Source organism: Erigeron canadensis, chromosome 5, assembly GCF_010389155.1.
Source record: "Erigeron canadensis isolate Cc75 chromosome 5, C_canadensis_v1, whole genome shotgun sequence".
Taxonomy (NCBI): Eukaryota; Viridiplantae; Streptophyta; class Magnoliopsida; order Asterales; family Asteraceae; genus Erigeron; species Erigeron canadensis.
The window spans coordinates 7,118,128-7,262,306 of record NC_057765.1 but is presented as its reverse complement, the minus strand read 5'-3'; the positions used below and the strand labels follow the sequence as shown (position 1 = coordinate 7,262,306).

The 144,179-nt window shown below is 31.9% G+C and overlaps 11 protein-coding genes and 1 long non-coding RNA gene across 13 annotated transcripts in view; 5 read left to right on the top strand and 7 right to left on the bottom strand.

Annotated features, from left to right (window-relative positions):
• The window catches only part of LOC122601106, a 1,273-nt gene extending 448 nt beyond the window's left edge, over positions 1-825 (bottom strand). Inside the window, exons 1-2 of the mRNA XM_043773877.1 lie at positions 129-825; positions 1-82 (exon numbers count right to left, since the gene is read on the bottom strand). The exon at positions 1-82 is cut by the window's left edge and continues 448 nt beyond it. Of these exons, the coding sequence (XP_043629812.1) occupies positions 1-82; positions 129-825 (779 nt within the window). The remainder of the gene's footprint in view (positions 83-128) is intronic.
• Positions 826-8,977: 8,152 nt separating this feature from the next.
• LOC122602234 lies at positions 8,978-9,912 on the top strand. The gene is made up of 2 exons (XR_006324185.1): positions 8,978-9,496; positions 9,635-9,912. It is a non-coding gene; the product is annotated as an uncharacterized LOC122602234 (long non-coding RNA).
• Positions 9,913-15,636: 5,724 nt separating this feature from the next.
• Positions 15,637-17,651, top strand: LOC122602141 (putative pentatricopeptide repeat-containing protein At3g47840). Its single transcript, XM_043774867.1, has one exon. The coding sequence runs from the start codon at positions 15,637-15,639 to the stop codon at positions 17,401-17,403; it is 1,767 nt and encodes a 588-aa protein (XP_043630802.1). The 3' UTR covers positions 17,404-17,651.
• Positions 17,652-47,758: 30,107 nt separating this feature from the next.
• LOC122599015 (TBC1 domain family member 5-like) lies at positions 47,759-52,994 on the top strand. Its single transcript, XM_043771462.1, has 5 exons — positions 47,759-48,109; positions 48,528-48,631; positions 49,320-49,496; positions 50,105-51,957; positions 52,658-52,994. The coding sequence occupies exons 1-5, from the start codon at positions 47,958-47,960 to the stop codon at positions 52,805-52,807; spliced, it is 2,436 nt and encodes an 811-aa protein (XP_043627397.1). The 5' UTR covers positions 47,759-47,957; the 3' UTR covers positions 52,808-52,994.
• An 83-nt stretch (positions 52,995-53,077) lies between these two features.
• LOC122599016 (ammonium transporter 3 member 1-like) lies at positions 53,078-56,875 on the bottom strand. Its single transcript, XM_043771463.1, has 3 exons — positions 56,480-56,875; positions 55,085-55,372; positions 53,078-54,186 (listed from the first exon to the last, which is right to left on the bottom strand). The coding sequence occupies exons 1-3, from the start codon at positions 56,837-56,839 to the stop codon at positions 53,380-53,382; spliced, it is 1,455 nt and encodes a 484-aa protein (XP_043627398.1). The 5' UTR covers positions 56,840-56,875; the 3' UTR covers positions 53,078-53,379.
• Positions 56,876-62,131: 5,256 nt separating this feature from the next.
• LOC122599820 lies at positions 62,132-68,719 on the bottom strand. Its single transcript, XM_043772405.1, has 3 exons — positions 68,179-68,719; positions 64,091-64,220; positions 62,132-62,472 (listed from the first exon to the last, which is right to left on the bottom strand). Exons 1-2 carry the CDS (start codon positions 68,639-68,641, stop codon positions 64,123-64,125), a joined length of 561 nt encoding a protein of 186 aa, XP_043628340.1. The 5' UTR covers positions 68,642-68,719; the 3' UTR covers positions 62,132-62,472; positions 64,091-64,122.
• A 3,395-nt stretch (positions 68,720-72,114) lies between these two features.
• On the bottom strand, positions 72,115-75,840 carry LOC122601105 (putative clathrin assembly protein At5g57200). The gene is made up of 14 exons (XM_043773876.1): positions 75,751-75,840; positions 75,568-75,637; positions 75,336-75,433; positions 74,477-74,615; positions 74,285-74,392; positions 73,965-74,086; positions 73,735-73,851; positions 73,594-73,659; positions 73,407-73,487; positions 73,222-73,302; positions 72,958-73,143; positions 72,805-72,880; positions 72,606-72,724; positions 72,115-72,423 (listed from the first exon to the last, which is right to left on the bottom strand). Exons 1-14 carry the CDS (start codon positions 75,838-75,840, stop codon positions 72,115-72,117), a joined length of 1,662 nt encoding a protein of 553 aa, XP_043629811.1.
• A 2,469-nt stretch (positions 75,841-78,309) lies between these two features.
• Positions 78,310-93,685, top strand: LOC122599580 (pathogenesis-related homeodomain protein). Its single transcript, XM_043772108.1, has 11 exons — positions 78,310-78,613; positions 79,415-79,917; positions 82,133-82,298; positions 82,691-82,814; positions 82,915-83,027; positions 83,471-83,848; positions 84,564-84,800; positions 84,910-84,999; positions 85,765-85,815; positions 86,757-86,996; positions 93,036-93,685. Exons 2-11 carry the CDS (start codon positions 79,436-79,438, stop codon positions 93,333-93,335), a joined length of 2,181 nt encoding a protein of 726 aa, XP_043628043.1. The 5' UTR covers positions 78,310-78,613; positions 79,415-79,435; the 3' UTR covers positions 93,336-93,685.
• A 1,735-nt stretch (positions 93,686-95,420) lies between these two features.
• On the bottom strand, positions 95,421-98,282 carry LOC122599729 (protein CHLOROPLAST IMPORT APPARATUS 2). Of its 2 annotated transcripts, XM_043772286.1 has the most exons (3): positions 97,128-98,268; positions 96,615-96,770; positions 95,421-95,759 (listed from the first exon to the last, which is right to left on the bottom strand). In XM_043772286.1, the coding sequence occupies exons 1-3, from the start codon at positions 98,157-98,159 to the stop codon at positions 95,712-95,714; spliced, it is 1,236 nt and encodes a 411-aa protein (XP_043628221.1). In that variant the 5' UTR covers positions 98,160-98,268; the 3' UTR covers positions 95,421-95,711. The 2 variants fall into 2 exon arrangements, with proteins under 2 accessions (XP_043628221.1, XP_043628222.1); XM_043772287.1 differs by lacking the exon at positions 95,421-95,759 and having other exon boundaries at positions 96,653-96,765; positions 97,128-98,282.
• A 12,605-nt stretch (positions 98,283-110,887) lies between these two features.
• Positions 110,888-116,325, bottom strand: LOC122600340 (uncharacterized membrane protein At1g16860-like). The gene is made up of 5 exons (XM_043773049.1): positions 116,171-116,325; positions 114,491-115,473; positions 112,045-112,200; positions 111,671-111,882; positions 110,888-111,332 (listed from the first exon to the last, which is right to left on the bottom strand). The coding sequence occupies exons 2-5, from the start codon at positions 115,373-115,375 to the stop codon at positions 111,140-111,142; spliced, it is 1,446 nt and encodes a 481-aa protein (XP_043628984.1). The 5' UTR covers positions 115,376-115,473; positions 116,171-116,325; the 3' UTR covers positions 110,888-111,139.
• Positions 116,326-118,778: 2,453 nt separating this feature from the next.
• On the bottom strand, positions 118,779-125,430 carry LOC122600573 (uncharacterized membrane protein At1g16860-like). Its single transcript, XM_043773312.1, has 5 exons — positions 125,309-125,430; positions 122,969-123,904; positions 120,378-120,533; positions 120,065-120,276; positions 118,779-119,380 (listed from the first exon to the last, which is right to left on the bottom strand). The coding sequence occupies exons 2-5, from the start codon at positions 123,833-123,835 to the stop codon at positions 119,188-119,190; spliced, it is 1,428 nt and encodes a 475-aa protein (XP_043629247.1). The 5' UTR covers positions 123,836-123,904; positions 125,309-125,430; the 3' UTR covers positions 118,779-119,187.
• A 10,956-nt stretch (positions 125,431-136,386) lies between these two features.
• LOC122599818 (RNA-binding KH domain-containing protein PEPPER-like) lies at positions 136,387-143,837 on the top strand. Its single transcript, XM_043772402.1, has 6 exons — positions 136,387-136,806; positions 138,984-139,230; positions 140,313-140,464; positions 140,553-140,798; positions 142,618-142,812; positions 143,438-143,837. Exons 1-6 carry the CDS (start codon positions 136,492-136,494, stop codon positions 143,594-143,596), a joined length of 1,314 nt encoding a protein of 437 aa, XP_043628337.1. The 5' UTR covers positions 136,387-136,491; the 3' UTR covers positions 143,597-143,837.
• Positions 143,838-144,179: the final 342 nt, after the last annotated feature.

Genomic DNA, 144,179 nt, shown 5'->3' with positions numbered 1-144,179 from the left:
GTTGATCCTAAATTAGCTAAAGCGTCAGCTTCAGTATTTTCCTCTCTAGGAGCTTGCTCTATGTCAAACAAATCAAAATTTTCTGCCAGTTTTTTGACAATTTCCAAATATTGTTATTAACTTTTCACCCTTCGCAGCATATGTTCCATTAAAATGATTAGCTAGAAGCAATGAATCTACATATACTTTAAGATTTCTAATGTTCATATCTTTAGCCAATTGCATGCCAGAAATTAAAGCCTCGTATTCTGCTTCATTATTGGTAGCTATAAAATGACAATTAACTGCCTGGGGTATGATATCCCCCTGTGGCGATTTTAGTACGATGCCTAATCCTATTCCTTGAACATTAGATGCACCATCAGTATGTAAAGTCCATTTTTCAGTGGATTCTTCTAGCATTTTGACTTCTAAGTCTACATCAGATTGCAAATCGGTACTGAAATCAGCCACAAAGTCTGCTAAGGCTTGTGATTTTATAGCAGTCCTAGGTTCATAGATTAAATTAAAAGCACTTAATTTAACGGACCACTTAGCCATCCTACCAGATACTTCAGGTTTTCTTAGGACACATTTTATAGGGTAGTTAGTCCTAACATGTATAGCATGCGTTTCAAAGAAATGCCTAAGCTTAGTAGATGCCATTACCAATGCAAGTATAAGCTTTTCGAGATGAGAGTACCTGGTTTCAGCATCAATTAAACTTTTTCTTATGTAGTAAATAGGATTTTGCTGACCTTCTATTTCCTTTACTAGCACTGAACTTACTAAAGTTGAAGATACTACCATGTAAAGATATAAGGGCTCTCCATCTTCAGGCTTCATTAATAGTGGAGGCGTAGAGAGATATTTCTTCAATTCTTGGAAGGCTTCTTCCTTAGAATATTGTAAAATTCTTTACATCTATCTGAAGATCTTGAAATGAATCTATTCAACGCTGTCAATCTTCCCGTCAGTCTTTGAACATCCTTGGCGTTCGAAGGAGATTTAAAATTTAGAATGGCTTTGATCTGCTCTAGACTTGCTTCGATGCCTCTTTTGGTGACCATATATCCTAGAAACTTCCCAGCACCAACTCCAAACTTGCACTTTGCAGGGTTTAGCTTCATATTATATTTGTCTAGGATGTTGAAGGCCACTTCGAGATCTTTCAAGTGATCTTCAGCTCTCTTTGATTTGACCACCATGTCGTCTATATATACTTCCATTGTATCCCCCATTTGGTCTTTGAACATCATATTGACCAACCTTTGATATGTTGCACCTGCATTTTTAAGACCAAAAGGCATTGCAATATAACAATAAATACATGTTGGCGTCATAAAGGCTGTGGCTTCCTGATCTTCAGGTTCCATTTGAATTTGCTAAAATCTTGAAGAAGCATCCATAAATGTAAGCATCTCATGTCCTGAAGTCGCATCGATCATTGTGTCTATGTGAGGCAGAGGAAATGGATCTTTTGGGCAAGCTTTGTTTAGATTGGTGAAATCTACACAAACTCTCCATTTCCCATTCTTTTTCTGTACCACGACCACGTTTGCTAGCCATTCAGGGAATTTTACTTCTCTGATCATCTTTGATTTTAGTAGTCTTTCCACGTCTTCTTGAATAATGGCATTTCTCTCAGGAGCGAATTTTCTTCTTTTTTGTTGGATAGGCATGAAACTCTTATCAATTCCAAGCTTGTGAGTAATTATATCTTTTGATATTCGTATCATATCCTCTTGTCTCCATGCAAAAGTTTTCTTTCTTAGTCAGTAAACTTGACTTCTAATTCTTTTGAGATTTTTGCTCCTAATAATACTTTAATATTAGGATCTTCAGGTGTTAAGATTACTTCCTTTACGTCTTGTTCTTCTGGTTTATCAACATCGAAGATCCTCTTCTGTAATTGCTATTGAGCAATAGGCTTCGACGCTGACTTCATACTTGATGTGTAACATTCTTTGGCTTCTTGTTGATCACCCTTGACAGTAACGACTCCCCAAGGTGTTGGAATTTTAACATACTAATGGTATGTTGATGGTATTGCCCTCATTTCGTGAATCCATGGTCTTCCCAGGATAATGTTGCAACCTGGGAGGACATCCACCACACAAAATTTTTGCATGGAGTTCAATCCTTCCACATATACTGGCAATTTAATCTTTCCCACGGTGTATTTGGTTTCTCCACTGAAGCCAAATAATGGAGATATTTTGCCAATAATGTTGTCTTTAGAGATGTCCATTCTTTTTAGCGTCTCCAATTTGATTATATTCACAAAGCTTCCATTATCTATTAAAATCCTGCGAACAAAGTGGTTAGCAATAAAGAGAGTAACGACCAAACCATCGTGATGAGGCTCTATAATGTCATCAAAGTCGTCATCTTCAAAGGAAATAGTATCTGAATCCGAGATAGAATCTTTCTTCACATTCTTTTTTCTTTTTTCTACCTAATTCTGCTTTGCAAACCTCTTGGTTGCTGAGTAACTTGTTCCACAAACTTCCGATCCACCAGAAATGGTGTTAATTACTTTGGCGTTTGCTGGTGGAGAATCTTCCTTTTGGGTAGGTTTTGGCTTGGTGAAATCCATGCCTTCGACGTCTTTAGCCTTCTTTCTATCCATCAACTCTGTCAAATACCCTTTGGATAAGAGTATACTTATTTCTCTTCTCAGCATTTTGCAATCTTCAGTGATGTGACCAAAGTCTTCATGGTAGGCACACCATTGGCTGGTATCATTCTTTTTAAAGTAACCATCATTATTTTTCTTTTGTGGCCACCTGACCTTGTCTCCAAGATTCCTCAAAGCCATTATCAAGCTAGGTATGCCAACAGTGAAACAATATGTTGACAATGCGGGGTACTCTGGTCCTTCTTCATCTTCAACAGCATTGATTTGATTCTGAACATGTCTTGTATATGGTTTATGCCTTGGTTTAAAGACTGGAGTCTCAGTCCTACGATTTGGTCGATCATAAGACAAAGCTTCCAGTTTTGCTGTTGTCAGTTCATTCTTTTCAAGTCTGATGAACCTCGCTGCTCTAGCTTTTACTTCGTCCAAATTTCTGCATGGCGTCATTATGAGATCTTCTTGGAACTTAGATCCCTGATGGAGACGTCTCTGCAAAGCTTGGATAGCAGTTAACATATCTAATTTAGGAATATTAAGAGACTCTTTAGTAAATCTAGTCATAAAATCTCTAAGTGATTCATGCTGTTTTTGAGTAATTTTATATAAATCATCAGTTAATTTCTCAAAAGTTCTACTGCATGAAAATTGACTATAAAATAAATTAGTTAAATCATCAAAAAAGTTTATGGATCGAGGGGGCAAACTCTGCCGCCATTTTAAGGCTGAGCTTGATAATGTGGAACCAAAGCTTCTGCACAAGCATGCTTCCTTTAGGTTATAGGGAATGGGCACAGTCTCCATTTTCTCCAAATACAATGCAATATGTTCCTGTGGATCCTCTTTGGAATTTCCACATTCGCAATCCTATCTCCATATCTATTGATAAGATAAGAAGCAGGATTGACTTCTGGAATTGGATTGCAGAATCCGGGAACACTTGAGATCATTTCCTTAATTTTCTAGAAATTCTCTTGCAATATATTCATTTGTTCCTTGTTCCTGCAATGGGTTAGTATAACTAAATGATCTAGTAAAATTATTCTCATTAGGTAAACCTGATCCTGCACTAGCAGATGTCCCAGCAGCCTGCGTATTTTGTGGGATATTACTCCCAAAGTTTCGGGATGCAGTTGGGATCGTTGTGCTTAATGGCGTAAATCCAGGAAGTGCAGATGATACTGGAGTTCCAAACAGATTCCTTGGAGTTATTGGTGGCCCATTTTCTGTGATCCTAGACTCCAATATTTTAAATTGTGCTTGAGTAAATTTCTGATTTGCTTCAACCGTTTTAGTAAGTTTTTGCAAAATTTCAAACAAGTTAGGTGTTTGTTCAGCATTAATATCTCTGGCGTTTTCTTCAGATCCAATATTGAAGGCATCTGAATAAGCTCATTCAAAGTCCGATCGTTCCGCTCGCCCTGTTTTAGTGTTCTGAGTTTCTACTGGAGTTTCGTCAATAATACGAAATTCATTTGTTTGACCAGCAGGTGCCTTATCCTTGCTTTGATTAGGACGGGTCGTGTTGTCCTTTCTTTTCCGATGGTAATTGATTCCTGAAGCAATACCAGTCATAGAAGAAGAAATAGCAGGAGTAGTTTGCGAAGAGTTAGTTGGCTGGGTCGACATTATCGGAATTAATTTAAGAAAAATAGTTTTTCTAAATTGTAGATCTGGGAATTTAAATAACTGAAAACACCTTTTGCCCCACGGTGGGCACCAAATTGTTTTGGTCAAAAATCACCTAAGATAATTTACGTTGAAAACTTAGATAAATTAAGTAGCCAAACTTTCGTTCGTGAGGTTGTGTGCTTGTAAAATATGTTGAGTTACAAAGATGCGTTGATAAGAAAGACTTTTGATAATAGATTATGTCGACTAAACAATAAAGAAGGTCTCTATAATTGCAAACTAATGTAAACAATGTAGAATATGTTAAGATAAACAAGATATTAAGCAAGAATCAAAAAAATAATGTGTAAAATAAAGAGTAAAGAGCAAGAACACCGATATTTGATGACGAGGAAAAACCCTTAATCCTTAGAGGATCGCCGGCATAGAAACCCCGGGAGGAAACAATCGTTCCTGCCTTGTTCTTTATTGATGTGTATTGAAATATTTACAAAGGGTGGAAGTCGGTTGATCGATCTTTCTAAGTGTATGAACAATGAATAAGAAAAGTATGTAGTGTGTGTGAATACAAGTAAGTAATAGCAGATGAAAGTAAGTGCCTAGGATCGATCAACCTTCTTCTATTTATAATGCTGGTGTTAAACTAATTCCCCGATATTGTAGGGATCTTCAGCTCTTGAACGTTGGTGAAGATCTTGCCTGGTCAAGTGACCGTTAGCTTATTTCTTCTCGTGTTGAATTCAACTTGAAGTCCGATTTTGTTGGAGGACTGAATCTTCTTTGCTCGTTGAAGAGATTTTTTGTGTGTTTCCTTGATTTCGTACCGTTAGAGGTATTTCTCCATGTGTGATATTGATTATCATTGATCCGGCATGTATTACTCACGAGGAAATAATAATAACATATGTAACAATACGTTAGTATATCTTCCGAATGTACCGCTGTGTCAAGATCCTGAGATGTCAAGATCTTGGGCTTTCAAGATATTGGTACTTGAAATTTCCAGGCATAACAACTGTTGTCATCCCTACTTTTACATTCACCACCATTGTTTTCCCGCCACCCATCATTATCGCCGTCGTCACCCGTCGCTGCCGCCACAGCCACCAACCACCCCGCATCACTATCACCATTGTCGTTGTATTGCACGGACATCTAACTCGTTATAACTATACTAAAAAGTGTGCAACGGGATTTGTGCCAATTTTTTATCCAGCTTTTCACGCCTATTGGGTTGGCTTGGTCTACATGGGGCTTTGGGTTGTTTTAAAGACCAATGTATCTGTATCTATATTCTAATATTCATAGTGGATTAGTGGACATATTTTAATTTAGTAATAGTGTTTGTTTTTTTGCTAATGTTACTTTTTGTTAAACATCAAATGTTAGTAGTATTTTTTTTAAGGCAGTCCTATTTCAAAGTAATTTTTTTATTAGGGTGTATATTTTTCATAATTCTTATTTTATATTTTTGAGTTCATGGCTTGAAATACTGAGTTGAACTTATTTATATATCCAAAGAATATTATTTGAACCGGTTACTTTAAAAGAGAATGTAATGTGAGATTTTAATATTAGAGGTGAAATTATTCCCTACATAAAAGGAGTAATTATTTCCAGGACAATGCCCAGATAACTTACCTCGTTCAAGATATAAAAACCGTTTTTGAATTTGTGTGCCACTTTTTTTATTAGGGGATTGCATTCCGTACAACAATATATATCTAATTCTATTGAAAGTGAGCTAAATGATCGATTAAGATATATACACTTGTTGACATGGATTGTGTAGATAGAAATAATATTTGTATGTTGTAATGATGAGTTAAATGGTATTTGTGTGTGTCAAATGGTAGGTTAAATGGTATTTAGTGATTGCATTCCGTCCAACAATATATATCTAATTCTATTGAAAGTGGGCTAAATGGTCAATTAAGATATATACACTTGTTGACATGCATTGTGTAGATAGAAATGATATTTGTATGTTGTAATGATGAGTTAAATGGTATTTGTGTGTGTCAAATGGTAGGTTAAATGGTATTTATGAGTAAAAATGATTAGTTAAATAGTATTTGTGTGTTTAAAAGTGAATACAATAACATATTTTTTTAATTTATGATAGAGAAATAATATGGGATCTTATTTCTAATATTTACAAACATGATTATTGTTATCGCTTATATCTTTACGTTTTAGAAGGATTTCTTAGGAGGATCCAATATTATTATTAATCCATTTGAGCAAAAATTAGCGTGCTTGATCCGCCTACCCGTATATTAATCATGTCAACCTTGGTCGACCCGTGTAGGGTCCGGATTCAGATTCTAACCAAAAACTTTTAGTGGGTTAGGTCAGGGTCAGAAATTTTCAACCCGTAGACTTGTCATCCCAAACGGGCCAAACCCATTGAAAATTCCTAGTCAAAACCAAAATTATGGTGTTTAATTCAATTAATTCATAGTGGAGGGGGTGAAAGTAGAATGTAAAATTATTTAGTTAGTATAAATATCAACTCCAACTTTTATAATGTAACATTTTTGTAGTTTATTACACATATACACTTTTGAAGAAAACAATTATACATACCCTTTTCATTACGCTCACTACATTTCAAGAATTTTCAAAAATGACCGTTGAATGACCACAAATACGTTCGTAGGTTTACCATTTTGAGCTCTAATTATGATTTCAATCTAATAAGTGTACCAAAATTAGTGTATGGTTGGTTTATGATGAAAAACTCCCCTACAACAATTGAATTTTTTTTTTTACTTTCTAGTCAAAGATTTTTCAAAAATAAACATTACAGTATTTTATTTGTTCTCGTCTACAAAGATGAAGTGGACTGTTATTCTAGATACGAGTCACTTCATCACTGTAGACTAGTGGTTCACCCCTGTGAGTTGCTGCAGGTTCGTTACCAGTGCTATTACTATATACTAAGAATCAACTTATATAATAGAAGTATTTAAAGCATAACGTACAAGTTCTATTAGTATAATCTTTCAAACTTATATACTACTTTTGTCTTTGTTTCATTAATTTTACTCTTAAAGTTTCTACTTTTTCACTTTTTATAACTTTTTATTTTTCTTTTCTTAAAACCGAAGTTTTAGGTTTTTATGTTTCTACTAAATAAGTATCACATGTTTACAGTTTAACCTTTAAGAGTTTTCTTTTGTTTGTTTTCTTTCTTTATTAGCCCAAAACTGCATAACTTTATGATACTCACTGTTGTCTTCTTCTTTTTTCTTTTTTCTTAACATTTGGTTTTGATTATATTATTCCATTTTGTTATATGTAATTTTCATCATTGTTAAGTTTTATATTGTTGAAACAACTTAAACACATTTAGGATTTTACCCCTGAAGATTTTTCCTTTGTTTCTTTGCTTTTCATTTTCATCCTGAAAAATGAATAATTTTATGATTCTCCCAATGGTTTTTTTTTTTTAACATTTCGTTGATTAGTTTCAACCATTTTGTTATACGTAATCTTAATCATTGCTACGTCTTAAGTTTGTACAACAACTTTACACATTCATGCTATCACCCCTGACACTTTTTCTTTTATTTGTTTCCATTTTCTTTCTTGTCCTCGAATTTTATAATTTTATGATTTTCATCCTTTTCAACTTTTTACTAAACTTAATTAGGCTATTCACATCAACATAATGTTATATTAATTACATAAAAGTTCTTTAAATTTATATATTACACCTTTTTTTGTTTTATACTCCTCATTTAAAATTCTAAATTCTAACTTTTTTAATTAATTTTATCATATCTATTTAATAATCTATCCATTTACCTGTCATTAAAAGATAAAACAAGTAAACAAGTGAAAAAACAGTTATTTATGTTTACAAATACCCTTTCAGATATTAAATAATCATATATAACTATATTTTTTTTAAAAAGATAATTTAAATATTGGATCACTAAACTAACTAACTAATTGTCATTATAAATTTTACTTTATTATAAAGTTTAAGCTTTAAACATAACTTAAGTTTAAGTTCAATCAAATAATACAAATAATTTATAGAATTAAAAATTTACAAGAAAAAAAGGGTAAATTGGGTAAAAGAATTCAATAGTATAAACTATAAAACCTCTTTTTATACCAATATTACATGATGCACTTGCAATTACACATTAGTATAATTTTTTTTTATCTATCATCCCTAACGTTCAACCTTAACACAAAATTTACTATTTTTCACCATTTTTAAACCATGAAGTAGAAATTAAATCCTTACAATTTCACATATATAAGATATATTATAAACACCCCTTTATAAAGTGTTGTTATACCATTTCTTCTTCGGATTTTGAATTTCACACAATAAGCATACCAATCATTATTGCTGCATGAATCTTGAATGATGATTCTGAAACCTCAACAAAAAGGTTAAAATTAGGGATATATTCCCATAATGTATGCCTTTGTTGTTGTTGTAGCAGTTTTGATGTGAGGGTATATTGGACAAATCACGAGAGACTCACACAACAATTGACTATATCCCCAAATTACTATTCATCTCATCTATTTATAAAGCTCCCAAAGCAATAAGTTTCTATTCATTCTATCTATAAAGTAAGTGCTTATCACTACTAGAAAAATGGGTATTTGTCTATTTTACACGGTTGTTGAGAAAACTGTGTAAAATGAAGAAAAGCGGAAACTTTGACACGGTTGGAAGTAGTAAGCCGTGTGTGAAAATGGGAATAAAAATATTGACACAGTTGTTTGGAGAAACCGTGTATGAATGCCTGTAGCAAAAAAAAAAGATAAAATTCTTATTTATGAACCGATTTATGCAGATGGAATCTTATGCACTTCAATCTTCAAAACACACAAATACACACTCAGATCTAAAATAGACACATACTCACATCTAAAAAACACACACACACTCACATCTAAAAAACACACACTCAGATCTAAACACACACACAAACACAATCAGATCTATAAAACATACACACTCATATCTACATAATTGTCTCTTTTAACTCTCTCTGATTTCGATCTACCCACCACTCTCTTCCAAGATCGTCTTTTTATATATCACTGTTAGATGATAAAGTTGATTATTCTTTAGATTAGTTAGTTTTTTTTTTCATGTTAGTTGTTCTAATTAACTTTACATTTTATTATTTGTCTTTATTAATTTTTTCGTAATTGCTTTGTGTGTAGTTGTCTATGCAAGTGACATTTCAACTATGGCTTTAGCAAGTGGTAGACTGGAAATTATTTTTTCTTTTGTATATTTGTTATGTTTGACTTCATGTGTTTTATGTTATAATATAAATATATTAACATGGTGTTCCTTTTTTGGAACAAGATTTCTAAATCAGTTTTTTGCTTTGTTTGTAGGAAGTCGAATTTTCGTGTATGACATATGGACATTTGCATGTTGTATGCTGGTGGTATTACATCTTGGATTTGCTTGAATGGAGTTCTTAACTTCCTCTCTCTTACTGCAATTTTAGGAAGTAGTGACAACATTTAAAATTTGTGGTGCATCTTTTTTAATTTTCATTCAAAAAGTAGGTAATGGGCTTTTATGTTTCCATGTTTATATAAATTAATTGTAAGTTGTAATTGATGTTATGCACAAGGTTATAGAAAAAAATTATAGTCGTTTCTCTCTATCAATTGATTTAAAGCTTTTAGTTGATGTTAAATATAACATGTCGGCTGGAATTGAATGCAAATTTTTTTTTATTTTATAAAAACCGTTTTTACACGGTTTATAAACTTAGCCGTGTTAAAGTATTACTTTTTGACACAGTTAAATACCCGTGTCAAAATGGGGTATCATCAGTTACATAACTGTTTTACACGGAAGAAAAACCGTGTAAGAAAACATTTTTTAACCGTGTAAAAAGCCCTTTTTTGTAGTAGTGTATAAAAGTCGTGATCAAAATACAAGACACTCATATCACTTATACGTAAGTACATCATTCGTTAAAAAAAAACTAAAGAATGTAAAAGTTAACACTTTTCATGTCCTTTCCTTTCCTATCTTTTAGAGAAAAATCAAGAATGCAGTACTAATATTGAAGCACATTTAAAGTGTTGTCCAAAAAATTGTATGTTATCAAAGATATGATTTTCAAAACGGGACCTTGGCTGAGAATCCATGTTGATGAATGGCTTAATAATCTTCACAAACCATCTGACCCAGGCAGGATCGATGAGAAAGGTCTTTCGTGATTCTTCCAAGATACTCTCATAACAAAACTACTAAAGCAACAATGAAGCACACAATATAGGGATATATTTCCCTAATTTAAAGTAAGTATGATGGCTTTTGTTATTAGATGCAACCATCAGACTTACTTTTAAATTTGAGAAATATATTCCATTGTTGTGCGCCTTTGTTGTTACTTTGGTAGTTTTGTTATGGGAGTATTATGGTAGAATCACGGAAGACACTTCCGATCTTGCCTGGATCAGGAGGTTTGTAGAGATCATTAAGCCATTCATCAACAGAGTTCTCAGCGAAAGTCTGTTTTTGAAAATCATATCTTTGATTACATATATTTTTTGGACAGCAGTTTGAATGTGTTTCGGTATTAAAATTGCATTCTTGACTTTCTTCAAAGAGTTAGAAAGGAAATAACAGGAAAAGTTTTAACTTTTTAATTCGTTAGGTTTTTTTTAACGAATGATGTACTTATGTATAAGTGAGATGAGTGTCATGTATTTTGAACACAACTTTTAGGCCATAAGCACTTACTTTATTATTGAGATGAATAGAACCTTATTGTTTTGAGAGTTTTATAAATAGATGAGATGGATAGAAATTCGGGGATACAGTCAATCGTTGTGTGAGTCTCCGGTGATTCTTTCAATATACTCTCACATCAAAACTGCGATAGCAACAACAAAGGTAGACATTATGGGGATATATCCGTAATTTCAACCTTTTTGTTGGGGTTTCAGGATCATCGTTCAAGAGCCATGCAACAATAATGATTAGTAGAAACAGTATACAACAACACTTTTACATTTGGTATACGTATTTCGGCCATTATTGAAATGCAACATAAAGGGGAGTTTATAATTTTATTTGTATATGTGCAACCGTAAGGATTTGATTTGTTCTTCAAGGTTTAAAAATGGTGGATTTTGTGTTAAGGTTGGGACGTTAGATATGATAGATAAATGAAAATATACTAGTGTATAATTGAAGGTGTATTGTGTAATTTTCATATAAAAAGAGGTTTTAGACGTATTAAAGTCTTGTACTCAAATTTCTCCTTTCTTTTATTGTATCTAATTTTTAGCTTATGTAAATTCTTTGTATTATTTGTTTGAACTTAAACTTAAGTCATATTTAAAGCTTAAACTTTATAATAAAGTAATTTTATGATGATAATTAGTTAGTTAGTTGGGTGATACATTATTTAAATTAAATTTTTTTAATAATATTTAATAGTGATTATTTATTAATGTGTAAAAATCGAGATAAATTTTTTTAAAAAAAAGGAATGAATTGACTACTATACACTTATGGACAGTGGACCCAACCGTATATAGTATAGCTTTAAAGTAAGTCCAGGTCCAACCACATAGACCAATTAAGAGTGAGGGAGTTTAACGTAGTTTTAAAAAGATTTTTGGATTTTAAAAAGTCCCGTCATATTGGTTTTTTTGAAAAATTAGTTAATTGAAGAGTCCAAAGGTGTGAAAAGTCCAAACCCCAATCGACCAACCTCTCGAATAAAAATCCCCTCCTGCCTCAAAACTCTCCTCACGTACAACCACCTTACGAATAAATTGTGATAGATATTTCATAAGCCTTGGCTCCTCATTGACAAATAATCCTCATTTGGTCTATTTTCGCAATTTTTCATCTTATACACCTATAAACCAATAAAAACAAATAATAAGTATAAAAATCTATAAAATGACAATAACACAAACATAAAATAATTAAAAGAAAATGATATTGCGTAAAATAAATATGTATAAAATAGGCGATATCATTTATTATCTGAAAGGGGTTTTAGTAAACATAAATAATTGATTTTTCATTTGTTTACTTTTTTTATTTCTTAGTAAAAAAATAAATAGGTTGAATATTAATAAAATATGTCAATATCAAATTCAAAGTTAGAATTTTGGAGTTTTAAACGAGTATTATAAAAACAAACAAAATAAGTGTGCAAAATATAAATTTGAAGGACTTTTATGCTATTAATATAAAATTATGTAGATGTGAATAGGCTAATTAAGTTGAGTTATAAAGTTGAAGAGGATGAAAATCGTAAAGTTACAAAGTTCGGGGACAAAAGAAAAAAAAGTAAACAAACGCATCAAAAGGCCTCATGGGTATGATCGTTGTTATACAAACTTAAGACGTAACACTGACGAAAATTACGTATAACAAAATGGTTGAAAATAATCAAAATCAAATGTTAAATAAGACGATAGGGAGATTCATAAAGTTATACATTTTTCAAGATGAAAATGAAAAGCAAACAAACGAAGTAAAAATCCTCGGAGGTAAAATCATAAATGTTTTTAAGTTGTTTCACAAATGTAAAACGTAACAATGATAAAATTACATACAACAAAATGGAGGAATATAATCAAAACCAAGTTTTAAAAAAAAGACAATGGTGTAAATCCTAAAGTTATGTAGTCCTGGGCTAAAAAGGAAACAAAAACAAACGAAGGAAAAATCTTTAGAATTTAAGCTCTAAATGTATAATACTTATTTAATAGTAACATAAAAAACTTAAAACTTTAGTTTTAAAAAAATGAAAATAAAAAGTTATCAATAGTGAAAAAGTAGAAACTTTAAAGTAAAATTAAAGAAACAAATACAAAGTTGTATGTGTGTTTAAAAATTTGTACTATTAGAACTTGTAACTTATGTTAAATACTTTTATTATATTTTTTGAAAAGTAAATACTTTTATTATATAAGTTGCTTTTTAATATATAGTAATAGGATTGATAACAAATGCAACAACTCTAACCCACTTGTAATGCGTAGCTTTCTATATCTTTTTAATTTTATTTTTTTTATAGTGAGTTATTAGTTAATAATTAATTATTAACATTCCAGACATCACTATTACACATCAATCTTCAACTCATTGGAAAGAATATCATTATATACATCACAATGTCTCAAATGAGACTTAATCTAAAATCAGAAAGAGGTTAGACATACATGACACAATGCAACTATCAATTAGACTATTACTCAAATGGATTATAAAGATTTTGGATTTAACTTATACATATTTCATCTTTGATAAATTTAATCAAAATCCAAACCATTTAAAGTTTGGATTATTTGGAATGGATATATTAGATTTCATTTATGATAAACTAGATCATTATCCTGCGTAATACGCGAGATGAACATATCTAACTAATAACATTTTAATATTTTATAATACTATATACATGCATAACCATCAATAAAACATATCAAATATTTTATATGATTATCTATATATGAACATGAACCAATAACTCCTTATATAAGATACTAAAAGTTTAATAATATTAAAGTAATGAAAAGAATGTAACTTTCTCTCTAAGACAATTATCATATATGTCGGCCGTTATCATTCCATTCTTCGTAGTCACGTGTGGTGAAACTTGGAACACTACTCGTGCATGGGCATATTCCTAGTTTAAAAAGTCTAAAATGTAGACAATAATAACTAAATAAATATAATTTTCCAATCAAATTATAACTTATGAACACATTAAAAATTTGACTATAATTGTACAGCAATAATATGTTATGTTTTTTCATATGCATGTCAAAATCTAATATCAGACAAATGAATAAAAAGTCATAAGCTAACTATATCTAGAAATAAATAAATAAAGGTATTCCAATTGTTTAAAAAATATTCTGAAACATACACAAAATTTTACAAACTCAAAACTTTTGGTAACAACGGGAAGCTAATGTTTTATTAAGATAACTATGTGTGGATAATATATATGACAAATCATGAATATAAAAATTATGTATTATTATTTAGATAAATAATTATAATAATTTTATTAAAATATAGTAATAAGAATAATCACAATTAAGCACCCAAACAAATAAATAAATAAATTTATAAGTTTCTTTTAGCTATATCTAATTAATCGAAAGATAACATACCATATTCGTACATAAGAAATAGTTTCAAATGACTTATAAGTTACTCATAAGGTATGTAATTTAGTATTTAGTAAATTAGTGAAGTTAGAGAATAAATCTAAACAAACTAAATGATGTAAGCAAAACAATCTAAAAGTTAATTAATATTCAATTATGATTTTTATTCAATAGCTATAGCTTTTTTAAAAATGAATTAAGGGGGTTGGTTTATATTTATTGGGTGATTAGTAAAAATCCAAACCATTTAAAGTTTGGATAATTTGGATTAAACATGTAAACATCATCAAAAATTTGAATTTTTTGAATAAATACATATAACAAACGTATTAAGATCTTTTAAAATTATAAATACATATAACAAACGGATTAAGATCTTTTAAAATTAATGTCAACTTTGATGATTTTAATTATTCAATTACAATCAAGAGTCAAGAATCATAAATGTTACTCTTTCCGTCTCACTAGAAGTGTCATGTTTTGAATTTTCAAAGTCTAACATTTGTAACTTTAACCACAAATAATTTTATTTGTGTTAGATAATACTTGATAAAAGTTATATAAATTGATTGTGTTTTAGACGTATTTTTTAATGGTATAACTTTTATCAAGTTTTATATAACACAACAAAATATATTTAAAGTCAAAGTTTAAAAATAAAGATTTTGAATATTCAAAATATGACATTTCTAGTGAGACGGAAGGAGTATTAAATCTTGACCATTAATTTTGATGTAAAAAACGAACTTTAGAAAATTCTCATCCCATGACGATAAACCGTCATATATGCCATCATTTTTTTATTTTTTTTAGAACGACATTCTAAACTACTTTAACTCTTAAATTATACGCATGTCTGGGATGAAACTCATGACTCTTATAAAATCTTTGTTAATCCACCCACAAATATGAAAAGTAGGACTCGAACCCAGGTGGATCTCCCAATATAAAAAACTTACCGATAGACCACCAACCCCATTGGCCATATATGCCATCTTGATAGTAAAAAAAATGAAATACACACCATGAGAAATATGATTTACGATCTGAATTCCAACTAATCCAATCCATTTAATCCAAATCACATCGTATCGCATGGATTTTTATGTATTAGCATACAAATAACAACCTATAAAAAGAAGGTGAAAATAGTGAGAAATACATTTGAATGGCATATAACCCATTTATAAAATTTTAGGACTCTCAAAGTGTACAAAAAAACAATACAAATGGGACTTGAAGTACTAGGTTCAATTTTGCACCAATGTTCAAAAACAAAATCATTTAGACATGGGTTTTCCCTCCATGCTGTTGCTATCAAATTGGGTTTTGTATCTAATGTAATTATATCTAATCATATTTTAAACATGTATGCAAAATGTGGCAATATCGAGTTTGCACGCCAAGTGTTTGATAAAATGCCTGAACGAAACCTCGTGACTTGGTCTGCTATGATTTCGGGTTATGATCAGGCTGGAAAGGGTATAAAGGCGGTTGAGCTTTTCGCTAGAATGAAATTAGACCTGGCGAACGAGTTTGTGTTTGCTAGTGCTGTTAGTGCGTGTGCTAGTCTGGCGGCGGTTAAGTTGGGGAAATGTATTCATGCGCAGGCGGTGGTTTGTGGGTTTTCTGATGTTTCTTTTGTTTCTAACTCACTTGTGTCGATGTACATGAAATGTGGACGGTGTAGTGATGCATTGTCGGTTTTTGTGACTTGTTCTGAACCGAATGTGGTTGCGTATAATGCTATAATTACAGGGTTGGTTGAAAATGGTCAATTTGAGAAAGCGTATGAGATGTTTAGACTTATGTGTCGACAAGGGCTTGTTCCAAATCGGTTTAGTTTAGTTGGTATTTTAGGAAATTGTATTACTCCGAATGATTTTTGGATTGGGATGGAACTGCATTGTCTAGCCATCAAGCTCAGTCTTGATTGCTTAGCTTTTGTTGGCAATGTGTTGATTACAATGTATTCAAAGTTTGATTTGATTAAGGAAGCGGATAACATATTTTGGTCCATTGAGGAAAAAGATATGTTTTCATGGAATACATTTATGGCTGCGTGTTCTCATGCCCTTGATCATGGCAAGTGTTTAAAGGTCTTTAGTGAGATGCTGAAAACGTATAGTGTATCACCCGATGACTTCACATACACAAGTGCCCTTGCTGCGTGTTCTGGTCTTGCTTCTTCTCTTTTAGGCAGACAAATTCATGGTAATTTAATTAGAACGAGGTTAAACTATGATACTGGTGTCGCTAATGCACTTGTGAACATGTATGCGAAATGTGGTTCTATAAAACACGCGGTTAATGCTTTTAACCAGATGAATTTCCATGATCTTGTTTCATGGAATACCCTCATGGCTGGATTTGCAAATCATGGATTAGGGAAACAAGCAATTGAGTTATTTGATCAAATGAGGGAATTAGACATCAAACCCGATTCTATCACATTCATTGCACTTCTAGCAGCTTTGAATCATACAGGACTAGTCGACGAGGGTAAATTCTACTTTAAAGCTATGCAGGAAACTTATAGTATTGCTCCCAACGTTGACCATGTCTCTTGCATAGTTGACTTATTAGGCAGATCCCGAAGGGTAAAAGAGGCTGAAGAGTACATGGAAAGATATTCTTTTGAACAAGATCCTGTTGTTCTCGGGTGCTTATTATCTGCCTGTCGTGTACACGGTGATCTTGTCGTAGGAAAGCGTACCTCTGAACGTTTCTTGAAGATTCAGAAAGTTTCTACGTCGCCTTATGTATTATTATCTAATCTATATGCTTCAGAAAGTATGTGGGACAGTGTAGCAGATGCAAGAAAACAGTTAAAGGATAGTTTAATAAAGAAAGAGCCAGGACATAGTTTAATTGAAGTTAAAGGTAGTTTAGAGAAGTTCACTGTTGGCAGAATTTCTCATTCTAGAATAGAAGAGATTGTTGGTATGCTTGAAGTTTTGAGCTTTACAGAAGGCGAACTCTTTTGGTGTTACTAATATTTTCTCAGTACAAAGGTATGTTGTTATGTCTAGTTCTCATTCATCGCTAACATGTTACGAGTATTAGTTAGAACTTATAATCCAGGCATTACATGTTTTATGATAATATAGTAGTAGCATTTTCTAACAGAGACTTTCGACTACAAAAAACTTTCTGGGGAGCATTACGATAGCAAAGCTGTACCCTCTAGTTGTTTTTTACCGATACTTATCTCCGCAACGTGTAATGAAATAAAGGTTTTACACTTTCTGCCTGTCCCTTACAGAAGTTTCATTGATTCATACGCCATTTACATAGAATTAACACAATTAGTAGTTATGAGCTTGAGGATTCGTAGAGGTGACGATTTTGACCCATTTACTTATGAATGGGTCGATATGGGTTTATGTATTTGAATGGGTCAAAAGTTACACATAATGTATTCTTATGCGTATAACCTCTTAGACTGATTTTATTTACAAGTTGATATTATTATTGCAACGATATAGTTTTCGTAATCATAAGTAATGCATCAATCACCTTTAAAAAGTTATTATGAGTTGGCGTGGCAAAGAGGTTTGTAGGTCAGAAACGGGTCAGCTATGGTTCAAGCTTGAAGGTGGCTGTGATGGTTTTTCTTTTATGCGTTTATCTCTTTTACTTAAAAGTACTACTAATAATATGTTTTACTATTGTTGTGCAATTGTGAAAACCCCCGATGTTAGTGACAGATAATTTCAGTTGTGGAAACTACGTTCATATATATTCATATATCATATATGAACTCGGTATTCTTAAGTGTGAACACAAGATGTACATATACATACATGATACATAAATACATAATGTGTTACTTTCTAGCTATTCATCTATGATTAGATATTGTATGTGATTTGATTAGAAAAGGCTTATTATTTATGTATAGTTTGTTTAATAATCTATTAATCTTAATTTTAATTCTAATATTAGATGTTAAAGTCATCTTTCTATTAGCCATGGTTAAATGGTTCTTCAAAGTACTTTGTGGGCGTGTGGCAAATTGAAATCCAGAAATTCTTCAAACAATTAAAATCTAGACTATTGGGCTTTTTCTAATTTAAAGCTCTGGGCCCACTCAAATGAAATTATGAACCCATCACGTTACGAAATGTTGATTAGAATACTATTTGATTTGGGTGGGGATTCTATTAAATTAGAAGTAACTTGAGGGATAAAGTTGAAGGGTTAGTGACCATTAAATTATCAAGATTCATTTATCATTTTTAAATCTTTACCCCTCAAGTTAACCCCTAACTTGAGGGGATCTCAACCCTATTGATATATGTAATGTAAGTATGTAACAGACTGATATGGGGTTCTCTATACAATATAAAGGCTGGATATTTGAAGATAACGTATAGTTTAAGTTCTTTGATCATTTTGTTACATTCATTACCTCTCTAACCTCTATGTCAGATTTTTGGCATTTCATAATGCTATCTTGCGGGGTCGAATAAGAATGTTACATCGAGGATTTGAAGGTATCGCTTCGTGCAATTGTCGTGGTAATTTTATAGGGTCGGTTATTGGTATCGTCGCCTGAATGGGTGTGTTAGTATTGTATAATGTCATAATTTCTAACATCTTGCAAAGTTTTTCAAATATAGGCCTTTCAAAGATAAAAAGAATGTTACATTAGTTTACTTCGATATCTTATCTAGTGATACACTGATACATAAAATAAAATATAATTTAGTCCCAACATATTATTGTTTTTCAATCCTGGAACTTTGAAGAATTCGTTTAGAGATGAGTTCATTTTGCCTTAGCATAGAAAAAAAAAAGTGTTACAAGGTTGGAGTGCTATAAGCTACACATTTAAAATTAAAATTAGGAACAAATCATTGAGGGTAAATAATATTCAAATCTATTTGCAAATTCTATTTAGGGTTATTTACTGAAATGGTACCTGGACTATCCACCATATTACTGGTTTCATACCTATAACTTTAAAATTATTCTCATCATACCCCAACTTATCAATTTTTCACTCGGACGATACCTGACTTGACGGCTTACCGTAAATTTTAAAGTTTTAGGTATGAAACCAGTAATATGGTGGATAGTCCAGATATCATTTATGTAATTATTATTATTATTATTATTATTATTATTATTATTATTATTATTATTATTATTATTATTATTATTATTATTATTATTATTATTATTACCTGTACATAATTTATCATAATTTCTTGTATTGCATTAGTACATGTACAACTACTATGTAAGGTTTGAATCAGCTCAAAACAGATTTAATCAACTCCATGTGATGGTATCCATTCAAGACTTCACATTCATTTATCAATGCTTTACATGAAATTAATATACTGCTTCCGATTTACTTATTTTTTTAAATTAAAAATAAATAAATATGAAATAAATAAAATCATCATGGATCTATAATTTGATTGATTAATAGTTGTTAATAAAAAAACTAATATTTACAATATTTTTTATAAAAATATAGTATTCTTTTATAAAATAAAAGTAAATATTTACAAAAAATATCAATGTACTTTTTAAAATTTTATTTATTCCTAAATAATACTTTGTGTAATTAAAACAACAACAACAACACCATAATAATAATAATAATAATAATAATAATAATAATAATAATAATAATAATAATAATAATAATAATAATAATAGTAAAAACATCACTTCCATTAGAAATTAATAGGATTTACAAGAAATTATAGTAATAATAATAATAATAATAATATAATAATAATAATAATAATAATAATAATGGTTAATTACATAAATAACACCTGGACTATTCACTATATTACTGGTTTCATACCTAAAACTTTAAAAGTTACCGTAGTCATACCCCAACTTAACGGCCAAACCGACGCCCGTCAGGTCAGGTATCGTCCGTGTGGAGAATTGATAAGTTGGGGTATGATGAGAGTAATTCTAAAGTTATAGGTATGAAATCAGTAATATGATGAATAGTCCAGGTACCATTTCAGTAAATAACCTTTCTATTAATTTGCAAACACCTATTCTAAATTTGTTTTCTGTTCTTTTATTTGCAAATTTATTTATTTGTGCTCGTTAATATTTTTATTTTAAAGTTAACATGAAATTCTTTAGCTTTTCTTATATATCTTCTATACGTTTTGATATAAACTTTTATGTTCCCAGATGTTAAATTCATTATATATAAAATTATAAGATAAGATTTTGTTATGAATACTTGGCCAAAAGTAAATAAACAATATTTTTCAGTTAATTGAAAATTGTTAATTACATTCATTAATATATATATTGTGCTCTGTTAATCTTCATACATCAATATTATCATGATTCAATTATCAAAATAATGTAATATAGTTGTTTAATAGGCACCTCTATATTGACCCATAGTTGTTAACCTTACAAAAGTTGACTATAACATATTAAGTCTTTGGGGTGCAAATTGTAGAAATATGATGCAACATGTTTATAGAAAGTCTTAGAATTTTGCTGGATATGAGATAACTTTCAATGATTATTTACCACATTTTATTGTGTTTTAAATATAAACCATGACATTTTTCTCAAACTCCATAATTTTTTAAATATAAAACATATTTTAGGATGACGGCTAGGATTTAGTTTTGCAAGTTTAGAGCCTTAAGTGTTGTGACATAGTTCATATGCTACAAGAAAATAATGAATATGTGTCAATGTGTGTTTGCGATGATGAAATTAGAATGATAAAATCCACTTTTTGTTTTATTGTTTGCAAGGACCACTCATAAACTCGGTCACGCTTTCGATTGATGTCTTGAATGAGACTTTAACAGTTTAACAGTTGACTTTACGATTTGTAATAAACAAAAAGTAAAATCATTAAATTAAGTATCTAAATCTTATCTTATGTAATTTTAAAAGGAAAATGTTAAATGAAGCCTTAAGGCTTTATTTAACCTGCATAAAAAAGTTGTATGTTTCCATATTAAAAGCCCACACCTGAATTTTATGTTAAGTATATAACTATTTAATTCATCTTAACGAAAACCCTAAGGGATTCGTTTAACAAAACCCATTTTAGAAAGATAAAAAGACTTAACATCGGCATTTCATAATTGCCAAACATTTTCAGCGTATTTGCCAATACTTTTAAAGCCGTACTACGTGTTGTATCCTCATCGGTTATTTCCACATCATTATGATTTGTATTGATTGGTTCCTTAACTTATGTTCCATGCGTGATTCTGAAATTAAATCAATGAATTTTCAACCATAACTAAATGGATTATTATTTGAAAAAACTTGAAAATTTAAGGTTTGGGATTAAATCTGTGTGTGAGTAAAATCCTCACAAAGATATAAATAATGATTTTCCTGAAAATAAATATTCTCTAAATTCAAGTTAAATATATGAAAAACTATGTCGTTAAGTCCAAAATTTACTCGTGAAAAAATTATTAGGATATTTTGGCTAGAAACTATTTTCATTCGGTTATGTTCTAATCTGTTTTAGAAGCCAAGTAAATCATATGATCTAAAAGCAATCGTTTTATTCTTGAATGTCTAGTGAAAGTATTAATATCTATCTCATATGTTGATTTTGAAGTATTAGATATTTTTATTGTTGTACTTTTATTTCACTCAAATTGCTAAATATATAAAACTAGATTAAACCCGCACGTTTAATTTATTTTTTGTACATAAAAATCCTATTTGTCATTAAGATAAAAGTGTCACATAGGATTTTTCATATCCTCTGTTAGTTATATAGAAAGATTTGTTTATGATGAAAAAATAAAAACCATACTTTTTTTATGGATAATGATCAATCCTCCTAAATTATTAACCTAAAAATCCTCCTAATTAATAGGATTGTGACATGTGGAAAATCAAGGTGAGATTAAGAAAAAGAATGAGTGGATTCCATGTATTAACAAGTGGATATATTAGGAGAATTTTTTGAAGGATTGGTTATGATGATTTATCATTTTTCTTTTTTATTGCTTGATTAGCTCACGAATCAATAGACTAAAAGTCTAAAACCATTTGGTTTACTTGTTTAACAAATCACCACTTATTCATTTTTTTAATGTTCGTATGTGGCCTTAAATAAATTGTCGGTGAGCTCATAACTAATGTAAAGAAATTATAATCTAGAGCCCAATAAGACTTAAACTCTAAAATGCTAGTGGGACCTTGTGTCTTGTGTGTATTATATGATATCAATCAGATCAATATAAAAAAAGGGTATGAAATGATTTTATGTCATTTCATGAAGAAAAAAAAAAAAAATACTTATGCATTAAGCTCGTCAAAGATGTTTCAATCGCTTTAACATGAGTAATTAAATATTTGTGCATTTAGCACGTCAACGACACCATCGTTTAATCGCAAAAAGGAAAACCTTCACTGCTCGAGAGAAATGAAAAAAAAAATGTTATTGGCTCCAAATATCTCTCTCTTTTTTTTTTTTACCTCTATCTTTACTCCTTTATAAAGTAAAAGGACCCTTTTTTTTTTTTAGTAATTTCTGTCTTTAAATTATCAGAATTACCATTGACATTTATTTTAATAGTTAACACTTTAAGTTTTTATCTTTTTAAATATTTCATTATCACCTTTACATCAATCTACACTATTTGAGGCTTGACACCGCCACCACCAGAAATAATACCGTCACCGACAATATTAGACCGCCGTGTCCACTACCGCCGCTACATTGCGCGGTAACCATGCTCGTAATATTTAAATATATTTTATTACTTTACAAACTATATAATTACTAAAAGATATCTTACAAATTAGTGTAATTATTCAAATCTAATTTCGGGAAGAAAAAGTAAACAATAAACATAGACCTAGCTAATTAATTAAGAGGCTTTATTGTAGCTAAATTACTTCTAAAATATATTGAATTGGTTGAGCACATAATTTTGTTGTATTTAAATTTTAAATCATAGTTTACAGCTACCTAATATAAACATTACAAAGTTAATATCATGTTTGGATGAGGTTGGCACATCATGTAAGTTCAGGTAGAACAAACATATCTATCTCTTTATTTTTTTGTCTTCTTTTCCACGAGTCTACTCACCTTTTCTGTATTTTCAGTAAAACCAAAATTATCATAACACACAAGAATATAAATAAAGATGAATATTATAGGAATCCTATGTCCAAGTTGCCTTCTTTTAAGGAATAAAACTTATAGAGTGATTTTCTCATCAAATAAAAAATTTTATAAGAAGGCTAAAAAGGAGAAGAAAAAAAATCAATAATTAAAAGTGTCACATGACGCAAGTCACACCCCACTTAAAAACCCATTTGTTTCCATTTTTTTTTAGGGACAACTTTTCAATATACTACATGTCGTAAGTCGTTACTCTCTCTCCCAACTCCCGTTCCTCTTAGTCTTAGATGTATATCATATAGTTAATGATCATTTATGGATCAATTGTTGAGACATTCAAATTTTACTCACATGGTTAGCGTTCGATCATTGTTAACTCATGCAAATTAAAGGGGGCGTGTGATGTTTTTTCTTAAAATCTATCGTACGTTAATGTAATGGAGTCCAACTTAGATGATTGGTTTGAGTGGACGACCTTTACTTGATGGATGACATGTATTATTCGATAATTACCTATGAGAAAGTAAATTACGTGTAAGTAATTACTAAAATAGCACAGCGACGATAATCAGTGGAAATGCCAGCAACTTCTAGTAGTGGTTGGCGGATGTTGGTGGTGGTGGCGAGTAAATCGAGTGATATTGATAGTTGATGTAAAATTAATAAGAGTATATTGGTAAATTCCTTTATCTCAAAAATGTAATTTTTCAATAAGAGGTGATATAATCTTTATAAGATAGTATAGATAAAACAAAAAATGTCATAGAATTTAAATATTTATCATACGTCTCTCGTTATTTAAATTTTTTTTTTTTGAACAATTCATTATTTATAATAATATTAATAAATATCAATATAATATATACGATGCCTTTGCTTAATTAATTAATTAGTTATTTATAATAAACTATAATTCAAGGCTTATCAGTTGGGTAACACCCTCATTTCATTATTAGATGGTGGGTACATCCTTAATTTGTCTTTAGTACGTTCTACAAACTTTTTTTAGCACTTTTACTTAAAAGTTCGATAGAATTTTTTTAATTAATCAACACGTAAGGAATATTAATTACTACCTAAACATATCAAGAATTGTATTTTTAATTTGGACGACTTTTAAAATGATATCTTCGACGAGAGATACGTACCCGCGCGTTGCGTGGTGATGGAAGTGATGGTGGGGTGGTGATGGGGTGATCTACCTGACGGACTCCGTCCTTAGCCATACAGGCTCCACTATCGGATTTAAAAATTCATCGAAAGTGTATCGAATAACCTCTCCAATGAAAGAGCATGACATTTTAAGAACACTCATATAAACTTTATAATTTATCGATGTACGGTTTTTGAGATAAAAGATTTTTAATTAATTAGAGGAATAAAATGATTTACGGATGAGAGAAAAAAAATGAGTGGTTAAGATTTGAGGAGGGAGAAAAATTATTATAGTTATTTCAGGTAAATATATAATAAATAGAAGAAACATTTTGGGGAACTAAATGTTGAAACTTAAAATTTAGACATGGGCTATTTGCTTTATAATGTAGTATAGATATATGTTTTAAGAAATGATGAGAGAAAATACATGCGCATTGCGGCGGTGAGATGGTTGGTTGATAGGTGATGTGACTAATTTATACCCATTACCCATATCGTTATTGGCCATTTTACTATATGTTTTAAGTCGTTTTTGTATGCATTTGGCGCGTTTATGGTGTTTGTTAGTGTTTACAGGCTCTAAACAGGATACGCGTTCATTTGGTACATTTTCGGATGATTACTGGCCCGGAAGTGCAATATGATGTTGAGAGTTGAATTGAGTGGAAGAGACGGTAGAGTTTGACGAGTAATCGAGATCGAAAGAAGTGGCTATGTACAAGTGTTCACTGCGTCGCAGTGGGGATGCACTAGCCCACTGCGCCGCAGCCCAGATCCACGGAGTTTAATGGGATTTGCCCCACTGAGAATGACTGCGCCGCAGTCTGGTTAAGAAGAAAAGAAGCCGTGGATTCATACTGCGCCGCAGTGGTGGTCACACGAACCACTGTGCCGCAGTCAGCCGAAGTCAAAGTCAAACAATACCTCACTGCGCCGCAGTGAGGGAAGTCTCAACCCCACTGCGCCGCAGTGGGTGCACGGGAGAATCAGACTTGCCTTGTTTTTGCATCAGATTTTGGAGGAGTATAAATAGGAAACCCTAGGTCAAAAAATAGCTATCAAAAATCTTTCTAGGAGCTGTTCTACAAGGGTTCTTCTTCCTCCAATCAAGATTATTTCTTAGGCAGATTCGTTGAAGATTCACGGCACCCATCTAGATCATATCTACTTATTGTCTTGCATTTTATTTTCTTCAAACGATTGGTGCATCATGTTTCTCTTCTATTTTATTTATTATTGTGAATTGATCATGAGTGGCTAAACGTTCAATCATCCACCTTGATGAAACAAGACGGATAATGTGATTGCAATATTTTTAACTCAAAAGGGTTTATTTAATTATCGTTGTTTTGAGATCTTGATGATGTTAACTCTTTTCATTAATTAATTTTGATATTAGTTGCATATGATTCTTCGTTGGTGGTACTAGTTGAATGTGTATGTGATTTTAAAATGGTTACTTGTCTATAAGTAATTATCACTAGTTCATGTTATGATAGTGAATATCATTTTAAGAAAAGATCAATTTTGTCAACGTGAGTGATATCGGTTGGTGGTACCACGCTATTGTCACATAGGTTCAATTGATAATTTGATAGTCAATAAAACTGATTGTTAGAAGAATTGTCTTAGTTTTGGTGGTACCGGCTTGGGTAATTCGACTAGCAGTTAGGTGATTCGATAATTCATTCACGGTTGGTGGTACCACGTGAGTATCTTAATCTTGTCACGATTATCTTTAAACTCTAGAGAATTTGTTCTTCATTAAATGCAATCACATTTGAAGTTGAGGGAAGTCAAGGTGGATGAATTTTAATTATATTGTTCGAAATCTTTTTTCAGTTTATGCAATTGTTTTGCAAGCCCATTTACTTTATTTGTCAAGAGGATTTTCGAAGCAATACCCGTTTTCCAAACCATTTCATAAGCAACTAATCATTTCCAATCCCTGAGAACGAACTCAGACTTATCTCTTAACTATATTACAAATGATCGGGTCCACTGCCTGTGAGTGCGTAGTAGTGAGTTTTTGGGTAGTTTTAGTTTTATAAATTTAAAGCTTGATTTTGCACATCAATAGGTTATAGAGTGTGATAATCCATAGGAGGTGATAGGTCATACAATATGATAGTCAAATGCCTTAGTTGTACGGGTTCCGCCATCGGTTTTAAAAATTCATCGAAAATATATCGAATGACCTATCTAATGAAAGATCATAAACTTTTAAGAACACCCATATAATTTTTATAACTTTTCAATGTACCTTTTTGAGATAAAATATTTTAAATGAATTAGAGAATTAAAATGATTTACGGAGGAGAGAAAAAATAAAGAATGGTTGAGATTTGATGAGAGTGAGAAAATGAGTGGTTGAAAAGTTAAAAATTGAAAAAATTTAGAAAAAACAAATGTTTCATAATGTAGTAGTGATATAGATATAACAAATATAATATGTTCATACTTCTTTATACTTCTTTATAATAATTATACTAGCCTACCAGGTTAGTGTCCGGTGCTATGTACGGTTCAATAAATTGTGTAGAAAATATTGTTAACAATAAAACATGTATAAAGAAAGAAAGTAAAAGGAAAATCATTAAGCGAAACACGTACAGAATATTAAAATGATTTGTACTGTAAACTTTATTTATGTAACAATTGTGACTTTGACTGTTGACTACATGTGCAATTGAATAATTATTGAGTTGGCCAATATAATTCAAGGCAATTTGGAGTTCATTTAAGTGCAATGCGTTTATATAAATCAATTTATCGTTTAATTTGGGACTTATGTGCTAGTCGATATCATTGTTAGTGCTAATCGAATCTACATCTTGAGATGACATTTAGAGTAATTGGCTTTACGGTGCTAGACGACATTTAATCTAGTTAGAAACATGAAATGGATCCTCCATGGGTCAAACCCATGACCCATCACCCAACTAACTTACCCTATCCCTTCCCTTCCACCCAATCATTTCTCTATCTCTTTCTCTCTCTATCTCTCAAGAACACACACACACATCACACAATCATTTTCTTCAATCAAATTTCGGATTCAAGATTCTTGCAAACATCAAAGTGTTAGGAATTAGTTAAATATCATTTCCTTAACTCTAAACTTCAAGAAATTTGGGTATAAATTTGTGTTCTTCATCTCTAAAGCTCCAAATCCGAATACGAAGATCCGGGTTGTTTTGGTAAGTATTTTTTAGCTCAAAATGTTCCTCTTAACTAGTAGATAACTTCCTTGTGTGGGATCTAAACGAATTTGGGTCGATTTGAGAGTAAAATGGGTATGTTTACTTAAAAACGGGTTTGATGATGAATCTAAGGATTTTGGTAGTGGGTTTGTGAAACAAGATGTTTTTATGGTGTGGTTATACTTGTATTTGATTGTGTTAAAGTTAGGAAACCGGATTTGGCTTCTAAGGTTGTCGATTTTGGGGTCAAAACCCGTATGTGTTCTTCAATTCTGCGAATGATCTGCAGATTGGCGGATGATCCGCATCCGCCATAACATCCGCCATATCGTCTTACCATCCGCCATATCGTCCTCCATTCGCTGTCTTTTCTTTGACGTTTACGTCCGATTACCGGTCGACTTTTAATGATCCAAAACTTGTTTATTAGTCTTATATCATCATTCTAAGGTCAACAAAATTGATTAAACACATTTTTAAACACTTTGATTTTCATGTCAAATTTCGGTGCCAAGTCATTGAACCGTGTCTAACTAAAACTTTTTTATTAGTCTTATATGTTTGCTTTGATTTATGACATGGTTCAATTGTGCATACGCTTGATTTTCTTGATTGATGACATGACTTGATTGTGCATATGTTTGAGCGTCTTGGGTGATGACATTTTGGAGGACAAAAGGACAATTGTGGAACAATGTGTGCATAGGATAATTGTTGATATCATTATTTATTGTTCTTGCTTACTATGTGTATCCTAAATATCTTGATGTAATTCACTATGTGAATACTCGTGTGAGGGTCATTGATGTACACGATTGTTATGGGACATTGATTGATTTATGAATTTACATATTGTGTAACGGTTTTGTAGATGTGCAACTATGTGATTTGTTGTGTGGTTATTGTATATGTATGTTGAGATGTTATAGGTTAGTTGTGTAAATATGGAGGACGGTATTGCCTTTGAAAGGTTGGAGATGTGGTGGGAAGGTTGCGGGTGACCTTATATATAAGCATCAAAGGCCTTTCAAAAGTAGTATCGTACGAAGTATATTCACATGGTGTTTTTGTTATGTGTGGACATGGATGGTCATGGATGAACAACTTATGTACAATTGAGTACAATGAGGTGCAATGATGTGCAATTGAGTACAATGAGGTACATAACGTGCAATTGAGTACAATGAGGTACATTACGTGCAATTGAGTGCAATGAGGTACATTACGTGCAATTGAGTACAATGAGGTACATTACGTGCAATTGAGTACTATGAGGTACATAACGTGCAATTGAGTACATTCGGGTACAAGTGTGCAAATATTAGATCATGTTTGATGTTAATTATGTATTGGTTGACATTTATACGCGTTCTTGTTCATTCTTTCCTACGAACTCACCAACCTAGTGTTGACCTTGTTTAGTACACTTTTTAGGAAATCTCGGGAATCCAAGAAGTGATGGTTGATTGATGATCGCATTAGGACTTAGGCTTGGACTTACATGAATCTCGGATTCATTTGCCTTTATTTTGCATTATGTATTATATACCTGCTTGTTGATGTTGGATTCACCGAATCCCCTTTCTTTTATATAGTTCATGTTCTACGATAATCCCATGCATACGCTATATCTTTTCGGTGCATTTCGAGCCTAGCTCGGGGTGTTACAATTTAAGCTTATGTATTGCTACTTTAAAAAATGTTACAAGTTAAACCTTAAAATTTGATAAACATACATACCCACCTTGAACTTTACATAACCTCCTCCTGAATTTTACATAATCCCCCCCCCTGCTTTACCTAAGATAGGTACTGCATGGTTTAATCCGTACTGCAGACTTTACCTAAGCTTAGGTACTGCTACTTTAAAAAAAGTTACAAATTAAACCTTTGAATTTGATTAACATACATAACCCCCCCTAATTTTACATAATCTCCTCTTGAATTTTACATAATGCCCCTCTACTTACCTAAGATAGATTCTACTTGTTTTACCTAACTTTTCCCTATTTTAAAAATAATAAAAGCCTAGTGGCTTGTACAATAAAGTGGACACAAATACTTGCAAATGACACTACCGACGGATTCTTCCTAAACTTCTAAATTAAGGCTAATCCTCATTCTCTATGGTTCTTTGAAACTACAATAAATAGCCCATGGAATGAGTAAATACTCAAATATCTAGTGAACAATGCACAGATCAATTACGAAATTTGGATTGATAAGAAAGGTTAAAAAGGAAAAACCAAGCAACCAACCATCTAATTAAGCAATAGTATTATAGTAATAATATATATGTTGTCCCATAGTTGATAAACAGATAAACAGTATCGATTTAAGGTTTTAGGAGGCTATAAGCAAAATCGAATTTGGGGCCTAATTTACTAATATACTAATTAAAGTCTTAAAGTAACAAAAAACAAAAACAAAAAAAAGTAGTACAATTTATGCTGTTAAACTAGTTAAAAAAAATGTAAAAGTTGATGCAAAAATCAATTAGGCTATTACTTCAACGATCTGTATAATGACATGTAATCAAAAGTCTAAACATTAAGCCAACAATAGAAAAAGTTGAGGCCTTAAATTTATAAAGGTCTAATTATTTAGTCTCTAGTAATTATAGAGCCGGCTATATATGTTGATAAAAATACAAACTTAAACAAAAAAGATTTACATAGATTTTAAAAGGCTACCCAGGGACCTAAAAACATGTGTAGTTAGAAAAAAGTTGCATGTCGATTAAGAATGTATTAATACTGTTTTATTATATTCGTAGATACTTTTTTCTAATACCATGATGAAATCAAATCAACTATAAATGTTAATAAGTTATTATCAAAATATCAAATCAATACATATATTATTTTCTAAAGATAAAAATATTATAAAATAGGATTTTCAATTTTTTTTTTAAGAAATTTAGAAAGTATAGATTTTTTCGGAAGGTTTTTAATAAATACTAGCACGGTACTCGCACAATACGACGATAGTCGTGGCGTTGACAGTGTGGTGGTGGGGGCGACTGTTGGTAATAAAGGCGGGGTCAAGTGAAATAATTGATGTAAAAGTAATTGATGCAGACAGTTAATGAGAATATTTTAAAAAATAAAGAATGATAATTTTATTTAATCATTAAGGCCAGGTTATTTAATAATTTCTCCATGTAACTTTTACACTGTATTGTTAAGATTTTTTTGATAAAGAAAGGAAATTATGTGAAGAGAAAATATATAAAATGCATTCTTAAGATTTTTTAAAAAGGTGGAAAGTAGAGGAGAGGGGAGGAGAAAGAGGGGAAGTTACAGTGTAAATTGCTTTAACATCTTTCCTCTCAAAATTTGGCTGATTTGTTCCCCTCCCTTTTCTTTTTCTTTCTTCATTAACAAAAACTAAAGAATACAGTCTTAAGGAGAGAGTAGTTTTCTTTATTAGATGATATAAAAGTATAAATTAGATGTAGATGCAAATTAGAATTAAAAAATAAAGGTATTTTGGGTATAAAAAAATGTCGAATTTTTAAGATAGGAAAGATCAATTTGTTTTATAAAAGGTTCAAAAAAGCTCACTTAAATTAATTTGGTTCGGGTGGAAATAAATGTTTGGTGAGGTTCGGGATTAAGTTTGGAATGACCTTACATAAGTTTGATTATTATTTTAGTAAATATATATATAGAACTTTAGAAAAATAGTTTTATATAATCTTCTTAAAAACATATACTTTTTTTTAGATGTTTTACTAACCAGTTGTTAGTCTAAATAGAAATTTTTTACAGAATAATAGTACAATATTACGTTGAAAAGTCGATTAAGTTAAATCTATAAATAAACTATGCATTGAATCATTGATATATAAGCATGAAGAAGAAAAAGATAAAAGAAATGTTATCTCAAAGCAGGATTTCCCATATTTATCATTTGGACGCACATAATAGGGAGATGTAATCATGTATGTAAACATATATGCATGGTTTTGGTAGGGGCAGCCTTATGTGTAGCCAACATCTCCCAACTATTAAATTGTGAACGAAGGTACGTGGGTGCCTCTCTACTTCATTGTAGTTATAGAGTTATAGTCACCATTTATATAGTATTGAAGTAATATTAGTCGGTTAGGCATTTTAGTTGGGTGAAAAACCTTTTTCATACTTTTTTTAAACTATAAAAATCATGGGGGCTAAACATTTATTCAAAATATTAAAATATTGGTATGTGAGAGGTTTTTTCACCCAAGTTGGGTGCATAACAACGCATACTCACTTTTCTCTTAATATAAACATGATGTATATATATATATATGGGGAAGAGAATATGAGGCTGTTAGACATCTAAGTTAGGTGAAAAACCCCTCACATACCTTTTTTTAAACCATAATCATGGGGGGCAAACATTTATTCAAAATATTAATATATTGGTATGTGAGGGGTTTTTTTTACCCAAGTTAGGTGCATAACAGCCCATACTCATTTTTCTCATATATATATGTGAGGCTATTAGTCATCTAAGTTGGGTGAAAAACCTCTCACATACCTTTTTTTAAACCATAAAAATCATGTTGATTGGGAGGGGGGCAAACATTTATTCAAAATATTAAAATATTGGTATGTGGGGGGTTTTCACCCAAGTTTGGTACATAACAGTCTCATACTCACTTTTCTCATATATATATATATATATATATATTGAAAAGTTATTTTGAGAACCCTTTTTTTTGCGAGGACCTTTGAAACTTTTCAAATCTAAGCCCAACCGATGATTATTCTTTACATGAAAATTGTTTTTTGATTGTTTTTTGAATAACTTTTGTATAATTTTGAAATTTATAATTGTGTAGATGCATGGATTATCATCCGTTATACAATTATGTGGAGATTCAGATTCTTGATCACATGTGCACGAATATTGCTATAATTACATGTAATCATATAATTGTGTTGAGGCATGGATTATCATCCGTTATACAATTATGTGGAGATTCGGATTCTTGATCACATGTGCACGAATATTGCTATGATTACATGTAATCAAACATGATTACATGTTTGATTACATGTAATCAAACATGATTACATGTTTGATTACATGTAATCATAGCAATATTCGTGCACATGTGATCAAGAATCCGAATCTCCACATAATTGTATAACGGATGATAATCCATGCCTCTACACAATTATAAACTTCAAAATTATACAAAAGTTATTCAGAAAACAATCAAAAAACAATTTTTATGTAAAGAACAATCATCGGTTGGGCTTGATTTGAAAAGTTCTCAAAGGTTCTCGCAAAGAAAAAGGTTCTCAAAATAACTTTAGCCTATATATATATATGTGTGGGGGGGGGAAGGGATATGAGGCTGTTAGACACTTAAGTTGGGTGAAAACCCTCACATACCTTCTTTTAAACCATAAAAATCATGGGAGAAAAAGTATTTATTCAAAATATTAAAAAAATTGATAAATGAAGGGTTTTTTACCCAAGTTGGGTGCATAACAGCCCCATACTTACTTTTCTCATATAATATATATATATATATATATATATATAGGTCTTTTTATTTTTTGTGAAAGTCAAACTATATATTAGTGTTTCTTTAAGTTTTTTTTATAACAACGAGTTGGTAGTTAGTATTCGAGACATCACAATGACATCCAAATAGGCAGTATGCGAAACTCGAACCAAGCATTTCTGGTATATATGAAACCCAGAACTCTTGAAAATCTCCCCTAATAATCTACTTCTACAAATGTATAAAGTAGGCTTCGAACCTAGTGAATATTTAAAGATAAATAAACTATTCTAAATATTAACTAATTAATATTTATTCGTTCAAAATTAATATGAACTATCATATTTAAATTGAACATGAAAGAATATTATTAATCTTAAACTATATGGCTTAATATCCACCAAATATACGCATAACTATTTTTTAAAAACAATACACACACAATAGATTAGGTGTAACCTTTACTTTGTCATTTTTTGTGATAAACTATTTTAAAGTTTTATACATTTTTTTTTTTGGTTTTTTAAGCTTCTTTGATAATGACAATCAGTCGGATTTATTTGTTGTGTTGTACTCTTATTATTTATATTAAACTAGAATTACTCAATGGATGAAGGAAATGATCATCGTTGTTTAATTTCTTTGCTACTTTTAATCTATCACCTTATTATGGAGATTATGATGACGAATCAGGTAAAATAAGATGTATGTGTGTATATATATATATATGCACATAAAAGGAGCTAGAGAAAATGAAAAGAAGCTTGTGGAAGGATATATTCTATGAAGGACCAAAAGCTTAAATATTACACATGCATGGGCGGCAGGGGAAGGGATAAGTATCTTAAAATGTAGCAAATTTTGAACGAATGTCTATAATAGAAAATAATTAAAGTTGTGTGTATTGTATATAAACAACTCAAAATAATATTTATTGTATGTAAGAAAATGTATTCAACCAATTAAAATCTAACAAGTGACACCTCTATATGGTTGTCACATATTTTTTTTACATACAATAAACATTCTTTTGAGTTGTTTACATACAATACACACAATTTTAGTTATTTCCTACTATAGACATTCGTCCAAAATTTGTTACATTACACTACAGGATACTTATCCCCGGGGGAATCATATACTTTTTCAATCTAAGTTACAAAATTTAGGCTTATTAGTTACTGGTATTTCTCGGTATTACCATTTCGGTATTTCTGATATTTTTGAAAAAAAAATTTAATTTTTTTTAAAATTATTTTTATGATGAATTAATGTTATTATTTTATATTATTATTTGTGAACTTTAAAAACGTATATTTTCTTATGAAATACTTATTTGATATTATTTTTGAATGAATTATAATTGTATTTTTTTCTATTTTCGTTAAATCATAACAAGTTTTGTAGGAAATTTATAACAAAAAATTTTAAAATAGCTATGTCGGCCGGCAGGGATGGAGCCAGAAACTTTTCAACATGGGGGCAAACTAAAAAATTTTAAATGTATCAGGTTTCTAGCTAATAATATAGTTAAACTAAATTTATCTAAAATAGAACTTGATGTGTTATACCGAGATGTTAAAATAAAAATACACATCTATGTATGAGAAGGAAACAAATAAACCATTAAAATGATGAAAACTTGTTATCATATGTTTATTAGAAATACATTTGTGAAAGAAGAATACTTCCATGAAAAAAAATACTTTCTGTTTAAAAGAAAAAAGCAAAACTAGAACTATACATGATGTATTTACTTATATTGTCGTGTAGATTTGGAGGACTAACTCATTGACATCTCATATAAACAAAAATAAATATGAGAAAGGCAAAATTTATATAAAAAAGAAAAAAAGTGTAGTTAGCTAGATTTGAACACACAATCTCGTATTTAATAGGTTAGAGGAATTCCACTAGGCTATGAATGAGAATTCTAAAACTTATCCTTATATTCAATTATATATCTATGTAGGAGAAAAAAAGATATATGAAAAATAATATATTATGCCTTCGAAACTTTATGGAGCTGCTGCCCCTGTTGCCCCCATCGTAGCTCTGCCCCTGCCAGCCGGTAATACCGATAATATCCGAAAATATTTTTACACCGGTATGACTAAAATACTGGTTTTTAAAACATTAGCTAAAAGTAATAATGAGTTTTATTCAAAAAGGGATGATGATGTAGGCAAGTTATCTTCAAGCTTATGTAATAGTAATACTAGCTAATCATAATATCATCAATATTTCTATTGTCCTTAACCTTGAGTCCTTGACGACTTTGATTTCGATGAAGGAGTGTGTCAAAATCCACATGATGACTACTCAAAAGTGTGCCAATGGTCAAGACTAATCGCTTTGATTACGTACAAAAGTGTGGTGTTTTGCAACAATATGGGATTGTTTACGTACGGCTGAATATATGGCATTTTAATCATTAGTGAACCAGAACCACTGCACGCAACTCAAGTTAAATACTAAAATCGTATTTGTGAGATGTGTAATGTGGGTAGTTTATTAACTAAATTTACATGTTATTGATTACATTTTCAAAATAAAATGGAATTGTAAAATATTTAAAGCTAAATGTAAAAAATGTAAGTAAAATTAGATAATAAATATAATTATAAAGCATTAAATGCATATATTGTATTTTATCATTTGTAATAAATTTTTTTAGACGGTATTTGTTCGACATATAATATTGCTTATCATCGCTTTGAGATACTTTTCGATTTAACTCGATATATCGCAACGTACAATTGTTCGTACTTAAAACTAAACATTGTAACTACAAACTAACTTTTGATGAAATAGTTCATAACCATTCACATGAATATTGTACCCTTTTTTTTATTCAAAACAATGTATCAATCTACTGAAAAATAAATGAATTCTTATTCTCAAAATTTAAAAACTAAATATATTGCTTAAAAATAATATTTGACATTCATGATCGAATTAAAAAATAAAGTTTGAAATACAAATAAATACAAATCACTATTAATTGAATTATCATTTAGTAAAATTAAAACAAGAGAATTATTAATTCTAAATTTATAGAAATATGCATGTAAATATTATCGCTAATGTTTGCTATTTATATTAAATATTGATTCTATTGCTATTTATATAATATGATTCTAAGATAAAAATTACTTAATGAAATCAAAATAACTATAAATTAAATATTTAATAAGAATAAAAATTATTAATTAATAAGACTAACAAATACTAAAATTGTTTCAAATAATCAAACTCATATATGATTATGATATAATAAAATTAGTTTTTTTTCTTCTTCCCAAATAACCTCACTTATGATGTCATAAAAGGATGAGAATATGAGGTTGTTAAAAAAAAAAGGGTAGATGGATAGCCACCCTCTGGGACCATGTACCTATTGGTACCCATGTGCGTTTACCGCATATAAGCATGCTCTGTGAAAACCCCTGAAAACTTGGTTGGGGATGAGATTCGAACCCATGCCGTATAGCCCCCATTTTAGGGGTACGGTACTACTGGGGTTTTATCCATTGGTAATATGAGGTTGTTAGACATCTAAGTTGGGTGAAAAACTCCTCACATACCTTTTTTTAAATCATAAAAATCATGGAGGGCCAAACATTTATTCAAAATATTATTATATTGGTATGTAAGAGGTTTTTCACATAAGTTAGATGCATAAAAGCTGCATACTCATTTTTCTTGTATAAAATTGTATAGAAATATAAAGTACTGTATGTATCTACTTATCATCCTGATTGAGACTTTACTAGAGCATATTGTTGTAAACTTCTGATAAGAAAAAGAAGATTGTACTATTCTTTTCTTAGGTCGAAATGTCACTTTTGAATAAGATAGGACCTATTCATCAATCATCATCAATAACTTCATGACCAATACCATTATACCAATACCAATATTTTTCTTTCACCAATCACAAAACATGGTTTTCGTGAGTGCTCTTGTCAAATTCAATTAATGTATTTTAAGATGTTAAAACAATATATAACATTTAAAATATATGTTTACAAACATGAGTTAGATCGAAACAGTGAAACACTATCAATATAAAAGTCGTTAAAGATAGGAGTGTTCGTGGTTTGGTCTTTACCCGGTTAAACCGTAAACTGAACCGTTTAAAAAACCGAAAAAAACCAAACCGATTTTGAATTAGGTTTTGGGTTTGGTTTGTAGCTGAAACCGAATTATATATTTGGTTTTGGTTTGGTGATGGGTTTATGATAATGAATTTGGTTAAACCGAAAAAACCGAATAGCTTATATTCCTTTTATGTATTATCAAAAATATTTAATACATATATACTTTTTTGTATGAATAGTTATTAATGTATTTTTTTACTTTTGTCTTCTATTTGTTTATTATATTGATTTCTTCTAAAATTAGAATAATTCAATTGACAAACAATGTAAGACTTGATAAAAAAAATTTAATAAGGATAACAAATAAGAGTTTAGTTGTTTCAGTTATGTTACTTATTTATTCATATTGTACTTGAAGTCTAAATTTACTACTTCGGTGAAAATGGAAATTATTTTGGTTGAAACATAACCTAGACAAACAAAAATTGTGAATTTGTGTTTTTCAAATTTGGTTTTTCGGTTTTAAACCGAAACCGAACCAAAATCTAATTTGGTTTTTGGTTTGGTTTATTCATTTTGAATTAGGTTTTGGTTTTGAAAAACAAAGATAAAAAAAACCAAAAAACTCGAACCAAATAGACCGAATAACCGAAAACCAAACCGATGAACACCCCTAGTTCAAGATACAAAAATAAAAAAATGTTAATAATTGATATTTTTAAAGAAAAAATGGGTAGTAACCCCTGGTTAGATGTACTATCTTGGTACCCAGAGCATACCCAGCATAAAATTTATGTCCGGTGAAGTCCATCCTCACACATGAAACTAGAGATGAGCAAAAGACTTGAAAACTCGCGCCCGACTCAGTTCGGCCCGAATCGACTCGCCAGAAGTCCTAACGGGCCGAGTCGCGGGTCACGGGGGGTCTGACCAGGCCGGGTGATGCCAAAAACCGAAACCCGTGACCCGTTTGAACCGAACCGACCCGGACCTTCACGGGCCGGGTCACGGTTCATTTTTCATGCTCTGGCGGGTCATCGCGGTTCGGGCGGGATTTCGACCCGTACACATCCCTACATGAAACACAAGATGTATTTATTCACTTGATTTTGACAAGGTTTAACTAAACCTTTGACCTTGCAGTCTTTATTTTGTGAGATCATATGATCACATGATGACCGTATCAGTTGATTTATGATATCAATCGGTTAATAATTGATATGATTAGCTATATTAAAAATAACAAATTTGATTTATATTATCATTAATTTGTTTGCATTGTTGATCTACCATGAAGCTGGCGGTTGTGTAGAGAGCGATAGCTCTTGTAAGTCAACAATTTGTTAAAGTTATGGTTTTAAAGAATGGGAAAAGAATCCCGGAGTGTATGTGACTTGTCATCTTTTACTATTGTATGTATGCATCAAAAATTTTGAACGTCTTATGGAAGTATGTAGCCAAATTGAATAAATCGTGTAAAAGATGACCTGCTTGATGGTTAGCCAGTTAAAATACTGACGTGGCTTGATGACATGGATTAATCATGCCACGTAAGATACATACAATACACATTTATACATAGTTGTATACCTTTGCAAGACCTCTGACTTTTTTACTTCGATCTTCTTCTCCGACTTATTTCCGATACTATTTCCGATAACCTCATTTTTTTCAGCGAAATAAAATAACACTAATATCAAAACCCAATTTAAGTATCGAATTTTTACACACTAATTACCGCATCTTGAAATAAATCAATTATAACACTTGCATTGTTGCATTAATACATGAACACCAATCAACAAATTAGTGAACCTAAAATCACATTAAAAACCACCTATGTACACGCATACGCATATGAATAGCCGGAAAACATGGCCGCCACCTATCTCAAAACTTAAGCGCCGCCACCACCACTGTCTCAAACACAAACCATTGGCCGCCACCACTGTCTCTCTCCCAAATACTCTCGCCGTTTTGAATCGCCGGAAAACCATTAACCTTTATATATCCTGGGATCAATTTTGTTGATGATTCTGAGTATATGGTTGGGGTTGTTGACTGTTAATTTGATGAGATATACTTTTTGGATAACAAGGTGCAGCACCACCGCCAATGTTTTTGAATTTCAATTAACGTATGACTGAAAAGGGAGAAAAGAAATATTAGGGTTTTATAAAGTATAATTAAATGTTCAATTTAACGAGATACTTACATATAATGTCTAAATTTTTTATGCATACACACAATAGAAAAACTTTCAAAGTTACTTACACTCCGGGATACTTAACCCATTAATTAATTTATAACGTGGCTCCAGCGTGGCGGTCTGCATGGCATGTGGCCGGAAAAAGTTTTACCCAACCGGTAACTTACACTATCCGAACATTTTTAGTAGGTTATTTCCATAAAACATTCAAAACTTTTTATGTTTACATACAATAAAAAAAATTATCAAGTTAAATACACACCGGGATTCTTTTCCTTAAAGAATTGAAGAAAGAAAAAATTATGAAATTAGCTGTAGACATCCAGGAATTTTAATAATTCCCCACATGACAAAAAACACACGTTGTCTTATATTATGTGGACCTTTTACTATGAATGCAAACCAAGGACGATTGGCCAATAATTAATTAATTAATTTATTATTATATGTATTCTTAATACTTGTATTATTCAGGTATTTGCTTTAAAGTAGACTAATATTAAAACAATACGTTTTATAAATCCTAAAATCAACAGGTGAACTTATATGACCACTAAAAAGTTATGTCAAATATATAACTTGTGACCTTTACATTGAGAGATACAAACTCTTGTCAATAAAATCATCCTCCTATTGATTAATTGACCAATATAATATTGTTAAAATGGCACCGACCCTAATACAATAAAAATGGGACTTGATAAAGACCATAGATCTAGCTCATTGCTTGAAGACTAATTCCACACTTATACGATTGTGACAAGCATATATATGCACATCAAAGATGATGTGCCATATACACAAGATAATACATAAAGATTGTTTTAACGATCACGAAGTTAATTATACTTTTTCTATGCTAATCATAATCGAGCTACATAAAGATTGATCATAAGTTCAAATAATCAACAATTACTTGCTACTTGCTAGCGTCATGATGATGAGGGATAGTGTTTTGATTAAGCAATTGGTAGTCATCGCAACAACTTGTTATTAAAAATTTAAAAAAATATATAATTGAGCTACCTACTCACGTAACCTTGACAAAAAGTCTTTGTAAATTGTAATACAGAGATTAACATGCATGGTTCACGTTTGAAGGTTGAATTGCGTTTTCAAGAGATAGTTCACAACAAGGTTTGTTTTCCTCATAAACAATAAACAACATATTTTCTTGAGTGAACGGATCATCTAATGTGATGAAGAGAAGACAATCGAGTAATTGACACGATTTAGACTAAACTTTGTAATGAAAATGATAAAAAAAATAAAAAATAAATAAAAATTTTCTTTAGCAATGTTCAATTTATTTTTTCAGACTATTCATTAACGGTCAATCATAATGTCCGGCTACTCCCAATGGCTAAAAGACCATTACACCAACAAAGCTGGGTAGCCCGACTTTCCACTTCTAGTACAGGGGAAAATCCCCTGTTCGAAGAGCCACTGTGACAACCCGGTTGTGCTCAGATTATAAAACATATATATTTTTGTGATATTATTTACAGTATATTAATTATCAATATTTGTAAGAGTGATGATTGAATATTGATCGACTTAGTGACAAGGAAAGATCTTGTTATTACTACACCAAATGATGGTGGTTTCAGTTTTTCTTACTATAGACGCATGCTTTATGTTTAATGCATAACTATTAGTTATGTAGTTCGAAAAGTTGATTATTCGTGAAAGAAATACACAACACGAGGAAGGATGTAGTCCAAACCATGTCTTTTATTTGGGATTAACTCGTTATCTTATCGTTTATCCACAAATGGAATTTGAATGGAGAGGAAGGCAGTCATTTTCACTTACTAATTCCTTAAATCAAAGTAAATAACTTTAAAGAAACTACTCTTTTCGTCCCATATCAAGTTTCTTATTTTGACTTTTTGAGTCTTTTTCTTTCAATTTTGATCGTAAATATTATTACTTGTGCTATATAACACTTGATATAACTTATACGAATTGATTGAGTTTTGGATTTACTTTTCATTGAGATAACTTTCATCAACTAATATATAACACAAACAAAGATATTTACGGTCAAAGTCGGAAGAAAAATACTTGACCAGTCAAAATAGGACAATTAAAATGGGACGGAGAGTACTAAATAAGCCTACATCAATACATCATGTAGCGTAGTTGGTTAAAGGATTTCAAGTGGGAAATGATATTTGTACAATAGAATTTTGTTATCTACAATGAATGTATAGATTTTTATGCACAAAATACAACTGCATGATGCATGTATTGTTATAGATGACAAAAATGTATGATATGAATATCATTTTACATTTCTATATACTGGTAAAATTGGTTATGGCTACCACAATAAAAGTTTTATTAATTCAAATAGAAAAAGTACAATTCAATACATTATCAACACCTATAAACCATACCCACACAAACATATGGACATATAATTATGGTACTACCACTACTACGTCTTTCTATCCTAACAAGACAAAAAAATATATAAAAGTATAAAGCAAACTTAGTTACACGGATGGTCCATGTAGTTTGGCCCTGCTTTCACTGTTCATCCATCGACCAAAAAAACTGCATAGTAAGTCCTATTGATTGGAATAACCTTCAATATATGAAAAACTGACATCCTTCTATTTAAGGCCGTTAAGTAGGTCACATTGCTCTCATGTAAGGGCATTGTAGTCTCTTCACATCTTATAGTTTGTTTTCCTAGTAACTACGTTGTTAGTCCTTGTGTATGTTTTCAATCATCGTACTTATGATGTATATTAATATTACTTTCGAACGAAAATGACACTATCTTCTTCCATTTTGTACGAATCTTTTAGCATTATGACGAAAATGATTGTTTTGGTAAACATCAAAGTGAATTGTAGTGTACTAAATGAAAGCGTATCAAATCTAAGTTAAAGCAATGATCTATAGCTAACTTATTCAAATTAAAAAAGCTTTTCTTAATGTTTAGTTTGCTAGGAACATTACTTTTCTTTTTTTAAAATTAAAGTTGAGATCAAAAAGTTCAATTAATGTTTGAATACATAATTTCATTTTAGGTTTTTTATTTTTTGTTTTTATAAATTGTTTTATATATTCACTTATGCACTACAAGAAAACAACGGGTTCTCCACGAACAAAATTCGTGTGTAAATGACCAAAGTTTGTGGGTAATGAAAAATACCCACCAGATTAACCATAAGCTTATGTATGTGGGCAAAACCTCCGAGGCTAATTTCTACCCACGAATAATTCTATTTGTGGGTAACTTTACACACAACATATTTAGTGGGCGATTTTTACAAATCCGTGGGTAAGTGTTGTTTGAAACTTTCCAAAAGATTACGAAATTTCCCACCGAAGTTGTGGCTAAATCTTGATACATATAGTGGCGTGTAAAAGTTCGTGGGTAAAGTTTTATTAGTTTACCCATTGATATTTGTGGTTAAATTTCCCACCAACATAAATTTTATTTAGTTTGTGGGTAAAGTTCGTGTGTAAACGTTCGTGTGTAAAGTTCATGTGTAACATTTCGTGTGTAAATGTTCGTGTGTAAAGTTTGTGTGTAAATTTACCCACTAATATGAAGGTTCTTAGTTTGTGGCTAACGTACACACGAAGATAAACCATGTGTAAATCCGTGGGCATACATTTTAATCTGCACATTATAATTCGTGGGTAAAAGGGAAAATTTGCCACAAGTACAATCGTGTGTAAAAATGATGGGTAAATATACAAAATTTATCCTTAACAAATTGTGGGTAATTTCGAGGCTAAATTAGACACAATACATTTTCTTTTGGATAAACTGTGTAAATAATATACAATCATATGGGTAAATTCTTGGGCAATTTTTGTTTGTTTTGTATATCCGAATTGTACATCGAATGCACTATATTTACCCCATTATACACTACAATTTCATAATATAATATAAACATAAGATAATTATTCAAGCATAACATTTGAAATAACATAGAAACTTCAACAAGAAAGGTCTAAAACTTCCAAACTAAAATGTATTGCAACAGAGCAAATAAACGGAAAAAAAAAAAACTAAACCTTAGCAAAAACAAACATTAGAACTAAAAAATAGATAAAAACACTTAATCCTCAAGACTTACGCCTGCTTGAGAATTACTTGTATTTTTGGTTGAACATTAGGTGCACTTTCTTCACCATTATCCTCACTATCAGAATCGGGATCAAATTCCAGAGTAGGAATACCAACATGCTTGCACAACAATTCAAGAGTATGCTTTAGTGAACCATTTTCCTTTGTTAGCTTTCCCTTCGCATGGTCGTTCTATCACGAAGTTGGCAGCGGGAGTGGCACGAGATCATAGTTGTTGAATTGTTCTAGGGCATAGTCATAGTTCCATTTTTAGATCCTTACTCCCAGAATGTCCATATTGCATAGAAGAAGGTGCTTTCAAGTTATTGTTTGGGTTCAACATATTGAATGCATTTGATCCCTTACCATAAACTCTTTTCCTTTTACCACCAATAGCTTCATAAAAAAGGGTTGATTCATCGATTACTTGAGCCTCAACCTCACTAGATTCATGATTTTCCCGATGTTCTTTCCTCAAACGCACCACATTGTCCTACAATTATCACATATAATGATATGATAAAACCGAGAGTAGTTTAACAAACACAAAAAAAGTAACAGCAAATTAAAACTTACATTAATTTCTTTTGATCTAGCATTTATAAAAGTGAGTTTGTCATGGCCTTCGGGAATCGGATGCTCTTTCATGTGAGTATACAAGAAAAGTTGAAATTCTGTAGGTGGACGACCCAATTTAGCTTCCTATAAAAACCAGACCTTAATAAAAACTTTGAAGCAACATCAAACAAATATTTAGATTTAAATATCGTGGGTAGACAATCCAGTTTAACTTCATGTACCAATTTTACACATTGTTGTATCCATTTACACTTTAGAATAAGCAACCATCAGCAGAAGAAACAAATTGCTAATACAAAGAAATTTAACAAACTTACAAGCCTCTTTGCATGCTAAGCAAAAGACACCGACCCTCCTGTGTGAGTTGAGGACCCGTCACCCTTTTTGCGATTTGCTTTGTTTATTTCTCTTTTTTTCGTATTCTCCGGCGATTCCCAATAAGCTGTGAATTTTGTCCAAGACTCATCGGCTATGAATCCTGGTTTCACCATCTTGTCCCTCACTTCCCTCAACACATCATTATACCAATTAGCGGCTTTAAAATTTCATGCTATCTTTATACTCTTTTAACTCGCACGTTCCCATACAAAGAGTTTCTGTACCAAAACTAAACATAACCATAGTTACAAACGCAATAGATATCTCATTAAGCAAATTAAAGTTAGAAATGATTATTAGGTCTACCAAGCATCAAGCATCTAATGTATTGTTGACTCCAAGATATACCCACCCACTGACCCGGGGCTAATATTTACCCATAAATTACCCATAAAAGACACTAAAACCAATGTAACCAAAAAAAAAAAAAACCTGGGTAAAGTTATGAGTGTATATTTTGCTAGTAATTACTCACAAAATATTAAAATAAAATATATACTTTTGAAAACATGACGTGTGTAAATTCATGGGTATATATTTACCCACAAATTACCCACGTAAAACTATCAATACCAAATAAACACAAAACTACGATTAGTGGGAAAATTCGTGGTTATATATTTACCCATCAATCACCCACGAAAATTTAACTTTGTCAAAATACGCTTGTAAACTAGACGTGGGTAAAATTGTGGGTATATATTTACCCATAAATTACCCATAATAAACCACTATAGAATGAATTCTCACAAAAAATCAATATGATTAAAACCGTATATATTTAGTTACCCACGCATTACCTACAAAAAGTTACCCACAACACAACTGTTGTGGGTATTTCGTTGCTAACATAAATATACCCACCATAATACCGACATTGGTACACACGAAAGCCAAACTCCTGGGTATTATATAAAAAAAAAGTTTTCATGAATATTTTAGCTTCGAATTACACACAAAATATATATTTGTGGGTAATTATATGGGTAAATACGTGGGAAAGTTACGGGTAAATGTTTTTATCATTTCAATTTAGTAATCATGTGTAATTCGTGGGTAATTAGTGGGTAAGTACCCTCAAATGATCATTTGTGTGTAATTTTTGTGGGTAATCCGCTATTTTCTTGTAGTGATGGTTACAAACACTTATAATGTTTTGTAAATGAATGAAATCATGATTTGAATCTTCGTAATGTTTTTTTACTGAGATAGTTAACAATGAGAATAACGATTTCAAGCATTTCGGTTTATAAGCATTTGGGTTATGTGAATTTTGGGTTTGCCGTTATATGCACTTAGGTTATGGTCTAGTGACAAAATCATTGTAAGATCACAAATTCCCTGTCATTTGTAAATAACATAGGTTACGACATTATCAATTTTAAGCATCATATGTTTTATAATAGTTTTGGGTATAATCATTTGGGTGCATCACAAGCTATATATAAAATTTACATTTAAAATGATTTCGAACATTCAGGTCTGATAATGGCTTTGGGCATAAGCATTTAGGTCATAAACATTTGGATTATAAGATCTATGTTTCATGTCTTTAATGCATAATGTTAAATTTTGTAATTTATAAAACGCAGTCTGTATTCCAACCCTCTTTTTTGGTATTTCGATCACCCACTTTTTGCAGCGAGGGTCGCTGCAAAAAGTCCCACCACATCAAATTTCCACTATCACCACCTTTAACTGTTTGACCACCTTTATTGTAGTTATTGCAGTGCGGGTTGCTGCAAAAACCGTAGTGGGACCCATTTTCAAAATAAAAGCTATCCATCCATCCATTCCATCATTTTCATTATAAAAATAATTAAAAAAAAATTCTCCCCCTAAACCATATAAAAGTTAATTAAGAAAAAAGTGAATATAAAATAAGTATAAGAAATATATATATATATATATATATATATAAATTACGTAGAATTACGTACAATTAGTGTAACAAAAATATAAAATTTAGTAAAAAAAAATACAAAATTTTAAAATAAACTACTTAAAACGTATAAAAAATTAGTGTAACAAAAATATAGATAAAAGTAAATATAAAAATTAAGTTAAAAAGTAATAAATATGACGTTTAAAAAATTTAGTAAAAAAGTTAATATAAAAACGTAGATACAAGTAAACTATATTAGTATAAAAAGAATATTAAAGATTACGTAGAAAAAACATATAAGTAAACTATATTAGGTATAAAACACAAGTAAATAAATAAGTAAAGAGAATAAGAATAAAATTAAAAGTGTAAAAGTTAATATAATTTTTAATTTCTTGTTTGATGTTTGTATAATTTTATTCACTTTTTGCAGCGACCCTCACTGCAAAAAGTGAATAAAACAAATTTACACTAATGCCTGTCAAGTCAACAGTGTACGAATAATGGTGGTAACTTTTTGCAGCAACCCTCGCTGCAAAAAATGTAGTTGAGTTAATAAAATACTGGTAGGGTCACCAGGCAAGAATAAAATATTACGAGTACAATTTAGTAATTAACATATTAATTACTCGTATGATGGAAGTTTATTGAGTAAAGAGACGATGGTCAAAAGACTAATACGCCCTCACGTGAGGGCCACATAACCAACTCAACAGCCTCAAATAAAATATTTTGCAAACAACAGGACTGATCAAGTAATATGTTTAGAAATAGAATAAACAATGAGAATCGAGCCAAATTACATGGACCATATGTGTAATTAACTCTAAAATAAAAAAATAAAAATACAATAGTGGTAAAACAAAAGCAAAACATAATTCTTCTTTCATGTTGTGACAAAGACTTGCCACTACCTCCATCTTTTTCTCATTTCTTTTTGTTTTTATTTTAAAATTTTAATTTAATTAAAATAAAAAAAAAACACAAAATCCAAACAAATATGCGAATATTTCTTCTTCTTCAACTTCAACTTCCATTTCAGCTCACGCTTTCTCCCACATCACAAAATAAAATTCTCTCTCTCTCTCTCTCTCTCTCTCTCTCTCTCTCTCTTTTATTTTCACTAAAATCGAATAAAATCAAATCAATTTTGCCCTAATTTCACTCTGTATTTATACAATTTTCACAAATTCAGCCAGATTTGTTGCTGATTTACTAAATTAAATTTGTGCCTTTTGTTTATTTACACATACAGAACACAATTTTGGTGTTTAATTGTGCTGATTTTACAAATAATTTTTTTTTAAAAAAAATGATTCCGGAAAATTCAGTAGCGACGGAAGAGTTGCCGGAGAGAAGGTTTTGGGATTTAAGAGGAGTACAGTGGCGTACTGATTTAGGAGTTTTGCCGGAAAATTCTGGAGTTGATGAAGTTCGCCGTGTTACTGCTAATTCTCGCCGGAGGTATATATATATATATATATATTATATGGATATGAATTTGTGTTTAATTTGATAAGTAGGCTAGTTAATTAATGCATCTAAATGAGTAATTTAGTTTGATTTTAATTAATTGATAAATGTAACTACTTTATTAATATTTTTAATTGTTAGTAAATTAATATAAGTGATCAAATATGGCGGCTTTTGATTTTTTTTTTTTTTTCTAATTTTTGATTTTTTAGTTAATGATTTATTGATGTTAGTATATATGATTAAATGATAGATAAAATGGAAAAGTCGGAGTTACGAAAGAAGTCGTTGAAATATATATATATATATATATATTTTCCATTGTTGTTTTGCTGATGTTGTTAGTTGTTACTGGAATTAGATTTGAAATAGCACGTAATAGAAATTTGTTTCGTGTACGGTTCTTCAGGTATGCTGCAATAAGGAGGAAGCTTCTCATTGATCCTCCTGTCCCGAAAGATGGAAACAATTTTGCTGATCTTGCTATGGACAATCCGTTATCACAAGACCCGGGTAGATTTCTCATTTTCTCCCCCTAAACTATAACATAACCACTAGGTAATAGCTCAGGGGCCACCAGCCGCCACTTTCCAGGGGATCCCGGGTTCGACTCTTGCCAAAGGCAAACTTGAGATAACCAGGGGATTATTAAGTGGTTGAGATTCACATGGAGTCATGGACACTAGCCTAGGGGATTAGTGGGTACCAACTACCAAATGGTACATGGGATTAGGAGATTCTTATCCAATTACCCTTTTTTTTATTTGACACCACATATTTATGAAAATGTTGGTTTTCTGATTAGAAGAGTTGTGGATCAACTCAATACGTACCAAAATTAGTAAATTACTCCTTGTGTTCATAACTTGTTTTGATATGTAAACTAATCCAACTGGTCCATTGATTCTACATATTTATGAAAAATGTTGGTTTTCTGATTAGAAGAGTTGTGGATCAACTCAATACGTACCAAAATTAGTAAATTGCTCCTTGTGTTCATAACTTGTTTTGATATGTAAACTAATCTAACTGGTCCATTGATTTCGCAACAGTAGAACTAGTGTATGTGCATTGGAAAAGAGCTTAATACATATGCACCTAATTGAATTGAACACTCGTGAAGGAATTTTCTTGCCTCAATTGGATATATATATATTTTAAATCATGCTTTTCATTGATACCCGATGATGCAATAATGCAGATAGCATGTGGGGTCGGTTTTTCCAAAAAGCCGAGTTAGAGAAAATGGTTGACCAAGATTTGTCACGATTGTATCCTGAACATGGTAGCTACTTCCAGACTCCCGGATGCCAAGGCATGTTAAGACGAATTTTGTTGCTTTGGTGTATTAGACATCCAAATTACGGGTACAGACAAGGTAATGTATCATTTCAAGACAGGTTTTATATTTTATGTTGAACAAGAACACATCCAAACACCATCTTCTATTGTTCTACAACCTGTTATATCATATTACCATGCATCCAGACACGGATTGAGATCCTTTAAAGTTCAAATGAACTTTACAGGTAAAGTTAAGGGATTTTGACCATTGGATTAAAATCAATGGTCAAGATTAAAAAATCAACTTTAAATCTTAACCTTTGATTTTAATCCAAGGTCAAGATTCCCCTAACTTTACCTATAAAGTTACTCTAACTTTAGAGGATCTCTATCCGACAGGCACCCCTAAGTTGTACATCATCTCCCAGTTAAATAAAAAGAAGATTTGTGTGTACACAATCTGATAAATGGTGGATAATGAAGCATGTTTATTGCAACTTTCTTTACTTGTGTTAGGTTCATTATGAATTTTAGTAAATAAAAGATGCTTTATTTGTTCTATGTGACTATGTACGCTTAACCGATATGGGAAATCCATTTTGGGTCATTCGGTGTCAGTTCAGTTGCAGCCAACACTTTCTTGTAATGACTATATTTGGATTTCTTCTTCTGAAAGGGCTCATTATATGGTTTTATTTTCAGGAATGCATGAACTCTTGGCTCCATTATTGTACGTTCTTCAGGCAGATGTAGAGCGCCTTTCTGCTGTGCGAAAATTATATGCACATTACTTCACTGATAATTTTGACGGATTCTCATTTTACGAGACTGATTCAGCTTATAAATCTAACTTGAAACAGCTGTCTCAACATATAGAAGATGATAACGAAATCCAAGAGAATCAAGTTAAGTTTTGTAACCCTAATGAACTTGATCCCAAGATACAAACCATCATTTCATTTAGTGATGCTTATGGGGCCGAGGGCGAATTGGGTATTGTTTTATCTGAAAAATTCATGGAACATGATGCTTATTGTATGTTTGATGCATTGATGAATGGTTCTGGTGGCGTGGTCTCAATGGCAAGCTTTTTCTCCCCTAATCCATTAAATGGGCCACAAAACGGTTTGCCACCTGTAATAGAAGCATCTTCCGAGCTATACCACTTGCTTGCAATCGTCGATTCGTCTCTTTACACTCATTTTATTGAGCTTGGAGTTGAACCGCAATATTTTGCTCTTCGATGGTTACGGGTTCTTTTTGGGCGTGAGTTTGCTCTTGAGGACCTTTTGGTAATATGGGATGAAATATTTTCATTTGGCAACATTAAACTAAATACAGTTTCCGAAAATGACTCTGATATCACCTTTGGGGTGCTTAATTCGCCTCGAGGGGCTTTCATTGCATCCCTTGCCGTTTCAATGATTCTTTATATACGATCATCTATTCTTGCCACTGAAACCGCCACTTCATGCCTCCAAAGATTATTAAACTTCCCGCAGGATGTGAATTTGGGCAAACTGTTAAAGAAAGCTAATTCTCTAATGACGGTTGCTATTGATGCTATGAGATCGGCCCCACGTCGAGTAGCTAGTGATGGGGTTCATGAGCGGGCCAAATTGAAGGGCTTCAGAGGTCACAGTCTGTCATCTGATGCAGCTGCTTTGGGAAGCCCTTTAAGCTCAGTGCGTGATAGCTACTGGGAAGAGAAATGGAGGGTGTTGCATAAAGAAGAAAAACAAAAGCAAATGAACCCACAAAAGAAAAGTCAAAGTCAACTCAAAGGTTGGTCGGAAAAAGTTAAGTCACGGTTATTGCGAACGGAATCTGACCCATCTTCTTCAAAAGCGTTTCGTGAAAAAACGAGCACTTCCAGACCACAGGTTAGGAGAAAGTTGCTGGATGATTTATCCCGACAGCTTGGTCTAGAAGAAGAAATCGAGAATGAAAAAGCCGTGAGTGGAAATGGTGGCAGTGAAGAGAGCTCATCTATTTTCTCTGGTCCTTCTAGTCCTATACGTGCTGATGCTGCTACTGATAATGACCATGAAAATGACACTGATCAAAGTAGTGTAGCTTCAAATTTAATAGTTGATGAAAGCGATCTGGACCCTGAGCCCGAACCTGAACCCAAGCCTTGTATTGCAGTGGAGGCGTCTATTGCTTGTACTGCAGTGGAGGCGTCTATTACTTGTACTTCAGTGGATTCATCTAGTGATATTCAGGAAGTGGATGAAAACAAGCACAATCTGGTTTCTGATCCCCCTGAAGATGCACCTTTGAAGGCAGTGGAGAATCAAGACTCTATAGGGAAGTCCGGATCTAATTTGAAAGACAGGATACTTTCCTCGGGAAAGTTTCAGTGGTTTTGGAAGTTTGGAAAAAACGGGGTTGATGGTTCTTTTGAGTCAACAAACTGTTCTATGGTGGGCCGTGATCAGAAAAGTGAAGTGCCGCCTTCTACAAAGGATGTGACAAGCAAAGGAGAATCCGTGAACCAAAATAAGACGTATTCTTTGAAGAATCTTGGCCAATCTATGGTTGAAAATCTTCAGGTATTATATCCATGTATCCAACCATTGATTGCATTAATCATATGCTTGATTAGAGGTGGCAAGTTGCTCAAAATGAGTCCGATTCATAGTTTATTATATTTGATGGTCAAAAGGGTTGGGTCAGGTTTGGTCCATGCACAAGCAACTCTTTTTGCACGTTTCTTTGACTTTTATTTGAAGGATGCTAAATATTATAAATCACCATCTTATTCAATTTTATATTAAAGAATAATTGTAGGACTTTCTTAACAAATTTTTATACATTTAAGATGACTTTTAACCCATTTCTTATTTAATAAAATTCTGATAGCTAAACCTGTTATGTTTTATAATATATAACATAGCCCAATCATTCCAGTTATGGGTTAATAGGTTGAAATTGTTGTCTCTACTGGTGATAGTAACTTTAGTTGTGACCAAAATGACTCCCTAGGTTCACCATTAATTGCTATCCTTTGACTTAAATTGCCAAACTTGTTTTTATGAAAGCTATAATATTATTGACACACACACACACATATATATAACCTCTTAAATTTTTTCAATATTGAACCTAGGAGATATAAGATATAAGACTGATTCTTGCTTGGAAGTAAAGAGACTTACCCCTCATTGTTATTTGAAGTCATTTTTTTTCTTCATTGAAAGACAAAACGTAGTCCAAAGTTTCTTCTCTGATGTCATATATTAAACAATGCAGGTAATTGAATCAGTATTCCAGCAAGAAAAGTATGAAGCAGGGCATGTAGATAGCTCGTCAAAAAAGGCGCTGGTAGACAGAGGTCAAATGACGGCCACCGCAGCTCTAAAAGAGCTTCGTAAGATTAGCAATATTCTATCAGAAATGTGAGCTTATCTTTTGTATATATATACATATACATTCTTAGTACCATCCTTCATCTTGAGAGAGCAATAAGCGTATAATAGTAATAAAAGGCTATTCTCAGCTTCTTATGTCCACTCTCATAGTATAGATTAAGCTTCATTATGTACCGACAGAGTTACAATTAAATTTAAATGTAGATATATTCAAATCATCTTGTTGTAAGTTAGGTAATCTTGATCTTACGTCTTCTTGAAAAGCAAATTGTGTGAACCGACAAACCAAATCCATATGGCAGGTTGAAAGTTTTCGGAAGAATTGAATTGACTTACTAGTTTAGTACATTTGGAACTGGGCTGTTTGGTATGGTGAAAATTATTTTCGCATATGTTACCTGACTGGCTGAACAACCAAATTATGCACGCATAATTTTTGGTTATCTGTATCAAGTTTATATCCTTGAACCACTACGCAATGCAATTTCATAATAAAATGTGGGTTCTCTTACTTACAAACACATACACATGAGAGAGACCATGTCAAGCATATTACATACAACAATGATTGTAATTAACGTCGTCTTGTGTTGATCCATGGCTTTAAAGAACCTGGGTAGCTCCGCTTGCCTGCCGGTGGTGTGTCGTGTCATCAGAATACATTCCGTGTTTTGTCCCATCATACTTCTCCCCATCTCCCCACAATGCATACGCCTCCTCGCCATGAACAGCATCATCTCCAATCAACAACTGCTCATCAGACATCCGTAGAGGTATTACAAGACCAATCACTATACAGATTATCGACGTAGCCACTATGTTCCATCCAATAATAAACGCTCCACCAACCATCTGTTTCAGTACCTGCACGCCACCTGAACCACCATACACACCACCCCGTGAGTTCGTCACTGGTAAAAAGAGTGAGCAAAGAGTGGGCTCAGCAAATACACCCGTAAGAATGCCTCCAAGGTATCCCGCCACTGCATGGGTGTGAACTACGCCAAGGGTGTCATCAACTTTTTGCAGCAACGTCCATTTCTTGTGAACCACCATCATGGTGAACCACGGAACACTCCCAGATAGAACCCCCATAACGATAGCAGCCCATCCTTGAACAAGACCCGCTCCAGGGGTGATACAAACTAGTCCAGTAATCATGCCTTGAACAGCACCAATGACTGATGGTTTACCAAAGAAAATGACATCGAGCCAGGTCCAGACGAGGAGACTAGTGGCAGCACAGATGTTGGTGTTAAGAACGGCCATGGAGGAGTCAATGTTGGCAGTGTATGGATCTCCGCCGTTGAAGCCAGCCCAACCCATCCATAACAGCCCTGCTCCGGCCAATGTCATCAATACATTGTTTGGTGGAAACCTTTCTCTGTCGACTTTCAATCTTGGTCCTACCTGGGAATCAGTTTTATACATATCTGTTAAGTTTAAGATTCTTGAACACACATACTTAGCTTGAGAAATGATTCCTTCAATATTTTCTTACAATCGAGTTAAAATTGTTCATTCTAGCTAGCTTGAGTAATGATTCCTAAATCTGGATAGAAATAACATATATTTTAATTTATCCCGCTTTTTGTTTTTTTATCTGGATAGAAATTTAGCTGTTATTGTATTTTACTATTTTATAACCCAAATTATATGGAGCGGAAATAATGATGTCTTGTCTGTTAACTAAGAAAGAGAATCTGATAAGTTATGTAAAATCCAAGTAACTAATCAATAATTACGTCCTATATAAAGATGTCAATGGTGACACAACAGATTAGAGCACAAATATATTCATAATTTAATTTAATTATGATTCCCTAAACCCTATGGAAGCTCCTCAATTATAGGAACTTATTTGATACTACAGCCTAAAGATAAAAAGTCAATGTAAAAAAAATGTTAATTAAATGTTCAGATTAGCATCTAAACTAATACTATAGCCTATAGGGTTTAGTTTATCAGGTATATGTTTATAACATCATTTAAATACAACTGTAAACTTAAAATATTACTTGTTATAAAAGTATAAAATCAACCACCAACGAAGTGAACTAGTGGAACATAATGTCCTCAATAAGATGACATAGATTTGAATTTCATTACATAATATCTGATTCAAAATATTAGGAATCAATCACACAAGATAACCGGATTAGACTGCATACATCTGATTCAAAATATTCGTATTATAATGTTTCTGAAACATATATATGTAGTGTGTAGTTTGTTTAGTAAATAACGTTGTGGTTGTTCTGGATACAAAAATATACAAACAGAATAAGACATAAAAATGAATACTAACCCAATAAGCAGCAGTAAAACCAGCAACTCCTGAAGACAGATGAATGACATAACCACCCGAATAGTCCATAACACCCCAATGAAACAAGAAACCGCCACCCCACAAGCTAAACGCCCCGACTGTATACGAGAATGTTAGCCACAATGGCACGAAAGCCATCCAAGCCTTGATATTCATCCTTCCAAGCAAAGATCCTGCCAACAAGATTAATGCTATTGCTGCAAACACGCATTGAAACCACACCATCGACGCCATTGGATAGAAAGGCGTGATCATTCCCGTTTCAAGCTACATTATTGTAAATTTGAAAATATAAGTGTATCATCTACACGTTTTTTATTTGTAACTTGTCAAACAAACCCAAACTAAACAACTACTTAATTGAGTAATATGGAGTTATTTGTCTAGAATTCCTATGCACTTTTTGATTTGTTTTTTTCAGACCATTGAATCATTTTTGTTTCTTCAAGATCATCGCATTTTTTCTTTTGTCACTTTCAAGGTATCGTACTTTTCAAATATTTCTTCTCAGTCATTGTAACTCTAATATGTGTTTCCATAATTTTTTTCTTTTTTTTTTTTTTTACCAAAACCACATCGTTTTGATAACAAAATTACAAAGAAGGACAAACATCAAAGTTTTAATAAGTCGAAAGGGAATAAAAAAGTTCGATGGTCTGGAAAAAACATAACAAAAATATCCATAAATAAAATTTTCATTCAATTACCCTTTAGTAATGAGAAGTGATATTCGTACCACAAGTTTTGATAAATCTACCACACACTTGTTTTAGTAACTTGTACAGTATTAGATTTATTAAATCTGTGGTACGAATATCTTTTCTAATTAGTAATATACAATTATCAATTATTGTAATTGGCAATTTTTGGATCCGTATGTAGGCACAATGGCACATAGCCCGCTTCAGATATTAAGTTTTGGCAAAAATACATTATATTTTATTAAACATATTCGAGAAAACAACACACCAATTTTAATTTCATATGACTTTGCAGCAAAGTTATATGAAACATAACTCTAGTTTAAATAAAACATTCGAATTGTAAAACATTGTATAAAAATTCTGATAATAACATGTGACAGATTTTAAGTAGATACATGCACAACTGTCACATATGACCGGCTCAATCTTTTTAATTAATTTACGATAAGTTTAGTTTTACAATGAACGCTCCTCACTAAATATCTAGCCGTGTATATATGATGATCAGTTAAAAATACATTTTAATTAACTACTTGATGGCGATGGTTCATGTTACTTAAACGTAACAATCAAAATATCATTATTGTTATATTATTAATTATTATATATTATATGTCAAACATGAAAAATGTTTTAATTAATTAAGAAGGATATGATCGAAAATACATACGGTTCCATTTTGGTAGTAGTGAGCAGAGGCCGGCAAGGCAGCCTGCTTAATAAGAAACTTCTGACCAAGGGCCGGGCCGGCTCTGCCCCAAAAGGGTAGTAGCTTCTCGCCGAACGACATCTTATAAGCCCACGTAACCCAACAAATGATGACGGCTGAGAAGGCGTAAAGAGCCATGAAAGCCGAGTTAACTGCCCATTTTTTCTTAACTATGCTTCCATAAAGTATAACAAGGCCCGGTACACTCATGAGTCCTACAAGGGTGGCCGAGATCATTTGCCATGCGTTGTCGCCTTTGTTGAGCCAGTCTGGGGCCGACGCCGACGTTTGGTAGGCCGATGGCAAGACGGAAGTAGCCATGTTTAATTGATCGGAGTGGAGGATTGAAAGTTTGGAGAGTAGACTTCTCGTGTATATGGAGATTATATAAGGAGAATTCACTTATTATAGTACGTATCATGTGACTTCGTTTACTTTTTCCAAATGGGAAATATACTATTTTAATTTAATTGGTTGTAGTTTTTCCTTCTTTTTTAGAATATACTATACGATATTCATTGTAATTGCATAAAGAGTAATCGTTTGTACTGCATGTGATTTGTAGATTTTTATAAAGAAAATTGAATAAATTAAGAAAGAAATTAAAGAGTTAAAAAGTGAAAAATGATATATGTACTATACGTGGGTCAATATGAGGATCCGGGTTAGTCCATGCTTTTGTCTTTTATAGTCAAAATCAAGTATCAAATATTGTAATTTGAAGTAGATTAAACTTGTTATTTAGAAAAAAAATATATATAAGATATTATATATCTCATGTAACACTAGGAGTTTGGTGTTGGTCATCCTTAATTATGACCGTATTTGGTTGTAAATCATCAAATATGTTTTCAATAAAATATTGTATTTTATATTATTATGAAATATATTTTGGTAATATACGGCTTAAAAACAGATCATCACCCTTAAATGCTTATTCAAACGTTTAACTGATTCATATGTTCATTTCTTTGCTGATTATTAATTTCAGAATCAATATAATTAAGATTCACATTATGGTTAGAAAAAACATAAGATCATATTTAATCTTGGCATGAGATCATCCTTAAACTTGATGTTCATGTTGTATGTCATACATCATTTGAAAGTGTTATTAGTTTGTTTATATAGATAGTATAGATTATTAAAAAGATAAAAATCTTACTTTACTTGGTTTTTTTTTTTTTTTTTGTATTTTTAAATTTAGAAATCCTCATAGAGAACCTTAAAATGAATTCATTCAGCTTGAAAAAAAAACTCCATATATCCTGGTGTTTTAGATTCATGCCAAACGTCTTTAAAAAGATTTATATGAATTTTTTAAATATACGAATTTATTTTTTTCTCATTTATAGAAAATAAAATTAACACCTCCGCAGCGCTCTACCTCATCTTGACGCATTCAAACTTTCTTTCACGCCCATTAATCATCTTTTAAACTTAAAACTATCGTATAAATGAATTAAGTGATATATTGACTATCAAACGAAAAAATTATAACATTTTAAAAGGTGTTGCGAATTAGGCGAACATTAATTAACGATAGGAAATGTTACTATCATATTTATCCATGCACAACAATTATTTTTGTTATAAAAATTAACAATTATTGTTTAAAATACCTTTACGGTTCGTTATAAAAATTGTTTCTTGTGGTACATGAAATAATTTTTTGTTGTGTAAATCAGCTAGCTAGAGATGTCATGCATATCACCAATTTTATGCAATTACCCCTAATTAATAAAACGTCTTAAAAGAGTCATCATTATTCGTAACAAAAGTTTAAGTTAATAAATGATACGAGTGTATGTATTTCTTCGAGCCAGAGAGATTCTCTGGTAGTAAGATTGTCCTAAACATTAGTAGACAAAAGAGGAACATCACATTTGTCTAAAAAATATATTTCATGTTACCTTGGCGCTACACATAAATATTGCTAGCTACTTAATTTGTATTTTATTTCTCGAGAGGGAGTTAAATGAATTCACGTAATCTCACCCATATTTTTAACCTATTCTTAAATTACAAGAATGCATGTGATGACTCCACTTAGCCTTTACAAATGTGGAGAACACGACTTAACCTAAATATAATCTTTTAAAGTTAAATACCTTATCAATATGCTTCATCAACTTCATTAATCATCTTAGTATAAAATAGTTGAACTAATGACTTACTAACTAATCAAATTATTCGATTTTATCAAATTAACTCTCGCTTATATATGTCATCATATAGATAAATTAAAAATTAAAAATTCTAATAATCATTATCCAAATATATTATTATATTATTATTTATGTTAATTTGTAAAAAAAATCTCATTAATTTATATTTTTTTATTTTCCATCAATAATTTATACTTTTTAACCATGAATACTTAATTTATATTTATTTTTAGAAATCAACTTAAGAGAATTTTTTAAAATTTACAATCATTTAATTAATTATTAATTAATTAAAAAAATTTCAACATAATCTTTCAATAAAAGAAGTACATAATTTTATCCTTTTTTTATATATTAGCTTTGTGTATTAATGTTTAAAGTTACAATTGTTACTCAAATCAAGAGTCCTAATTTTTATCAAAGAATATGAAAACAATCATAATTTTAATCTAATTATCGTAGAACAGATGATTGGAAATAAATCTATTCGTGTTATAGACCTGCATCATGATCAAATACATATACTTAAATGTTAACTACAGGATCACAAGTATGTTTATATTTTAATTTTTAATTATTTTTCATAATAATATCACATTATGAGTAAAACTGGTTTCAAAAAATTCTATGAGAGAGAAATAATTATAGCATGTGCCTTGTGGAATGATTGCGACAAACAATTCCATCAATATGTCTCAGCTAATAATGAAAGTGACGAGCATGTGATTATGGTACTACAACATGCAAAATATAACACTTGAAACCGTATATTTTCAAAATTATAAGCTTTTATGACTTAAATATATGAAAACCTAATATTGATAATATCGTAAATCTCATATCCAGTGTTGGACACGGGTCTAAAATCTTATATTTATCTATATTATTATTATTATTATTATTATTATTATATATCTATTACGGATCATAAATGATGGTTTGGTTTTCGAGTAAGATCTTCACTACAAACATTAATCAAGTTTTTACATAGTATTAATCACAACTCCACTCTTTAAGGCATTGAATTAAGAGTAATGTTAATTTAATCAAAAAATTTAGAGCAATGTTAATTCTAGGTGATTAGTCATAAGACATAAGTTATGAAAACTTATATAATTGTTGATAATATTTTAGGTATTTTTAATTTATTATTGTTGATAATGTTTTAGTTTAATTTTGTCTTTTAAGGCCTTCTTAAAATGAAGTTTCTTTTGTTATGTATGTATGTATATATGTCTATGTATGTATGGATTTTTGTTATTGTTCAGAGAAATCAACGTAAAATGACTTTTTGTTTGATCTTCGTGGACGATATATAATGTTGACAATGACAATATCTCTCCCTAATTAACGTCATCAACACTTAATTTCTATTCTTTTTCGCTTGATATATATTTAACTATTTTAAAAAAAATCTACAGTTTGATTTAATTTAAGATATAACTGATCAAGTATTTTGTTTAATTTTTTTATTTTCTTAAAACGACAACAAGTGAAGCAAGAGATTTAGGTCCCAAGTATTCAAAGGCCTCGCATTTTAAAAATGTTAACTTCTTTATTTTGATTACATAATTGTGTATATATACATTGGACTAAAATCTGATGTATACATCATAGAATTAGCAATTTAGTTGGTGTATAAACGGCCGGCAGTATAACATTCAATCATTTGAAGATATTACATGCGCTTTGAGTCCATTTCACATTAACTTTTAAAAAACTTTGTGAAGACAAGTATCTCAAAAAAAAAAAAAAATTCAATACGATGTATTTATGTAAAATGGAATCTTTGACATTTTTCAAGATCTAATCGACCATGAATCTATCATGCATCGTGCCAGCCAGAATTCTTGAATATTCTAACCAATGGTATCTTTGACATTATTTCCCAACCAATGATATCCCTAAGAATATCCTATACATAATTTTTAAATAACTTGGATCTTAGCATTGTCTATGGTGAGCCATAAACGTTAAGGGCGGAGCCCATTAAACAAATAACCTAATTACCGATCACCCTTATGACCTATCATTTTCTATATGTATCCCGTCACCAACTACATTAATACCCTAAAAGGCAAAATTCGTATTGTACCCTTATATGTATAGCTCAATAACTCGGATTAAAAATTCTTTTCAACTTTTTTTAAATGAGTTAATTTAAAAAGAACGAAAACAAAAAAAATTAAAAAAACAAGCCAAAATAAAAAATCAAAACAAACCTTTTATACCTTTTGTCGTTGAGAATCTTCTTTTAGAATCCATATCCTATATACAACATTATTAAGTTTCTTAACTTCTTGATAACTCTAGAATGTTCTTTCTATTATTTTAAATATCTCCACTTGAAATACGTATAATATATAATTAAAATACCTATATCTTAATAAATTAATTTATAACATCTACCATTAACTTCTAAAATTGCTACACTATTTATTTTACATAAATAAGCTACACTACTCGTCGCCATCATCACTACCAATCGTCGCCACTGCCGTCGATACCAACATACACCACCACCATTCGTCACCGTCACCATCACCACCGCCAGCGTCACTACACCGCCGCATCGAGTGGCTATATAATTTTGGTTGCTTAATGTTTCCAAAGAGCCGGTTGGAAAATACGATCATATAGTTGATGTATATGATGAAGTTGGATTTGTATATAACCACCTCTACAGTGGTATGGATACCGAAACAATAGACATACTATTAAAAACAATCAGGGACACGAGGATAAGGACAGGCTCCGGTGCGTTTATAACTTGAAAAGAGGTCATTTATAATAGGGTTCCTATCCTTGGTCCGGTTGATGTGCATAAAGCAAAAAATGACCTCACTTTATCAAACAGATCGTGATCAAATCTATAGTACCAGCCTACCAGGTTAGCTCAGGTCTCTTGTGTCCTATACATTGATATAGCTATGCAGTGGAAGCAATGTCCTCGGATTGACTGTGCTGGTAACGTGATCAATCTCTACCGAACGATGAAGATTTAATGCTGCTGAGTCAAATTACCAGTGCTTTCAAAAAAAAAAAAAACCTAAAAATACTCTTCATAAATTGCAGAAGTTGAAGGTCTGTGTTCAAAGGCTTTAAGATTTATAATGTCAATCTGTTTTGGTTAATTTCACTTGGTTTTTAAAAGTTTCAAGATTGAGAGGTGTTTTAAGGTGACATCTTTTACAAGAGAAATAATGCATAAAAAGGTGTTCAAGAAAAAAAGAGAAAATAGAAAAATCAAATGATTTACAGAGCGATTGACCTGTCTTCATTCTGCTATATAACTTATGAGGGAGTTCATTCAATCAAATCATACAACTATTCCCATAAAATTGGAAGTATGCATTGATAAAAACCTGGTGTGAAATCATGTAGCTATTCCAACCATTGCATACAACCTAAGCACAAATAGATGTCATCATAAAGGCAGTGAAGGTTTGAACCATGCAACGGTCACAACATATAGTTTAAGAAATGGATACTGCGGGTATCGTACGCATACAAATATGATATATTTTTTTTATTATTAGGAAGGTCATAACAGAAGAAACCAACTAAAGCTTGCAGCTTATGATAATGTTATAAGAACAGAGAAAAAGCAAGAACCGGCTGATCCTTGGGCCTTGAATTAAGTTGAGAAGGAACTAGAGCGATCTACCTCAGCCTCCGTGCAATCCACACCACGTAAGGCTTAACTGTACAAACAAGTTTTGCTTCCCCTTCTTCGACCCACAGCTTGGCATTTTAGGCTATAAATATCTACAACAGGAAGCCAGCCTGTAGTGTCCAATGAAAAGTCAATTAAACACACTAACAATAATACATCATACGTAGAGGTGACAGTGCAACTAAGAGTGATTATGGTCCAAAACCCGCCGATGGACCGGACGAGACCCGCAACCCGCAAATTAAAAAAATGTGACCCGGGAACCTGCCATGTTTTACCGGGTTGGGTTCGGTCAGATTTTGAAGTAAGACTAGCTATCCCGTTCTAGGCCCGATAACCCGAACAAATAATGAAAAATAGTCAAGTTCCTCAGGTCTTGTTCGATAATATATGTGAAAAACAACCCATCGCGTTGTTCTGTTCAACATATATAATAGTCTAATACAAAGTACTGTTGTTATCTCATTATCTTTGTAACAATTTATAAAATTGATGCGATAGCAATGCATGTGAACATCAAGATCGAACATATATAAAAAAGTTACATTTTAGGAAGAAAAAAGACAAGAATTATTCACTGGTTATGTGTATGAATGGTTTGAATCTAAGTAGAATATGGTCCTAGTTGAGCACAAGTTGTATGATCAATCTTCATAATATCTTTAACAAGTATCATAATACTGAAGCTTTGAAGAAATAAAATTTGTTTGATCTTGATATACCATGCATTGCTACCGCTAGATACTCACATGACACACAATTCTTTAAAATGTTACAAGGATAATGAAATAACAACCATACTTAGTTTGTATTAGACTTTATATAAGTTGTTCAACACAAAATAACTTTGACCAATTTACTTGTATTGTTTTCCACATATATTATAGAACAAGACCCGGGCAACTTGATATATTTCATTATTTGTTTGGGTTCTGGGGCCAAAGACGGGTTAACCGACCCTATCTTCAAAACCGGACCGACCCAAGCTGGTATAACATGAGCCGGTCCTCGGGTCATATTTCTTGTAATTTGCGGGTTGTGGTGTGGACCGGTGCATCACGCGTCCGGGCCGGGTTTTGGCCCATGATCACCCCTAGGTGTAACAATTAGCAAAGAAATTACAATATAACAAATTTGTATATAATTTACTTTAGGTAGCATTGGCGTAGATATTAGTCCTAAACCAAATAAGATTGTACAATTCATAGCGGGTTTGCGGATTTTAGGGTTGGACTGGGCCCGGCCCACAACCCGTTTCTCTATAAAACTCAAACCCATAGACTGGACCGTAGTTTAACAGACTACCTCGGGTTTGGGCTTTTTCCAGACCAGTTAAACGGGTTTCACGGGTTGGCCCACATTTTGATCACCCGTACTTTCAACCAAGACTTGCCCATTGATTGATTTAGATGATGTTTTATCTCAAATGGTTGAACTAAATAAACTCAAAAAGGGTCTAGCAAGTTGAAAGTTGCAGAAAATGTATTTTCAATCCTAAATCGATTATTTCAAAGATGCAACCAAGAGCTCGTGTATCTGTGGTAAGATACGTATATATCTTTCTATTAAAAAAAAAACGTCTGACAGCTTTGACTATTACTCGTATTGGACAAAAGTGTATGTTTCAGGTACTAAAACTATTACACGTTTGAACCAGGACATATCACGACCTAATACCCAACCAAACCGATTTGCCACCTCTATTAAGAAGTAAATGGGTGAACATACTTGAAAGATCAGGACTTCTGGTTAATGCATGTTCATCCTTCCTCATTCTTGGTATCAGGGACATTCTCCTCTTTGCTTTGAACCACCTCTGCTTCCATCTCTACATGAGGGGATTGCACTGTTGATGTGCCTGTAAGCACACGGAAAGGTTAGAAATAGCAGATACAAAACTACAAAAGTACAAACAAGACCATGATAGCTTTGTGTTCCACTTCCTCCATCTACACAACTTTAAAATTTTCAATAGCATGACCACCAGACCAATGCAAAGTACGACTTTCACTTTCACATGGCAAGGTTAGAAATAGCAGATACAGAACTACAGAAGTACAACAAGACCATGATAGCTTTGTGTTCCTTACTTCCTCCATCAACACAACTTTAAACTTTAAATAGCATGACCACCAGGCCAATGCAAAGTACGACTTTCACTTCATTGGATAGGATGTTAAGTTTTCAATTGTGGTACCGGGGCTAGGGTTCCCACATTACCCTTATTTTTACATTAACTATGCAATATGCATACAACATTTGACTCTTCGATGGTTAAACCTACCTATTTATTCCCTTTTTCAACTAAATTTGAAAAGCTTTTTTTGTCCCATAAAATTGTTCTCTTTGGTCATTTTAGCTATTAACTCCTTACATAATCCGAATTTGCCACACTCTCACAAATTCCGATTAATAACGACTTTAAACTTATCCTTACTATATTTAGTATCACATAGTGATTTTCTAAAAGCACATCAAGAAAACCAATGTTTCACTTTTGACCATAGCATATGTATCTATTTGACAACTAATATAACCAGGATTCTCTTTTTTCCCTTCTTTTTTTATCTAAATCGTTTTTAGAATATGAAGTGGATAGAAAGAAAGTACAATTAGAGGTATCATTTTCTTGACACCGTCACAACTTACCTAGCGAGTAGCTTCTACGGCTGAACTAGTCGCGTACCACCTAGACCTAACCGTATTTCAGTCTTGTATGTCTAAATAACTTTAAGATGATAAAAGTTTCCCTTTTTTAATAATGAATGAAGCTCGCAAGATTGGTTTAGGAGGTTGTGATTTTAAAAGCCACGCGAACTATCAATATTATAGAATCCAGTCCAAGTGGTGCGTGAGAATTTAATGAATCTGACATATTTGAAGCAACTATAATAGGTAACAGCATTTATAGAATTTGGTAACTGTCACTGAGAGATATCATAGAAAGTAATGGAACCAAGGACCTAGACCATCTCTCAATCTTTGTTTTAAAAGGTGATAGGCGCACAAAAGGGGCGAGCTTTTCGTACACGAGGTACACACTTATACACAAAAATCTGTACATTATTTATATAGTATTTATAAGACATAAAATACCATAACACCATCATTAAGGGCTTCGTTTACGTCTCTTCCATCCCTTTGAAATCCCTAAAAAATTGTTGGTCTCGTGTTTTAGCGCCTGGGCTTAATCCAAATTGCAAAAAAAAGCCCAAAAAGCGCTCGCTTTGTGTACATTATGTGCCTTGGGTACCAAAAAGCTCCAAGGCTTGTGCCTCGGTTCTCCTAGCGGGTAAGCTTTTTACAACCAAACTCTCAATGACGATATATGAACATCACCATTCTTATTATCGGTAAGCTATTTTCCTTAACATAAATTTTGTCCCGTTTGCGCCTCGGTGCTCCTAGTGGGCGCGCTCTTTAAAACCAAGCTCTCAATGACGATATATGACCAACACCATTCTTGTTCTCGGTAAGCTATTTTCCTTGACATTAATGTTGTCCCACATTTACTATCACTTGGTATAAACTCTATGATACAAAGAATAGGAATGAATAGGGAGATTAAGTATTAAACCTCCAGGATGGGAATGAGAAAATGAGACGAAGAAAGAAAAACAGGCAAGAGAAATTGGCAATAGTTACTCAGCCTTCTTTGACATTCATGTATAGAAAACTTTTACCTGTTTCTTATTTATGAGCCTAAATCCGCACTATAGTGCATGGTTTCCTTATCATTTACACATGCTATACAGGTTAAATTAGAAAACTTCAACTTGTTTCGCCATCTGGTTTGATTTATATTCAGGATTCATATAACTAACATCAAGTTTTTGACTTCATTTAGCTTCATTCAACTGATGAATGTGTTGGCATCTAGATATTTCATGTGTTACATTACTTGTATCCCTGTTGTACCCATTATCCCCTGTTACTTTTTAAAGTTTGTGCAATCATTGATACTATATGAATAGAATATCCCTCCACATATACCCAGTTTCTAGCTTTGGTACTATAATCCTCATTATAGGAACAAAGACAAGACATGCTCAAATACTTCTCTCTATCCATTTCAATAAAATCTACTTACTGGTTGTCTATCGGTTCCTTTCTAAATTTTGAACTATGTATCAACCATAGATAATATAAATTTGTATTGGTTAGAAAAAGCATCATAGCCGCAATCTTCTTGAAGTTGTGCTTGAAAAAGATTTTCAGTCAGATACAGTTCATTATCTAATTATTGACACTGCAAAGTTCCTCTAACACCGTCCCCTCACTTGGTAAGCCATTAAAAAACAATCAAGCTATTATATAATATAGTTCAGGTTGTCTGGCTCAAGTAAATGTATATCATCCTTATACCACATTGGTTCAGTCCATTTCGTATTCTAACTAGCACCCGTATCCAAAGGAGTAGATTGTCATAAACAATGCCCACTATGTTCGAGAATCAGTATCTTCTCTTACCAAAAGTAAGAAACTTCTTAGTTGTAGAAAAATGTGACACTTATCCAAATATTTTAGAACACAAATATTTTAATAACAAGTATTGAAATTGGACTTTTAAAAAAGACATTTCAAAGAAAAAGAACATTTTCTGATTTTTTACTTAACTTTGGAAAACTGTGTTTTATAGTTTTCAACAATTATTCTTTCCAGAAATAGATAAGTCCTATTTTCTAAAAAGAAAAAATAATTTTTTTAAAAAACATGTAGTATTATTCAACAAAACACAGAAATATATGATTCTGAAAAAAAATTAGGTAGAAAAATAGAGAAACTTTTTGCAACTAAACACAACCTAAGAACCTAAACCTAAAACTTGTGAAGTGACTGAATACAAAAACTCATGCCTCTTTCATCTTCTACCAACTTTCTTTTTGAAAGGCTCCTCTACCAACTGCCCCTCAGTATTACGAAGTACGTAAACAAAATACTTTTCCAACAATTAACCTAAAAGCTTAGATTTAACTCTGGAGACTTTATAGGGTATTAAACAAATTAAACCTGCACCACATGTTCTGAATTTCAAGCATCATAATCTTGAAATACTAATTTCGTAAATCAAATATATGAAAATTAATATACGAACCTCACCTCAATTTGGGTTATTTTGTATCCAGCAAATTTGACATGTTTATACATTAATCCATAAAACGGTAACTTATTTCCATTTTCTTTTTGTCTTTGAAGCCGTAACTTAGGGCGCGTTTAGGATTGCTAATTTAAGTGAGCATCTGTTTATTGATTATTTCTATTAGCACATAAGCATTAATAAACACTCCCCAGAAAACTCTATCGCCTTATTTGGAAAGAAAGAAGCACTGCTTATCTTTAAAGTAAATAACTTCTTTTATTCTAACATTTTCATATACATATGAACAATTCTATGATAGCCCTAATCAGATTCTCCATTCACTTTCAATACCTCAACATTCTTATATAAAGTTTCAACATTTTGACACAAACCTAATACTTGTAATAAAAAAGCTTAAAACTTTATAATAAATCCCAACATTTTTATACCCAAATTCAACATTTTTCGTACAAAAATGCAACATTTTCCATAAAAAGCTCAAAAGCTTTACATAAATCTCAAACATTTGATACCCAAATTCAGTTTCCCTACACAAAAAACTCAACATTTTCAAGCAAAAAATCTGAAATTTTCATATAAATTTCAAAACTTGAATAAATCCCAAAACCTTAATTACCAAACATTTTCAACTTGAATTATAACCAAAACCAAGATCCATATATACATATACAGCTACACATATACATACACATATATACATTATATATATATATACCTTGAACAAAGTAAGAATAAGAAGGCCAGCCTTTATTCAAGACAAGCCTGAATTCATCATCATTGAGGATCATCTGCTGTTTTTTATTTTCATTAAATCTTGCAAGCAAACCAACAATTCCTGCCGCAGACCCACCAACAAAAACATTATCATCATCATTAAAAACATCATTTATAGCAGAAATCTTCTTGTGTTGGATTCTGGGTGGGACCCAGTAAGATGAGCCAGGAACAAAAGGAATCCAATCTGGTTTTGATTGTTTGACAATTAGACTATGAATTGCATCTTCTAGTTTTCGGATTCCTAAAACCTCGACTTCTGTGTCGGACGATGAAGATGATGATGATGAGTCAAGATCGATTTCTATGAGTTGGGTTTTTGGTGTTTGGCTTGAGAAGAATCGATGGTGGGTTTGATTGATTGATTGTGATCGGATTAGGGTTTGTGTGAGAAGACGTGCCATTGATTGTTGGTTGATCGATTTCGGGTGTGAAATGGGATTTTTGTTAGATATACAGATACAGATATAATAAGATATCAATCACATGGATGTATATATGTAACAAAGTTACAATTTACCTCCTTAAAAAGGTTAAGATGTTTGTTCATTTTTTTATTTTAAAAATTTTTTATTTTGGTAAATGCGAGTTAAGGGACAAAGTTTTTTCTATTCAAAGTTAAACGAGTTTTTAATGAGTTGTAAGTAACCTAACTAAAATATCTTAGTGACCGATTTCAAACATTGTTATAATGCACCGAAACTCCAAATAAGTAGCTGTACCCATTTCAAAAACTTCATGGAAACGTTTTCGTGTACGAAACACGTGTGAAACTTTTCCATGAATTTTTCATAGATACTGAAATTTTTTTTTGAAGTTTCATACTGAGTCTAATTAATATTAGAGTTTAATGGACTTTTCGTATTCCAAACAGATTATATTATATACAATTTTATCAACATTTAATTTTTTTAATTTCAAAACCAATTATTAAAAACTAAACATTCGATGAGTGATAACTGATCAAGCACATATTATACAACTATACATATACAGTTATACATAATATCTGAAGTCTCAAGTATTTCTATAAAAAATTGATATATTTTAAATTTGTATGTTTTTTTGTTGCCGTACTCGTATCTTGCAATTTTTAGTTTTACCGTTTCTCGTTCCCGTATCGTTCTCATACCCCTTTGCCGTATTCGTTTCGGTACTACATAGATTATATGTGGTCACCTCAAATATATTTACCTAAGAGGTTCATGCTTAAGACTTATTGTGAATACATTTTAAGTTAGTTAATATTGATTATGGTTTTGTTTTGTTTTTGAACTTGTATCATATTAGTTCAAATCTTTTTAACAAAAATTAAAAGGTATGAACTTTAAACGAGGATTCAGTTTAGTTTTAGAGTTATATGAAGTTTCAAGAACCAAAATAATTTAGAAATCGAGTATAACTTGTTCAGTCTATTAAATGTATTGGTGGTGTGGTTATAAATATAAAAATGGTAGAGTAATTTTTTCAAGAGTTGAGAGATAGATTTAGTAAATTATTTAATTAAGAGTATTTTAAGTATATACGTTAATTATAAATAAAAGCTTTTGAAAATGTAGGGACATTATGGGTATTTTAAAGGCTTAAAAGTTTATAGAAAAAAAAAGATTGTTTGCTTTATTGAGTAGTATAGATATAGATAATGAGGCATGAAGCTAATACTTTTACTATATCTCTTACACTCTCACATAGTTCTTCTTTTTCTTATGAGCATGTAACAACCGCCTATGTAAAATAAGATGCCGGTGGGTTTTCTATCTCTTTTGAGTTTTTATATATCAATTAAATGTTATCTTGGGCCTCTTTCATTTCCAATAGAAACCAAAAAAGAAAGAAGGTAAAGAGACGCCGAGCATCAGCAATGGAACCAAGAAAGGGTGGTCCGGCGCCGAATGGGCACGTGGTGGAGAATTGTCCGGTTCTGACATGCCATGTCATGTTCGGGGTCGACATCCATGCCCCATACCCAATGCTCTTATACCCTCAAAAACAAAAACTTATATAAAACAATACATAACAATAAGAAACTACATGAATTACACATAATTATGCTAAATAATACGAGTATAACTTAAAAACTAAGCATAAGCTAAGATTTATGAGCTTAATCTACAGTCCTTGGTTGTGGCTTCAAGATAACCTTGGAATTATTGGCTCATATTTACCCAAACTCCATATACATACAGTGGCAGCAGATACTTTCACGTGGGTTTGTGATATATAACCTACAGTGGGTATTTAAGATATGAGATTTTAAAGAAAAAGTTGTACCCCGCAAGTTCAAAGTGTTCAACCATTATTATTTGCTCCAAATTAATGGAGGAGGTTTTATGGTTTTATATCAAAAGGAAAGATCAAAAAAAGGGAGGTGAGAGCTGTTGATAAGAAAAAAAAAAAGAAAAAAAAACACATAAAGAAAGTTGGTCAAATCGATCAACAGAGAAGAAAAAAAAAGGTCGGATTCTTTGAATCCACAAGAAAAGAAAAATGACGGGTTCAAATCTTTGAGACCGCAAGAAAAACAAATCCTCCAACTTAAAAGGAAGTGTTCGAGAAAGAAATATTCTTTGGCAAGTTCGGAGTTCGTAATCTTAACCTTCCAACTTGAGGGGGAGTATTGGAAAAACCAAAAGCTACCATGTCGGAAGGCGGTAGCTCAAAACCAAAAGTTACTATGTCCAAAAAGGTGGTAGCTCAATAGCTCAAATCAAAAACCAAAATCAAAACCCCAAAACAAGCAAACCAACCAAACAAACCACATGATACCCTCCTATATTTTTTTAGGGGGGGGGGGGGTATAGGCTCATATTATATTAAAACCACCACATAAATCAAGCCACCTTGTCTAACGACAGTGGCTTGGTCAATCAAACCAAAGGCTACCATGCCCGAAGGCGGTAGCTTAGCAATAAAACAAAAGGAGGATACCATGAGGAAGGCGGTTGCTCAAAACCAATAGCTTCCATGTCTGAAGGCGATAGCTCAAAATCAACGGTTGTCATGTCTAAAGGCGGCAGCTCAAACCAAAAGATGCCATGTCCAAAGGTGGTATCTCACAAACAAAATTCTGAGACTACCATGTTGAAAACAGTATCTCAAATCAAGTCTACCATGTCTGAAGAAGGTGGTAGCTCAAATCAAAAACTACCATGTCCGAAGAAGACAGTAGATCAATAATCAATCATAGGCTTCCATGTCTGAACGCGTTACTTCAAGTCAAACTCAAAACCAATCTAAGTTGAATATCGGAAATCCCACTATTCAACTTGAGGGGGAGTGTTAGAATTAGAAGATAATGAGATCAGCTCAAATCATCATATTCTGGAATAAGGAGATATCGTTTCTTAAAATAAGAAGATATCGACTTCCTCAACAAACAAAGAATCAAGACCGATTTTGTTTCTATAATTAGACATATAAACTCTGTATAAATAGTTGTTCATTCTTATGTACGAATTATCACAATTTACAACAATGTAGTCTTATATCAATATGTGTTTTTTAAAGGTCATTCAAAGCCTTTCACGGGGCAAGTGAGAAAGCTCATGGATTTTGTGTGAAAGTTATAGCCGGGGAAAAAGGTAACAAAAAGGCTGCAGTTTTGGCAAAATCCAACAACTTGCCATCAATTCTAGCCGTTTAAACATATGTATCCAGGCACTCAAGAAGAAAGAACATAAAAGATCTGGTTCTTGGGTTGAAAAAGAAAAGTGTGGTGGTTTTAATATAATATGAGCCTATAGAACTGGAACATCTATTGTATAACAAGGAGTGCATTTTCACCCTTTTTACATATGGTTTTTGAGTCTTTCTTGTAAAGAAATATGTTCTAAATTAACCCATGATTTCCATAAGATGATGTGCTACTTTGGGGATACTAGTAACCATCTCCAAAAGGATTTGAAGCCGTCCTAGAATGCCCGTTTTTGTAGGTTACTAACATGTTTTGTTGCTGATATGGTTGTTGATACAACTGTGAATATTGGTTTTGATGTTGTTGCCGTTGGTTTATCGTCATCTGTTGTTGATGGCGCAACATCGCCACCATTTGCACATTCATCGGGGGATTATATTGCATATCATATCCGTAATGTGTGTGGTGTTCGGAATTGTGTAGTTGTACTTGCTTTCGAGCTGCGTCATTTTCGTATAAACTGTCTAACAAGAACTTGTCGAATCCACCAACCTAGATAAAAACCCAATATTAATTCACATAATGAACTTTGGCTTGATATATAGCATCAAAAAGCTCCTAGATTGTGAGTTCACGATTCTTTGAAGATATCACTTATTAGTTTGTTGACAATTTCAAAGAAAATTACCTAAATTTCAAATATTTTTTCCTTATCAGAAATAGATAAAACTAACCAAATTGTTTTGTGAAGTTTTGTTATTGATGATGATGTTATTCTCAACAAGAGCATGCTCCCATCCTAGTTTCTTTTCGACTTCACTCCAGTCTATAGACGATGATCTAGGATTACAACCTACGAAAGAGTTGCAATATTATACTTTATATGTTTGTTTCTTTAGTCTTTATATCTATATACTTAAAATAAGCATATACCATTCTGAAAGATGGAAAGAGCCAGCGCGTTGTTTTCGTCTAACTCTTGAGCTTTCGGATTCATTTGCTGCATTCCCTGCACATATTTTATAAACTTCATTAGTTACCACTTGGGTACAAAAAGTAGCTACCAATCGCAAAAATGGGGCTTACCAATAGATCGCTATCATTAGGGGGAGATACAAATGTTGAAATATCTTGTTCTCTCTTAGGCACAGACTCGGGCTCAGGCTTAGGATCAGGCTCAATTAGCAACGGTTTCTTGTCTTCGAGTCTTTCATTATTCTTTTCTTGAGAGTTAGAATCTTCACTTTGTTCATCTTCAATTGCCTCATACTCCTGATTCAATTTAAATTTCAATCAATATAGCCAATAGTAGCTATACACTTTTTGGTATATAATTGAAATAATGTGTACCAATCTTCTAATGGAAACTGATCCTATTGAAGGAGCTTTTCTAATATATTCCTCCATCGTTGCAAGGAATGAAGGTGGCGGCTATGAATGACAAAAGTTTCAAAAATGAGTGAGATTACAAACATGTTTGGTGTGAAACACTAAAAAATTGCAACTTTAGATTCACTCCTTAGTTTTTTAGATACCTGTTTCAATGTTGGAAATTGGAAATTCCTTGCAAGATCCAAGTTTCTGCAATATTCATAGAGCTCAGCAAGGTATTCAGCCTAAAGATATTGAAATTGATGTGAAAAGATATATATTGTTTTGATGTTGAGATATTGGGGAAAAAATGGAAGAATACATTCTAGTTTCATAGATGTCGTTAAATACCTGTTTCCACGACTTTTTGTAGATACTCAGAGCTTTTATAGCGTCGTCTTTAGGCATGTCAAAGAACTAGGATAAGTTTTATAAGTTGGTTAGGTTTCGTATTAGGGTGCAAATTGTAAGAACTTTGTAAGAAAAGTATACCAATTCGACAAGATTAATGATCCCATCATTGATGGAACAATATATCTTGAAACTTTCCTTGAGAACTAAAGCTAAAGCATATTGAACTAGATAGTTGTGGTAAGCAGCTCCTTCAGGCTACAATTTAATATTTTGCGCTTGATTAGAAATTTCAGTTTAAGGTTGAAACTTGTAAAAAATACATAAGAAAACCCGAAACAAGGTTGAAACTCTGCATATTCAACGCTTACCTGACATCCGATGAGACGAAAGAGAAGTTGCTGCATTTGAGGTAATTGCTCTAGTAGCTTGTCACAACTTATGAGCCGAGTTCTACTATACTCCTTCACAAAATTGTAATTGCCAGTTAATTCTATCATTTTTGTGACAAAAGATTATTTTCTTTGAACCAACAATCACTATAAATGTCTATTTTGATGAAGGCAGTTTTTCAGATACATATTTTGTCATCAATCTGTTTTTAGAGCCATTTTATGAGCTTACTGATGTGGTTCATAAAAGAAACAGATAATTTGGTAAAAGCGGCATACCTGGTCTACTTCTGGTGCACGTTTAGTCATACGTTCTGACTCGATGTCGTATCCTAACATTCTAAAACACTCTAAACGCTCTTCAAGAAATATTCCATACGTCCGAACCCACGCAGAGCAATCCCATGCTTAATTTCAAGATCATTTAGTTAATAGACATAAATATTATACAGGTTAACATTTCACGAATAGAGTTTCATGTTTATAATTACCTAGAGGGCTCGAGTCATCTTTGAAATTAGAGACTTGAAAAACTTGTCTTCGTTCCGAATAATTCAGTAACTCTTCTTTAAAGGAAGGATCGCCTTCCCTTAATATTCTATGAAACACTATCAATGTCTTTATTGCAACCTTCATATAAACCAAAAGCAAATCATTGAACACACAAGTCTATTCTTGTCTACTTACTTTAAGTGGCTTTATGTCAACTTGGGATTAGCCACTTAATTGGTAGAGGCTCTTGGCCTCTTGCCTCTTGGAATATATGTATCACTGACACGGACGTCTTAGGACTATTTTGGAGTAATGTATGTTTCGTAAGAAATTTTTCCGTTAAAAATGAAAACTATAAGTGACTATATATATCACACAACTGGTCAACCTCCATTGCTATGGCATATCTTGTCACTATGCAAAATTCCATAGGAAATCTTTAAGGTCATTTTTGCAACAAGGAGGACCTATCCACCTCGTCTTTGTTCACCAGTTAACCAGCAAAGCATACAAGTGATTAGAAGTGACAACTGACGAGAGGCTGCCAATGGTGCCACAAAAGTGACGTACGTCGAAGTCATCTTAACATTGACAGTACGTACGTTTATTACAACCAACTTTTGTATAGCAAATTAAGGTAGTGTTTGTAAACTGTCTTAATAAAAAAATGTCATGACTTAATCAAAAACATTTAATCCATTAAGTCATCAAAGATATTTGTTTTTTTAACTTAATAGACAAAAAATAATTGTATTAACTTAATCCGTACAGACACTATTTATCCATTCAGTCACTTTACCAATTCAGTCACTTAATGGTTAAAATTACAAGCAGACCCCGAAGAAATAAAGACCTTACAATCCAGTTTTTCGTCTTTGATAATCTCCTAAAAAGAGTGTGGATACAATATGCAACATCGGCTCGCGGTACAACCACGGATGTCGCGGAAAAGATCTCTAGCATGAAACACAAATTAACAACACACAAATCAGACACATGGAAAATTTTTAACATTTCCCATTTTTTAAGTTTTATAAACATAAGAAAATAAACATATAAAGATCATGACATATATACATATAATACTCACTTCTAACATGACATTCTTTTGGAGGACATTCATCGTGATTTGTAGCTTTCACAATGGCGATGTCCAAATCCTTCAATTTAATCCAAATTATAAAAAGAAATTAAAATTAGTATCATGCATTTAGAAGCAAATCAATCTTAATGAAATTGTAATAAATATTTGTGTTACAATTAATGTACATACTTTGAATCCGCTATTGACCTTTGCAAAACCAACTTTGGTGGAGTCCTTGAGAGCACCATAGGCTTTTCTGAAGCTATAAAATGTACCCATGCAAATTTTCTGTAATTATTTTTGTTTTTCTTCCATTAAACTAATTTTTGAAAATAAAGTTTAAATCTGGTGAAGATGAGCAATATCGGGAAAAGGGGGGGTTTTGTTATTCTTCCTATTTTTCCTATTTTCTGTTTGATTTCAAAAATATGATCTTTCTACCATAGTTTTGAATTAAACAGTAGTTCAATTTCTTAAACGGTGATGTAATAAAAAAAAAAACATAGAGGAATTAATATGCGTGTGTAATTAGGTAGAATGAGAAAGAAGTGACTGTGTTAAATGTATTTGTCTGATTGTTTATGATTGTTTATAATATTAGAGGAATAGAAGCAATGTGTGAATTATGGACAATATGGAAATATGGAAGAAATTGTTTAAATTTTTTTTAAAAAAAATTCTAATTTGTATTATAAGGGTATAGATTACGTATAAATTATTATGATATAGCTTATATAACAATTCTCGCATAATACGCGCAACATATATAATTAATAACATGTTAAACATTTATATAATATCATAAGTTGACAAATATTTAATCGGGTAAAAGTTGAACCACTAAATCGGTCATCATTTGGATCATGTTCCCATCTTAATCTATCGTGTTTACAAAAGTCTCATTTCCATCTAACCATAGTTGGGCAACATCAAGTACAACCTTGACAACCACTTTTGGAGCTCCAAATGATGAACAAACTCATATTAGTTTTCTAGTTTGAGAATGTGCAAACCAAACATGAGAGGAAGTCTTCTGAAACTTCAACATAATAGTACTTTTGAGATTAGATATATGACTCGGTTTTCTAATTGATGAATCGCATGATTCATGTCAATAAAATCCAGGCTGCCTCCGAGAATGACAAAAAAAAAAGAATTGGGACCGAGAGAAAATGAAAATTTAGAACCCCGAAATTATATTAGAAGTTGAACCTGAATCTATAAAAACCTAATATTTTGGGCCGCTATAGAAATTGGGCCATAGAATTATGTCCTCCTTGCCCCACCTCAAAGACACCCCTAAATAGAAGAGTGTTTAAAAGTTTTATAAATACTTTGAGATATGAATCATATCCATCAGGGGACCAAGTTATCATTGATTGTTTTTATTTATGATGTAATCTAACCTGAAACTAGATTTTACTAGCAATTAAGCACATGAGAGAAGGCTACCAACTTTACGTATCTAATTTTGGACACATGACCATTTGAAGTTTATGAGCAACAAGTTATTTATTTAATACATTATAATGTTGGGTGTGCCGATCAAATCGGTTACCTATGGAAATACTTAATAGTTGTTAGTTGATTTGTGTGCCAACAGAACCAAAGAAATAGCACCGATGACAATGGTTTTACGCTTTAAACATGTGCAAGGAAACATATCTAAAACTAGTATATTATAACAATCCATTTTTTACTCTTAAACTATATTACCACGGTTCTTGTAACTTAATAAAATGGGAGACCATATTTATACAATTGTATCATGTTTTTTTAAAATTAATTTATCACACAACACAAATAATATTATAGGTAGTACAAACTGTACATTTAAGAGGTATAATAGGATTAATAATTCCTACTAAATCAATTTGACTTTTACAAAAAAAAAAAAAAAAAAACGAAAAATAAATTTACGTTGAATTAACTCAATTTTACCATAAGATCTAAAAGATAAACTAAACTATATAAAACTTTGAATTGTAAAAAGAGTAACAAATTTATTGTTAAACTTATACGTAAGGATATGAGAGTCTACATATCAGATTTCTTAAAATTCGTTTTTAACAAAATTAGGTATTGATGTTGTTAACCACTTTACGTAGGTGGGTTGATCAAGTCTAAGCAATGAGGTTTTGCTTTTCGAGATGTTTAATTATTGGGCTCAATGAGGGGGTTTTCGAGCACGGATAAAAAAAGATAACATAATGCTAGACCCCCGATAATGGTGAGTAATTAACTCCTTAAAAAAAATACTGATGTTGATGTTAATAGTTTAATGTTAAATCTCATTTGAAACAATCCCAAATATTTTATGGGGGTTGAGGCTTAACTACAACAATTTAGTTAATTAAGTTGGATAGAATTTTGTGTGTTTTTAGTCATATCTGAATTTGCACAGATTTGGTCATTTGAGTTTTTTTTTTTTTTTTTTTTTAATTTATTTACTTTAGTACAACATAGAGAAATAGAGAAAGAAATTACCCAGTGTTGTCTTTTGCGGGTTTTGAGCCTCAATATCTCGACGGTGTATGAGGAAGATTAAAATGTAGGCAGACCTTACCCTTACCTAAATAGAGATGTTACTTCTATCTTCTATTTAAATAGTAGAGAAAACCCTCCAACCTTTTCGTAAAATAAAAATCGAACCCATAACTCATCTCAGTCTATTTTTAGAGTTCAAAATGTTTAAGAGCAACATATACACTCACACTTCTCCCTATTATTAACTCACCGGCCAATGACTTTATGACACCAACCCAACCGTTGGCCGACCGGCCGACCCTCCCATTCACGACCAAATACAAATTCCCCCACTTTATTACACACTCTCTCTCTCCCTCTCGCAAAATCACTTACTCAACTATATAACAAAAAATCAATAAATAAAAGCTCATCATCATCATCATCAATCAAAAGTTCAAAACTATCACCTAATATTTAACCACTAATCTAATTGTTAATTAATTAATTAACTAATTACTTAGTTAATCTCGTCTCATTTTTCAGTTTCCCTGTGTATGTAGATGTGCATTTCCTTCCTTTTCAGGTACTCAATCTTTGCTTTATTATTTTATTTTATAATAATAATAATAATAATAATTCCCTTTTCATAATTGAACCCTAATTTTGCTATAATTATAACTAATAGTTAAGTAAATAATCCGTATAATGGAAGATGGAAGTTCAACTTATGTATGTAATATGTAACAATTTCTGGACCTAGTTTTTTTTTTTTTTTTTGTTTAGTTAACTTGTAATTATATCGATATCGAGGTCGAATTTCGGTTTTCCTATGCCTAAATAGTTGCCTAAGGTTGAAGGTTAGATGCCCAACTGATTCCAAATGATTTTATATCGAGATCGAATTTCCGTTAATCTATGCCTAGCTAGTTCTCAAAGGCTGAAGCTCAGATGCCAATGTATGTATGTAATATCATGTCGATTTAATGATAATTGGATGTTTTTTTTTGAAATCTGAATTTACTGCATTCCATACTTAAAGTTTCGTACTTTCGTAAACTACATGGGTCTTTGTCAGGTTTTAACTTTGTGAAAGTCAATATTTGAATAAATGCAGAAAATGTTGCTGTGTGGACTTAAGAATTCCAAAAGCAACATTTACAAACCAAATCTAACTACTGTAATCAACATTTACGTATGCTCAACTTATTTGTAGTTTACGAAAGTACGAAATTTTAACTACATGGTTAAAGTAGTTAGTTTGTGGACTTGTAGCGGTTGTCGATCATTATTTTTCTGATTAGAGTAGTTAGATTTGGTTTGTAAATGTTGCTTTTGGAATTCATAGGTTTACGTATGCTCAGCTTATTTGTTTTGGTTTTTTTAGCATGATGCGTAGGTAATAAACATGAGTGGACCAGTGGAAGAGGGTCATGAGAATATTGGCGAAGTGGTGCCGTTGGAAGGCATCAAAACAAAGGGTTCTACACAGAGATCAAGAAAAGTAAAACCTAATGAGAATTGCCCGACTTCTCGTATGTCTAAAAAGAAGCTTGCTGACTTATCGACCAACAGCAAAAAGAAAGACATTAGACGTAGAAATGGTTCTAATAAAGCAGCCAAATCATTGAACACACCACCTTTAGTGACATGCCAAAATCAGGAGTCTGCGATTGGTTCAAATGAAAATGCAAAATGTGAAAAGGGGGATCTTATATCCGAGAAGATTAAGCGGAGGCGAAGGCGAAAACGGAAAAGGAGGACAAACAACAAAGTTGTGGTTGACGAAGCTTCGAAGCTGCAAAGGCAGACGAGGTATCTTCTCATTAAAATGAAAATGCAACAGAATCTTCTAGACGCATACTCAACCGAAGGCTGGAAAGGTCAGAGGTATCTACCGTATTCGAATCCTTCTTTGCAATATCTGTGTTTACGCCATCACTTGAAAATATTTAATGGCAAGGGTGAAACTGGACAATTAGGCTTGTTATAGTAGTGAAAGGCTTACTGTAACAATATAGGTAAATTTTATTCAAAACTGAAACTGTGAGGCTTTATTCATGTGTAAAATGTAAATTGCTCTTTTCGTGTGCATCTGCATTGAAAACGTACTAAGGACACACATTTGGTGTGAATCTGTTTATCAAGGTATAGAGTAATGTAATAGTTTTGTGATAGAATACGTTTAGCTCATATCATCTGTTATTGAGGAGTATATAATTTGTATAAGTTATAATCAACCAATGTGAAATGCCAGGATGCTATATACCGTTTTATATATAATATTGCATTTAACATGTGTAGTCACTTTACGTAGAAAATGATAGGGGCTTCATCATTTTGTAAATTATACTCCGTTAGTTCTATCCGCACTATTGAGTTCAATGCCTTACATCCTTAAACATCAGTTTACTTCAGTTGTGATTACGCCCTTGATGACTGATTAGGAGTTCATTATTGACTTGATGGTCAATGGGAGATAGAGAGGACTATAAAGGGAGACAAGATTGTGGTAGAGGAGAGAGATTGCGAATTTTGGTCATAACTCCGGTATCCAGAAGAGACTGCAGGAAAAGAATAGCACAAGAGACAGAATTTTTTTCTATCTAAAGGAAGTATAGCTCTGAGAAGCTTGCCATTAATATTATTACTAAGTTCTCTACCTTATATATCACCCGTGTGCCCCTGTTTTTGGTGTCAGGCCCTCGTTACTCCACTTGACTATTCTGAGACTGAACGTGGAAAATAATGTTGGTAGGGAAGTGAAGTGGTGTGTACGAATTCTTGGAAGGTGGGAGTATCAAATGACTTTTGTGTAAAAGTTGGAAACGAATGGAAAGATAAAGCAAAGAGAATGTAAAATCTCTATAATAAATATGTTATTTAGAAACATGAAATTTTTTAATTATAACCACAAAAGGAGAGGGCATATTATGACATGAAGCAAGATAGATGCTCACAAGAGGGAAGCCACTGTAGAAGTATGCATCATACAGGAAGATGAGTAAAGTTCAGCAAAGCAAGAAAATACTCATCCTAATAACGCCTAAACCAAGAACATTTCCCTGAAAATAAGCAAAAGGCCTCCGGGGTAGAGGTCCAAGAGGCACAATCATTCAATGGCATGTAAGAGAGAACCAGAAAAGCAAATTATGATAATATGCCATCTAAGTTTTATAGTCTATTTGGAAATAGAAGCTATACTGTCTCTTGTAGTTCTCCTTCGGGATGCACATTAATGGTATTATATTGTGTTGGTAATCAGTGTATTATGATGCAATCTTTGTGACCTTTGTATTGAACAGCCATCTGGGTATAATTGAGATGACATGCTAAGTTCTGACCATAAAGTTTTAAGTTCAAAGGAGTAGGTGACATGAATAACTTTTCCGGAGCTTTAGTTCTTACCCTTGAAGCCTTAATGATTTTAGACCACCTGGCTCAACATTCTCAGTGGCAACGAACATACGAAATTATGCATTAATGATTTTCATTTTTCTTAGTCCGTAACTTCGTATATATTAGCATGGAAGTGGATACTGATGGTAGTTCTTAGGCTATCTCCAATGTGGTACTCCATCACACTAATTTCCCTTATTTAAAGATTTGAAGTACCATTTAGTACACGTGTTCTTTGTCTTTACCCGTTTATGGTCCAAAATCCTTTTTTGTGTCATATTTGTGTTGTGAGTTGTGACGTTTGAAAATTATCATCTCTGTATTCAATGTAATTTTTAGTTTACTAAAATTTATTTAATTCAATCGTGTATTGTTAATTGTATATTATATAATAATACAGTTAATATAAAGTTATTGTGTGACATAATATTAGTATAAAATTTTTTGGAGTACGGTTTTTCAAATAGATGGTTGGAGATGAGTTTTTGTGGAGAAAGATTCATAAAGAGGCTAGTTTTTTGAATATGTGGAGATGGAGAAATGGAGATGTTTGGAGATAGCCTTATTGATTGTAGTTTTTGGTACTTATTCAAAAATCATTTTTGCTAAATTACATTTTGTTATGTGACTATTCTGATATATCTTGACACACTTCGGAGATGGCGCTTTTGTTGCACTGATTTTTGACTTTTGTTATTATATTCAGCCGAGAAAAAATAAAGCCAGAAAGAGAACTTCAAAGAGCCAAGAAGCAAATATTAAAATGTAAACTTGGACTCCGTGATGCTTTACGCCAGCTGGAGTTACTTAGCTCAGATGGATGTATTGATGAGTCCGCAATAGCTCTGGATGGATCCGTACATCATGAGAATGTATGCATCCAATGGCTACTTTTGTTAATTACGTTTTGATGTTCTATGAAACATGTAAACTAGCCAAAACTTTAGAAATGAAGTTCGTTATTTTAAAGCTTATGTCTTATGGTCCATAACAGGAGTACACTTTGACTCATGGTCAAATGAAAAACTTTTCAACTTTAAAGACAGTTTGCATCTTGCTACAAGATAAACACTTGATACAAAGATATCTCCACCAACACTTACATTTTTTTTTTGTTTACTACCTAAAATTATATTATTATTCTTTTAATATTGGACTTGGTTTGGGATTAGCAGATGGATTGTAATATCTTTTTGGGAGGTCTCATTGGGCTTTCGATCATGATCACCATAATAGTTACTTGTTTTGTGTTTATCATATTTAGATACACTGTGCGAAGTGTAAGCTCAGGGAGGCATTTCCGGACAATGACATTATATTGTGTGATGGGACTTGCAATTGTGCATTCCATCAATTGTGCATCGACCCTCCCCTATTAACTGAAAACAGTAAGCGCTTCACAGATTTTACCCGTTATCTCATCTCATCTAGTCTAGTAATCGATTTTAATTATTTTCTGAAATTTGACTGAAGTGTTATGTATATCAGTTCCCCCTGGAGACCAATGTTGGTATTGTAAATATTGTGTTTGTAAGACTGAAATCATAGATGCAATGAATGCACACCTTGGAACAAGCTACCCCAATGACAGCAATTGGCAGGTTGGTTGTATTAAAACCTCATCACCTTGTTCCTTATCACCCCTCCTACTCTACAATAGTTATGCCTCTTTTCTTTTGAGAGACAACAAATAGTTCACTTCATGATATGTTGCTAATATTAGATTGACATGTATACCTTCTTTCTTTAACATGGTTTTCTGACATTAATACCAGTGGCACACGGCTTGGATTGGATTGGGTAATGGGAAAAAGGGGGTTACAAGTCAACTGGATAGGCCAACTTGAAACATATCCTGGAACGAGTCATGTTGGGCCATCGGAAAATGGGTTGGGTTAGTCATGGGATGAGACTATTTTACCAACCTATTTCCTATTAATTGCAGTATAACATAAGCATGAGCAGAAACACATTATAAGGTTTTCAAAAGTGTCTCAAATATTGATTGAATGATGAAAGTTCGATTTACCATTGTTTGAAACAGGATATATTTAAGGTTGAAGCAATGTTGCCTGATGGTGGGGATACTTTACTCAATCAAGAAGACTGGCCTTCAGAGGATTCTGGTGATGATGATTATGACCCAGACAGAGTTGAACAACATGAAAATAGTTCCAACAATAGCAGAGTTTGCTCTGAAGGTGAATTATCTAATGGTGATTCCGGTAGTAGCTACAGTTTACAATCACTCAATGAAGAAGTTCTTGATGAGGAGTCTAGGAAGTTTAGTAGTAAAATGGGTCTTGAAAGCACCTCTGCTGACTTTAATGGTCTGGGTTCTGGTTCTTGTTCTGGTTCTGATTCTGAGTTCGTCAGTGGCCGCCGACAACGTCGATCAGTGGATTACCGGAAGCTTTATGATGTGAGTTCTATCTTTATCTGTAACTAAAGCTGGATATGTAGTTGTTTTCTTCAACTCTTTTACAAATCTGGAAAGTTATGGAACTTAAAAAGGTGAAAGATTGATTAAATATCTGCAATGGCGGTATTTGATGTGGGAAAATGGGCATGTTGGGAACGGCTTTGGGTCAGAATGGTTGATTTTTCCATTCAAAAGAAAGAAATAGTTGATTATTTAATACATGTTGTAGCGGGTCAGTTTGACCCACCAGCACTTCGTTTTTTCCTTTGTGTGACTTTATTATTAAGTTAATTAGATATTTTAAAAAAACTGCAAAATCTAGAAATTTATCATTTTTTGATGTTCAATAAAGTGCTTCATGAGGTTGCACATATGTACATATACTTCTAAATTTGACCTAATGGATTGTGGAACCATTTCATATTACTAAGTTTTTTAAGTTTACCTGTTTGACGTGATAGGGATGTATAACTCATAAAACCGTACATTTTTTGCTCAAGCGGTTATGGTCGACACATGCTTATCTCTATATATGCTCTTATGTATTTCCAATAAAGATATACTTTTGTCTCAACATATAAGGGTGTTAATAAGTTTGGTGCGCTGAGCAACATTAGTCCTTGATTTTTTTTGATCTACCTAGTTTTATTTAGCAGTCTTATGTACTGTAAATTACGGAGTATGTAATTAGCATTTGTTGTAACTTACTCTACAGGAAATGTTTGGAAAAGATGCTCTTGCTAACGAACAAGTAAGTGAAGATGAAGATTGGGGACCCACTAACAGAAAACGGAGAGAAAAAGAGTCTGATGCAGCTACTACCTTAATGACCCTTTGTGAAACTGAGGACAAAGATGCAAAAGATATTGCTGACACTACCAAGGTTGAGACACGTGTAATTGGCAAAGAAACTAAACGATCATTTTTCAGGATTCCAGCTGAAGCTGTAGAGGTATTTTCTGTTTTTTACTATAATTATATTTTTACTGAAGCCCCCACTTGTCACTGTTCAGTGCCAGTGTCATTTGTTAGTTTCTAATTATTTTTCTTTGTTATATCAGAAGCTTCGCCTTGTTTTTGCAAATAATCAACTCCCCTCTCGAGCTGTTAAAGAAGAACTTTCAAAGCAATTGGGTCTTGACCCCCAGAAGGTAAATATATTAACTATTTAAAATGTTAAATTGGTGAGTTGGCAAATTTGAGTTATATCTATGTCAAATTGTTTTATTATTTAAGTACCTTATAGTGTTTTACATAGTTTGTAACTGGTCTATTTTATCTATTATTTTTTTTTATTGTTAACATACCTATGTTTTGATGCATTAAATTGTTTTTAAAACACTTTTATGTATATGAAATTTTTTAATCTACAGATATATGGGGTATATATTATTTTCAATGTTTTTGAAATTGAAATTATATTGTTGTATAATTAACCTTTTAAAAAGAAAAAAACTTTCATGTGCTTTAAACTCAACATCACATCTTATTTGGGTCACTCAAAACCTGACTCAAACAACCCAAACTTGAATAACCCGAACCCAAGTAAACCATATCTTTTCGGTTTGGGTTATGGGTTATTTTATTATTCTTCGATCCGAATAACCCGACTCATCAACACCCCTACTTTGACGTTTGTGCATTGAATTGTTCAGTTGTACATTGTAAAGTCAAGTTATTCATTTTCAAGCTTAAACATTACATTTGATTATAAATAAAGACAGAACCCATGTATTTCTTCCACGAATGACTTCGAATAAATTTCGCAGAATTTATGGTAAAATGCTAGTTTGTCATTGAAGTAATATTGTAGTTCTCGGGATGATAAAAGAACTATGTGTTGATTACGAAGTTTTTTTATGAACATTGATTTGCAGTTTCTCTTAGAAGTATGAGTAATAATGTGTCATTCTCAGGTGAGCAAGTGGTTCAAAAATGCCCGCTATCTTTCTCTGAAAACCAAAAAGGTGAGGTTAGTTTTTGTATTGATTTATATGATAGTCCTATTCTATATATCTGCATCCATGCATATTCCTAATGTATTTTCCATTGATAAATAACTTCTTTCCTGGGTTAGTATTTTTATATCTTTCTCTCTCTTCCAGCTCATAATCATTCATGTCTCTGTTCCTAAAAACGGGTGTACAGTTAAATTTGGAAGTCACTCATAAATAATCAACTTTCAAGCTGGCATGAATTTCTTGCTATCTTTTATCAGTTCTCTTATGATTATCTAATGTTGCTTTCATTGTTTGATGCTATAACCTTTAAAAAGAAACTTATTTATGGCCAAGTAGTTACTTTTAACATTCAAAATGATATCAAGTTAACTGTTTGGAATCATTCATAACTAGATAAAATTGACATTTTTAATCTATATACCACCTGTGTTCATGTTCATCATGATTTGTGAAGTGCGAGTGCTAAATTTCGCAGGGATAAAGCTGTTCTTAAATTTTTATTAGTCTCTCTGATGTTTTTAGTTTATTCGCGGTTTGTTTTATATGTTTTAATATATTCGGGTCCCCTGATAGTAGATCAGAAAGTCGTATCAGAAGTATCAGAAGTTCCGATTTGAAGCCATTCACTTATGAATGGGTTTTAATCTAATCGCCCAGGGCTAAATAAATTTTAGCTTACTATGAAAAGGGTCAAATCTTACAAAAGTCACCCAAAATTTACTGTTATGTTGTACGAAACCTCCTGTGTTTTATCTTTACTTTATAATTGTAAAGTTCGTTGTTATTGATAGAATATAGTTTTTCTACTCAAAGTTCCCGTGTTTATCTTTACTCTATAATCTTGAACCTCCTGCCATGCATTTATGCACCACTACTTATCAGTTACTTTTGAATGCTGCTGTTCAAAAAAAAAAAAGTTATGTTTCATTTTTGTCTAAAATGTGCAGGGAGGGGAGGATAACTCAGCCCAAAATGATGGTCCTTTGTTATCAAAAGGTTCCAAATCAAGACATTCAAAGAACGAAGCTATTGATAAAATTGTAACAGAGGGAATGCCCACAAATGTCGCTCATACACCAAAAGACGGGTGTGCAACACAGCTCTGTGGGAGAAAGAACCCCGGGTCACCAACCGCTAAGCAGCAGCTGGACCACGGGGAGTTGCATCTATTAACATCAACTAACAAGGTACCTTTCTTTTCGATATATATTTCTAGTTATTATCTCCACTCTGATAATTTGTTATGTCTGACATATTTAGTCTTACTAAGATATGTATATCTCTATAATCTATATCTATAATACTATATAAAGCAAATGAACCCGCCCTCCTCAAATTATGAATTGATGACCCTAAAATACCCCTCATTTTGTTTACTATTCTAAACATCTCCACTTGATATACCTATTAATTTACAACATCTTTCTATCTCTACTACATTATAAAGCATTTGTTCCCTCCATTTTTTCAACTTTAAGTGAAAACCTAAAAATAAAGCAAATGGATGTGAATAGTACTTTTTGTATTTACCTGCCTTTATGAAATAAATAAAACACATGTAAAATATAAACAAAAGATTGAGTTTGGTTGAGTGGTAAAGACTTTCCCCCCTAAAGGGGAGGTCCCTGCCTCCCTGGCTCGAATCCTTCTCCCCCCAATTTTTTAAGATACATTTTTTGTTTTCAAATTTACATTTTTAACCCATAAAACTTTCATATATATAACCCTGAAATTTTATATTTGAATAGATTGATACATACTTTTAAAAAACTTTTATATATAACCCTGAAATTTTATATTTGAATACATTTATATATGTATACTTTTTTTTGTTGTTGTTTTCTTTGATTTTATATAAAATCAATTTAAGTAACATATTTTTGTTTAAACATAACTTTTTCCTTGATAATTTTTTGGGCTAATAGGTTCTAAAGGTATCTTACTTATCTTACTTGTCGACTTTTACTATGTAAAGTATCTTCCCAAAAAACCTCCTAATCTAATGATAAACAGTGTAATATATTCTTAATTAGGGGATTAAGAATACCACTTAAAAGTTTAAGCGGTTTTGTCCGCTGGAAAACTTCAAATGCAGATCACGACTTCAATACTTCGAATTAGAACACGAACGTTTCACCAAAATACTCAAAATCATACCATGAACAAACCCTCAGCAACAGAAATCGAAAAAAAGGTCGTCGGGAAAAATGGTGATTCGCCGGAAAAGTTCAAATGCATATAATAAGTTTGGTTATCCTGTAAATTAAAGATCTAATAATAAAACTAAGTAGAAGAGTGATCGAAGTGCAGCATGGAAATTTAAAAGTAACCCCTAGTTGACTTTACAAGTCAACGAAACATGTAGAAAATGTTTTCGCGGAGCAACTTTGAGATCGAATAACTTATAACCGAAACGAGATCTAATGAATCCGTTGCCACATGTGGATTCTTTGTAACCCAATCTATCAATCTACTTTTTGTAACAACGTTTTCACCTTAACAATTATCCTAAAAACTAACCCGAAAATAGCGAAAAACATAAACTTTGTATCAAAGTGGCAACTTTGATCGCTTCTAACTAGTAACTGCTTTGATCTACAACCAAACGGTTTTCACACATGTATTCTCTAGACCCCAATCTATATATAGCAACTAAGTAACAACCTTATAACCTTCACAATTGACCCGAAAACTAACCTGAAAACCTTATAAAAAACTCGTAACTAACTTGCATTGCTTGAAAATAAACGGTAACCAATTGCCACGAAACTTCACACACAGCTTGACTGCAGCATAATCTAGATATCTAACCAAAGAAACAGGTTGTAATCCTCTCCAATCAAAGGTCAACGGGATCGAAAATCTTGCGAGAAACTAATAACTAGCTTATATCTTAAAAAATAAACGGTAATCAAATGCTTCGAAACTTAACACACTACTAAATATGACAATAACGAATCAACCCATGCCTTCAAAACGAAAAGTTAACGTGTATATTTCATGCTACACGGATCTAAAATTTCAAGACTCTAAAATGGTAACTCGAGCTATACTAAACCAAATCACAAACCGTAACTTGCAAATAACTTTAATAACATTAACTAAGAGAAACACAGTGAATTTAAGCAATAATGATCGGAAATCTGAATGGAAAATGAAACGCAAGTTTAACTGGGTCACGTATGAACCTTACCAACTATAAAACTTAACAACTAGAAACTATGAGTGAGTGATCTGGTGAGGATTATGAAGTGATTGGTGATGTGAAATGGAATGTTTGATTGGAAATGTTTGCGTTGCGGGAGCTTTTTATCCGATCCGGCGAATCACCATTTTTTCCGGCGACCTATTTATTCGATTTCTGTTGCTGAGGGTTTGTTCACGGTGTGATTATGAGTATTTTGGTGAAACGTTTGTGTTCTAATTTGAAGTATTGAAGCTGTAATCTGCATTTGAAGTTTTCCGACAAATTTTCCGGCGAATCACCATTTTTTCCGGAGACCTTTTTATTCGATTTCTGTTGCTGAGGGTTTATTCACGGTGTGATTCTCTGAGTATTTTGGTGAAACGTTCGTGTTCTAATTCGAAGTATTGAAGCCGTAATCTGCATTTGAAGTTTCCCGACGAATTTTCCGGCCAAACACACACAAAACAGCTTTTGGAAAACCGGATAGTGGTTTTGATACCCACATTAGATCACGTTTACACACACTTGGTTTACATTAGGAGGTTTTTTTGGACGATACTTTACATAGTAAAAGTCGACGAGTAAGATACCTTTAGAACCTATTAGCCCTAATTTTTTTAAAAGTATTTGTTCCTAAATTTTTAATTTTGGTTTTTTTTTAATATCTATTTTGCAATATTTTGAGTTTTTAACATTTGTTATAAATGATTTTTTTTTGTATTTTGATATTTTTTTTTAGCAATTTTATGAATGCTTTTTCCTTCATGATTTTTTTTAGTAAACATAAACGTTATATACCTGTATGTTGTCACGTGCCATACCATGTAAAAAGGTCGCAAAACTAGATACGGTTAACATACCAAATATTAAGCAAACATGGTCTTAGATGGAGTTGATAACTTTTGAGTGTTTTGTGTTATTGCCCTTAAATAAACATATTTGCGTTTTATTTCTTCTTTAGAAGGTTTTTTTAAACATTATGTTTTATGCAGTTATTAATTTGGAAGTAAACACATTTACAATGTTGTATTTGTGGTAATGCATTTAAATAACAAAACATGAAAAACGTTAATTACATCCCCGCAACGCGGGGCTTTCGAATTACCTAGTTCATAATACTCTTAGAAGAAATCTCAACCACTCATTTTTTTTTCTCTTCTCAAATCTCAACCACTCATTTTTCTCTCTCCTCGATAAATCATTTTATTCCTCCAATTCATTCAAAATCTTTTCTCAAAAACCGTACATCAAATTATAAAAATTATATGGGTGTTCTTCAAATTTCATGCTCTTTGCCTCTTTCATTAGAGATGTCATTCGATATACTTTCGACGAATTTTCAAATCCGGGGGCGGAGCCCGTACGGCTAAGGCATTTGGCTATCACATTCTATGACCTATCACCCCTACCATCTCACCGCCGCAACGCGCCGACACTTACTCTCTTAACTCTTAATATATCTACACTATCATCTTTACATCAATTACCTACGCTATTCGCCACCACCGCCACAACCCATCGCCGCCACCACCATACTGCCATCGCTACCACCATCGCCGCCGCATGACATGGGCATCCATCTAGTATATATACTAGATTTTAGACCCGTGTCCAACACTGGACACAGGGTTTACGATATTATCATTATTAGATCTTAATACATTTAATTGATAAAAACTTATAACTTTAAAAATTAGTGTTATACTTTGCAAGTTGTAGTAAATTAATCACAGGTTCGATACTGTCATTATTAGCTGAGACATATTGATAAAATTCTTTGTCGTAGTCATTCCACAAGACACATGCTAGAATAACTTATCTATTATAGAATTTTTTGAAACCAGTTACAAGGTTGTAAATAACGTTTCGCGGTCACTTGGCAGTCGACTACCTTTAAGGTTAAATATCATTTCGCGGAGTTATAACGGCGTTATAACGGAGACTACACAATATAAAGGAATTTATATAAAAAATATACATATTAGCAATTTTCTAACAAAATTAGTCAAAAAGATGTCTTTTGACCGTTAAGCTCCGTTATTTAACCGTTAAATCCCATTATTTAACCATTAAATCCCGTTATAACGGCCGTTAAAGCCGTTAAATCCATTATTTGACCTTAATTGACTCAGACCTTGAACTTTACCCTCCAAGCCCCTTAACGTAACGGTGGACCTCCGTTAACGTTATAACAGCCGTTATAACGGCCGTTATTTACAACACTGACCAGTTGTACTCATAATGTTATATTATTATGAAAGATAATTTAAGAATTAAAATATAAACATACTTGTGATCCTGTTCTTGAATTCAAGTATATATACTTAATTATGATGCCGACCCATAACACGAATATGTTTATTTTCAATCATCTTATGATAATTAGATAACAATTAGGATTGTTTTCATATTCTTTGATAACGATTATGACTCTTGATTTGAGTGACAATTGTAACTTTAAAAATTTTTAATATAAATAATTTTTGTAAGTTTTTTAAAAATTCTCTCAAGTTGATGACTAAAAATAAATATAGTTTAAATATTTAGGGTTAAAAAGTGTAAATTATTGATTGAAAACAAAAAAATTGAAATTAATGAAATTTTTTCTACAAAATAATATAAATACTAATATAATAATATAATTGGATAATGATTTTTAGGATTTTAAATTTATAGTTGATCTAAATGATGACATAAGCGAGAGTCAATTTGAAGAAATTGAGCGATTTGATTGGTTAATAAGTCATTAGTTCAACTGTCTTATAGTATATATTAAGATTGTATATGTATATGGTAATATGGTATATATATTGGATATCGAGGTGGCAAAGTGGCAATTCTGGCAGGTTATGTAAGCGGTCAAAACTGGTAATTTTTAAGTGTTGCTCAAAACAGGCTTCGTCATTTTTGCCCGACCCACAAGCAAAGTTTCATTCTTTTTAGTTTTGTTATATTATAATGTGCTTATTATGATACAAAAACTACATCCGTACGAAAACAATTTGACCTTTCTTGATTAAGCAATTTTGAAGGTTGTTATTCATTTGGACTTACAGTGGTTGGCTTTCTACCTGTTAATCCCATTTGACCCATATTCATTTTTTTAACTCTTTCAACGTAAACTGTTTTATCATCATTGATTTTTGGTGAAGTCAAGTTATAAGTAATTGGATCGAGATTGCCACCTTTAATTTCTAGGTACCCTTCCCCATATCCAGCCTTTCAAGAAAAATGTATTGAGAAAAAAAGTTAAACTCAACGTACCATTTCATAACAACCTACAATTAATGTGCATAGATCATTTATTGTTACATATGTTGTTGGAGTCAAAGTCGTTATTTTATGTCATCTTTCTGTTACTCATTGCATAGTAAACCACTTTCATGACCCAGACTCATGACTTGTTAGGATCAGTTATCACATACAGTAGTAGTTGCAGAAAATAAAAATAAAAGTTGAACACATAGAACTTTCATTGCTCAACGATGTGCCTACGATACCGGTCATTTCTGTGGTATGTTATATTGTACTTGGTCGAGTTAGAGCTCAACAAAAGCGTAATTCAATGGAAAGTCATCTTCCCAACTGTAGAGGCGGTATGGTTTTGAGTAGAAATAATGTGCAATTGTGCAACTATTATAATGAATCTGATGCCTGCTATTATAGGTGGCAATTTTGAATTATTTTTCTTATGGTCGACCAATTTGGGTTATGCCACCTCTCTAATGAGTCAAACTAGTAAATAGAAAGAGTTGGTATACACCACAAGCATGTTATAATGCATGAAACCTCCTAAATTATTTCATTGAGATAGCATAATTGTTTTAATTTCACAAGATGTTATTTAAAAAAAAAAACTTTAAAAGGGTTTTAGGTCACTGCAATGTGGCCTATGAAAACTTTACTTTTTACCTAAATCTGTTTTGACCTGCCCGACTCACCCATTTTGCCGTCGATAGGTGGTATGGATTTGCCGTAAAAATTGCTCGCTCTGTAAGTTTCAGGTTTTCTAACATCTGGTCATTTATGTAAATCTAAGGTTGACGGTGAAGTGGAGCATGGAAAAATTGACATGAGTTTGATTAAGCCAAAAAGGAGTGCAAAAGAGAAAAAGAACAAAGCCGGTGACATCATTGGCAAGAGTGAAAGTGATGACCAACAAGCTGCAGCAGCGGAAGCTCACATGGAGAAACTTTGTCTTTTAAAAACAAAGTTGGAAAACCTACAACAGGTAATTCTTGTAAGAGCACCAAACCGTAAAGCTAAAACGACACCGCCATCTACTGCTCCCAGTGATACCATTTTAGTTCCAATTGCACATCTCAGGGAGAAACCTTAAATCTGCACAAACACCACCACCTCCACTGACACCGGCTTTTTCTTCTCGGCTGTAAGAAGAGTTGGAACAATAACTATTTAGCATTGAAATGGAGCAATGATGTATAATATGTATACTTCGTATAAGTAGTTCTTACACGGAGTTGTCATACTAGTAGTTCTTACATGGGGTCCTCAAAAGATGTTTAACAGTGTTATTGGTTTCGGTCGAGATCAACCAAGTTGGACTGACCTAACCGAATTGACTCCCTTAAGCTTAGGTAATAGTTTATGTCTAACTATAGCGTGCTCATCCTTTTTGTTTTGCCACCCTACGTAATGTAACATAAGAAGTGTGGTTGACCAAACGAACTCAAGATCATATAACACAACACAAAAACAATCATAAATGATTAGCTGGCAAATTGGGGGGTTTTGGCTGGAAAGAGACTGGGTACCGTTTGCTTTTACCAAAGCTTTTATTCTCTCTTATTTTGACGTGTATTTTATACGTGGAATACTATAAAAAACAATATTCATACATTTGCGAAGATTTCAAGATATACACATTTTATACTGTAAAATCAAACCGAGGGTATGGTTTTGTGTCCACTCTGAGCTCAAATTGTTCATTGAACAATGAAGTTTTGGATGGCCCGTCCTATATAGTATTTTTACTTCTTATTTTTCATTTGTTATTTGCTTTGTACAATTAGTTGTATCTAACTTTGGGTTTAACTTTTCTTTTGGGAATTTTTCTGTATGGAAGTTTTGCCAATTATTAAATATGTTATGTGGTAATAAGCGGTGGGTTCGTTCAAAGTAAACTCAAGCGAAAAGTAGGCCGGTTATGAATGGCTAGTTATATAAAATCCATAAACAAAATCTATTATTGGCTTTTTCAAAAGAGCATTAACATCCAGACATTTTATTAATATAAAAAAACTAATGAGAAGCTATAGTACAAAGAAGATGATATAACAGAGATTAAACAGAAATTTAAAGTTGAAGTAATTTCATGTTAGCCATTCTATATCTCACTCTTTATATCTTTGAAATAAGATTTTTTTTTTTTCTTACAAAAAAGAATTATAATTACTAGAATTTTTTTTAATTTTTTATTTTGGAGTATTCATGTAATTTAAGAGTGCAAAACTAAGAATAGGATAATTTGACTTTCTAAAAATAAAAATAAATGCCTTTGACCATAATGTTAATTTCATTTTCAGACTATTGCATTGGATCATCAATCAAATATTCAATATTAGCCCTATCGTTGGTTTATAAAGCTAATCAGCTAAGTATTTGGATATAATTTTCTGACCATCATCATGTGATCATAAACTAGCCATCGGTATTACTACAACTTTAAAATAGAGCACAAATGTATTCATTGATGTATAAAAATTTTCATGTATTTGTTTGGTGATCTGTATACCACTATTTTTTAGCAGTACGCCACCAAATATGCATTATATGATTGTATCATATAATACCTTAAAGCATCTTTGATGGTATACAGAAATAAATTGGTGGTGTATAGATCATTACTCATTTATTTTACTGTCAATTTTGTTTAAGTTAGCCGAGGACTTTCAAAATATAAAAGTATAATATGTATTTAGATCCTCACCTGAATTTCCTCTCTATATATAACGTCAAGTTGTTCTTTACACATTTTCACCCTATCTCATATTTTTCCATCTATACTTCTCATTGTTAAAAGTTCCATAAGTAAACAAGAAAAATTTGGACGGCAAATCCACACTTTAGTTCAAATCATTTCATGTATATACCCAAACAAACCAAAAAACATAAACTCAAAAATCAATATCTTCCACAACATGTCCGTGACCATCAAATTACACGAATAACCATCATATATATATATATATATATATATATATATCATTTACTAATTATACAAAAAGTATTAAAAAAATAGTAGTGAAAGGTTTTTCATCTAAGTTCGGTGAACCTTACATTCACTTTCTCTCTATATATATATGTTTATACACACATATAAGTTGATAGGTTATTACATTAAAAATAAAATATGTTAAAAACGCATTAAATGAAAGAAGTAAAGTTAAAAAGAAATAAACAATTGAAAGATGTAAAGTTCATGTAAACTTATTGATATCTATCATCTCTTCTACAAATATTGAAAAGATCAAAATTTATAACAGAATTAATAACAAAAATGTGGATTCTCTCATTTCACTATCTCCTTCCTATCCATTTCTCCTTTTTTTTAACTAGTCTCACATTGACATCAACACTACATAGCTGTTGTACGAAAAGAAAGATACTAAAGGTCTAGAAGTGTCAAAAAGAAAAGAAAAAAGACCCAATAGATGATGAACAAAGTATTTGGGGGCTATAATGGGTGTGTATGTTATTGATCTTCACAAGTTGGAGAGTCTGGCGTTCTAACAAACCGTCCCTGCAAAATTCACAAAATTAACACTATTAGTACTTAGTAAAAATGTTTTAACATTTTTGGTAATGAGTTATTTTATAATATAATTTAGGAAAATGCTAAATGAAGCCCTTAGGATTTCATTTAACGTGCATAAAAAAGTTGTACGTTTTCATATCAAAAGCTCACTCACTTATTTTTATGGTAAATATATAACTATTTAATGCACCTTAAAAAAAGCCTTTTAGGGCTTTATTTAGCAAAACCCATTTAATAGATAGTCTGAAGTCATATAATTTATTGTTGCATCAAACTTTTGCAACTCTTAATCATTAATTTAATCCGTTATTTTTATCATGCATGACATAACTAGCTAGGTTTTTCTTTAGAAGTCTTTTTGTTGTTTAATGTGCAAGAGGCATTTTATGTACAATATTTTTTGGTTGAATAATGTTTTAACAAATGAAATATAATTCATCATTCACCAATCATTATTCTTATAGTACATAGAGTGATAGAGTTATATAGGAGTTCGCTTTAGTTCATTTTGGCTTATGGAACCCACTCTAAGCCAATAAATGAGATGACAATGAGTTGTATTTAATGGAAATTAAAACATATAGATATAGATCAATAAGTGTATAGGAAAAGAGCTTTAATAACGATAAGATTGGATTCGGTTGTTATTATATTTTTTCCGGGTTTTGTTAAACGAAATTTTTAGGGATGTAGTTAAATTGAAAACTGAGATTTTGATATGAAAGATACAATTTTTTATACACGTTAAGTGCAACCTCAAAATGTTGCATTTAACATTTTTTTTGGTTTTTTTTATATAACGTACAAATAATAACGATTGAGTTGTATAAACATATGTACCTTAGATCTAGGTCGTCTATCGGCATTAACCTTCCTCACTTGGTATCTAATTTTTTTAGAGAATAAACGTGTACGTTTTTTCTCTTTGTAACGCATCACACTAGCTTCTCTTAATCCACCATTTTCCGAGAATAAATCAATTTGAGCCAATCTGGTCTGTCGATAAAAACAACAACATAAAAATGCATGTATATTAAAATATAGAACATATAAACTATATATATTTGTTGACGTATATTCTAAAGAATTGAATATTTTTAAACTAGACAATAATCTATATATTTCAAGATTGTCAACATTAGTTTAACATTACTCAATTCTGCTTCAAGATTCTAAACATATTTTTTTAGTTATTTTAGTACAACAATAAAATAATTAAGTTTACAAAAGCATGTTTACACTTTAGAATATAAAAATATATAAAAGTATATACTTTGATATATGGATTTAAAAAATATACTTAACAATGGTCATTAATTTATTTAAGACTGTTAATAGAAAGTAAACACTTACATGTATATCACCTCCGGGAGACTCCGAGCCGGAAATTTCCTCCGGCAACGGTGACCCTTTATCCGACCAAGCATTCAAAATGTCGTCATAATTCAATTTCAGCGACAATTTATTCGTCGCAATTATCTCCGGAATACATTTCCGTTCCTCTCGCAATTCCAATTCCAATTCCGGTTCCGACCTTTTCATCAAATCCTCAACTTTCTTTTTCTTCTTTTCCACCGGAGGTTTCTTCACTTTCACCGGAACCACCGCCGGCGAAACATTCACCACCGGAAAATTCCACCAATGCCCATCATCACCATTCTTCAATGCCCTTACTCCATTCCTCATTCCAAATCCAAAATTGAATTCCAAATTCCCTCCAAATCCTAACCCCATTGGATACCCATAACAAGTATTTGTATACTTTTCCTTTTCGATATTCGAGTAGTTAGAACAAGTGTTTCCCATGATACTATCAATCCCTTCTTCCATTTCTTCATCAAGCATTGACTCTGTATCAAAATCATCTCCAAATCCATCATCACACAATTCCATGGAATTAGAACTCCGGAATTCAATTCCATCCGGACTATTTTGGCAAGAGTTCAACACTTTTGACTCAAGTACCGAATTGGGTGGTGGTTTTTGTTTTTCCATACAAGGTTCATGAAGGAGAAAACCCGAGTTTTCGATAAGTAATTCGGATGATTCGTGTATTGAATTAGTACCAATTGAACATTGTCTAGTGAATTTTGAAAGTTTGTTGTTTTTGTTGTTCTTTTTTGTGAGGTTTTTAGTTGAGAAAACTTTGGGACAAGCTATGGAAAGAAGAACAGCTGCTTCATTGTATGTTTGGTTTGGTCTTTTTCGAGGGGTTCGAGGTTTTCGGTTTGAGATTGTTATAGGAGAGTTACTAGATTCAGAAAGAGTTGATGATGGTGAAGAAGATGAATGAGAATTTCTACTTGAAGAAGTTGTTGATTGGCATTTCATGATATTTTCTATATCAAATCCATAAGCTCTACCACCACTTAAACAAGATGACATTTTTACAATTCAATTAAGAAACTTAATTCACCACCAAATTCATGTAATTTGACACAAACAACACAAAAGGTTGAAACTTTATTGTATAATTTTAGGAACCCACTCCCAAAATTACATAAATTGTTGAAAAAATAGATAACAAAGTCAAGAATTCATTAAATTCATGAAATTTGATAGAAAGAACCCAAAAAGGTAGGAGCTTTATGGTTCAAGAATAAGTCTTTTTTTTAGAGTCCAACTCTGAAAGTTGAAGAAATTGTAAAACATGAATAAGAAAGAAGTTGAAATGGATATAGAAAAGGAAAAAGCAAAAACCCTATAAACCTTTATAAGGGGTTTACTTTTTTATTTATAAAACAAAAGTTGGATTTCAATAAGATTAAAATAAGTAAGGAATGGAATAATTATAAGAAGATACAAGAAGTAAGTAGTACTCTTTTTTAAGACCAACAAAATTCACCAAGAAAATCAACCTTGAAGTTACAAAAAGGAAGAGTGAGTTTACTTAATTAAGAAAGTGGAAGTGTAGTACACAAAAATAGTGTTATATATAGTAAGTGTAAGTTTTGTTTGAAAAGATTTGATGCACAAATCCCAATAGTTCAACTTATCATGAGTTGGGTTCACAAGAAAAATATCCAATTGAGGAATGACAAAACAACAAAAGATTCACATACATACAAACACACAGGCAGAGAGATACATATTTAATTATAGAGTCACGGGAAGGAATGGAGAAGAGATAAAAAGGGAAGAAGAAATATGTAGTTTAGTTCTGTAAATATGGCAGGAGGAGACCCACCTCTCCCTTTCTCTGTAACTTGAATTCACATAACATAACCTCTCTGTAATTCTTTTCTCTCAAATCTCTTTATTCACTGTATATATTTTTTGGTTGAAATTATATATACCTAGAAGACTTTCTGCTATTGGGGACTCCTTTGGTCCCATCGATCCATGAGATTTTTGTAACATATTCTAGTAATATTGTAGATAAAGTATCAAAGGCAAGTTGTACAACTATAACTTAATGGAGAGTAATATTCATACAACAAAATTTAACCATCTACAACAAAGATATAAATTTTAATGCATAGAGTACAACTAAATGATGCAAATGTTGTTGTAGATGTCTAAATGTTGTTAGGAATATCATTTTAACATTACATTACAACTAGATACATACGCAGTGCGAAGATGATGACTGTGACGGATGGTGCTGACAAAGGTGGCGGTGGCCAGAGACGGAGCTAGAAATTTTTCAAAGAGGGGGCAATTTTAAAAGTCGTTTGTCATGCTTATAAGAGTCGTATCCGATAATTTAAAAAAAAATGGACCCTAACTCAAGAATAGAGAATGGACCCTCAAAATAATTTTGTACCCCACACCGAGTGTAACGTTCATATTTAAAAGTACCAATTTTTTTAATAAATAAAAATCACATGTGTCGAACTAGGTCTTATTAAATAAAAACATATCCAATTATAATGCAAGAAACCAATATATATATTATAAAATTATGAAATAATTAGCTTGTATTATATACTTCCTACATAACGATTATGATTATTATACATTGTTGTTTGTGATAAAGATATATAATAGTTTTAATGAAAATAGTTTTTCCGCAAACTACATTATTTATGTACTACAAATATATACCCAAAAGGTTTTTTATTGTTCCAATGGAGATATCTATCTCAAAATTAATGTTTCGGTAACCAATGATTTCAAAAGAATAAGCTTATGATAACAAATGTAACATTTTTATGTATTTCTTATTTTTTAAAAAACATTATAAATATATCATTTAAATTTTAAAAAATTACATTGTATCAAAATTGAAGTGGGGGCAGTTGACCCCACTGCCCCCAAAGTGACGTCGTCCCTGGCGATGGCGGCAGCGGTGATGGCGGTGGCGGTGTAGTTATTAATCTAAAAGTAATTGATTGTAAACAAAAAGATGGTGTAGTTAGCTTAACATTCAGAGAATGTATGGTGTGAATAATATTAAGTATATTAGGTGAAGAAATTTGTTATTTTGTACGATATAAGTAATATGTATATAAGATAAAGATCTTCTAAAGTTCATCCAACTTTATAAGTAAAGTTGAAACAACTTTAATCATTCAATTAAAATTAAATGTCAAGATTTAAAAATCATGTTTAAATCTTGACTCTTAATATTAATCAAGGTTTGAGAATTATTCAATTTACCTTTAAAACTAGATCAAGTTAAAAAAAAAAAAAACCTGTGGATACAGTCCACATTTATATTGATGTTAAATTTTACAAGGTAAATTTTATCGCGTGGTCTTGTGAAACTGAATACGCCTAATCAAAATCGAAGTTTGAACTTGTATAGACACCATATACTGAGCTAGCGAATGCTTGCTAAACCGACCACTATGGGTTAATTGGAAGAAAAGTTGAGCGAGGATTTGGAATGGAGATATGTAGATCGCGAACATGGATACATGAAAAAAGACGATTAATTACAAAGAAGCTCAGGAGTTCCTTCTGGAAGAGGGACCACATTCTGTGTGCCTGGCTTTTGGGTATCTTTTGATTTTATACAATGTCTATTTTATTTTATTTTATTTTTTATACATATCTATCTATCTATGTATCTCTATGTATTTATTGCATGTACTTGCTTAACTTTGACATAATATACGATAAACTTACTCTCTTTTTAACAGAAAAATTATTTATTTTTGGGATTGTTTTAACAAGCTAGTGTCCCGGGTATTAGTTACTATCTAGTTAATGAAGACAATCTTTCATTAATAATATTAAAAAAAATATTTAATTTTTTTAATTTAATATAATAATTATCATTTTTATATGAATATTAACACATATCTTAATATTTTGACAAAGATCAATATTTTTTATAACGATTAAGTTTAATATAACTAATGTCTCGACACACTAGTTAGGAAATCCCTTTATTTTTCACATCTTTTTATTGTGTAATTTATAGTTGAATAGGTATCGTAAATTAGGTATCTATCTTTATCTCCTTTTATACACATTTTATGTGTAATAAATAGTTGGGATTTGCTAAATACAACTTTTAGGGCTGTGTTTAAGGTGCATAAATTGTTTGTATATTTACCATGAAAATCAGGGGTGGACTTTTAATATGGAAGGTACAAATTTTTTTATACACGTTAAAGAGAGTTAAAAAAAATATCCTTAACGAATCTACTTTATTTTTAGCAAATTAATTTTCGATCTTCTCTTTTCAAAATACAAAAGTCTTTATAAAGTGTGCTAACATTGGATTGGCACAAATTATTCTTTTTCTTAAAAAATTTAAAAGCCCTACTTGAAATATATAACTTGAAATTTATTTATTTGTTTATTTATTTATCAACCATTTAGATATTATAACTAGATGATCAATACGATAGTGAGACAAGTAATTAATTAAAGACAGAGATTATTATTCTCAGATTGACAATTTCATTTAAAAAGGTTGTTTACCACATCTCATATCAATGAAAAACGTCTTTATAATCAGCTTACTATATTTGGGAGGGATGCCAACAAAAACACGACACTAAACATACAAAAATGTATCCGATATTTTCGCATATTAATATCTAGCTAGCTTTCTTGTGCAAATATATCACTAAAAAAACAAATTAACCTATAGTAGATTTTTTTCACACAATAAGATCTATTGAATGACACTTGGTAATCGCTACTGTAGTATTTATGAGAAGCTCAATAAAAGCTAGCTAGTATGTATGAGATTTATTGTGTCTTTAAAGTTTGTCTCACTTTGGCGAAAGCAAAAGTAAAATCAAAGTGGAAGTGTTCTTTCATCATGTATCTTTTTCCATAAAAATCAAAGGTGTCATAGCTAACAGGGTGTGGCATCTAATCCCCAATCATGGGCATATGCAAAGATGATAGAAAGAGGATGTCCTCTTTGAATATATATTTCTTTCAAAGTATGTCACCCATGTCCACCTACAAGACTTTGTTGATAATTTAATATTGACAAGGATTTGTGCATACATTTTTTATAACAAAATAATAAATGTTATATATATATAAAAGGTTGTCACATATCTAAGTTTGGGTATGAAACTTTTTACAACATAAAACTTTAATTCATACAAAAGATGAAAATTTAATTATTTATTCATATTATACAAAGAATATTATAAAAATTAATACGTGAGAAGTTTCACATATAAGCTTGAATACGGCGACGATGTGGTGATGGTCATTAAGATTGGTGGTAGTGGCAACTGGTGATGGTGATGCTATTAACAAGTAATGTCTGTAATTGATATAACTAATGTTAAGTGGATAATGTAGATAAAAATATCTTCAAAAGTATCCGTTACAAATATTACATCATTTTGAACTTTTCTAAAAATAAAAAGGCATAAAGTTTTTATTTATATAATAATATTTAAAATGACAATAAACTAATGGCGACTCAACATAACTCTTGCAGTAATTAAACCATTAATATATATATATATATATATATATATCTTAAATATACCAAGATATTCTAGTTTTTTTTTTTAGTTTTTACAAAAATACTCATAAAATCAAAAACGAAGTAGGAGAATCACAAAAAGGGGCCTAAATCGCAATCCATTTTAGAGAATCTCGAACCAAATTTAAGAATCTCAAATCTGGGTTTGCGATTTTGACTTTTTGATAAGATTTTTTGCAAGACCAGAAAACTAAAAATCCGATCTGATTTTATCCAACAAGTTTGTGATCCGAAATTTCAAATATCTGAACTTGGATATCAAATAGCAAAAAATATTTGAAATGTTTTTTTTAATTCATGTAAGATCCGCACAGTTTATTTTCAATATCTGAAAATATAGAAAAAAGTCTCAGAAATTGTTTTTTTTAAATGAAATAATTCGAATATTCGTTTTTGGATGACCAAAATTTGGATATATATTCGAATATTGAAATCCACGTATTATACGAAGTTCGAATATCCGAGTTTTGAGATACCTGATTTACTATTTTGCCTAATTGTTTCGATTTGCGATTTATACTTTTTGAATAACATTTTGTTTGCATGATTCGAAATTCCTCGAAGTTTCGGATAGTGGATTTCAATATATATATATATATATATGATATTACAAATATTCAAAATATCTGAATTTATTTTTTTCTAAAAATTCGAGATTTTTTTTTGTATATTTTCGGATATTGAAAATAAAATTTTCGGATATATTGGGATCTCATATTGAAATTAAAAAAAAAAGAAATAGACATTTTAGGAATATAGGATATCCGAAGTTTTGTTAACCGAAATTTCAAATCTCTGACTTTTCGAATAAATTCGCGGATCGGATTGTTGGTTATGGCAAAATTTTTTTCCAAAAAGTCAAAATCACAAACCAGATTTGTGAATCGCAAATCAAATATATGATTTTTGCCCTTTTTTAAATTTTCAAATCTTATTTGTGATTGTAGATGTTCCGTAAAAGCTCAAAAAACTTAATAAAACATTTGAGTATATTTAAAATATTTTGTAGGTCTCTTTATCTTTATATATACTAAAAGTTAACTAACATACCTCAATTGATGAATCACGACTCTCAATCTTTCTAATTTGATTAAATTAACACATGTCATAATATAATTTACATTTTTAAGTTATTTTTAATTATAACTTATCAAATAATCAAAGATTACATACTAATAAAAAAAGGTAATAAATCTTACTGATAACAACTATATAATCTAAAATTTTAATTAAAAACAAATAACACAACAAAAACTTCAAGCTTATTTAGTTGTATTGATAAGAAAACAGTTATAACATCAAGCCCTTGACATGACATTGATAGACGAACAAGTTAAAAGCTTTTGTCAATGTTCTAGTATTACATTCGGTTACTTTGATTTTCATTACATTATTTACATTTTAATTTGTTGGGTTTTCGTTAATCGCACAACTACTTTGGGTCTACAATGAACGTTCTTTTTCCGTAAAGGTTATCAGTGTCATTTATTAAAACATAAATGATATCTTTTGTTAATATTTAAAACGGTTAATTATTTGAATTCAAAAACAAATTTATATTATTTAAAATATTTAAAAGAATGTTTTAAAAACCAAGAACATTCTTAATTAACAATCATTAGTCTCAACATAAACGAATTAATATGATTAATTCATTTAGATAATTAATCTAGTTTAATCATCTAAAGACTAATACCATTAATTAAAGCGGAATAATTAACGAAACAATTAAACCTAATTTAATTCCCTAAATATAATCAAAGTCAAGGATCTAACATGCATGCAAATAGAGCAAACTAAAATAAACAAACACAATTAAATAGATAGAAAGAACACTAACCTTTTAGTGCACGAAACCCTAAAATTCGACTCGCAAAGTCGACTACCACCTCACGAACCACGAACGGAACTCCTTGTCACGAACTAGGATTCCAAGTTTAGAACTCCTTAAGAGATGCACAAACGAATAAATCTCCAAGACTAACTAGTTGCTAGCCTTAACTTGTATTACATATATATATATAGAGAGAGAGTTTCCTTATTTTGAGAACCATTTTTTTTTGTAAAAACCATAAAAACTCTTAAATTATATATTTGTTCACATGTTTTTTTTGTTCATTCACATGTGAAATGATATAAAAATATATGTTGTAGAAGAAACTTTTTCAAGAAACCTTCAAATTAACCTTTTATGAACTTGTGAATGAATTTGTTCACGTTTTTTGTTCACATGTGACAAACGGCTATATATAAGGTTTCGAAAAAAATTTCTTCTACAACATATGTTTTTACAACATTTCACATGTGAATGACCACATAAAACATGTGTACCAATATGAAATTTTAGAGTTCTCACGGTCTTTACAAAAAAATGGGTTCTCAAAAAAAAAGGGGATGGGAATATAAGTCTGTCGGGTATCTAAGATTAAGTGTGGAACACTTACATATTGTTTTTTTAATCCATAAAAATCATGAGGGCCAATGCATTTATTCATTAAACAAGAAATAATAAATTATTAGTATGTGAGGGGTTCCATACATAAGTTTAGGTGTCGTACAACCTTATATTCCCTTTTCCCATATATAGAGGGGAGCCTTATTTTGATAACCTATTTTTTAAGAACCTTGAAAACTCTTAAATTATGTATTGGATTATATGTTTTTTTTTTGTTCATTCATCATGTGAAATGTTATAAAAATACATGTCGTAGAAGAAAGTTTTTTTCAGAACTTTATATATACCCATTTATTAACATGTGAATGAAAACGTGAACATATTCATTCAGAAGTTTACAAAAGGCTATTTTTAAGGTTTTTAAAAAAACTTTCTTTTACAACATACTTTTTTATATCATTTCACGTGTGAATGAAAAAAAAAACATGTGAACAAATATATTATTTAAGAGTTTTCATGGTCATTACAAAAAAATGGTTCTCAAAATAAGGAAACTCTCTCTCTCTCTATATATATATATATATATAATATATTTAAAATAGGATTAGTTTCCTGGAATGTAACTATCTTTGACCGAATGTCTATAGTAGGAAAAAACTAAATTCGTGTGTATTGTATGTAAGCAACTCGAAAAAAATGTTTATTGTATGTAAGAAAACATACGTGGCAAACATATACAGGTGCCACTTGTCAAATTTTAATTGGTTGAAATGAAAATCTTATATACAATAAACATTATTTCGAGTTGTTTACATACAATACACACAACTTTAGTTATTTCCTACTATAGACATTCGTTCAAAGTTTCTTACATTCCAGGAAACTAATCCCTTTAAAATATAACTAATATGCAAAAGCTGAAAACCCTAACAATTAGCTAGAGGATTTCGACCCAAGCAAGAGGAGAGGGACAACTTCGATGATTGATGATGAGAAATCTAAGAAATGCGCTCTATTTATAATTAAGGGTTAAAACCCTTTGGGGTTTTCTCTATGTTTCCTATGTGGGATAGGATATGGAAGTTACCAAAAATCCTTATCTTCCCTCCCTTCCAATTCGTGATCGCCCTATGGGGATCTCCATGGACCAATCTTGTTTGGTCCATGATCAAATGGATTAGTCCATGCTGCTTAGGTACCCAATTTGATTTTCACCTGATTCGCGGTTTTAACACGGAAATCATTTCCAAAATCTATTTTTGCAAAGTTCTTATATTTTACATATTTTTACAAGTTCAACTAGGCTTTCAATTATTTTCGCGTGTGACCATTCTTGGATCATATATATACGGCAATGTAAATTTCGTTGAGATATTTCCATAATTCTAACAAAATTACCAGTTTATTCTTTCATAATTACATTCTTTATATATGAAATCACTGGTTTGTTCATTCACATCTTTTTTTTAAATTACATATATTTAATTTTATATTCAATATGTCATAAACAATTTGTGTATTTAACGCAGGTCTAAATCTATCATATACTAAAAGCCAACTATCTAATTTAATCAAATTAACACATGTCGATCATAATAAAATTTATAATTTTTTTGTTTTTTATCATCAATTTACAAATAACTCAATTTAAAAATAGTTAATATTTTGTTGCATAATCTTAATCCTTATATTTATCTTTATAAACAAAAGACAACTGACCAATGACAACTCTCGAATTCTCAAAAATTAAAAATTGATAATGTCATTATTAAAAACTAAAAATCCTAATAGTTATTATCCATATTACTAAAAAAATCTCATTAATTTACATTTTTTCGTTTTTCATCAATAAGTTACACTTTTTACTCTCACTAAATACTTGATTTATAATTATAATCCTAGATTTTACTAAATAAGTTTTACCTTAGACCCAATATCTATAATATGATTAACCAAATTCAACTATGATTTTTACACACCTTTATAATTTTAAATTAATAATTTTGTAGTTATAATTTTAATAACTGATAATTCGCTATTTGATATCGATTATCTCAAACTATATCTTTTAGTTCAATCATCAATCTCAAATAATATATTTAGTTTTTAAATTACGAGTTTGGTATTCCTTTTAATTTCCAAAAAGCTTGATACATTGTTTCAAAAAAAAAAAAAAAAAGGGTACAATAGTCAGGTAAATTGTTATTAACTATTTCTATCAACAATTGGTTTGTAGCTACGTCCATTTTTCAAGTACAAAAAATTATACGTTGCAATATCTCGAGTTAAATAAAAAAATATCTTTATAAAGTGTTGATAAACGACAAAAGGCCGGATAAAAAAATATAAACATATATTGTCCACATTTATCTATAATATAAATAAAATAGTAGGTTGGGGTACATTGACACCTCTAAAATCTTTTTTTAGGTCTAATACTCTTTTCTAATTACTCTAGAATGTATATTAATATTTGTTAAATAGTCTCAATAATTTACATTTTTTTTTGTTTTCCATTAATAGTTTACACTTTTTAGCCTTGAATACTTAACTTATATTTGTTTTTAGTCATCAACTTAATTTATATAATATTTTTAAAGCTCTTCCAATAAATTATTATACATGCAAACTAAATTTTTATTAATTATTCTCATTCATATTATTTTTCTCCTTTCTATCTTTAATAAATAAATCAAGTTAAGTAAATTTCTCAACAAAAGAAACATACGAGTTTTTTTATATCACTTTAATTTTATTTTTGATATTTTGTTCGTGTTTGTTTATTATTTGATATTTGTTATGTTATTGTTATTTTTCATTTCTTTAATTTAGTTTGTTATCAATTAGTTTGATTATAGCTTCTTCTACTATTACAAAGAGGGTTTATTATTTATAAATTTGTTTTGTTCATGTTTTGTTATTATTTACATGTTTTGTTATTTATTTCTTGGTATATATATATATATATATATATATTTTGAGACTATCCGTCTATCAAACGGGCTTGAAGACTAGTAAAAGTTATATAGAAGATAAGATACAATATATGTTTTCAGTGTTTTGAAATTATATTACTAACTTTATTTTACTTACATTTTTTATATTACATATTTGATAATTCATTTTATTTTTAAAATGGTATAAATATTTTGAATATTTTGATACGAGTATGAATCTATTTTAGACTACTTTCTCAAAATTTGAAAGCATAGATATTACTTTCGGATTGGGTTGTAGAAGTTGCTACTTGCTACAATTAATTGAAAATAAATTACTCTTATCTAGTGACATGGCAAGTACATATTGGATAATCGAGATTTCTAGGGCGGATGTGGAATGTTGTTTATTGGTTAAAAAGCCTATCACGTGAAAAGGGCTTATTTTTTATTTTTTTAGGATGAAAAAGAGATGTAAGATGTGTGGCAGATATAATCTCTACGTTGCCTTAGTTACAGTCATTGGCTTCTCTCTTACATAATCTCTTTAAAAAACATTTCAATTTCGATTTAATTAAATCAAGCAAAACAATACAAAAAAACCTTATCTAAATTAAAAAGCTGGCCGGTTGGGTAAATTTTCACCATTAATTTCAGTGACGTCACATATAGACAATAGACTAGTGAGTAGTGACTGCAGTCATTCCCCTTTTTATTAACCAAAACCAAATTTTGAGAATATGTTTTGCGTGGTATGTTTAATAGTAAAAAAATTATACATATATCGATATACTATTTTTGTCTCAAGTTATAATTCTATTTTTATTTTTTGTTTGTCCGACTAAACATTCAATATCTTTTTTAAATAACTAAATTATTCTTAAAAATTGTACATAACTTTCATTGATGCAATGTTAATATATTTTTAGGATTTGTATGAATTTTCATAGCAATAAATTAATTTAAAATAAAAGAAGTATATAATAAATTCCGAGCTTGGTTAGTATCACTACATGAAAAAAGATCTAAAGTGACGAGTGTAATAAAGAATAAATTATGTTCTTGTTATAGGCCACTAAAAGACAAAAGAAGAGCGTAGTTGAATATTTTTGTTTGACCATCCTTATAGCAAGAACATTGTTCTTGCAATAAGGATTTTAATTAACTTTTATCGTTTTTTATTGAATCAAATTCAAAAGGAAAAAAAAATCTTTGATTTTTTTGTTTGATAGAAATTTATAACAAAGATATTTTGATCTTTATTGAGTACATATGTTCTTGTTAAGAGGTCTTTTTTATTGTCGTGATATAAAAGTGACTACAAGCGTATGTAAAAGTATGAGCAATATATTATATAAAATATTAAGCAGCAACCTATATTTGGAACTTGGAAGACAACACCCCAATATTGAACATATAATTAAGTAAATCTTCAAATCTCAATTACGTAAACAGAAATAGTACCACGAACACCCCATCCACACCCACATAATTTCTTTTGGAGTTTAGTTGCTATAGATAATATATGTATGTATCGTTTGCCATTAGTATAGAGCTTTAATTTGTTCCATGCTACAAGTCGTACTTAGGTGTTACTCATACAAAATTGTGTTGCATTGTTTTTCTACTTTATTTTAGTATTTTGAGGGTATGTTCAATAATAATATTAATGGCTAGAGTTGAGAGTTCAAACTTTTGTTTAGAGCTTGTAACTCAAGCTTTTAATTGCTTGAATAAATATATATAACAAATTAGTTGGAGCTGAACCTCTCTAATGTAAAATGACATAAAATGACACAAATGATGAGGATAATCATATAAAGATTTGTAACTAATTTTCTAAATATCTACTATATCATTTAATGTTAGTTTTCTATTTGATTAAAATCTCAATGTATTAATTTTTCATAATCACAATTAAGTGAAAATAACGTACCTAAGTCTTCTTGCTAGGTCTCTAGAAACAACTAGCTATGAAAGACTGTATTGTAAGACTTTAAATTTAAAACGACCAGGATAGAAATAGCAAAATATCCCAAAATCTCATATGGATAAGATACATTGTATCCCATTAAATGACTAACTATGAAAAACTAATTAACCAATATAACATATATATGTGTATATAGTTTATTTATACATATGCCACAAATTTCAAATAGACCCTACAACTATTTTGAATTGTAAAATGTGAAGCTTTAAGTAGGATTACGTGTGTGTCTACTATGCTCACATCAATGTATGATTCTTCTTTGTGGCTGTAAAGATTTACTAAAAGGCAAGTAGGTTTTATGTAGAAAATTTTCTAAGAAAAAAATAATAATAATAAATAGATGAGGAAAAGACAATATTATTATATGAAGAATTCTCTTTTTTTCATATTTTGTTTCTACTAGATATTGTTGTTATTGTACATAACAAATATATGTTTGTAAATATTAACTGAATAATGTTTATATGTGTGACATTTCTTTCGCTTCATAGACAAAACTCTTGAATGTATGACTTAACAGCTTTAAGAAGTTTTGGTATTCAGTTACCTTGATCATTTATATATAACTAGCTAGAGTTAAAATGGTTCTATTGGTTTAAACCAAGACAATTCACCATGTTTGCTATGATTTCAATGTATTTAATGACAAAGATTAAACTTTCATAAATCAATCTCAGGACCAACATGTTACAATGTTTTCTGCCAGTCTAGTTCACCCATAGAATGACGATTCGCTCATGCTCTGTCATCAACCTTTACCAAGGATGGAGTCAGGAGATCTGTTTAGCTGCTCATTAGCCCTCTACACATGAATTAAACACAGTTTAGGATCTAAATATACTGTAATAATAAATTAGAATAATCCTGGCAACGATATAACATGACAGTAATGCACCATATAATACCATAAAAATCTCAAATTCTTCAAACATTTCTGAAGGAAAACAAAAAGAAAAAAATAGGAAAATTGTAAAAAAATTTCAAATATTAAGTTTCCCCAAAAGCTCAATAATCACACAACACCATTAACAAAACACTCCCAAATAAGATCATGGGGATGTAAACAAAACAAGACTATACATCTAACCATATTTTTCTCAAACTTTTACTTCACCATGTAGCAAAATGCTACACTGGAATAATATCAGGATTTGATGAGTCTTCACATCTCAAAACGATTCCATCTAGGCTTGCAGGAAGCATGCATTTAGTCCACTGGCATCCAGTTGGAATAGGCTCAGGTGGAGGAACGATCATCAACACGTTATCGTTTCTTTGTACGACTCCCATCACGCTTACACTGCTGCCCTCTTTAATGTACCTATGTTACAATTTACAACCAAGAATAATAAGTTGGGTTCAGCTAGTTTTAGATATGAAAAATATCGAAATCGTGTAGATAATCAAAGGCTTATATTGATTTTGTAACATGACATCTTTGCAGCAATTTTTATTACACTATAGAAAACAAGTTTTCTGCATGTATGCATGCCGGTGTCCCCTTGCTAACAATTGTCAAAAGCACACGAGTCCAGTAAACTGAACGCTTAATGGAAATGATTATCCGTACATTTATTTAGATTTTAAAGAATTGTGAGTGTGTGCTGGGGGCAAAAGAGAATATACAGTGAAGGTTAAAATAGATGTCAACTTGCATACCCCTCTTTAAGTCGCATTACACGATCATCACCAGAAAGATTTCTCTCGGCTAACCATCTAATGAATTGTGGAGACATGTCTTTGTTGGACTGATCGATGTCAATAACAGCAGATTCCTCGACATATGGATTTACTCGTGCACCATAACCAGTCTTAACTAATGCCCGCAAACCAGATTGGAAATCAGATATATAGAAATCCACAACATGCCTCTGCAAATATTTACAAAAGAAAGAAAATAAAAAACTTATGATAGAAGAGTTTTAATAGATATAAGTTCATATCTAATCTCTTATTCTAAAACGAAGAAATTTAACTATTTTTCTAAAAAAAGTATGTATGTATGGCATCAAGTGTATGCTTCTTTGGCTCACCTCCGTGGATCGGAGACCCCATGTGAAACGGCGATGTGTGGGATTGGCAGCTTTTGAATCCCAGCCTCGATATTCATATAAACTTGTGGATGTATAAACACATCTGGGGACCCTTTGAAATGATGACTCCAAAGGTACATTTCCACAAGTCACAACCTTCAAGAAATTAGCTTTTAATCAATCAGCAAAAGCATCTTATTTACGGTGGACAAGTGTAGTTCAAGGATAGAAAAATATAGGACAAATCAACCTAACTTATTAAACATATGCATAGATTTAATAAGATGTATCTCATGCTTCAATTTGGTTGTGATATAACCAAAGATAATAATACTATTAGAGGTCTAGTTCCTCTTATAATTCCTTGGCATTGTACTTACAATTAGAACTTAGAACCTATCAGTATCTATATATATCAATTGCAATGCAATACACAAAACTAAGGTAGGCCAGAAAGACAAAATTAGCAAAGATTAATTAACCGTTATGATATGAGGTTAAGACAACTGTAATGGATTAAATAACAGCTTTCTTTTGTTAACATGGAAATAGTATGCTTTATTTTTTTATAAATAAAAATAGAGATTGAAGGAAAATGTACTGTATATAAGATCCCAACAGAGGAAAAATAATATTCCGAAACATGAATTAGATCTTATCTACAGAAAATTCATTGAGTTAAGACACACCTTAACCTCTCGTTGAGTCGTTTCTCTTGTTTCGTCTTGATAAAAGTTCTCTTATTGATTCGAGCCTATGATCCTATAGTAACTTCAATTTAACTTATGCCTGAAAAAATTATGTTTTGTTGATCTGTTACCCTGTCACTTTATCTTGTATCACGCAGAAGATATTTTCTTTAAATGGGCAATCACCCTCAAGAAATTTATTTATTCACTTATCTCTCTATCTTGTACAACTTCATCTATAGCCTTCAATGAAAGGTGCGTAAAAACATATGTAGTCTATTTATGATATGATGCATGAATATAAATATAGAAAAATCCTTACCACAAAAAGCATAAGAATAGATGGTGATTTATCAGTATCAACGATGTTTTATGACAAAAACACAAACCCCATTGCGTTTAATACACTCATCAAAACCTTAAGAGATATGCACAGTTGCTTCATTACACAACACATCTCCTGATCTCCATAGAACTAGATGATGAATCATATAACTGTTATAAAAAACTCAATTCCCAAAGAAACAACAATAAACATTAATGCTAGATTTGATATCAGTCTATCAAAGGGTCATTTACCGCCCAGTTCTACCTTTTCTTCAAGTGCTCTCGGTCTCTCACTAATTAAGGACATTCGAAACACCATAGTTGTTGGTTATGTATGCCTTCTTTATTACCACAAGTCCCTTGTTTAGACAACCTTCTTTAAGTGACATTTCAATGTTCACAAATCTTTTTGAAATGCAAAAAAGAACACTTAAAAGAGAAGAGTGAATGCATGTTTTTCACAAGATAATTACACACGTATAAATATACTGACATAACAAGCGAGGAAGATAGATTTGATTCACATCAATTACTCCTTTCACATACTTGTTTTCAACATCGATGCACTTTCAGTGACCTTATCATTGTCTAGGTATAGAAGCTTCTTATAAATACAATAAATTTTCTTCTGCCATAAGGCTAGCCAAATTATGTCGTAAATCTGTTCTTTATTTTATTATGCTTGTTAAGATATGTATGCTGAATTGCAATTCAATAACAAAAAAATTGGTAATGTAAGTATATAACAAATAAGAAACAACTTATCTAACCCTACTGCAAGTATGGTTATTTCATTTATTTTTATACACCATGAAACTACTTTTTTATTTGATATAAACCAGAAATATAAGCTGCTTGAACATAACTATACTTAGCTAACTTTATACGAGGTTACCTGATTCTCAAGATCTGCGAACTTCATGGTATATATCTAACACTGAAACATTTTTAAAAATAGTAGCCTACTATTAAGTTATCTTAGTCATTAACGTTATTATGGGGATGGTTGTGGATGGTAGGACAACAATTTCGAGAAACCTAGTTATAGCATGATACAAGGCATTCTTAGAAGTCTGTATGTCCAAACAATCACTTAGGAATCAATAGAGAAAGTGAGAATACTAGCTAAACATAATGCAACCCTCGCAAAACCTGGAGTTAACACACAAAAACGGCATAGATATGTCCAGTTTTCTCGTTGAAAACTACAAACAGTTAAAGAAAATGGTTTCACATCATCTTTTGTTAATGTAGTCTATCTAAGTCCCATATGAATCATATCGCACTTTGTATGACAAGTTTTCTGCTATGTAAGTGCGGGGGTTCTAGATTATTATAGATAAGTTATTTGAGTAATGGAAACCAACAAACACAGAAGATACCTGTGCATATAATATCTGCATAAATGAATGTGTATTTGTGTGACTTACCCCAGAAACCTTGACAAACTGGCCATCTTTTGCGGTTCTAAGCTCAGCATCGGGGTACTTATGGATGAACTTAATGATGGCATTTCTACCCCAATACGCATTCCATGAGAAGGCCAAGGTCACAATAGAAAAAAGAACGACAACAACAACGAGAAGAATGGAATTCCCAACGGCTGCAAATATGAAAATGGCAGCGATAAACCCCATTACAAACAACAGAACTATGGACCAAAAAACTATCTTCGGGAAGCTCCTGAAGAATGAATGCGTACTTTCCTGGCTCAGATGAGTAACTGCTTGGTTTTTAACGATAGAAGTGCTGCGTGATTTGATTGACCCTGAAGAGTCTAATGGACCAGATGATTTTCGAGGTGCACCAGATGAGTTAAGAGGTCCAGATAAAATAGGCCCTGATGTAAGGAGACCTGTGGCAGGGAGAGCCGGTGGGAGAGGTCCAGAATTTTGTCGGGAAGCAGAAGTTAACCCTCCACCTTGAGGTCCAGAAGTCTTTCTTATTGGTTCTCCGTGTTTATTTAATGGACCTGAACTAGTCTTTTTCATTGAAGCTGACCCGGGAACACCCCCAGATAAAGAACCCACCCGGTTCATGGAGTGTGATGCTATTTGGCCCGAGTGACCGGTACTGCCACCACCGATCGACCCTGTTCTTAACGGACCACTAGTTAGCTGACCAGATTTCCGTGACCTATTGGCATTATGATCCACATTTAACATCTTTCCTAGTTCACCAGACTTTTTAATGTCACCGCCGGTATAAGGCACTGCAGTAGAGGACATTGTTGGAGCCTTTTCTTTTGGCGGCTCCGGCCGCCCTGATACGTACAAACCATTGTTCAACTGATGAGATGGAAACCGAGAACTCATTTCTGAAGATCTTGGGTAACAAAAACAGGTTAATATATAACTACTCAAAGAATCGTGCTCATTCAACTCCAAACGATGGTTTCTAGGTATGATCAAACCTACACAACAATAAATCAAACACTTATAGTCATAACCAACTCACCGAAACACTATAAAACTAATATTCTGACATCAACCCCTTAAAACAGCATACAATGTACTACATTACATTAGTACGAATTCACTATATACATTTATCGAAAATAAGCCACAAATCATCTAATAAGATAGATCAAAGAAACAACATCAAGAAGATGCACAACTACTTATGATTCTTTATAATGATTGTTTTATACTTAAATGAAAATCATTTGAGATCAGAAAACTTACTACAAAAAAAAAGGTAAAATTCTCACCTAATTAGGCAAATCAAGATCTAATTTGCAACAAAAAGCAAAAGTAACTACTACAAAATCAGAATTAATCAATACAAAAATATACAGATTTTCACATTTTACAAGTCAGTACATTTCATAGATCCAAAAAAATCCACACATTTTACCGAAAATTTTCACTGTAGAGATCCAAGTTGTATCTACCCAGGAAATGATATATGTATATATATAAAGTACATTACTTTAAATTATTTTAAAAAATCCTAAAAAAACTACAGCAAGTGGGTATTGTTCAACATTGAAATCAAAGTACAAAAATGGAGAAAAAGATAGATTTTAAGGAAGTAAAAAGTGAATGTAGGATGATTCTTGAAAAATGTAAATCAAAGGGAATGAAAAAAGATAGTATCTTTTTGCATACCTGGAGTGACCAAGTGTAAACATGGTTGATCATGAAAGAGATAGAGAGTGTGTGTGTATATATGTATGTATATATGTGTGAGTGTGAGAGAAAGATATTAAAAAGAGAGTAAAAGTAATATAAAATGAGAGGTTTGTTTGTTTGGAAGGGCAACCAAAACGAAAGCTGCACACTACTAACTACTAGTAGTGGTTTTGTTGGATGTATATATATGTTCTTTAATTTTGCAACCTTGGCTTTTCTAAACTTTGCTTCTTACTACCTTCATATATGAATGGTTTACAAATAAACCTTATGAATATTTTTTAGGGAAAAGTGAAAGTTGTGCTGTTATGCATTCAAGTTGGGTAAAATTTCCCTCACAAACTGATTTTTTAATATTTAATGTATAATGAATTAATAATTGCCCCCATGTTTTTTATGGATTAAAAAAATCAACATGTAAGAGAGATTTTACCCAACTTGGGTGCATAACAGTATCACCTTTGCTTCCCCCTATTTTTTATTACTTTTGTCGTGTGTTTTTTTTTTATATTTTATTATTTACAAAACACGTAACAAAAAATGATTTATTTTTATTTATTTACTACATTAACATTCTTCTCGTCCTCACCCCTGGTCTTTCTCCACACGACGAGCCAAGAAGATCCCATCCACCCAACTATGAGTCTACGAGGTAATATCTCTTCTTCCAAGATGAAACGGAGAAAAGAAAGTGTTATTAGTCAAGAAGAGCTCAAAAGGAGCACTTTTGGGACCAAGTTTATAAGAATTTCATATTGTTTTTAGCGAATTTTAACATTGATGAAGCATGTAATAAAAGAGACGAGAAAAGATGGTAGTGTATATGATTATTTGATATGACAAATGTCTCAATGCTATATTTGATCGGATAGCATGAATAGTTTTAAAAGAATGATGATAGGCAAAGTTTAGAAAAGAAAATAAATACTAGTGAAATATAAAAAAGATAGAAATAGAAATTTTGTATAAAGGGGTTTTTGGTTTGTAGGTATGTAAATGATAGAAATGATTTTGATCACAAATTGATATATTTGGTTTATAGGTTTGGTTTCAAAAAGTGGGAATCAAACCCCCCATATTGATATATTTAAAACTTCTTTCTTTTAACTCTTTGGTCCTATTTGGTCATAGGTGAAGTGACAAGTGCCATTTCTGATATTTAGAGCTCATATGCAAAAGGTTTAAAATTGGGCTCTTGTATGCGGTAAAGGGTACCTTATGGATGGAATACGTGGATACCAATGTAGTATCAGGGATCAATGAGTATATATATTGATTAAAACTCATCGTTATTGGTGGGTTAAAAAACCTATTCTTGTTTTCACATATAGTAAAACCCATGACAATTTCTATTTTCAAATCAAACACATCAAGTTGTACAAATTAGAATAATGATATAAAATTTTATCATATGAAGGTAATTTGTCTCATTCGTCAAAAACAATCTCAATCTGAGAAGTTTTACGTGCATTAAGGAGTCGAGATTTTGGGACCAACAAGGATATAACATCTAATTTACATTTTGTAAAGGTAGTTGAGATTTTGGTTGTTAGATCTAAAAAAAACAACGTGGTAATAGCCTAGTCGTATTACAAGACCTTCAATGAAGGCTTTGCCGACCTAGGTTTGAATCCAAGAAGGCGAAAGTTTTACCACTAATTAGTAGTAGTTCCGTTTGACGGACTATTAAAAGTTTCCCAATAATTCTGAGATGACATTCATCCCAAATGGGCATAAGACCATTGGGGATGAGCAACACTACTATCAAATGTATTTTAAAAAAAAAAGAAAGACATGAAAAATATGAAAATTGGGTTCCAAGAATATAACGTATTATATAATAAACAAAATTAAAACTTAAAATATGTAAGTTTGTCGTTCGGAAAGAAATCCAAAATTCTTAAAATCAAAATAAATTTGAATCCGAATATTTGAACATCCTAAGTTTTGGTTAAATTAGAACAGTATTTCCAACGATTTATTTGGATAAAACAAATGCCCCTAACAGAGAGCATGGTTCACTTCAGACTAAGAAAAAGAAAAGTCAAGAACTCTAGACCTTCCATCTTGCTTTTATTTTTCTTTGTACGATATTAGGATCCAGATATGAACGAGGGTGTTTAGTCTAGCTTATATTTTTTTACTTATGCTTATCAAATATAAGTGGCTTTTGGTTTTTTTGTTTTCAGTTTATAAACTCTTATATAGTGTTTGGATTAGCTTTTGATTTTTGAAAGGAAAAAGAAAAAAAAATAGGAAGAAAAGCTAAAAAACTTTGATTTCTAGCTTATCAAAAAGTGACTTATAAAAGCTAAAAAACATAAGCTCAAAAGCCCACACAAACACTTAAAATGACTTTTTTTCCCCTCAAAATAAGCAAAAAAAACTAAAAGCTCCCTTAAAAAACTAGGCCAAACACCCCCGTAGGATGAGTTGGGTAAAAACTACAAAGAAAGCGAAACATATAGCCAGATGCCTGTAGCCAAAACCCATAAAAGAAGTAATAATGGGTGACAACACCGATATCTAAATGCGTAATGAAAGCGAAACAAGAATAACTAAACAAAATATAGTACCAACGTTGTTTAACACACATTTAAACCAACAACCATGATCATAAAAGAATTAATACACACTTATAGAATTCCAGAATGGAACCTATTAAAACAAAGTACCAAAGATATTACTCATCTGGCTCATTTCGGCTCAGCCTTATGCAACCTAAAAAGTGCCATAAAATGAACCAAATGATACCACAAAATTCCCAGGATTTGTTAAACATTACATTACTCAGGAAAAAGGGGGAAAAAAAAACAAAAAACCAATAAAATTTGTTAACTCCTTTGAATGTATAAAGTCCCACCCAAAAGCTACATAATCACACAACACCATTAAGACACCACTCTCAAACAAGATAATGGGATGTAAAAAAACCAAACTATACACCTAACATCTTTTACTTAAAAAGATTACTTTACCGTGTTGCAAAACACCTAGACTGGAATAACATCTTGATTTGATGAGTCTTCACATCTTAAAATAATGCCATCTAGGCTTGCAGGAAGCATACATCTAGTCCACTGGCATCCTGTTGGAACTGGCTCTGGTGGAGGAACGATCATCAACACATTATCGTTTCTTTGGACAACTCCCATCACGCTAACGCTACTACCCTCTTTGATGTACCTATGTTTCAGTTTTAAAGAAAACATAAGATTTCAAGTAGATCAAGAGTATTACTTTTCAATGAGAAATTAGAGGTGGGTAAAATGGGTGGGGAGGGTCGGTAACAAGTCATCATTCAAGCTGTAAAATTGGGAGGTTGACCCAAAACACAATTTTGTCAGGAATTTTTACTTTTACTTATACATAATTACTATAACAGATTAACAGGTACCATTACACACATTATGCTATTTCAATAGTAACTCATATGGTTGAGTTGTTTGTGAGAATTAAGTGTAGAAGAAGAGAAATAATTGAAAAGAAACTAGTTGAATCTATCTAATTATCTTTGATTTTTGTGTTCTCTATATATTTATCTACCAGATTTTAGAAAGGATCCGAAGGGAAAGTATTGTTTTATTATCTCTCCATAAAGTTCCTCCCAAATGAGAAAACATTTTGGCAAAAGGATTCAGATGGCTCTATAAACTTTCTTTTAAGGCAAAACTACCCCTCTTCTCGTGCCCTAACTTTTTCACTGCATGACTACACAGGAGTGAAATTGTAAAAATGTAGAATCATTAGGTCTCGAACTGAAATACACAGCTACAATAAGTACATAATAATTTCTTTTCAATTCTTTCCAGCTGAAGAACATGCAAACACAATACAATAAATACAGAAATAAGAGGGGAAGTTACATACCCTTCTTTGAGTCGCATTACACGATCATCGCTAGATAAATTTCTCTCAGCCAACCATCTTGTGAACTGTGGAGACATATCTTTGTTAGCCTGGTCGATATCGATAATAGCAGATTCCTCAACATATGGAGTCACACGGGCACCGTAACCAGTCTTTACTAAAGCCCTCAACCCAGATTGGAAATCAGATACATAGAAATCCGTAACATGCCTCTACAAATAATAACAAAAGATTATACAAAATATCTTCTAAATATATCAATTGACTTCAATCTCTCATATTTAAAATCTCAAAATTTGATCAATTTATTCACCTCCATGGACCGGAGACCCCAGGTGAAACGACGATGTGTGGGGTTGGCAGCCTTTGACTCCCAGCCTCTGTATTCATATAAACTAGTGGATGTATAAACACATCTGGGAACCCTTTGGAATGATGACTCTAAAGGTACATTACCACAAGTAACAACCTTCAAAACATCAAGATTTCTATAAACATTTGTATGATAGTTGAAAAGATGTACTTCAAGAAGACAAACATTCAGGATGAATCAAGCTGAGTTATTAAATCTACCTATAATATGACTACAAAATGAAGTAAATATACATTTTTTGAGACAAGATTGACAAGCCAAATAGAATACACTAAAACTACAGCTTTCTTTTAATTAACTTGCTGTTATTATGCACTATTTTATTTGCTATAATAAACATAAGAGAAAAAAGAACAGATATATATTGTAGTATTTGGTTGCCATGGAAGCAGAAGAAAAACTATTGCCAATTTACGACATTAAATGAGCAAAACAAGCATAAGAGTTCAGACTATACCCTCACTAGATGTCCCATCAAAACTAAAAAACTAGAATATGTTCTCTTGAAGGGCTATCGCCCTCAAATTTTCTATGTTCATTCACTAACTCGTATTTGTCGATCCTGTACAGGTTGTGTAAGAGATAGCCGTCATTGAAGGTACCATAAAAAATGTACATGTACTAATAATTTGGTGCATGAAATGGGCCAGTGGGTTAAAAAATTTGAAGATAGAAAAGCCCTTTAAATTTACGAGCAATAGTACCCGCGCAATGCGACGGTGAGATGGTGGGGGTGATAGGTCATAGGAGGTGATAAGTCATAGAGTGTGATAGCCAAATGCCTTCGTACGGGCTCCGTACTCGGATTTAAAAATCTGTCAAAAGTATATCGAATGACATCTCTGATGAAAGAACATGAAATTTTAAGAACACCCATACAATTTTTATAATTTATGATATATATGGTTTTTGGGATAAAAGATTTTGAATAAACTAGAGGGATAAAATGATTTATGGAGAAGAGAGAAAAAATGAGTGGTTGAGATTTGAGCAGAGAGAAAAAAATGAGTGGTTGGGATTTATAGGTATTATAGGTATATTATGTAGAGATGTTTAAATTAGTGAATAAAGAAGTAGGGCAATTTAGGTAGTTCAAATCATCTTTTGAGACTTTAAAAAAGGGCAAATGCTTTATAAGATAGTATAGATAAAGACTACGAATAGAAGATGAATCATAAAAAGCGAAAACGGTATTTGAATGAGCGAAATCACAAACTGCTATTTTAGTGACTTATAAAATATCAAACATGCAGAGATTTGCATAGTTGCTTCATTATTTCAACACATATCCATCAAACTAAATGGTGAATCACATAACTGTTATAACAAGCTCCATTCATGAAAAAAAACAAACAATAAACAATACTGCTAGATTTGTTAGTAATATCAGTCTATGAAGAGTCATTTACTAACCCAATGCTACCTTATTTAAGTGCATAACCATTAACCCCTAAGGACAGACAACACAACTAGTCTATGCCAAGTTAGATTATGCGTGAAATTGAGAAAAATATGTTACCGAAAAAAATATGAAATCTTGAAGACTGATATTAGTTATGCCTTCTTTCTTTTCATAAGTCTGTTTTCTAAACAACATTTTTACATGATATGTCAAATTTTACAAATATAGACCACATGAAGAAAAAAGTGTGTCAAGAACAGTTAAAACATGTTTTTCAAAAATATTTGGTTGGCATCTACATGCTTGTTAATTTCAACAACATTTTACTCTCAGTTTATTATGTCTAGTTATAGAAGCTTTTTATAATCACAAGAAATTTTCCTCCATTTTAAGGCCAACCATATTACATGATAAATTTGTTCATTATTTTCTAATATTTGTAAATAAATGTATGATGAATTGCACTTCGATGCTAAAAATATCGATATATCACAACTTAATCAGCTTAGTTAACACTGATACTAGTACAATAGTCTCATCTATTTAGAATATTTTTTAGATATTAAAACAGCTAGCAAAATACGAGTACTTTTTAATGAAAATACTTTTTAAAGAGAATAATAAGTTGCTTGAACTTAAGTTAGTATACTTGGCTTATTTTTATAACAAGGCTATCTAATTATCAAGGTTTCTAACATCTAGGGTATATCCAACATAGGAGACAAATATTATTAGAAATCGTAACATACTACAATGAAGTCACATTAGTCATTAACAATATGTGGGGACAGTTGTTGATAGCGGGTCACATTCACAGTGGGGGTGGGGAAACGTTATCAGGAATTTTAGTTTGGTAATCATTGCGTTATAGAAAAGAAAAACATAAGAAAACAGCATAGATGTTTTATACATGTAGCATGTTTCTCATTAGGACACTACAAAATTAGTTAACAAGAAAATATTTCCTAGTCACCTTTGTTTATGTGACATAATTATCCAATGTATAGCAAGCTTTCAGCTTTGTAAGCACCAATGTTCTAGACTATCGAAGATAAGATATTTGCATTACATAAACTAATAACTTACATGGAGCATACACATGCATACATATAATATGTTTATGACTTACCCCAGATATCTTGACGAACTGGCCATCTTTTGCAGTTCTAAGCTCGGCATCAGGGTACTCGGAGATGAACTTAATGACAGCTTTTTTACCCTGAGACATGTTCCAAGAGAAAGCCAGACTCACAATAGCAAAAAGTGTGACAACAACAATGAGAAGAACGGGATTCCCAACGGATGCAAATATAAATATTGCAGCTATAAGCCCCATCACAAACAGCAGAACTATGGACCAAAAAACTATCTTCGGGAAGCTCCTGAAGAACGAATATGAACCATCTTGGCTCAAATGAGTAACAGCTTGATTTTTCACCATTGAAGTGGCACGTGATTTGATTGACCTGGAAGAATCCAAAGGACCAGATGACTTCCTGGGTGCACCTGATGAGTTAAGTGGTCCAGACAAAACAGGACCGGATGTTATTAGACCCGTCGCTGGGAGAACTGGAGGAAGAGGTCCAGAATTATGTCGGGAACCAGATGTCAATCCTCCACCTTGAGACCCAGATGACTTTCTTATTGGTTCTCCATGTTTGTTTAAAGGACCAGAACTGGTCTTTTTCATTGATGCGGATCCTGGAACACTTCCCGACAATGAAGTTACTCGGTTCATGGAGTTTGATGATAATTGGCCCGAGTGACCGGTACTGCCACCACCGACTGATCCTGATCTTAAAGGACCACTGGTTAGCTGTCCAGATTTTCTTGGTCCTTCAAACATCTTTCCTAGTTCACCAGACTTTTTAATGTCACCACCAGTGTAAGGTACAGCAGTAGAGGACATTGTAGGAGCCTTTTCTTTTGGCGGCTCTGGACGACCAGACACATATAAACCATTGTTCAACTGATGAGATGGGATGCGAGAACTCATTGGTGAAGATCTTGGGTTACAAATGCAGTTTGAAGTTTGAAAGCAGCCAATTTCTAGGTATGATCAAACCTACACAATAACATTACATCATAAGCATTGTAAAATCAAGACGAGAACATAATCACGAAAAAACCTCTAGAACAACAATAAAGATAGATTAAGCCTCTGTGACTAAGCTAGGCAGAACTAAGGTCTAAAAATAAGCAGATTGAAAATAACTTCCCAAAAAGGAGTGCTAAAGACTAGAAGGTGCTTGGATGTGCTTTTGTAAAACTAATGATCGTGACTTCAAAAATAAACTAATCAGATGCTTTTAGCTTAGGAAAGACCCATAAGTTTAATCCCTACTCCAATCTAGAGACTGAAGATAGTGAGTACCGATATGAGAAACGCTTGCGGTTTTGCATTTAACCAGATTCATATATATTGACCTTAAATGCCAAAACACTCAAAACTGGATATCGCAACTTCAGATTGCAATACAGTAAAATACAGATACAAACATTGTCACCTTTTTATCAGCTAAACATGAGTATAATGAGTACTAAAAACAGTAGAGCTGGAACTAAAAATGACTTCAACTATAATGCATAAAACCAGGGATTTGGGTTTTTTATCTAACTTCACATTTCTTTTAACCTATATAATCGAAAAAACCATGATCAGTTAACGCAAACAACCCCTGAATCATCATACAAACTACAAAGTACTACATTCACTTTCATGGCATTTTACTTAACAGATTCAAAAAAACAAAACAAATAAGCCAAACCAATCTCATAAAATGAGAACAGATAAATCCAAGTCTTCGTAAGGCAAATAATTGATACACTTATGTATCGAATGAGACTTGAACCAGGACCCTTTTGGTTAGTAAGCTACCTCGATACTACTATGCTAAAGTCGTGGTGGAAAATACATACAGAGTCTTAAAAATGCAACTATTTTACTAAAAAAACTAAAACAACGGAGATCGGGATCTTTAATAATTTTTTGTGAACTTATTTAGCTGAAAAGGCAATACTTCACCAAATCAAGGAAATCAAGATCCAACTTGCAGAAAAACTAAAAGTACAACAAAACCAAAATAATTCACTACATTAAGATAATTTCACATTTTCAAATGCAATTAGTAACATTACATGGATCCAAATCAAGCCCAATTAAAGATCAGAGATGTAAGCAAAAGTTATTTACACATATACATACATACAGCAATATATACATACATAACTTTAATTATATATAAAAAAAAAACATAAATCACAACAAATTAAGCCTCAAAATCATATTTTGAAAACTGGGTATTCTTCCAAATTAAAAATAATAAATACCCATATAAAAAAGTAATTAAATTTACCAAAAGAAAAGATGAATGTAGCATGATAAGTAAATAAAAAAAAAAGACCTAAAATACTTGTTGAGAAAAAGCGAGAATCAAGGGAAGGACATGTATAGTATCTTTTTGCATACCTGGAGTGACCAAATTTAAACATGGTCGATGATCATGACAGACAAGAAATATAAGTGTTTTTGTGTATGTATGTGTTTGTGTGTGTGTGAGAGAGAGAGGGGATAAAACGAGGGTTTGTTTGTTTGCAAAGGCAGTCAGAAGGAAAGTGCACTCTACTACCACTATTATATACATGACCCTTAATTACCTTACTTTTTACATGATTGATACTTCTAACCCTTGGGGAAGTTTTGGCCGAATTTAGACCTTTGGGTGTTTTATGTTTTTTTTCATTTATTTATCAAGATGCTCATTAAAAAACTATTTTAATTGATAGAACTCCAATATATGTTTTCCTTTTGATCTATACACTCCCCTGACATGGATCCACCACGACTCCTAACCACAACAGCAACATATCTAAAACTCGAATCATCGGTGGTCTAGTAATGATTTAGGTGTTCTGTTTCTTTACAAGAGGTAAGTTTGATACATATATAGGTAAATCTCTTGGAATGGTTAGGAAAATGGTTTAAAAAAAGTCCTGAAGATACCTCGGGTAGTTAGGCCATGTATAGCCGAGTCAAAATGATTCGCTATCCCTGGCTAACCTAAGCATGGCAAGACCACATCCATTTACCCGTCTCTACGCTACGAGATTGAGTATTAGTTGTATCCGGAGGTTATATATACCCTCTGAAATCATTATTAGTTTAAAATTTGAATATAAATGCCCCGAGCTTGAAGTTATAGATTTTGATTTTTATGTGATGGGTAAATTATTCTTAACTTTCTATTAGTGTGTAAACTATGGCATATGACTTGGCTATATATAGCTCGACCTTACAACTAATGCTGAAAGCATACCTTTTAAATTGTGATATACTGATATGAACCGGAACTAGCTTCTTAATATTTTTAAATAGAGTGATAACAAAAAAGTGTTTAATGAAACATTAAAAGCACTAAACAATTTCGCAATATCACACTTATATATGTATGTGAATATGTGTATGTTGACTTTTAAGAATTGAATTTGTTCTCAAACTTCATTCCAAATATACAAATTATTTGTCATTAACTAATATGTTATGAATTAAGAATCTTGGCTAGTTTTTAAAGTAGTTCTTATTTTATTCCAATTCTCATTTTGTGTATACATTTATTGGTTTGTCAAGTTTCTAAGTTTTTTATTACAGCATGTATACCATCTTCATCGGATCCAAAGAGAAAACTCCATCAATCCGACGACCTTTCATTTTGAACCAAAGCTATCGGGTCAAAGTTTGTCCAATTTGGTGCTACAAAGTTAAATTGTAGTGTAACAAAATACTTTTTTGACATTTGTTTGGTCACTTTGGTTTCCTAACTAGGGCATGTCATAGAAAACTGATTTTGCTATGTACAAGTCTTTTCCTGACAAAAATTTCTAAGACGTGATGGTGTGTAGGACCAAGGCTAGTCCTTGTAGGGGTTACAACTTACAACTACCACAATCCATTTTTCATGGGCAGGGGTCACTAAACTATTTGGTATCGCCCAATTAGTTTAAATTTTTTTTTCCTGATGCTAGTTAGTTTCATTGGAATAATATTCGATTTATTTTGTCACACTTGAACGAGCTTATGTTGTTTGTATCATTGTATGTGCCTGATAATCTACCTCCGGTTAAAACTGGATTAGTATGAGTGGTACAAGCATTCCATTTAACTTTACAGTATAAGAAGTTGCTTAGTTATGTTTTGCATTGTGATGTCATCTTGTTTATGTGTGCTAACTTAATATTTGTGGCGGCTTTTAAAACCTCCGTATTGTATTTTGTTATGTATTTTTTTTGGATGGTTACTAAAGTTGGTTTGTTTGAGTTCTTAAATGATTCATGATGTGTGTTAATTTACTCAAATTCATATTTCTTGAATGACAAGTGTGTTTTAATTTTCTTTCTCAAGGTAATTGTGTTTGAAGGTTGGCATACATGATAAATCCAAGTTTTCTTTGGTGTTTTTATGCATTAAAGACATTATTTTGAGTATGATTTTGCTTTACTGTCGGTTTAAAAAGAAATTATTGAAATAATAATGGGTTTCAAATTTGGTCTTCTATGTTCTATACTAGTCTTTAGGTCCGTCCATTGCACGGATAATCTCAAAATATTAATCAAAAATTTTAAACCTATTAAAAATGATCCAAACTTTATTACTTTCACACATCAAAGTTCAAAACTTTTTAATTAATTTCATCCTTATGACCAATATCACAACTTAATCAATATAAAAACTACTTATACACGCATATGTAAAGTATAGATAACTATTTAAATATAAAATCATACAGTATAATTGCCAGGTTTGAAGCTGTAAAAGTAGTACTTATATCTAAATCAATCACAAAGTTCAATGCTAATTTTTTACAAAACTTAACAGAGAATTAAATCAAATTTATGCTAAAATTGAATTTGAAAAGAAACACTCATTAAAATTGGACGAAAATTGTGTGGAATGTATCAAGAATAAATAAAACCCCACAAACTAATGAATGAAACATATGAAGATTAACTCTATATCAATATTTTTTTTATTGGAAAATTCGTTGTTTATTAATTTGTAATAATTAGTTAAATAAAAAATTTGCAGTTTGAAGAAAGAAAAAAGGAAAAATGTCAAATGATGAAAGAGGTGAATAAAAGCTCCTAAAGTTGTAACCAAATACAAATTAACCCTTTTTCTTAAGTTATATATTTATATGTGTGTCCAAAGAAATTAAAAGGAGCCTTAAAAATATATGTAACATGTTTAGAAAAAAGCCCAAAATAATTATGCAAATATAGTAAAAACTTTTGAAATTTATAAAAATACATATCAAATCATCAACAAAAACCATCTTGAATGTTTGATAGAGATGAATAATAATAATAATAACATATGAATTCAATGTCAAATAATAATGATTTAACATGAACAAAATATATATAAAAAAAACCCTTTGTTTGTTGAATTTGTGAGGTAGTCCGAAGTTTTTTTTTTTGTGTTGAGAATTTGTGAGGGTTTTTCCATAAATTGTATATATATAATAGTTTTTGGGAGAGTTTTAAGGATAAAAAGATTTATTTTTTTTATTTTTTAATAGAATAATAAGCCTATAATATTTTAATTAAAAAAGTATAGAAAATAGAGGATTAATTAGGAGGTAGAGTTAGGCCAATAAGGGGGATTAGGGTGCCAAATGTACCCCTAACATCCTCTTTTAGTTATATTATACCATCCGTCCCATTTTAATTGTCCTATTTTAACTGGTCAAGTCTTTTTCTTTCGACTTTGACCGTAAATATTTTTATTTGTGTTATATATTAGTTGATTAAAGTTATATTAATGAAAAATATATTCAAAACTCAATTAATTCATATATGTTATATCAAGTGTTATATAACACAAACAAAATTAATTACGATCAAAGTTGAAAGAAAAAGACTCAAAAAGTTAAACTTGGACACTTAATATGAGACGGAAGAAGTAGATTTCTTGATAATGATGGGCAAATCAAGCGATTAAATCGTCTATCAAGGCGCAAGCTCAAATTTGGCCTAGCTTGATATGCTTTACAAAAGTCCAACATGACAACCTAGTTTACCTCTTACTACACTTGTTCGAAGGCATCTTCAATGCGCATAGTAAATTTTTGCAGTAAGCTAAAATGAAGTCTTTTTAGCATAAGATGGCTTACACTATGGCTATACCTTTAAGCCAAGTTTTACAAACGAACTTAAATACATAATCAAACTTTCCAGGTCGACTTAACTTTTGGTCATTCGATGTGTTATCAATTTTGGAGGTTTTTTTATACAGTAATAAATTTCTACAAACAAAGAAACCACATGAAGAATTTGAAAGTGGACTTCTGGTTTGACCTAAACCAATCGTCCAATTCACCAACCTCCTACATACTTGACATGTTTAACCCAAAACCAAACCACCTACCAAAAACCTAACCGAGTTATATTCATGTTGGGTTGGAGGAAAGTTGCGGGTTAAAATTAAGGTTTTCAACTCACTCTTATACTAGGTTAGGTTCGGGTTGGGTATTCACTAATCCAACCTCCAATGCCTTGCTAAATTCAATTCACTTATACTTATACTGAGTTCCATTGTTCGTACATGGAATGATTGGTGCAGTACCATCTTGATGATAACTAAACAAGGGGGAAATATTCAACATGTATATGTCGTTATTTTGAACCGGTGACACCAAAGTATGTATGCCAAAACCATATATCTTGTGACGCCACTACTTCAAACATTATTATTGGCATTGAATGGTCACCTTTCGTAAATTATCCACACCAAGTCGTTGCACAACTCAACTACTAGCTAGTTTGTATAGCAGATGGTTACTTATGTAATTATATTATTATTGTATCCTCTTTGTGTAAACTCATATTCTATAAATATATATCCACAAACATTGGTGGGACAATCACTTTTCAATCAAATCAACCATGACCAATGTCAATCAAGACTTCCTAATTCACTACAAGAAAAATCAGAATCGGTGACGCCAAATGTCGTCGCCATATGTCACATGTCACATTTGTCGTCGTCGATGCCCTTTGAGACGATAGTGCACCGTCGCGGTAAATTCTTCTCCTGTGACTTTTGGCGATAGGTTTTCAGACGACGTCAAGTGGGACCTAGGGAGGAAAATAAAAAATACTTAATAAAAAATATTTGGCGATGGCGCCAACCGAAAAAACAATTTTTAAAGATGACATGAATAGAATACAAGGAAAATCTTAGCAAAGCTTCAGGCTCATTATTAATAAGAAATCATTCTATCAATATATATATATATATATGCATTAATTCATAATTTCAGTTAGCTCGATCGAGAAACTCATTTAACCAATGTTTAAATCATATTTTCCCAACGCATGTACTTAATAATATGCGATTTTTAGTGAAGAAAAACCTATTGTTTTATTTGTTTTATTTTAATACTTGTTTTTATTTTACCTAAAACTATTAATAGATACCAAAGATGGAACGAGTAGAAAGACAAAAACAACCTCTCTCTTTTTCTTACATTTGGTGGAATAGAAGGAAATTAAAGTAAACAAGCACCTCCATCACCCTTAACAAGTAGCTTAATCATCACTTTGTCACCTCCGAAAATCACCACAATTTCTATACACCTTACAAGGAGGTTACAAGTAGGTGACTCTCCTCTTTCTCCTCTTTCTTGGCCATGATTTTGACACCAAGCACCAACATCATCTAAGAGTTAATTACAAAGGCTTGACGCATCTCCCTTTCTCTTCATTGGCTTTGAGCCATTTCCATCACCACCATCTTTTTCTATTAAATAGGCTCTCATTCTTTCCTTTCCAAATCATCCCAACATTCTATCTATCTCTACTCTCAAGTTCTAAATTAAGACCAAGTATCAACCAAGGAAGAAGAAGTTCTTGCAAGATGTTATAAGGATTAGTTTTCATGAAGACGTCATCAATTCCATCTTATATATTAATCTTCAGTCACCATGTTTGTTCTTCAAGCCAAAGTGTTACTTTGATCGATCATATGATTTTCTCACAGCAGAATGGCTGGGAAGCAGCCTCACGTCAGCCACATAACACCGCCTAAAAACTGCTTTACAGCAAAAAGCTCATCACTTTACGAATTTAAACTAGCCACAAACACCTCTCATTTTTGTTGCCTTTAAAGGTTGCGAAACTATCCAGGAACAGGTAGCCCAACATCACCATCACCACGGTTTAAAAGCTAATCGATATGTTTCGGGTTTGCCATTTGAAGGTAGGGAGAGTTGTTGATCTTTTGAAGCCTTTTCGGGATTGTTTCGAGTCCATGTATTATAAGCTCTCTTCAAGTTATTTCTGGGATTGTCACGAACTTGGTATCCGGTCAAACACTCGCAGAGTTTATCTCATTATGATACATTTATTTTGGATATCTTTTCTTGCTCGACATTCTCATATGAATTACTATGGTGAGTTTATAGTCCCAATTTAAACTCTTTTGAAATGTTTTGGGATGAGAATACATATTTAGTCATTTTACAAAACTATTTGTGTTTGGTGATGGAAAATATGTTGTACTACTCTATTATGATACACTATTCTTGCGAGCTACATGAATTCCCGAACTATTGGGGGATACTCTTATACTGGATACAAGTAACAAAGTTTGTGTATGTCTATGTAACAATCGCTCATTAAATCATCCCCTTGGTAACTTGAGTCATGAAATAAACGCATGAATATTATGGATAATATTATCAAGATTGACACCCCTGCCCAGGTTAGTCATGCTAACTGGGGAAAAGGACATATAATATCTGAACCATTAGTGTTTGAGTGAAACATTATTTAAGTGGTAATAATATGTTAAGGCATCAATATTCAAGGCATAACATACGAAACTACTCTTATGATATATGTATTCGTACATTATCACTGGGATTATTGCGATCCATGGAAATCTCGAAAAGGATTCATGTGCTCGGCTTTTATGTAAAACATGTTGTAATATACTATTTTTACAAATCATTTATACTATTTTATGGACACAAGTACAAACTCTTTTACGTATTGCCTACGTATTATCTTTTACGGACTGAAATCTTGAAAACATCATAGTATGGGTCTATGGGGCACTACAATTCATTATGTGGTCACTATTTTAAAAGGAAATCAAAACATTTATACATAGGGCACTAAAGAAACTTTTTTAGTGTTTTCTTTAACTATTCATGACATTGTGGTAAACAATGGTCACTCGGGTCTTGTGGTCCACATAAAATCTTAATCGAAAACCTATGAACTCACCAAACTTACTTTATGTTGCCATAATTTAATGTATTCTCAGGAAATTAAATACTCGGAGTATAAATAGAAGAAACATGCTTCTAGGGAGTCACATATGGATTCACTAAAAAATGAAGATTTTCTAGCATCTTTTTAGATTAAACTATTCATGTTGTAGTTACTCTAAAATAAGTTTTGTTTACTTCATGTAAGATCATATTTTGTATATCAATAATAATTCAAATACTTCTCATTTAGAGGTTGTTTGTGATAATTTGTGATTGTGATAAGAAGTTGCACTCTTGTGAGTCCCTATGGTCATATAGATCGTAAATAAGACGTGATTCGTTATGTCAAAAGTGCGGAATCCTCTTGAGATAACTAGATTGCTAATTCCTTTTGTCAATTAATAAGTGATTAATCGACCTATGGTGTTACACGAGTTCGTAGTTCGTGTAGGAGATCACAGGAGCAACAATTCGAATTTTGATCTCTCAATTCGTTTTTTGATTTCGTAACTAGGGTGTGTATTTATACTAATTATGTTTTAGTTCGTGTGGGCTTGGACCTTACATGAAGTCCATTGAACTCGATCCACCAAAACACCATGCCTTCATGCTGACGTCAGCACAAAGCCATTACAATGTGCTAATGACGTCAGCACGAGGAGCGTTCCCTTGGACCTTATTTTGACTTGTACACAACGTCCAGCCATCATTTAAGTGTTCTATGACACTTATAACCTTGGCTCTACGTCCTTGTACCTGCAAAACAATAAATATAACACATCAACATAATAATAAACATAAACACATCTCACATTGAAGTTCAAACGTAATCATTAAACACAAACATATGTCCAAACGACTTATTATTTAACAATTACACATATATTCTTAAGAACAAAAACGTCAACCAAATCTACGTTGCTACTGTCACACAAATCTGCATTTACAACTTCGCTAAATTCCGCCTCACGCGTGGTGTGCCATATCATTACAAAAGTTATTAAGGATTTCAAGATAGTGACGTTCTTTCTAGCATATTAAAGTATTCATCTAAGATGTCAGGATTCATTCCATATCATCAACTATCTTCAAAAGCAACTCTTTCCTCATTTGAAACTAGTTTCTGAAAATTGAAGCATCAATTTTTAAATCTTCAACAAAATAAATTCGAACAAGATGGTTATCTGTCTCCAATCGAGGGTATCTTTGCATACTATTTCTTGAAAACGATGCAGTATCACAAAGCTTTTCCTCGATAGCATATTACGCAATCACAAACATCCTAGGTAACCTTTTCCGTATGTTGAGTCGCATCATTGGAAGAACTTGAATTTGATGGCAATTTTGGAAGGCTTACACCTTTCCGAAAAATAACGGATTGGTATAAAAAGGATTCATGATTTTGTATAAAATGGATGTGATGTGTTTCGTGTTATGCGAAGGATATGTGTTTGTATGTATAATTGGAACGAGGGTTGAACTTGAAAACTTATACATATAAAAAAAACCGTTACATGGAAGACATGGTGTTAATTTTCAAAAATAATGGTCATAAGGTGGTGAGGAACTTGGGTAGGGCTTTACCCACTTTGCTCCCTACCCTGTGTTGGCAAGGGGGTTTTTCTTTTCGGTTCTTCGAATGGACTCTGTAAACTCGAATAAAACAACATATGTGAGAGTCTTAGACGTTTTGATATTGACAAATAAAAAAAAATATTATCTCTACTCCTTTATAAAAGATTTTAGACTTCCCCTTATTTTAAAAATAGTTATAAGAATGTTACATTAAAACTGACATAAGTGAATAAATCCCTTTCATTACCAATTTATTCTTAATAAACTAATTTACACCTTAAACTCTTAACTTACTAAAGTACAATCTAAACCCTAATCTTTTAAAATATTTCAACATATACCACTCGACACTACCAATAGTCGCCACTATCAATACCCGTCGCCCTGACCACCAGAGCATATCACAACCGCATTGCGTAGATACGGTGCTAGTAAATCACTATCTAACAATAAACTAAAACAGGATTATAACATATATTTGTCGAAATGTGGCGCATTATTAAGACGACATGTGTTTTTTAACTCAATATTAATAAATAAAAAACCTATATTTCAGTAGTAGTTTATAATTAAAACTTATTAAATTAAATATAAATACTAACAAATACGGATCCTGTAATAATAATAATAATAATAATAATAATAATAATAATAATAATAATAATAATAATAATAATAATAATAATTTTTTATCTACGATCTACCTACGGAGGGTTATTTATAGACTTCAACAATATTAACAACCAACTCCACTTAGGTGTATTGCCCAGATGTGTTTTCTAAATCCACTATGTGGGCCTCGAATGTGAGTTTTTCCCAAGATCTAGGGTTTGAGTTTTGGGTTTCTCATCTAAAGCTATTTTCCATGAGTATGGGGTTCAAGGTCTAGCAATTCACCGGTTAAAATTGCCTCTAACATGTCTGAACCGAAACTAACTTTAAAAATAAAATATATAAGATATATATTAACATATATATATGACATTCTTCAATATATGTTATAATAAGGATGTTAATTTATAGATCTTTTGAAACTTTTAGGGTATATATTTATCCGGGTCTAATAGATTTTTTCAGAAGGATAATTTATTCTACATCTGTTCTTTAACTATACGAATGCTTGATGCAACCTAAGACTTTCAAAAACTTTCTAATAATCTTAGTACATTGTATGGCCATTAATACTATTAGTATTAGTATATACACTAAAATGAAAATAATTATATAACATATATAATCAAGAACATAGATTGAATTTTCGCACAAGAAGAAAAAAGAAAAAATCTACAATTAAATGAAGATTTTAATTTGAAGATAAAATAAAAAGAGAAGATACCTATTTGAGAGAAATCAAAAATCTGTAGATGTGTTTTTAGATGAAGATCTTGAAGAAACATTATGAGAAAGAATGACTTTTGGGATGAAGATCTGGAACAACAACAACCATCAAGAAGAAAAAGACAGCACATTAGGTAAGAAAAAAAGGGTAGATTTTATTTATGGGTGGGTTTTTTTTGTCATAAATATGAATTCCACTGGAAAGTTTGAGATTCCATCCTAAAATGGAAGGAATTTAACATTCGGTGTTTTAGAGAATTTGAATGAATTTTTTTAATTCCTATTTCAACCTTATTAGCTTATAAACCTGGGTGATACCCGGGTATATGAAAGATATAAACGTTATGAGATACAAAAAGATAAACATAAAAAATAACACTACTTAGAGCGATGAAAAGTTTTTTTTGTGAAAAAAGTCTTTGGAAAAGCTTTACACCATTGGGTTGGATGACTTTTTTTATGGATAGGTTGATAATCTTCAAGCTTTTGAACAAAAGTTTTTTCTAAATCAAGAGACAAAAAAAGCTTTGGAAAAAGCTTTCCATTAGAGAAGATAGCTTTTTTTATAGCTTGTAGTTAATGGATTAATGAGGTGGCATGTAAAAAAGTTTTGAAAGACTTTTTACCATTGTGGGTGCTCTTACATATTTATAAAAAGTGACAACAAAAATAAAGAAATATACGACTGTGGATATGCTATAAATGGATTTTATTTTTATAAGAGTGACCAAGAGTCGGATGAAAATGTATTTACGTAACACAAAAACGTAAAAATGTTGACCAGATTTATGGTAATTCTACATATTATTTCGTTTATTATATATATGCCTAACTGTTATTAATGAACTCATACTAATAAATAATAATAATGAAACATAGTTATTATTACAAAAATAAATTGGATCCATAATGTATCATATGTTTTTTGAAATCATACTTAATGGTAATGAGTAAGTTAAAAAGAAAATTCTAATAGAATTAGTGAGACATATTTGATAAGACATGATATACGGTTGGATAAAAAAATATTATTTTACATTAGACTTGGTTAAGTTTAGAAAAAACCTTATAGTAAAAAGATTGAAAATAAAATGTTAGAAAATAAAATGTTAGAAGATGATGTCATAAAATAATTAAATTAAAAGAAACAGTAATTAAAAGAAACTATCATGTAAGATTTTTTTAAAACATAATTATGCCAATAAAATTTTATTTTATTTATTTATATTTATATAATAAATAAATTTCTAACCAAACATAAGAAAGGAATGAAATAAAAATTTCAATTCTAAAAAATTCTTAGACAAATCCATAAACCAAACACCCCGTAGATAACCATAACAAGTTTTCCGATCACCATTTCCAAACACTTCCTTAAATACCAAAAATTGTGTTTTGTACCCCAAAAAATAGCAACTTCCAATCAATAAACCCCCCAAACCCTAACACACACACACAGACTCTCATGAGTTCAGTCAACGAACCCACCACAGAATCCCCCGAAACCCACATAGAATCCCCCGAAACCCACACAGAATCCCCCGAAACACACACAGAATCCATCAATGCCGCCGTAGAAACCGAGCAGAAGGTGGAGCCACCGTTGCCGGAAAAGAAATGGCCTGGATGGCCGGGAGACTGTGTGTTTAGGCTGGTAGTTCCGGTGGTTAAAGTGGGAAGTATAATTGGAAAGAAAGGAGATCAAATTCGAAAGATTTGTGAAAAGACCAAAGCCTGCATTCGTATTCTTAATGCCCCTGTTTCCGTTCCTGACCGCATTGTAAGTTTTTCTTCGAATTTGTTTTTTTTTTCTTTCTATATCACCATGTATATGTATATGTGTGTGTGTATATATATATGTTGGTTAAGTATTTGGGGATGTATATAACTTGTACACTTTTCCTATTGTGTGAAAACAACTGGTTCATTGTATGTAATTAACTTGCAAAATTGAACGAATCTTGTAAAAAGTTGGCCGGATACTAACGTGGCCCCATCTGACGTATGAGATGTGGCACAATGAATGACCTCCACATCAGCATTTAGTCTATTACTTACACGATTCATTCAATTTTGCAAGTTAATTACATACAATGAACATGATGAAAGTTGTTTTCACACAATAGGAAGAGTGTACAAGTTACATACTTCCTCAAATACTTAACCCTATATACATATATATATATATATATATAAGAGTTTGTTATCCTTGTTTCTAGAAATAGTATTTGATGCCAAGGGAAGTGTAGGAAGGATTATGATGTTTCCACTTGTTCCTGTTAGTGCCTGCCTTAAAGGGCATGTCAATTGATGCACATATTTTTACCCTTTGTTATTACTGACTTACTCTGTGACGAAAAAGAGTATAAGTTACTCTTTGATGCACATGAAGTGTGCATCCGAGAGTTTATGTGCATCAGAATGTAAAGGGTAGGTGTATCAAAGTGTCAAGTGTAGCAACCTTAAGACACTTTGCGTGTGTGCGTGAGTGGAAACACGTGGATGCGACGTTAAGACTCTTTCTTACATGATCCTTTTCCTGTACACTCACACACTACATTGTCTTGTTATATAAGAAGTTTATGAACTCCCTTCGTCAAAAAGTTAAGGATTTGATTTGTGTTATGTTTTATGTGTGTTAACATAAGATAGCGGCATAATTAGGTTGGTGGTCAGTTTTGGTAATTATACTTGATAATGGTTTGACTTGGTTATTATTACCTGATAAGTTATCCATGAAGGAAAAATTGCCACATAAGCAAGAAGCTGGTCATCAGGTGATTAGATAATAAAATTATCCCTTTCTGAAAGAAAATAATAATAATGATACGGTAACGAGCTTCAGACATTATTGTGTAAAGCTTCTAAATGGGATCACTAACCTAGATACATTGATATCGCTATTCTATCTGTTTATGAAAATAACTCCTTAATAGCTGTACATTTGAACTTAGAGGCATATGTGATGCATTGAAATTCACTTATGACATATAACTTCCATGCCTATTTTTTTTCCCCTTAAAAAAGAGACTATCAGAGTTTATGATTTAGTATAGCATTGCAATGTACTATGAAGTAGTTGGACTACTAGGTGGTTACAAAGGAAGTACAAGAAATTACTGTTTGGGATCACACATATCTTGTTATTTGCTTTTGTCTATTGTTGCACAATTTGAGTTATGGTTTGGTTTCTTGTTATTATTCATATTAAATGCAAAATATGTACTGTTAATGTTTACAACCTTTACGAAACATTTGTGAGAGATCTCTCATCCTATGTACTGTTGATGTTTACAACCTCTACGGAACATTTGCGAGAGATCTCTCATCCGTTATTCAACTCTTTATGCTTTTTGTTGTTAGATTTATAATGTTCTTTTCTTACATTGGTGTGTAGCTTACTAATGGTTCTCTTCTCAATACTTGAATGTAGTATCTGCGCGATGAACACCATTATATTACTCCATATATATTACCCCATTTGCCTTTGAACGCTCCACGTTCATTAGATGTGTAAATTTGACCCATCTACTTTGTGATAGGATTATGTTTTATTTCGAATGGGTCAAACAGTTGAAAGTCACACAAAGTGTACTTTTAAAGTTTTAATGCATAAACCTCATAATTCATTTTATGAAGAATTAGATTATATTGAAGTAATATTATAATGTTTGTAACCATATTTTGCACCATAATTTTATAGAATAAAGTTTCCAAATTTGGACAAAAAGTGTTTCAGGTCCATCTGACATTATTGAATTTGTTGACAGCAACGAGTCTCTGTATCATATGCCACTTGTATAGTTTTTATGTTGCGATACTGTTCGGTTTTTGTTTCATGCCGTCTCTGCTGATAGCTTGACTCTAGATTTTGAGACATGTACATGGTAATGCCAATTCTCTCATCTCTGGTCTGTTCTCTACAATGCTAATGGCTACAAATCTTTACTTCTTAAGGTCTTAATATCTGGCAAGGAAGACACAGATGCGCCTTTATCATCCGCTATGGATGCTGTAGTTAGAGTTTTTAAATGTGTTAATGGGTTCCCAGAGAATGATGGTGATGGTGCAGCAACCATCCCGTCCTGCTCAATACGACTACTAGTCCAATCGATGCAAGCTATGAGTCTAATTGGGAAGCAAGGATCTTCAATCAAGACAATACAGGAGAGCACTGGTTGTTCTATTCGTGTGGTCCCTAGTGGTATATATTCCAACCTAATTCTAATAGTTTCTCACACATGCAGTATGACGTAATATATCCTTTCACATGACATAGTTTTCGATATTGTCATTAGATCTTTTAAGTTTTGTTCTCTGGACTGCAAGAAATTAATGGTCTTTGATAAGGCTGATTGAAGATGGAAATTACGTATATGGGTATTTGGTTTCCTGATGCTTATTGTGCTTTTGGGCTGTAGTTTATGTTCATCAATTTGATATTCTTGACTATGTCAACATGTAGTTCAATTTCAACCGAGTGTTGCATAGATGTTGGCTTTGTTCAATCTGCGTAATTTTTTTTTTTATTGATTTTTGAACTTATCATGATGCAAATGTGCAATGATGCTTGGCTGATTGGCATGGAAGACTCTGTTCTCCATTGCATGTGTGTTTTATTCTTATTATGCCTTTTTTACAAACTGTATTTACTTGCTTAGACTATTATGGGAGTAAAAATGATGAAAACCACTGGTATGACTCAGGGTTATTGTTTGAAAGCGGAAACTATCTTTTTTTTAACTTTCTTTAAATTTTGTGGGAATTTATTGTTCATTTGGCAGCATCCTTTATGGATACTAGTTACTTAGTTTTTGCTGTATGCTTTATATATGTTATATGTTTTATATCCTTTACATGCTTGTATGCTTCGTATTTGATATTCCCACTATCTGCCTTCCTCAAAACAACATACTGGACCACCCTGTGTGTGCGTGTGCATGTAAACACACGCATGTACACATGCATATACAAATTTTTATTATTGCTTTTTCGCCGGAGGTCTTTCAGAATACAGTCTCTCTACCCTTAGGTAGAGATCTTATTGTCAACATCGCACCTCCCCCATACCCCGCCCCTGGCGGGATTGGGTATCATTGTTGCTGCATAGTTTTCTAGTCGAGTCTTGAGCCTTTTTTCTTGTAAGCATGTCCTATGGATATGGGGTATTTTAGGACTTCCGTGTTCATTATGTGGAGACTTAGTTTATTGTATTTGATTGCTCTTTATTTTGGTCCTTGCTCCCATTTGATGTTATTAATGCTTATCTGAATGGTCTTCTGCCAGAGGAATTGTCAAGGGTATACACCAGCTCGGATAGTAAAATTGTGGATCTACAAGGAGAAGCTCTAAAAGTTCTGAAAGCTTTAGAAGCTGTGTTAGGTCACCTAAGGAAGTTTTTGGTTGATCGTAGTGTTCTCCCCCTGTTTGAAATAGCTGTAAGCTATTCTCCTTCAGTCTTTCCAACAGTTTCATGGAAAACCGTAACATATGGGTTTGTGATGAAAATTGAGATATTTTATGCAGCATGATCCCTCGGCCACACAAGAACATCAATTGGAGACATGGGCTGAAAAATCCTTGGTGCATACTGGTTCATATTCGCGGGTTGATAGTCCTCTTTCAGTGAAGAGAGAATCACTCTATCTTGATCGTGAATCCCAACGAGAGTCGCGGTATTCTTCATCGGGGGTCTTATATTATGGACGTGAAACTGGGTTATCCAGGACACATTCTCCTGCACATGGTCGGACGAGTGCTTTCGTGACACAGGTCAGTGTTCCTTTACTCCTTTGACTTTATAATGTTTAGAGGCAAGGTAGATTCATACACTTTTACCCTTTAGAAGTGTTGAGATGAATGGATCTATTAACATGAGCAGGTTAGGACTGTTTGGAAACTGTTCAAAGTGGTTCTTGCCGTCCCTGCTTGCTAAAGTTTTCCTGGATTTTTTTTCCTTCTTTAACAATATTAGTGTCATAAATATGATTAAATAACAATAATATTACTATAATCCTTATGCTGGTTTAGTATCTGAAACAAAATGGCTCAGAAGGTTTTTTGCATTCTAAATACATTAGGTGGTTTGCACCATTAACCTGCTTCTGTTTAAGCTAATTAGTCAGAGCTACCGCTACCCATTTAACGTCAAAGTATAACCCAAATCAACTCAATTTCTTATTAGTGGGTTGAAAGACCATTTTTAGAGATGAACTTTAGTCATGTCACCCTGTTACGATCCCACATCGGCCAATTATGGGATTGGTTGGTGGTTTATAAGCCTAGGTGTCCTCTCCTTTGAGCTTTTAGGAGTGAGTTCCGCGCTAGCTTTTAGGAGTTAGTTCCGCACAATTATGGACAGCAAAGAATTAGAGGAAAGGAGGTAAAGAGTTTGGCCAGCCCTAACCCTTATGGGCCCAGTTTGTTACAGACTTGGCCAGCAAGTTTAGCAAAGGGATTAACCCTAATTCTGGTTTATAATTTAATCTGTTGTACTTGTAGTTTTTTATCACACAATAATACAAAACCCTAATTGCCCACTTGGATTTGTTCACACACATCGTGTGAGAAAGCATGTAAAATCCTTGTGTTCCAGATTCTGTTTTTCTTTTTTGTGTGTGTTTTTCTGAATTCCTAAGAGTTTGTTGGGAGCCTGTTATGTGATGGATTTGTATCAATTGATATCAGAGCCAGCCCACCTTTCGAGGTTCACTCGGAGTGGTGGCCTATGGAGTGGTGGCTTGGACCCTAAAAAAGAAGGGTGCCAACCGTGACCAACATAGCCGTGACCATCAAGGACTTTGGCTCTTCAAAGGGTGGGGTATTATTACGATCCCACATCGGTTAAGTATGGGATTGGTTGGTGGTTTATAAGCCTAGGTGTCCCATCCTTCTTTGAGCTAATTTTTGGAATTAAGTTCTACATCTAGCTTATGGCTTGATGCGAGCCTATTATGGGATGGATTAGTATCATACTCTAGCATTTGGTTGATATAGTGACGTTTAAAACTTCTTTAGAAATGATTCTAATTTGATGTCTTTATATGATATTTGCAAATATGACCATCGAGCAGCATCTATTTGTTCGCCTATTAGGGCTTATCATCAAATTTAAAATGTATTATGAGTATAGGAGGGGGGAGAACTTATATTTTTTCGTACTGTTTGACGTTGTCAAATAAATAATCTGTGTGTGCTAATATTTTTGCCAGTTTTCATGTGGTTATTAAACTCATTATCATCCCGTATGATATACATTGTTTAGCTACAAAATTTTACAATCAAAACATAGGGATATTAGCCGCAAATGGAATATATTCATGATTTTTTTTGCAATATCTACAGGACTTATCAAACTCTCATCTCATACAGTTTAGTTATATATGTCCAGGAATTGAACGCCAACACTTATTTTAGGAATCGCATACAGTATATATGTAAAATGGAACTGTAATATGTTAAACCATCTTTATTACCGTCTTGAAAGAAGATTGGGTGGGTGAGCAAGTATGTGCTTATTGTTTACTTGCAGTAGAAATATAGTTCACTTCTTGTCAGTATTCATGGCTTTGTTTTGCTTGCATTGAACTAGGTTGCCCAAACGATGCAAATACCACTGGTTTATACCGATGCTGTTATTGGTCTCGGAGGAAGGAATATTGCGTATGTTCGTCAAACAAGTGGTGCTACTCTTACCATTAAAGATAGCCAAGGTTTACCGGATGAAATGACACTTGAACTAAAAGGGACATTGTCACAAGTTCAGACCGCTCAACAACTTATTGAGGTTCTCTTTTCCTTCCCACACTGACTGACGCCCCTTCTCATTTTTATGTGATGGGAGTGTTTGTAGTGTACATATGATGTAAATATCTGGGTGATTAGGCATTAAGCAGATTGATTAAAGTTTTTAGTTATTAATATAATTTTCTTAACCATATTAGTTTTCTTATTCGAGTCATTGTTCTTGTGGTTGATGCCAAAAAGCACCGTTGCAACCAAAAAAAAACAACAGTTTTTTCAACATATTCCAATAAAAACTGTTTGGTGCAGAGCGAAATACTATGGTTTGAAAAGTCAGTCACTTGTGTGATCTCTTGTCACTGTTTCCTCTTCTTATATCAATTTACTTGTTTTTTCTTTATGTCAAATGGGATTTTCTTTAAATGATGGAAACACATTCTTTCGCGAGAATCAACCTACTTTTTACAAATTTTTGGTATTTGCAAAAAAAAAAGGGGGATCATTTTGACAATTTTATCGCTTAATTGTGCCATGTGCTGTTTTTTTCTGTAAGTGTTTAATTTACTATTAGAAGTCAAAAATTAACTCTAGAATTGAATATGATTTTCGGGTTAACAGGAAGAGATAGATGATTAATCATGGATTTTATGTGTTTTTTGCTTACCCAGGACTTTATAGACAACCACAAAGAATCCAAACCAAGTGGTTATGGCAGAATGGATCCAAGTTCTCGCTCTCAGTACTCAGATTCATCTTATAGTCGACGTTCGTATGACAAGTATCGAACGTCTGGTGTAGACGATGACTATAGACGTTACAGAATGTGAATTGCATCTGACAAAAGCTTTCTTTCTTTTATCATTTTCATTCAAAGAAAAGTTGACGCATCTTCATCATCCACAATCTGGTCGTCTTGGATTCTTTATAAACATGCAGTCAGGTTTAGGTATATGCCTGTTTGATTAGGAATCCCATCGGATTTCAACTCTGAGTAAGGTATCATTCGTGTACAATTTGCAAACAATTAATGAACGATGTTAAGAAATTTCATTTTTGGTTTTTCTACAACTTAATGTTTTCTTGAATGGTTGGCAAGCTTGTAGTTAAGTTAGCTGTTCGCTTGTTTGATTCGGACCAATCAAAGTATTTCGCCTTTCACTTGGTTATTGTTTGTGCACAGTTTGCAGTCGAAGCAATATTATCGTGAATATCTGTATATTTATTTTACCATTATGAATTATCATGGATATTTCATCTATTTTATCGTTATAGAGGGACATTATAGTTAACTAGGAAAATAACTCACGCATTGCTGTGTTTTTTTCTGTTTAATATGTGTTAAAAGACAAATTATTTAACATTTATCAATAACAATATTAAAAATCAAGTTAATATCTGTAATAACGGATT

Excerpts from the sequence above, each read along its gene's own strand:
- LOC122599818 (XM_043772402.1), top strand. The coding sequence starts at position 136,492 with ATGAGTTCAGTCAACGAACCCACCACAGAATCCCCCGAAACCCACATA. Across the intron at positions 136,807-138,983 it reads TTTCCGTTCCTGACCGCATT|GTCTTAATATCTGGCAAGGA; the intron begins GTAAGTTTTTCT and ends TTACTTCTTAAG. Across the intron at positions 142,813-143,437 it reads CCGCTCAACAACTTATTGAG|GACTTTATAGACAACCACAA; the intron begins GTTCTCTTTTCC and ends TTGCTTACCCAG.
- LOC122599729 (XM_043772286.1), bottom strand. The coding sequence starts at position 98,159 with ATGTCATCTTGTTTAAGTGGTGGTAGAGCTTATGGATTTGATATAGAA. Across the intron at positions 96,771-97,127 it reads CTCCCGGAGGTGATATACAT|ACCAGATTGGCTCAAATTGA; the intron begins GTAAGTGTTTAC and ends TTTTATCGACAG. Across the intron at positions 95,760-96,614 it reads ATAGACGACCTAGATCTAAG|GGACGGTTTGTTAGAACGCC; the intron begins GTACATATGTTT and ends TGAATTTTGCAG.
- LOC122599015 (XM_043771462.1), top strand. The coding sequence starts at position 47,958 with ATGATTCCGGAAAATTCAGTAGCGACGGAAGAGTTGCCGGAGAGAAGG. Across the intron at positions 48,110-48,527 it reads ACTGCTAATTCTCGCCGGAG|GTATGCTGCAATAAGGAGGA; the intron begins GTATATATATAT and ends ACGGTTCTTCAG. Across the intron at positions 49,497-50,104 it reads AAATTACGGGTACAGACAAG|GAATGCATGAACTCTTGGCT; the intron begins GTAATGTATCAT and ends TTTTATTTTCAG.
- LOC122602141 (XM_043774867.1), top strand. The coding sequence starts at position 15,637 with ATGGGACTTGAAGTACTAGGTTCAATTTTGCACCAATGTTCAAAAACA.
- LOC122601105 (XM_043773876.1), bottom strand. The coding sequence starts at position 75,840 with ATGGGTACATTTTATAGCTTCAGAAAAGCCTATGGTGCTCTCAAGGAC. Across the intron at positions 75,638-75,750 it reads AGGTCAATAGCGGATTCAAA|GATTTGGACATCGCCATTGT; the intron begins GTATGTACATTA and ends ATTAAATTGAAG. Across the intron at positions 72,725-72,804 it reads TCTTTCCATCTTTCAGAATG|GTTGTAATCCTAGATCATCG; the intron begins GTATATGCTTAT and ends ACTCTTTCGTAG.
- LOC122600573 (XM_043773312.1), bottom strand. The coding sequence starts at position 123,835 with ATGAGTTCTCGCATCCCATCTCATCAGTTGAACAATGGTTTATATGTG. Across the intron at positions 120,534-122,968 it reads AGTTCGTCAAGATATCTGGG|GTTGTTACTTGTGGTAATGT; the intron begins GTAAGTCATAAA and ends GATGTTTTGAAG. Across the intron at positions 120,277-120,377 it reads GGGGTCTCCGGTCCATGGAG|AGGCATGTTACGGATTTCTA; the intron begins GTGAATAAATTG and ends TATTATTTGTAG.
- LOC122599820 (XM_043772405.1), bottom strand. The coding sequence starts at position 68,641 with ATGGCACGTCTTCTCACACAAACCCTAATCCGATCACAATCAATCAAT. Across the intron at positions 64,221-68,178 it reads TTATTCTTACTTTGTTCAAG|GCACATCAACAGTGCAATCC; the intron begins GTATATATATAT and ends GTGTGCTTACAG.
- LOC122600340 (XM_043773049.1), bottom strand. The coding sequence starts at position 115,375 with ATGAGTTCTCGGTTTCCATCTCATCAGTTGAACAATGGTTTGTACGTA. Across the intron at positions 112,201-114,490 it reads AGTTTGTCAAGGTTTCTGGG|GTTGTGACTTGTGGAAATGT; the intron begins GTAAGTCACACA and ends AATTTCTTGAAG. Across the intron at positions 111,333-111,670 it reads GTAATGCGACTTAAAGAGGG|GTACATTAAAGAGGGCAGCA; the intron begins GTATGCAAGTTG and ends ATTGTAACATAG.
- LOC122599580 (XM_043772108.1), top strand. The coding sequence starts at position 79,436 with ATGAGTGGACCAGTGGAAGAGGGTCATGAGAATATTGGCGAAGTGGTG. Across the intron at positions 82,815-82,914 it reads TCCCCTATTAACTGAAAACA|TTCCCCCTGGAGACCAATGT; the intron begins GTAAGCGCTTCA and ends TATGTATATCAG. Across the intron at positions 86,997-93,035 it reads TATTAACATCAACTAACAAG|GTTGACGGTGAAGTGGAGCA; the intron begins GTACCTTTCTTT and ends TGTAAATCTAAG.
- LOC122599016 (XM_043771463.1), bottom strand. The coding sequence starts at position 56,839 with ATGGCTACTTCCGTCTTGCCATCGGCCTACCAAACGTCGGCGTCGGCC. Across the intron at positions 55,373-56,479 it reads ACTACTACCAAAATGGAACC|CTTGAAACGGGAATGATCAC; the intron begins GTATGTATTTTC and ends ACAATAATGTAG. Across the intron at positions 54,187-55,084 it reads GTTTTACTGCTGCTTATTGG|GTAGGACCAAGATTGAAAGT; the intron begins GTTAGTATTCAT and ends ACTGATTCCCAG.